The sequence below is a fragment of the Micromesistius poutassou genome, assembly GCF_964030765.1.
Source record: "Micromesistius poutassou genome assembly, chromosome: 8".
NCBI lineage: Eukaryota > Metazoa > Chordata > Actinopteri > Gadiformes > Gadidae > Micromesistius > Micromesistius poutassou.
The window spans coordinates 13,491,955-13,636,133 of record NC_140278.1 but is presented as its reverse complement, the minus strand read 5'-3'; the positions used below and the strand labels follow the sequence as shown (position 1 = coordinate 13,636,133).

The following is a 144,179-nucleotide window of genomic DNA, read 5'->3' as shown; positions in this document are numbered from 1 at the left end:
CCAACAGTGGTCAGGTCTGCCAAATCTGTACATTGGTGACTATTTCTATGTACATTTTTAGATGTGAACATGCCATTCCATAGCTTTCACATCATCACAGTTTATACAGAGAGTTATTTAGTGAGAAAGATGTCATTATTTATGGGGATTGATTCAACGCTGTCTCAGTTGACAATTAGTTATGCAGCAGTGACTTCAGCGGATCGACAGATTACTTTTGTGATTCTTTCCACGTGGTGGAAATAAATCAGCATATTTAGATAGAACGAAGGCGGTACACATTTCACCTCAAGACACATCATTAAACCTTAAACCTCACAACTCGTTAGTGGAGGCTGAGCTAATGCTTCATGCTACGGCTCCCCAGATGCTCTGAGTGTGTCTAGAAATATAGACAGCATCTCAGGCTCCCAACATGACCGTTGTGGTTTTAATCAGTTACATTTACTATGAAAAGCTGTCACAGAGTTGTACATTATTACTTTGCCTTTGCATTGCCTTTGCGACCTTGCATTTTTTCTATCCCCTTTTCGCAACTTTCCATTTTTCGACCACCTGTCTGTCTGTGCTACTGCCTTGCTCTCAGGCTGGTCTGACACACTGCTTGTTTGTTAATGCCCTTGGCAGGAGTCTCCGGGGGCGGGGGGGGTTGTTTGTTTGTTTGTGTGTATGTGTGTGTGTGTGTGTGTGTGTGTGTGTGTGTGTGTGTGTGTGTGTGTGCTGATGGAACCGAATATGGGGTTGGTGTCAGAGAGGCGGAAAATTAGATTGAAGGGAAGTACAATGAACCCATGGCTTATTTCTCTCCCTCTCACTTACTCACCGTCCCTCACTCTCTCTCTCTCTCTCGCTCTCTCTCTCTCTCTCTCTCTCACTGTTTCTCTATTTTGTGCTCTCTGTCTCTGTCTTCTCTACTTCACTGTTTCCCTCTTGTTCCTGGCACACAAAAACACTCAAACACTCAGTACAATGAACCTGTGACCAGCAGCTCTTCTCTGGTCTCTCTCTCTCTCGCTCTCTCTTTTTCTTTTTTTTCTCTCTCTCTCTCTCTCTCTACAGAAATATATACACACACTCACTTGGACACCATCACACTCGCACACACACACACACACACACACACACACACACACTCAAACTCAGCAGGAGCAGATTCCTACATACAAAAACGGTTTAAGTGCTGCAGGCATGAGGAGCGAATGATGAGCTTACATAATGGTTCACACGTCAGTCCCTGACCTCAGGTGATTATTCACTTGGTCAGTTGAGTGGTACAGATGCATCAGCAACACTCACCAGTACCTAACAACACCCAGCAACACTCACCAGCACTCTCCAGCTCTAAGCAGCACTCATCAACACCCAGCAACACTCACCAACACTCACCAACACTCACCAACACTCTCCAGCACTAAGCAGCACTCATCAACACCCAGCAACACTCACCAACACTCATCAACACTCACCAACACTCATCAACACTCACCAACACTCATCAACACTCACCAACACTCACCAACACTCATCAACACTCACCAACACTCATCAACACTCACCAACACTCACCAACACTCACCAACACTCACCAGCACTAAGCAACACTCACCAGCACTCACCAGTACCCAACAACACTTACCAGTACCTAACAACACCCATCAACACTCACCAGCACTAACCAGCACTCATCAACACCCAGCAACACTCACCAACACTCACCAGCACTCACCAGCACTCATCAACGCCCAGCAACACCCAGCAACACTCACCAACACTCACCAGCACTAACCAGTACAGTGAGTATATATATATATATATATATATATATATATATATATATATATATATATATATATATATATATATATATACTGTATATATATATATATATATGTATATATACATATATATATATATATATATATATATATATATATATATATATATACATATATATATATATATATATATATATATATATATACATATATATACATATTGACAGTTTCTGATGGACGAAAATCTGAAATCCCACAAGAAGGGTTGTCAAGGAAACGGCAGCCTAATCTCCATTTGAATTATTTCTTGAAAGAACTGAGGACAGTAGTTGTTAATTGTGCCTGCTGCTCATCTCTGGGAGGTGATACAGCATGAATGGCGTGTGGGAGCAGCTCTAATCAACCAGAGGTTGGAGGCTGAGGTCTGTCCCAGAAGCTGGATTTACAAATGTCATAGGCGACACAGGAATCCCTTCTCATAACATAACCTCTGCCGGTCTCATTGATTTGGTCTTCAAAAGAGACACTGGTAGTCTGTTGTGCAGAGGCTGCTAGAGGAGTTCATGTTTAAATTATTGTGCTGAAAGACCATTCACAAAAGACAGAACACAGTATTTTTATGTAAAAGACTCGGTAAGATTAATAATTTATGTTTTGTGGCGCAAAGCTAACAACAATACGTCTCTCTAATTTATTCAGATAATGGTCCGAAGGCAACACATCCAACAATATATCCATTATACCAAACCCTTCTCCCCTGGTGCCCTATAGTGCTGAATCTTATGTCATTCTCACAGATCCACTTGTAAATTCGTACACCAGATTGAATAACAATCAACTATTTAGTAGATCTGTGGTCAGAGAGAAGTTTTATGTTGAGTATTTTTAAGTCCATAAGTGTTCATCTGTGGTGTGTTGGAGCTCTGAGACGCCAGTGAGGGGCTTCTGTCTCTCCTCATGAATCTCATGTTGAGTAGGGCTTGCACATTAGAATGCATTATGGGAGTTTTGGTTGGAGACACTCATTCATTTTCAGAGGACTCAAGAGAGTTGTAATACTGTAAAGTCCTAAATCAAAGTAAATATACTGTTACCTTTGTTTTCTAACGCAGCTTGCATGAGAAATGCTGTGGCAGTTTCAAAGACGGCAATAACTCCCCATAATAACAAAGAATTTAGCAATTTATTACTTAACCATGACGTAAAAAAACAGAACTACCAAAGCAATAGCTAACATACCAATACTCCTATGCTTCCAAAATGGCAGCGGTCAATATGATTTTACTTTTATTCACTCTAAAATGACATATGATAAGTCAGATATGATCAAGCAGCACTTGCAGGGAAGGGAACGTTAAGATAAACAGGTCAAAGGGAAGTGGGTCTGCAGGAAGGCTGAGGGGAAAGAGGAGACTAGTCTGTAAGACTGTGAACAGTGCAACGTAAATCTATTTATTGATTTTACATTGAAACTAAAAAAGTAAATTTCCTTTCATGATTTTGAAAACAGTGTTTATGAGTTCTGAGCGCTGTTTGACCGCCATTTGACTGCCATTTGCCTGCCTGTCTTTCTGCCTGTCTGTCTAAATTAACAATTTTATCTATGACTACTGAATCACCTTCATGAATACACAAAACACAGTAATACAAATGTAGGAGCAGAAATGATTGCCCACTCTTGATGATTTGACCAATCCCTTTAATGCCTCACACACACAGGGCTCTGCTGCATGTGTGTGTCCTCATACATTAGGCTTCACTTCCTTTTCGCTCCCTGCTAAAGAGCCAGGCAGCATTCTTTAAATTATTCCATCAATCTAATCCAGATCACTGGGGTCTCAGGCCACACCATGGAGGAGCCGTCCCTCCCAGGACAAACGGAGGGCCTGGTGTAATCACCGTCTAATCAGAGACGAGGACCACCAGGGCTGCGTGGCTTTGAGAACGAATAAGAATAGCCTGGATCTGATGATAAGAATAAATCCATGATTGAAAATGTGGGCACACCCCGGTCGTGGGGAAATTATGGGAAAGCTAAATTAACACTGGATGCAAAGTTAAGAAAAATATGGTATATTCAAGGGGAGAGGATGATTGTAAACGTGGGCCTCCGTTTTTCCGCCAAACATGAATGGTTAAGAGTATAAAGGGTGGGAGGGTGTTCTTCAAATGGCCAAAGCACTCATTTTCCAGTGAAAGGCTGCCATTAACGCTAAGCAGTGACAACACTGGGCAGAGGAAGGCTAGTGTTACAGCATCCATTCATCCGACAGGTTGCTCCGCGGCTGTTACACAAGGGGAGAGGGATGGCCTCTTTCTGAGGATCTCTTCCTTTGATCCTCAAACTAATCTGTGGTCACTCATGGAACTGGCCACCAACTAGTGTGATTGGGGTAGGGTGGAGGAGGAGGAGGAGGTGATTAGGGTGGTGGTTATGGTGTTTGGGGTGGTGGAGGTGGTGATAAGGCTGATGGTGGTGGTGGTTGAGGTAGAGGTGGTTGTAGTGTAGGGTTGGCTAATATATATATATATATATATATTAGCCAAGGGTTGGCTATGTGTGTATATATATATATGTTGCTTGTGTTGAAAGGACAGATATATGATCTGGGCACAAGGGAGTTGTTGGTCCGAGGATGTGTGTGTAATGAGCTTCATCAACCCTAGCTCATGCTAAACAATTTCACACTCAAATACAATAAATAGTATACAAATAAAATATGGTACAAGCTGTCCTTAGTTTTAACCATCCATCTGGTTTCAGTGTGATTTCTGTATCACTGATAACTTATCAATTATTAGAATGCATTATATTATTATAACACAATCAATTATTATTTAGCCATATCATCATATCTATTGTTCTCTCATTGAATGTTGTTGTTTTGCCTATTAATCCTCAAGTTTGGCCCAGTAACTCAGCTTTATCACAGAGAGACTGAGGCTCTTCCTCAGAGAATCATTTCCGCTAACAGAACAGCTGCAGCCCCATTTCACAGGATAATGGTGCTGATAATGACTCTTCACAATGGACCTGACATTTTGGCACCACTGTGTGCTCACATAATGCCATATTCTAATCCTAGTTATTTTAGTTTTATCTTCTTCTGCACATTGCTGCACCTGGCAGGTTGCTGAAGTTATTCTACTTTCCTCCTGATAATCTCTGCCACTTGAGTCAAGTTATTTCCTGTAATTGCCATGAACAACAGGTACAAACTCCCTCGGCGTGATCACAGTGAAAAGTACACAATTATTTCAGAACAAACTCTCATAATGACTTCATCATCAATTTAGTTGTCTCTCGTTCCCCTTGCATTTTGCTGCAAAGATTTCAGTTCTGTCATAAATCTTTCAATGTCTCGACACTAAAGACATTATTGAATGTTATCAGGAACATAGCTGTAGCCCCTGGCGAAGCCAACAAGTTGTTCTAAATCACTCTCCCTCTCTCCCTCCCTCCCCCCCTCTCTCGGTCTCTCTCTGTCTCTCTCCCTCCCTCTGTCTAGCTCTCTCTCACGCTCTCTCTCACGCTAGCTCTCTAGCTCTCTCTCTCTAGCTCTCTCTCTCTCACCCTCTCTCTCTAGCTCTCTCTCACTCTGTCTCTAGCTCCCTAATTCTCTAGCTCTCTCTCTCACTCTCTAGCTTGCTTTCTCTTTAGCTCTCCATCTCTTTCTCATCTCCTTATTAGACATAAAAGGCAGGCAGTAAGAACCTGTTGCTCAGCTGGTACCATCACATCATTAGACAGCTTCCCCAGCAAGTGAAATATGGAAGGAATTTAAACCATTTTATCTGGAATCTTTCTAAAGTCGCAAGGGTGTGCATGAAAGATTTACACTTGCTTGTAATGGCATCTGAACACCTTGGAGGATGAGACCGTTGTCAGTCCATATAAATCCATACCCTGTTTTCTATACAGCAGGTATCCCCTGCTGTATCAAAAGTCTAACATCAATTTAAATCTTCTGATTTTAATCAATCAATCAAAGATATGATCATATGTTGAACATGAACAGAGGAATTTCTTTGTATAAAGTTGTGCTCCTTGCTAGAAGTAATTTATTAAGTGACAATATAAGGACTATTATTGTTGAGAGTACATAAACTGTGGTTGTGGTCGTTCAAGGTCCGAGGGACGGATGGATTGTTTAACCTCAAAACCCCTGAAGCTAGTTTATTTTTACAGCCACGGTTTACCTCTGCCTATATGTTGACTTGTCATTCGCTGTAACCAGTCTGTAGGCATACGTTTTATAGGGAATGTATCAACATAGAGCAACATCTAAATGCAATGACCTTGACTGAGACTTCAATAAAAACAGCTTCAGTCAGGAAGCTGTAGGACCAATGTAAAGGGAATTTGACAGTCATGTCTACTAAGTTGAATTCCTGCCTGTAAAATAAGACCAAGTGTCCTTTTTAGATGAGATTTTTAGATAGTTGGTGAAATATCAGGATTTAGTTGTGTTCCCTTTTTTAAAGGCAGGTTTAATAATAATTTAAACCTAAATGAACAGTAGGCAATTAGTTATTATTAAGTTAGGAAATCCCTTCCTCCTTCCTTGTTACTGCAGTTGTTTCCATGGCAATATGACTATTGTCAGATCGTTCCGAGATAGATGCTTCAGCTTAAGCTTTTTATGAGCATAAATCTCAACATATTCTCATGTGCTGACCAACAGCAGCTATATGTGACAAGATAACGCTACATAACTATGCTATCAAAGAATACATCAAACTCATAGCATGCTCACCTTCTTGGCAGAAAGCTGCAGGATGTTTTAGTACGTAGTTAACAGGCTACGGGGGAGTAGGGCTTTCAGCAGGGGAGAGGAACTCCCAGGTTCTGTACTTGATAGCTGCTGAATCCGTTCTGTATTGAGGGCTTTCTGTGTCAAAGTAAAGGTCTGCTTAGGTTTTTGTTTTTGGACAATAATTAACTTGTTTAAATATGCTATCTCATATTCTCATATGTCGACACTGAAAAATGCATATATAATCTTTTATTGAACTTACATCTGCTGATAATGGCTGTTTGTAATCGGTTTGTTATTAGTAACATAAAAAAATAACAAATCCTTTGAATGTGTTGTGCCTTTATAAATACTCCAAATGTATTCTTCTATTCCTTCTATGATCTACCGCCACCTACTGTGAGGTTGTGGTGATACAGTAGACGTTCAAGGAACTCCATTCTAGAACAATTTATTTGAAAACACTACAATTATTTGTCCATATTCAATTAATTCAGGCCAAGTGAGATGCGAGATTAACTATTCAAAAATCAAATGAATAAATGGATCACATGTGTAGAACATTCTGGGAGGGACAAATTAACTGATTGTCAAGATTATTTACTGATTTACAATCAGTCTTGGATTTGAAATATACAAATTAAACAGTTGCAATTTTGACTATATTATTAGAGTTGGATTCTAATGACGCCTTCCCAAAGCAAAAATATGCGACCTTGTTTATCCCAACTAGCTTGCTTTGATTCAATCATGCAAAAAGTCTTCAAGTCAAAAGTATTATTATATTTTAGAATTTTTTCTCTCCTGATGGTTTTCTTGATCAAAACATACATGCTTACAAATCTTAAAAATATAACATAGTATAAATTATGAGCACACTTTTAGCTGCATTATTGTAAATTGTCCCTGTCTACAGTGTCATAGAAAATAATTAAATTTCATCAATATCAGCATGATTCCCATTTGGTCTGGAAGGCATCAGCAGAACTGGAAATGCAGGAAAAAACATATATTTAATCATTTAAACATTAAAACAGTGCCACACTAAGTAGTTAGTCTTTAAGTATTACTAAAGTAATGGTAACACTAGTACCACTTTAAGTATAACTCAATTAACGTAAACAGGATAACAAGAGATTGAATTCAATAAACCTCCTGTTTATTGTTAGTAAGTGCTTATTACTGCATATCCTAATTTAAATTAATTGTTAACTAATGTTCCCTTATGGTTAAGCGATACCTGTTAAGATTTGTCCCTCTGTATGTGTAACTGAAGCATTGTCAACATTGGTCTCACTTCAGGTTGTACTGATGTGTAGTGAATAGTCTAGAAATAGTCTAGTGAGCAACATACCTTCCAGCGGTTTCCACACTCGTTGCACAGCACAAACGTGGTCATGGGTTCATCAGCGCTACGGGTCTGCACCTGAAACACACACGAGATCAGGGATGCACATATATCAGTCCCCGATGTTAATAGATGATGCGCATGGTATCGGACAAACTGCTCTATGAGGATGTGAAAATGGACAATATTAACAGTTGGGAATAGTGCTTCCACCTAGTCTCTACACTGTCCTACCCAGAGACTCTCCAGTGTAGTGTACAGTCATCCTACAAGTACGTGTGTGTGTGTGTGTGTGCCTGCATGCGTGCGAGTGTGTACGTGTACGTGTACGTGTACGTGTGAGTGTAAGTGAGTGTACGTGTGTGTGTGAGTGAGTTTACCTGTATGTGTGTGTGTGTGTGTGTGTGTGTGTGTGTGTGTGTGTGTGTGTGTGTGTGTATGTGTGTATGTGTGCCTGTGCGTCTGAGTGAGTTTAGGTATGTGTGTGTTTGTATGTACCTGGTTGTAGCTACAGTTCTTCTTCCGGCACTTGCTGCACTGCAAGAGGTCTGTGGTGGTTCCTCCGGTCTTGGCCATCTGGTGCTCTCTGATGGCCTCCTGGGTGAGAACGTTCCTCAGCTGCTTCAACTCGTCGCTCGCCATTTCCTTAACACACAACACAGGGCGGTGGGGGGGGGGGGGGGGGGGGGGGGGTTGCGTGTGTGTGTGGGGAAGACCAAATGTTAACAAAGGAGATTCTGTTTGCTGTCTGGTGTAGCCCTATGTTGTATAAACATAGTCGAGTACATGCAGAGTTCATGCACAGTACACACAATATTACCTAACTTTCTTTATTTTTTCTCTGTTCATTTTACCTTATTATTTTTACCTTGTTATTTTCTCATTTAGAACAACACAAATAGCATAACAGGCATTTAGCATGTTATTCCATTTTTATTTGCTTTGCTTCCAAACAGGTGCTTCAAAGTTGAACAACTCCTCCAACCCTACGTCCACTTATACTTTGACTACAGGCACGTAGCCCACACACAACCCTGCACTTCAGTTAGGGCCCAGGCACAGAGCACAACGTGCGTACCTCCGTAATCACACAGTGCCAAAGCGGATTAACATGGCTGAAACCCGATCCCCGAGGGGTTCTGGTGAAGCCCGACCGGCCTTACCTCGGCAGACATGGAGGCTATGCGGGTCATCTCGATGTACCCGGCCAGCACGTTCCGGCGCAAGCCCGGGTTCTTGGGGTCCTTCAGGTTGCTGATGCGGCTTCGGACCCGGTTCTTGTACCTCATGTCGGTGGCCCGGATCTCCTGGTAGATATGTGCCCTCTGGTCAAGGGAGACAATCCATCTGACCATTCAACCATTACCTTCCCATTAGTAAGGGATGGAGAGGTATATTCCTCTTATACCAGTTACCAACAATTAGTAGATTATTATTAGTTACTTTCATCCATAACTTTATTGTTTTTTATCAACTTAATCAGCTGAAATTAAAATATTCTCTTGCACTGCTTTGAGAATATTGATTTTTCTCAAATGAAGTAGTCAAGGAAACTTCTGATTGATAGTTGTATTTGACTGGTGTTAATGTGGGATTTCTTGGGCATTGCTCTGGAACTGTTAAAAGACAGAAGTGTCCCGATTGCAAAATAATCCACACACGGTGCTATGGTATAACTTCTTATACTGGATTAAATTAACATTGAATTGATGTCTATGGGCCGTATTGACAACAAAGTCAAACCAATCAATCCCAGAACTGAAGGATATGATCCTCGATGTCCACGGCCATCTGCTCACAGTTAGCACCAAACTCCATGAAGTCATCTGGGAAGACAGAGAAGAAGAATGATTTGTTTCTGTGTCCTATTCTGCAGTGTGCTAAAACAACACCATTATCGAGGCGGTTGAACCCTCATTTTGTAGTAACCATGACACCCGGCTTACTGTCTGTGCGCAGCGCGGCGGACAGCATCTCGATGCACTTGTCCCGGACCGTGTCTCCGGTGGCCAGGCGCGGGGACAGGGGACCCCCCCGTGGGCTGAAGCTAGGGGACAGCGGACCCCCCCCCGGGCTGAAGCCAGGGGACAGAGCCCCCCCCCCGGGGCTAAAGCCAGGGGACAGGGAGCTGGTGGGGCTGGGGGGGGTCTGAGGAGGGTCGGCTTTGGCTCGTCTGCTACCCCAGAAATATCAGGTTAGTTTGTAGGAGTGAAGCATGTTTTAAGCTAATGGAGCTAATCCCAGGCTGAATCTTAAGAACCCATATCAAGCTATTTTAGGGTTAATAAGAGCATTTGGGGGTACTATTAGAACAGGGTTATATGCCTGTATATTAGAAATACCCCTTATTATTCTCACGCTGTTCATTTCTGCAAAACCAATTTCAGTGTCTTTCAAAAACGGTCTGATTTGTATCATGTCGGCCCCCCTCCCGAGTAGCCCAGTCTGCTGTGTTTGCACGTGCGTCTGCAAATTCACACCCCCGAGAAGTTGACAACATTGTGGGTAGCCGGGAGGCGCGACTTCTGCACTTCAGCACCGCCCACTGCACACTCTGACATCACACTGTTACGGTAAAGTTTCAGCACAAACAAGCTGTTTCGCGCACGTATTGAGGGGCGTTCTCGTTGGGCGCAAATAATCCCCCTGGCTCGGACAAAATTTTTTCTAGTTTAGCAGATGTAAAACATGTATACATACGTCATATAACAGCCTAAAGCAAAGGGAAAAGTCGAAAAAGCATGATATCACCCCTTTAACGTAAGTCCCACCCTACGCGACCATAATGGAGCCATGGATAACAAAGGCACAGCAAATTTTCAACTTAGGGACTTCCAGGCGTTCTGTCATGAGAGTGCCTGGATCAAGGCTAGATGAGGGTACCTTTCAGGGCCGTCAGTCGAGGGCTTTCTAACAGGGTTGAGCGGTTTGGTGCCATGAGACTCTCTCCTAGAGAAACAAAATCATGAATATCATCACAAAAAACTGATGTTTTATGGACATAAAGGGCCCTATTTTAACGGTCTGAAACGCAAGTATGAAATGCGAAGCGCATATAGCTTTGTGGGCGGATCTCTGGCACTGTTGCTATTTTAACGGCAGATAAATGACTCTTGCTCCCAACGCAAATCTAAACCCATAGGTGTGTTTTGGGCGTAAAATGCAATAAACCAATGAGAGTTCCATCTCCCATCCCCTTTAAGAGCCAGCGCATTTGAACTTTATGAGTTGATATTTTAACAGAGCGTTTGCAGTCTCCGCTGTGACAGATGCATGACCACATGAATATCAAACTTCAACTGGCTCAGTTTATGGCCAAATAATAGGCCTAATTCACACATGGAATAGCATTTTCTTCTCCAACTTCAGAAACACTGAGTCGTCATGTAAATTTCGGCAAAGCGAACTTAACACAAATATGATATGCGGATGCAGTCCAGTGGCCGCAACTGTGGGTCTATTTAATGATATGCGGCAATACATTAACAAACATTGTTTGTTACCAGTATTGTTTAAACAGATGGGTGCGCACACACGCGTGCGCCAAGCATCACCCGCATTCATTCATTCTTTTAAACACTAACTCGCGGTAAACCAATGTTTTCTCATGATCAATTACTCATCAATCCTAAAAGTTATGGGCTTGTACACAATGTCTGTGTCAAGAAAATATGTGTTTGCTGTACGGTGTTTGCAGATGCATTGATTTAAAAGCACAACTTCGTTCCGCTGTATCAGCTAAACATTTAACCAACCATTTACCCTAAAAAAAGATTTTGTTTTGGAAGGCTGGGATATATTTCAAGTTTATTATTGTTATTATTATTTTAATGCATGGCATAGCCTACTACAGTGTTCATTCATGCAGCCCCTATGGAGCCCCTATTTCAATTAGGCTAATTGTTTGCATGTTTGTGCTGTGTATAGCCTACATGTGTGTGAGCTTATGTTGCAGTTCCGACCTGCCTGGCACTCAAAATAGCAACACCAACTGCGCTATCTGCTAGTGCATTTATACCAGGTATTTTCAGTGGAGCAATTGAAGTGGCGCAATTTTTAGATACCACCAGGGGCCTCTACCACCCGGAAGTACTTGGAGGAAAGGTGGTTTGAATTCTAAAAATGCTTAGGAAAGGAGCCTTGATGTATCCTTTAACCCTCCTTTAGCATAGGTTACTCCTGACCAACCTTTACGAAAGGAAAGGAGATATTGGTATCCCATAATCCTTTACGGCGGCAATATTTAAATAAACAAGCCACCGACAAAGTTTACCGACTTTACGCGAAGACACATGAGAGACGCTGTAAAGCAGAAGAAGATAAGAGAAGAAAATACAATTGATAATAATGGATACCAATTCCAGAAACATATTATTTGAATCGAAATGAATTAATTTATTGCTGGTTAGAAAGCACACAATATACACCATAAGAGATTAAAATGCTGACTTCACATTTAAGAAAGACTACTGGGGGCAGTTAATTTCAACATCAACATAAGTGGAGCCTCTTTTTTTCAAGTGGTTTTTGATTCAAGTGGCCTCAAATATTCCCGTTGGCCAATCCGACCTAATTGATTCTCACTGGCGATAACATTCAATACGAGAAGAACGCATTCATTTCATTTCATTTCATTTTTGATTTATTTCATTCATGGTTCTCACATAGTTGCACATATACATAGTGTACACATTTTCACCATGAATGAAAAGGAGCAGGATGAAGAAAAAACTTATAATACCTGCCCCTCTCTGTTGTTACAAATTTAAATTTAAATGGCTTACTTCAACACCAATATTATTCTCTGTTTCAAAATATTAAAGATAATGAAACATAGCAATGACAAAAAAACAAAACAAACAAACAAAATAACGGTTAACACCACTCGTCTATCTATCTTTTTCTTTTTTCCCTTCTTTTTCTCTTTCTCCTTCTTCTTTTTTGTAAATACTTATCTTTTCTTTTTTAAACATTTTCTTAAACTGAGACATACTTGTACAACTTTTCAATTCCTTGCTTTGTGAATGCCATACTTTTACACCTGTAACAGAAATACACCTTTGTTTTAAGCTCAACCTTGCAAATGTATATTTAAAGTCAAGCTTCAGTCTGTTGTCCCCTTCCTCCAGTTTAAACAAGCTTTGTAATTGTTCTGGTAATGATCTGTTCTTTGCTTTAAACATTATTTTTAGGGTCTGTAATTCTATTATATCAACCATTTTCAACAAACCTGCTGAAATAAAAAATCTATTTGAGGGATCACTATTACCTGCCTTGTGGATTACTCTTACTGCTCTTTTTTGTAGCAGAATCAGAGGAGTGATGTTACTTACATAAGTGTTGCCCCACACCTCCACACAATAATTAAAATATGGCAAAATAAATGTACAGTACAGAATTCTTAGTGTGTTAGTGTCCAAGACAAACTTAACCTTATTCAAAATATAGATACTCTTTGCCACCTTGGCTTTTACATATGCTATATGGTTTTTCCATGACAACTTGTCGTCCAGGATAACACCCAAAAACCTAAATACAGACACTCTTTCAACACTCTCTCCTGCAAATGAAAGTTCAATTTCATCCTTTTTTCGATTTGTAAAAACCATAAATTTAGTTTTTTTCAAATTTAACAAAAGCTTGTTTTCATCAAACCATCTCTTAAGTTTAACCATTTCATTAGTAATGTTTTCTGCAATAATCCCCAAATCATCCCCAGAACAAAAAAAATTAGTATCATCAGCAAACAAAACAAACTGTAGAATCTTTGAAACATCACAAATATCATTAATATATAAAATAAAAAGTTTAGGTCCCAAAACGGATCCTTGTGGGACTCCACATACTGTCCTCATACATTCTGATTTGTAACCCTCTATCTGAACATATTGTTTTCTATTTTGTAAATAACTACTTAACCAGTCCAAGGCAATTCCTCTCACACCATAATTCTGTAATTTAGAAATTAAAATTTCATGATTTATTGTATCGAATGCCTTTTTTAAATCAATAAAAACCCCAACTGTATATTTTTTGTTATCTAATGCCGTTGTTATTTCTTCCGTTATTTTCGTTAGTGCCATTGCTGTAGATCGGTTGGTTCGAAACCCATACTGACTCTCACTCAGCAAGTGATTCTTTTCAAGAAATATGTCTAACTTCTGAACAAACAGTTTTTCAAGCACTTTTGAAAATTGTGAGAGCATTGACACTGGTCTATAGTTATTAAATTCATGTCTGTCGTCTGACTTAAATAAAGGAATAACCTTTGCCGTTTTCATCCTCTCTGGAAAAACACCCGTACTTAAAGAAAGATTAAATATGTAACTTAAAGGTTTAATTATACAATCAATAGTTTTTTTCACTATACACATGTCTATCCCATCACTGTCTGTTGATGTCTTACTCTTTGTTTTGGTTATGATCGATATTATTTCATTCTCACTCACCCCATCTAGGTACATTGACTGTAGCACCTTGCTTCCCATTTTTTCTTTTCCCACGAATTGTTGATTTTGTGTTGAGATTGTGTTAGCTAAATTTGGCCCAATATTTACAAAAAAAGAGTTAAATTCATTGGCAACTTGATTCATGTCTTTAATTTCTCGATTCTCATTAATAAAATAATTTGGCATAGCTGTTGGAGCTGTTTTGTTCCTCATTACCTCATTCAGGATCCTCCATGTTCCTTTCAAATTATCTTTATTTTCTTTTAGTATTTTATTATAATACTCCCTTTTGGCCTGCCTCATTATTGTTGTTAACTTATTTTTATACCTCTTATACTTATTTTCAGCATTGTTTGTTCTAAATTTAATAAAGTCTCTATACAGTGTATTTTTCTTTTTACAAGCATTTTGTAAGCCCTTGGTAATCCAAGGTTTTTTGTTGTTACTACCTTTGTGCTTAAGTTGAATTATCGGACAATGTTTATCGTAATGTGTTATGAAACATTTAAAAAAAGAATCATATGCATCGTTTACTCCCTCTGTATAAACCTCATGCCATTCCTCATTTAACAAATCATTTCTAAACTTAAGTATTGCTTCCTCTGATCTTACCCTTGCATATCTATAACAGTTTTCCTTTACCTTACTCTTTATGTGACAATCATATATTACAAACACTGGTAAATGATCGCTGATGTCATTTATTACTAACCCACAAGTGATATTATTCTCCGTGACATTCAGAAATATATTGTCAATCAGAGTAGCACTAGATGATGTAATTCTACTAGGCTTTGTGATTAGGGGGTGGAAACCTCTACTGAATAGAGTGTCCAAAAAATCTGATGTTGCTTTATGTTTTGCTGCACAGAGTAGATCAATGTTCACATCTCCACAGATCATGTATGTCTTGTTTTCATTCACTCTACTTATTATCTCTTCTAGACTATCTACAAACGTTTCTACATTTGACCCTGGGGTTCTGTATACACAAGTAACCACAATGTTTCTGCTCTGTTCTAACTCAATTTCCACAGTTATACATTCCATTAGATTTTCTTTAACAATTGTCATATTTTGAATTACTCTGCACCTCAAGTCTCTGTCAACTCTATTTATGTAGTGTAACTCATAGCCATCAAGATGAAACTCAGTGCCTCTCTCTTTCTTTATCCATGTCTCTGATAATGCAATCACCTTAAATTTTCCTTTTAATTTATTCAGATACTCTTTAATTTTAGTAAAGTTTGCATACATGCTTCTTGAATTAAAATGAATTAACGAAAATGTATTGTCCATTACAATTTTAGCATTGAGCTCATCATCTGAATAATATTTACAAGTGTCAATGATATTATTAAACACGTGACTCTCCGGGTCTACCTGATATTCAAAATCATACACTTTGCAGTCAGATCCCGTAAATATTCGATTCTCTAAGAACTCAGTCATTTGAGACGAGAGAACTGAATACAGCAAAAAAACAACAACAAACAACAAAATTTCATGGTGACTATTTTTACACAGGGAATCCCCAGTCCACTGTCCTTGTCTTTATGTTGTCTATCAGTCCATACCTTTTTCATAAAGTCACTTTCTGGTGTCTCCTCTTCGACTCCTCTTCGTTTTCCCTCGCGCCTCCTCTTCCTCCTCTTCCTCCTCTTCTTCGTCGCCGTCTTCATGCTTTTTGATAGCATCCAATAATGTCTTTACCCCAGACAGCATTTCCTTTGCCGGGTTTGCTCTCCTGCTGGGCGCAGTCTCCCACCCGGAAGCCTTCAGCATGGACTCCAAGTCGGGCTCTCTGGGCGTCATCTCCATGGCAACTCCATAGTCGCGGAGCCCCTCCGCTGCGTGTCGGGGGTCGCGAAACACTCTCACTTTTCCTCCAGCCTCTGTTATCTTCAGCCTTGCTGGAAATAGCACACGCGCCTTTATCCCTCTCTCCTTCAGTTGTTTTCTGACATCCCTGTACTTTGCTCTCTCCTGGAACACTTTGTTAGTGAAATCTTCGTCAAAGTAGATGCGGGTGTTATCTTCCAGTTTAATCTCTTTCTTTGCCCAGGCGGCACTGAGCACCCTCTGCCTCGTATTGTAGCTTTGAAAACGCACTAGAATAGACCTGGGTTTGTTGTTATTGCGCTGAATCAGCTGTCCAGAGCGGTGCGCTCTTTCAATGGGTATTTCCCCCTCAATTTTCAGCGTGTGGCGTAATACTTTTTCCACAAACCCAATCATGTCGCTTCCCTCTAACTTTTCAGGTACTGCATAGATTCTCAGATTCTTTCTTCGCGATCGGCCCTCAGAATCTTCACATCTTTCCATCAAATCTTTCTGAACACGTAGAGTATGAATCAGTACCTTCGACAACATGATTTCCTGGTCCTCCTTCGCCGCAATCCTGGACTCCGCTTCTTCCATCCTACTATCCAGCTCTTTGATTTTTTTCTTTATCTCGCTTATGTCCTTCTTCACCACTTCGAAATTGCGAGTTGTTTCGTGGCGGAACTCTCTGATTTCTCTCAGAATTTGAGTAAATCCTTCCACATTTTCCTCCTCAGACGCCGAGTTGGTCGTTTGGCAGTCTTTGTATGTGTTTGTTTGCTTCTTAGGCATCCTTGTTCCTCAGATTTAATGCTGCTTTATATGCTCGTCGAAATGTTGATATTATTGGAGCTCAGCCAATATTTTGTAATTGTTTGTTCTCAATTACAATTGTTTGCTCTCTGAGGATCTTCATGAGCACGGTGTCTCGGCAGCCATCTTAAACCGATTCCTTCCTGTTTTATGTGTTGATCAAAAGAGCGCTTGTTGTTGTCCCATCTTCGGAAAATTGTAATTTCACGCTAAAGATGCTAGAGGTCAGCAATACTGGCCGTCGCACGATGACGTTGGTTAGGAAAAGTGGAGTCGAATACATTTTAAACAGTGCAGTCTTTTCCTATGTTCGAAAGGAAGCACCTTTCCATCTCTCCTTGACCCGATGACGTTTTCCAATAGATTTGACTATTCGTAGAGGCCCCAAGTATCATTTGCGCCAGAACACGTCTCTGCTTTTCAGAGACGTGGCATGAGATTGCTGCGGGGGAAATCAGCTTTGTGCCGGGTGAAAACGCTATATACGTCAGTGTAGAAACTCAATTGTGCTGGGTGCAAGATAGGGCCCAAAATGGAATGTATGCTTTGTGAATGTGTGAAAGCTTAAAATTTACTGACCTTTCACCTCCAAGTTTTTTTGCTGGCAGTGGGCTGGCCTTCTTGGATTCAGTGGTCTCTTTCCTGAAAGATGAAATACACATTTACAAATTGCTTTTCAAAGTTACATAGAACTTAAAAAACAGAAGTGTTCAGATGACCTGTCAGATTTGGAATCCATCGAAGGTCTTTTCACAGGAAGTCCTGGCTTGGAGTCAGAAAAGTCCTTCCTACTGTGAGAAGATAGATGACATATAGCTTAAAAACAGTTGACATATAACTTAAAAACACATTAAATAAAGCTTAACACAGAAGACATTTAACTTAATAGATAATATTTAACTTAAAAACACCTAAAAACATGTTACATGTAACTTAAAAACACACTACTTAGAACTTAAAAACAAATTACATATACTGTAACTTGAAAACAGATGATGTATAGCTTAAAAAATTAGGTTGCATACACGGGTAATCTAGGATCAAAGAAGTTAGCTGTAAAGTGTTAAGAACACCTGTCCAATTTTGAATCCAAGGAAAGTCTTTTCCTAGGAAGTCCGGTCTTGGAGTCAGAAGCCTCCTTCCTACAGGGAAAAGACAGGTGACCTTTCACTTAAAAACAGATTAGATATGACTTACATTTATTTATTTTTCAAATAAAAATTATAATAATTATTACACACAATTTCTATCACACTTTTCTGAGCACCCAAATAGGTTTTACAAGAAAACATAAAACAAAGCAAAACAAGGAAGGTGCACTAATTAAGTGGCCTTCAGATGACCTGTCAGATTTGGAATCCATCGAAAGTCTTTTCACAGGAAGTCCCGCCTTAGAGTCACATGAGTCCTTCCTATGGTGAAAAGAGAAGATTGTTGACTTTTAACTTAAAAACAGATGACATATAACTTAAAACACACATAAAAAATAACTTAAAAAACATATATTTTAACATATACAATAAATATACATATAATTTAAAACCAAGTCTTTAGATGACCTGTCAGATTTGGAATCCATTGAGAGCAGTTTAACAGGAAGTAAATATATTTGTTGTCATTCGTGCATACAAGCAACACCTTGACAGATAGAATATATGCGGGTTGATTCTTTTATATTGAGTAAAACTTTTGCCTTGTGGTCCGCCATGTTCATGCGCGTCACTAGTAAACAATACGTCACCAACTGGGCAACTCTGTTATCAATATCTGGCCCCAGTTGCCGAAAGGAAATAGAATCATCAGAGGGTCATGAGGTGTCGTTCACGAGAACTTTCCGACGTCGCGAAAATGTTTTCCCCATAATTCCCAGCGATCTGAACGCGCCATAAATATAACCTAACAAGATATATAATAACTTAACAGATAAGATATAATTAGAAAAGCACATTACATAAAGCTTAAAAATAGATAACAATTAACAAAAATATATTGACATTTAACTTAAAAAACAGAAGACAAAACATATGATGCAGAGATTAAAAAACAGAAGACAAAACATATGACTTAAAACAAAACTCTTTAGATGACCTGTCAGATTTGGAATCCATTGAAAGTCTTTTCACAGGAAGTCCCATCTTTAAGTCACAAGAATCCTTCCTACAGTGAGAAGAAAGATTAAATATAAAAAAAACCTGTTAAGAAATATAATATATAATATAATATAATATAACTTAGAAACAAAAAAAAACTGATTCGATTTTTTAAAGAAAATAATACATTTAAAAAGAGAAAATACATATAACTTAAACACAAAAGTCTTAAGATGACCTGTCAGATTTGGAATCCATTGAATGTCTTTTGACAGGAAGACTGGGCTTGGAGTCAGAAAAGTCCTTCCTATGGTGAGACATATTAGACATATTACATTTAGCTTAACAACACATTGTGTAGCACTTAAACTTAGATTAGATATAACTTTTACATATAAATGACATAGATATATTACATATACAATAAAAAAAGAGTTAGTTACATATCATTTAAAAATAAAAGTATTTTGATGACCTGTCAGATTTGAAATCCATTGGGATCAGTTTAACAGGAAGTCCTTGCTTTGAGTCAGAAGAGTCCTTCCTACAGTGAGAAGACAGTACATATTGTATCACTACTTTGTTTTAATCAAAGCAAACCATGAATTGTATAAATTTGCATAGAAATTATGAGTTTGCTTAAATTCTAAACCTTCCCCATCCAGTGCACCTGTGCTTCTCTTTCGTGACATCCAACGTGGGCCTTTTCTGCGGAGGTGGTTTAAGATCAGTCAAATCTTTCCTGAAACACAAAAAATTATAATTTATAAATGAAAGTGCATTTTTGGTACAGCGATCTGCCTTCATATGAAGAAACCTGCTGAACAAAAGTGACAATGAAACACAATGATCAATGCACTCAAATTCATCATGCTTTGGACAAAGCTAACCTTTCTTTTTTGACTTCCACTGAATGATTTTTGGCCCCTTTGCCCTCCAATGAGTCTTTCCTGTAACATAAAGAGGTTGCTTTTGACTGGTCCCAGCAATAATTTTCCTCTGGATGCAAACTGTTTTCCTTTTAATAAATTAGTTAATTAGAACCCTAACCTATACTATCACTGTAACAGTAAATACGTATTTGGGGCTTTAGATGTTAACTATTCCTTAGTGAATTCACACTTCATGTTCATCATGACATCTATAAAGAGAGCCGCCTGCCTACAATTTAGCATTGAAAGAGATTTTTCTTCTCCAATATCATTAACAGCAACACTTATAATGCACAAACCTTATATTCAGCCATTAGGCTGATAGGCGGACAACCCCCCCAACAATGACACCCTAAACCCAATGACCCCCCCAAATTTGAAGGTATTAGACAAGCCATAAATATTTCCATTTCAAAGATAAATGTTGGATCCCCACTATGTTATTTAAAAGTAATGTGGCAATGATGATACAATGGAATGCCCTAGGGCCTAGACTACTAAACTCTTGGAAACATTGATGTAACTTGAGCTATCAGACTGCTGCCTTGATGCTTTATCTACCAGCTTCTTTAAGAATGTCCTTGACTGCCTGGCACAAGTCTTACTGCAAATAGTTAACACCTGTCTCCAATCTGCCAACTTTCCAAAAGCCATGAAAACTGCAGTTTTTAACCCCTTTAAAAATAGCTTATTTTAACTTAATGATTTCTTGGCATCAACTAGCTGCTATGACAACTTCCAGTCAGGATTTCGACCCCTTCATAGCACCGAAAATTATATTTGTTGTAACACAGACTAAACATTTCACTACTGATGCTACTGGACCTGACTACTGCATTCAACACTGTTGACAACTCAATACTTTTAGACAGATTGAAAAATTGGGTTGGGCTTTCCGGCAGTCTTAAACTGCTACAGGTCATATCTACAAGATAGGAACTACTTTGTCTCCATTGGTAATTATGTATCTGAACTAACTTATCTGATGTGTGGAGTTCCCCAATGTTCAATCCTAGGACCATCTTGATTCATGTTTCCACTTGGCCTAATTATGCAAAATAACAAAATTGCTTACCATTGTTATGGGGAAGACACACAAATCTATATAGCCTTAGCAACTGACTATCGTCCTATATATCTGCTGTGCCAGTGCATTGAGCAAGTCAAGGACTGTATGTGCCAGAATTTCCTAGAACTAAATACAGTAGGGATACAACTGAGATCATTGCTTTCGGAGCTAAAGATGAGAGACTGAAAGTAAGCCTATACCTATTTCAACAGCCACATGAAGTCAGTGATAAAATCAGCCTATTATCACCTGAAGAACATAGACTAAGGGGAATCATGTCAAAACAAAACGTCGAAAAACTTGTCAATGCATTCATTACTAGTAACGGTCTCTTTTCAGGCCTTCCAAAAAAAGCTCTTAGACAGCTACAGCTTGACCTCTATGCAGCTGCCAGAGGTTCATCAAAGACCAATTTGAACACATTCCACCAATTCTCAAATTCCTGCATTGGCTCCCGGTATGTCAGAGGATTGATTTCAAAATACTGCAGCTCATCTATAAATCACTAAACTGTTTAGGGCCAAACATACAACACTGAAATGCTTTCACTTCATGAACCCTCTTGACCTTTAACCTCAACTGGGACCAGTCAGCCAATTGTTCCCAGTCAAAACAAGACTGGAAAAGGAAAAGCTGGATTCAGCTGCCATGCAACACATGAAGATCTGAGACTTGCTCCAACCCTGACGACATTTAAATCAAGGTTAAAAACATTTATTTTCACCTTTGCTTTCTGCTAAACAATAACATTTTAACTTATTTTTTTATTAAAATTTCAAATTCTAAATCCTGTCTTCACATGTCTTTTATAAATGATTTGAAATCCAGTTGGTAAATGTCTTTTATGCTCTTTGAAATCCTATTTTATTTGATTGTATGACATGTTTTTATGTGAAGCACATTGAGCCTGCCTTTTGTATGAAATGGCTTATATAAATAGAGTGTATATATGTTACATTTTTGATGGTTTCATGTTGCTGTTTACTTCAATAACAAATCTAACGATTAAATCTGTACTACTGCTGGAAAAAAACATTTCAAGGCTTTTCTTATCTGTTTAGACGTCACGAGTAGACGTCAATCTTAGTTGTTATAACCATTTGATCAAATTCTTCGGGAGAATAAGCAATAATGCCGAGACTCTGTTTGCTCTCTGAGGTTTAAACAATGGAGCCGGGCGGACCTGTCTTTCTTTAGCGGGTCGGGGGACTTCTTCAGAGAGGGAGGCTGGCAATCTGAGGGCTCCTTCCTGCGGTGGCAAACAATGCGGCAATAAACGTTTAGTTTTCAGCCCTCCAGGATAAAGTCAGCGGAAAGCCACGTTTGGCATTGTTGCCGTGAGCGACCGACTACGACCACAGCCCTGTGGTCGGCTGTGCTGAGGTCGAGTGTACTGACTTGATCTCTGCCGCCGGCTTCTTCCCGTCCGCAGAGGGCCTCTTGGCGGGGGGAGGGGGGTGTAGGTGGAAAGGTAGAGGAGCAAACGGGGCGTTGGGGTCTGGCGGCTCTCTTCTACATGACGGAGAGACACAGCTGCACTGTTCACACAGTACAGGCTGCTGGACACATGGTGCACACTGTTGTACACACTGCACCTATTGTTGTGCACACAGAGCATGCTGTTGTGCACCTGGTATATATTCTCTTGTACGCATTGGTACATGTTGTTGTACACATGGTACATGCTGCTGTACACCAGTTATATACTGTTGTAAATGGTACATGCTGTTGCACACACGGTACATGCTGTAGTACACACGGTACATGCTGTTGTACACACGGTACATTGTAGTACACACGGTACACGCTGTAGTACCCACGGTACACGCTGTTGTATACACGGTTGGTACATGCTGTTGTACACATGGTACACTGTTATACAGAGGCTATATACTGTACACAGTACATGTTGTTGTTTACACGGTACATGCTGTTGTACAACAGTACACGCTGTTGTATACACGGTACACGCTGTTGTATACACAGTACACGCTGTTGTACACATGGTACACTGTTATACACAGGCTATATGCTGTTGTACACACTGCACATTCTGTAGTAGAATCACTCCAGCCAAAGAGAGGATGAAGGCCCCCTCTTGCAGAGTCTTTGTAAACAACAACAACGTGCAGGTGCGGACCTTGTCGGAGGAGGATGGAGATGAAAGGGAAGGGGGGCGATCGGAGCGTTGGGATCTGGTGGGACTTGCCTGCATAAAAAACATGGAATCAGAGGCCATGCTGGAAAATGTTAAGTCTTCGGTTACATTGTTTCTCTCCCCAAAAGAGTGAAACATGCAAGCATCTCTGACCTCTCCTTCTTGACCTCCAGTGAGAGCCGCCTCACTGGAGAGGCGGGGCGCGGGGGGGCGGGCCGTGAAGGGCGAAGGGGGCGAGGGGCGGAGTCTTTGTGGCTCTTCCTCTTCCTGAACAAATCACAACAGCGCTACAAATAACCAAGATGGAGAACACGCCCCTCAGTCGCTACCAGTCAGAGAAACCAGGTTTAGTGGGTGATGGTGTGTGTGTTGGGGTTAAATACCAATTGTACTTTTTTGTGAGTGACCCCATCACATCCACGTACCATGCACAACACACTTCCAGTGTAACACTATTGGTTAGCCGGTGTGTAACACTTTTGGTTAGCCAGTGTGTAACATTGTTTGTAAGCCTGTATGTAACACTGTTGTTAAGCCATGTAACACTGTTGGTTAGCTGTGTAACACTGTTGGTTAGCTGTGTAACACTGTTGGTTAGCTGTGTAACACTGTTGATTAGCACTGTGGACCCCCAGGCTCCAGTGAAAATGCTTTGCCAGAAGCGTCATGTCAACTTGCCGTTATCTGTGCTCCACATGGAGCGCCACAAACAGTTTCCTTGTGTACTGAAAACAATCACTGTACAAAGAACGATGTCATAGTTTATGAGTGAAACGGCTGAGTACGCTATCACATTCGCAATCGAGAATTGAAGCTCTGCGATTGTTTTGTCTGAATGAAGCTGAAAAACTATGGAAAAGTTGACGGGACGCTCATGAGATGCAAACTCTCCATAACTGTGGTGGAGCTGAGGTCTCACACTGTTTGAACCTGTGAGTTGAAACATCAAAATAAAAGCACAGGTTGCTTCAAATCTGCCATCCTCCCATGCAGTGCTAACCATGTGTCTCTATCTCAGACCTATGCATGCACTGTTCCACCACACATTCCCCAGCCTGATCCTGACCTGTCCTTCTTGACTTCAACAGAAGGACACTTGGCCGGGATGGGGGTCTGTACGGGCCGAGGGGGGCGAATGGGGCGCCTGCGGCGAATGAGGGGAGGTGGAGAAGGGCAACGTGTCGGATAGAGGATGCTGCTGTCCATCACTCCTCTCCTGGAGAAGAGAAACAACCAGACTCTGAGCTCTGGTCTCCTGGCAACAGCTTAGAACAGCACTAAACCCAGGAACTCCTGCCTCCCGACTCGCTCACCTTTCAAACAGGGGTCGTTGCTCGGACAACCGCCTCTCTCTCTGTGGCTCCTCGCGGTGTCTCTCTCCCGGAGGGCTGTGCGTCCACCTCTCTAGCCTACGGTCTCCTGCGTGCCTTTCCTTCCCTACGTTCTCAGTGTATCTCAGCTCTCTGGTCGTGTCATGGGACCGGAACTTTTCAGGGTCCTCCCTCTTCTCCAGCTCCACCACTCGTCTCTTCTTCCTCTTCTTCTCTGTGTCTTCGTCTCGGTGTCTCCCCCGTCTGGGTTCCTGCTGGCGTCTCTCCACCTCCTGGGGGTATGGGGGACGTCTTTCTCCACCGCGGCCCACTCTTCTATCGGGGGCGGGAGGAGCACTGGGCGATGTGCGTCCGTCAATCTTGTGGGTTTCCCGCTGGCGGTCTCCGTTTGGTTCCTGAGTGTTGTGAACAGGTTCGCTGCCGTGTCTTTGCCTCTTCGCTTCCCCGCTCGTCTTCCTGTGTTCATGAAGGTCTTCGTCTTGATGCCGTTGCTCTTCTTTGTGTTTATCTGAGTTATTCTTGTCAGGCAAGGACTCCTGTGGCCCTCCCACATCCTCTCTCCTTGGGCTGACGGAAGACAGAGCAGCTCACGTCTCTCCTCATCACACACAATCAACCTGTTTGTTCTACAGCTAATCTACAGGGTGGTGCTACATAACTAGGGTAGGAGATTAATTTGTGATTTTTTGTTGTTGTTTATGTTGAAATTCTCCTTCCATCCCCACAGCAATAAATGAATCCAATGCTCTGACTAAAGATTACACCCGTCCTATCATCACATTTGACCCAAATGTAATGATTGGATGCCCTGCCTGTCTGACTGGCTCCCTGAGCGCACTCTGCCTGTGCACTCATTGAGTCTTCCAGAAGGCTAGGCAGACCTGTTGCTATAGCTAGCGAGCTAGTCATAGATTAGGGGGGATTGGCTTTGGAGGGAGTGCCTTGAAGATTGGGGTGGGATTTTTTTCAGTTGGATACTTTGAAATTCTAGCTTACGGCTGGTTGGCTGGTTATGGCTGGTTTCTGCAAATGTCTTACCCTAGCTTTAAGGTTACCTTATTGCCTACCCTAGCTTTAAGTAGCATTATAGGAAATAATTTCATCGACACAGACATGTTTGCATGTGTATGAATGGTGACAGGTTGTGTGTGTGTTTGTGTGTGTACGTATGGCTGTCTTGCTATTTTAATGTTATACATGTTTAGTTTCTGTATAATAACAGGGAAGATGCATACCTGCTGTCTGTCTCAAAGAGGTTGGGAGAAACAGCTGTATTACTGGGGCCCAAACCGTTCTTGTCGTCATGTTTCTCCTTCTTAGCCTCGGCAGGTTCTGTTAGAGAGAAACCACCAACAACATTTGTAGTTGTTTTCGTAAACATGTTATTTCATGCATATACTGTATGTCCTCAAAATGTTAGATTTTACAGAAACGGTCAAATAAACAGAACTACTCACCTAAAAGCCTTTTCCAGTCTTTAATGAGAAACTTTGCCAAGGCGATGACCTCTGCGTCAGAGCAATGTTTCCTGATGCTGTTCACAGACATGCCAATCCTGGTATCCTAACAAAGGAAGAGCTCTGAATGAGAACAATGTCTGGTGCTTAACGACCAATGAAGGCTCTGACATGGTCATTGTTTAGCGTTACTCATCGCTTAAGGTCGATCAATACTTAAAGATGTTTGTCTTTGTCTGTGTGTGTCTGGCAGACAAGCTCATACCTGAAGAAGTTTAACAGTCATATTGAAATCATTCAGCTCCTTCAGAACGTCCAAGGCCCCCTCCTGTAAATACAAAACAACGCAACACAATGGGAAAATCCACCCATCAATATTCATAAAACTATCCAAAAACCTTTGGAATACATTTGATAAAAGTTAATAATAGTAGGCTATAATAGTAATATCACACCGACTAATAATAGTCGGTATGATATGATTCAATTAATGTATGATGTGTACGAGTGAATAGGCATAGGCTATATGCATTATACAAATGTATATACAAAACACTTGCATTTACAGGCTGTCCATTGAATGTGAGGCGTACTAGAGTTGAAGGCAGCGTGGGCAGTGCGCTTATAGCGCGCGACGGGACGGAGAACTACAGCAACGACCTTGTTTGCGCGCAATATTTTGTTTACCTTCCGTGGGGACGCTTCGAAGCACTTTTTGCAAATAACCAAACGAGCAAGCGAACGAATAATGAATTATACTCAACAGTTGTTATACTCTTGTGCTCCTGTTTTCAGAGAGTCATTGTCCGAGCACAAAATATTCATAATCCCGTGTTTAACGTTTTGACCGTTTGCAAGAGTGCATTCGACTACTTAAGTAACGTTAACATTTAGAGTTTTTTATTCCTCATATTTAAAACAAAACGTGTGAAGAAAACACGTCTAGGCCTACGCCCACCACACAGGACGACGTGACAGGAAAACATACGACCTGTGTGTGTCAAAATATCTCACCGTGTTATTTCTAGACACCATTCTGTCCAGTTGTTTTGCGATGCGGACGAGATCTTCTTCACGTGTCATCACGGCATTAGTTTGTATGTAAGCGAGCAAGCAATCTTTTATTGAAAGCAAAGTTCAATCAGAGAAAAATATGAGAAGTTTGTCTCGCACATGAATAGAGCTTTACGCACGGCGCCGTCCATTGAGCGAAGGGGTGCGTCCTGCTGACCACCTGGTCGACGAGTCAACGCGACACAACAACTAAATATAGCGCGTAGTAGAGGCCTGGCGAACACACCGATACACGCTCGCTTTTTAAAAGTTACATAAAAATGTATAGTCGTTCTTTTACAGTACAAATAAAGGAAGGAAAGGGATATGCATTTGACTTCGACGTGTATATAATTACAAACGTCACTTCGTGTATCCGTTCATTTATTTATTTGTCCCGTATTTACATTTTTATAGAACCTCTAGTATGCACATGCGTGATGTTGACGCTGGAAACTAATCCGTTTCTGTTGTGAACCAGCTCAAATTATTAATCTGGATAAAGTGAAAGCAGTACACATGGCGCTATTTATTTACCGCACACGTTACATTACAACCATGCAGTGGGGGTGCTGTATAATATGTTATTGGTTTTAATATACAATAAACATACTTTAAAACACATTGCATAGTTCAACATTTTCGTTTCGCTTGAAATCGTGCAAGTTTACCACTAAAGGGCGCTGTTGCACAAGGAGTCAGAAATATAACAGCGGGTCCAATGACCTCATGCTTGGCACGGTAGAAACACACGACCAATGCCTGCACGTACCCTTGGTGTCAGTCATAACGTACCCTTGGTGTCAGTCATAACATACACCCAGTTTGACTTTCAACGGGGGGAAAGTCGATTTATCATTGGGTGGGCCTATCAGGTATTTCTTATAACATTGGTTTATTATGGTGTTCTATTCTTATAATACAATCAGTGTGCGAAATACAGAGGGGGGGGGGCTCCCCCCCCCCCCCCCGATTAACCCATGAGACCCCCTGAAAGCCAAAATTTGAAGGGGGTCTCAAATTTCGTCAAAAAAAAAATATATTTTTGTCACACAATTGTCACTAATGGTCATTTAAATGTGTTTAAGCACACCATGTCCAGTATTCAAAATTTTAAACATTTATTCACAAATATGTTCTATTTTTTTACCAAGCGGAGCCAGCCAGTCCTGTGCGCGTATGCAAATTAGCCATGTGCGCCAAACCGAAGAAGGGCTAGTTTGCACCCGGCGCAAAGCTGATTTTCCCCCACAGCAACCAGGCACCACTACACTTGCTCCTGGAGAGGTGTGTCGGCGAAAAGCAGGGGCGTGTTCCGGCGCAAATTATAGGCTACTTGGTGCTATTTTAGTGATCTAAAAAATGCGCCAATGCAATTGCGCCACTGACCGAAAAATACCTGGACTATAGCGGATAGCGCAGGGATTGTTCCCCGCGATTCTCTCCCGCTAGTCCCGCTGCCCGCTGCCGCGAGGCACCACTGACGCTGCCCGCTGCCGCGAGGCACCACCGGCTCTGCCCGCTGCCGAGGCGGTGATGCCTCGGCAGCGGGCAGCGGGGCTCCGGCCAGAGACAATCGCGGTCAACAATTGCGAGCAACAATCCCTTTCTCCTCCATGTCGCGGTTCAGTCTACTTAGATTGATGTGGAAGTGGAAGAACTAGAGACGACAGTCTCCGACGCAGTCGTTTGAGATTCATAATGTCGTCTGGAGGCGCTTGTAAAACTTACGTAACTTACAACTTGTAAAACGTATGTAACTTACAACTTGTAACTTACATAACTTACGTAACTTACAATTGTAATTTACAACTTGTAAAACGTACGTAACTCACAACTTTACAACATGTAACTTACGTGTAGCTTACGTAACTTACAACTTGTAACCTACAACTTGTAAAACGTACGTAATTTACAACTTGTAACTTACGTAACTTACAACTTGTAACTTGCAACTTACGTAACATATGTAACTTGCGTAACATACGTAACTTATGTAACTTACTACTTGTAGCTTACGTAACTTACAACTTGTAAGTTACGTAAATGATGTAAGTAACGTAAATTATGTAAGTTACGTAAATTGCGTAAGTTACAAGCTTCACTCTCGCGTGCGCAGGGTCTCTCTTACAACCTCTCTTACAACGTAACTTACAACCAAGTTATGTAAGTTACAAGTTGTAATTAGGCCTGTCATGATAACAAATTTTGCTAAATTGTCCCATAAATTATTGCGATAAGCGGTAATATTGCCGTTTTGAGAGCATTTTCAACTAATATAATGATAATGGAATAATAATGCAAGTACAACCTTTCAAAGATCAATAAACTGTTATTTCTAAAGAATATTTAACACTGGAACTGGCAGACATTTTAAATATCCTAAATAAATAAACAAAACAACCAAAAACAATAAATAAAATTGAAATAAAACTACATGAAGCGAACTACAACTGTCAGTGAGTGCGCAACATTTTAACTGTCCTGTTTGTACTTTGTGGACTAAACGGCCAAGTGATTGTGGACTGAAGACGGAGACATCCCATGATCTGTTTTTTTCGCAGCTGGGAAAACTGCATCGGATGATTATGCTTTAGGTGCAGATGCATGTTTGTTATATTGGCGCATTTAGTTTCTACCGTTTTACAACAACTGCGATATACCGGCTCGCACAGGTTAAGTGGTTCACCACGGTCATTTGGGTTGAACCCAAAACTCTCATTGGTTTATTGCATGTTACGCCACAAACACACCTACGGGTTTCAGCCCAACCCATTTTAGATTTGCGCCGGGCGCAAAGCTCATTTATCTCGCCGTCATAATAGCAACAGCGTCATAGAACCGACCACAAAGTACTTTGACTTTGCGCCTTGACGTCTGCTAAGTATGCTATAGGCCTACTGCATGAGAAAATTTTAGATCGATGTTGCGCAACAATCGGGAGATGGGGACCCCCCCGAATATTGAAGGGTATTTCGCACACTGAATACAATGCTCAAGCATCAGTATGTTTTCTCATACATTTCAATGACCACATCAAGCTTAACATTTTCTCAGCATTAGAGCATTAGAGGAAAGCATTAAGAAAGGGGTCCTATGGTTTGGGACGGGTTTATGGATTTGGTTTTTGGTAGGATTTTAGGGTTTCCTTTAAATCTAAAACCCAACCCAATGAAACTCCTTACCCTAACCCCAACCTTATAATGGAAAACTAAAAAATAACCAATAGGAACCCTTAACCAAAACGGAATGGGGGTTTAATATTACACATGGGACACACATGTTTGAAATTTACTTTTGTATTTGATGGCGGGGGAGTGGATTTTTGTGCAATATTACCTTAAAGTGTAATGAAAGAACAGTTCATTACAAATGGTTTACCAGCACGTATTCCTTGCTTATTAATCGACATATGAAGAAATTGAATAGTACTAATGTAAAATGTTATAGTAGGATTTATAATTAACTAACAATTCATAATTACCCAATTTTCCTATTCACCCAAATTTAGTTTCATGACCCACATTTCTACCACAATGAAGTACAGCCAAATAAACACAGACAAAGGGCTGGTTGAGTGATCATCATCATTTCATCATAATTTATTTTGAAACCAAAAACTGGTTTCTTCCAGATTCTCCATCTCAAGCTCCTGCAGCCGTTCTCCGGAAGCTTCTACAGTAAAGTGTTGCATAGGTTTGATCTCTGCACGGAGCGGGTGAATAGGACAAGCTGCTTTGTCAGCCACCCGTGAAACATTCACTTTAGAAAATAATGAATATTATTAATATATATTAATATATAGCCTGCCAGAGAGGTGCTCCGTTTAGGGTTTTTCTCATGGTGAAGTAACAAGGGCCACAGGATCAGTGCAGTACCAACAATATCAGTCCACTGTCCTTTTAAAACCTGTTTAACACCTGTTCCTAAAGTGACCCACCTCACCATACCAAATATTCTTCACACTACAAAGTGGCCTCTAGTGCTTAGCAGTTTTCATGTAAGGCAAACCAACACACGGCTCATTCACTCACCGTAGGCTACAACAACATTCCCTTTGACAGCTGGCCAGGCTTAAAACGGCAGTCTGTTTTTTTGTGTGTTTTGTTTTTACTGTTATTAAAGAAGAATTAGATCTTACCGATGGCCAAGATACCACCTTCTGTGTTTTGCCTCAGAATGTCTGGATGTTCCTTGATGACAAATAATATATTTTGATTAAGACCCAATGGATGCAGAGAAGGCAAGGGAGACGAAACATTGCACCGGATGAAAATAAAGCATAATAATACTGTGTTTGTCTCTGCAGAGAGAACACACTAGGGCTCAGATGGAATTGCTCTCTATTACAAAAAGGATGGGTAAATATAATGGCTTCAAGCCAAAATCAAATCCCATCTTATTACATTCTCTAACCCATTCTCGCTACATATTTAGTGTATTTATGGTTGGTTTAGTTAAGTTTTTGTGTAAAAGTATTTAGCGCTTTTATTTATATTTTAACTATACACCAAAGGCATGAAACTACACATTATTTAAATACTTTGTGAATTTTGTACTCTATATACAGTGGATTGTGCAAAACATTGAGTGGCACTGCTGTTCCATACATTTGTGCAAATAACTGAAAACATAGAAGAAGATCTTCTATTTAGATCTACGGTGTATAAAAACTAAAATACCAGTAACACCTCTCCGGTTAAAGTCACTCAGTTACATCTCTATCCCAGGATCCTTAGCAAGCTCGGAATTTAACTCAGAATCCTCTTTCTCGCTCTCTCTATTTCTCTATCTCACTCTTTCTCTCTCTTCCCCCCCTTCTCTTTGGCACATTCTCATTCTGGCACGAGTGTCTTGCTGAGACATAAAAAATACTGCTTCTTCCGGTTCTTCATTGTGGGGAGGCCATATTTCCACTCCATCCACGGCCAAACCCTCCAGACTCGTAGTGGTCCTTCGTGATGTTGTTGCTGCTGTTGGACTTGAGTAGAGATAGAACTCACACGCACGAACGCACGCACACACACACACACACACACACATCATGGTCAATGGGCCTTCCACAGAGGGTTGTGGTACACCCAGCCTTCCCCCTGCAAGTGCACGCACACACACACACACACACACACACACACACACACACACCAGAGTGTAGAGGGAAAAATGGTTACTTCATCAGTTTTTCCTGCCCTGTCAGCAAAATTCAGGATATGGTTAATCCACCTGTCAGTCAGGTTTCTGATGATGTGCCCCTTGCTCTATTCTCCACAGCTTTGTGACAAATTGGAAGCAACAAAAATAAATAAAACCTCAGCACACCTTTGGATAAACACCTTGCATGTGCGTGCAGGTTCTGTGCCCAGGTCAAGCATCCATTACATAGGGTCTTTGGCGCAAAAGGAATAAAATGAAAAGCATACAAAAACGTCCTCTGAAGGAACTAGATCAGAGCTGTGTGCCTGCCTTCCCACATCAGACCTGTCCATTGCATCCATTTACCAGGTCTGGTGCATCATAATACATTATTAATAATAGAGATATACATATTTGAAGAGCCGAAGAGGCAGAGTAGCAAGTATTCGTGCGCCAGCGTCATTCTGCAGACCCTTTTATGTTTTTAACCTTTGATGGTTTTTGCACCTGTACAAGGCAGCAAACTCACAAAAGTTTTCTTCGAAGCGCTTTGTTTCTACCAATTACAATTACTTCTCTCAGATAAACAACATCCTTCTTGATCATTTGTCATCCATTTCACATCCCTTACATTAATTTGAAATATTGGGCTGCTTTAAAGGTGCTGTAGGTTGACAGGCAAGATGTATTCACCAAACCAGTCGGGAAGGAGATGGTGGTCTGAAATCAGAACTGTCAAGTGCAGTAAGCTAGAATCTAATATTCTGAAAGAGCATTTGCTAATGGATGGCTTAAGCTTGAGTTTGTGTTTGTTGCTTAATCAACAAACACAAACTGTAATTATATCTTATACCTTAAATCTAACTACAGAACCTTTAATTCTCCTCTCCCTCGACCGTGTAATTGCATGCTGTGGTGTCCCGTGTGTGCCCGTGTGTTTGCTCACCTCCTTGACAAAGTACTTGGGTTTCCAGGGCGTCTTGGCGGCCGCTCTCTGCTTGCCCTCGCTGCGCTGGCGCTCCTCCAGGCGGTGCTTGTGTTCCGTGGCGTCCTCCATGTTGCCCGTCTTCAGCGAGGCGGTCACGTGCTGCCAAAGACGCCTGGAACACGGATTAACAGACAGACGACACACGGACAGGCGGACGGACAGATGGACAGACAAACGCACAGACAGACAGACGGACATACGGAGAGGTGGAGGGCAGATGGAGTAGGGGAGACACACACAGACGAACTGGATGAGCTCACATGTTGCATTTGCTGGGATAAACAAATGTGTCGTGAGGTCACAAAAACTTCTTCCACTTGTCTACAGTCTACCAATGTATTACTGTCGTGAGGCGGGGGGGTTTGCTCTCGTGTCATAGAAAAATGGGTATTCTGGGAGTTGAAACAAAACCTGAAGAGGAAAAATAATCTGCACACACACACACATATATATATATATGATCCTGAGATGAACATGAACATGAGACCCTCCCTCCTACTGCATTCTGCAAGAGCTTCAGTTCAACATTTTGGTGTGTATGGTAGATCAGTTTGGGATCAGTAGAATAACATCTCACACACAGTGTAACCAACGCTGATATTAGACCGCCGCGACAGCACCACCTATGGTGAAACACTGGTAACTACAGGATGCTGTGAATTGTCTTACAGATGCCGTTTGGTTCCCTTTTAATGCAAGTTTTAGAAAAACAACAACATGGGCCTCTTCCACTGGGAAAAAACCCTCAAAACTATCTGGGCGTGAAGCCCCACCGCCGCCATATGGTCGTTTCTCCGCACTGAAACCTCAAAAGCCACTTGGAAAGCGAGCATAAAAGAGTGTGACAGAAGTGAAAGCGGGAAAAGGAGGCAGGGAGGGAGAGGAGGAGTGTGGGGGAGCTGCAGGCCGACGACGGTGTGAAGCGGCCAGATGGTAGAGTGATGGGAGGTGGCAGCTGTAGCAGAACTCATCTGGTGAAGACGTTGGTAATTACTGCTTTATAACTTGCAGAGGAGTTAATTACATCCTGACCCAACCCAGCCGACTATAGAATGTATAATTACATCCCAGCCTTCTTCAGCCCCCAGAGTCTGAACAGGACATGATTAGAAAGCCAGGAAGGGGGGGGGGTGTGTACTGTGTGTACTCTGAGTACTATGTGTACTGTGTATACTGTACGTACTGTGAGTATGTGTGAACTTTGAGTACTGTGTGTGCTGTACATATTGTGTGAGTACTGTGTTACTGTGTGTACTATGTTAAATATGTTACCGTGTTAATGTGTGTACTGTGTTACTGTGTGTATATTATGTACTGTGACTAGAATGTGTACTGTGTGTACTTCCCTGATCTACTCTCAGAGGAACCCCATGCTCGTAGTCACAACTAGATCCTAGGACAGCCTGTCGTCCACTCACCGCGACTCGTATTGGCTCTGCTTCTCCAGGGGCCGGATCTTCTTCTTGATGATTGGCAGCTTGGAGGTGTCAATCACCTTGGTCTCCCCGCTGCTGTAGGTGAACTCCAGGGTGCCGTTCCACTCACCCTGGGCCTTGCACACCACAGCGCCTGTGTGGTTGTTCTTCACCTCCGCCGTCACTCTGTCAACAAGTCCGCCACAGAGTGTCAGTCAGTTGAACATTACTCAACTTTTTGACGCAGGCCACGGAGCCGACAGAACGGACGGACCCACAATGCATTTCGAGAGCGCCCCATGCAAAGTCAATGAGATCCGTCGATGGACGGAGGTAGTGTGAATGTAAGGTAAGCAAGTAGAATGCGAACCATACATGAAGAAACACGAAGAATGTAACAAAGCATTGACCGAAACAGTAACCCCCGACACACACACACACACACACACACACTGATCACCCCCCCCCCACACACACACACACACTGATCACCCCACCCCCCCCCACACACACACACACATCCTGCCCAAACAGACACACACACACCAAACACACACCGTCACCCACCGGTGAACCTTCCCTCCGTAGAAGGGCTTGGTGTGGAAGTTGATGGAGGCGACGTAGCCAGACTTGTTGCAGCTGATGGTGGCCTTTCCCCCAAGCTCCACCCACGGCACCGTGAGGATGGAGCGGGCGTAAGCACAAGGCAGCGTGAACACATACTCCTCGTCATGCTCCAGCAGATACAGGACCCCTGGGGAGGGAGGAGGGAGGAGGTGTTAGTTTAATCACGTGGGATCATCTCACATTCCATTTCATGCAGGTGATCCTGTAGCGCCTGACCAGTGGACTGTGTCAACATCTGTGTGGACATTGAGAATTGTAGCGTCGAAGGGGAAGTAGGCCACCAAACCGCTTTGTTATGTTTGGGTCTCACATAGTGTTGGTGAACAGTTCTGTGTTATTTTTTTACTGAAACGTATAAAGTAGCTAAACACTGAAAAAATGAGGTGTCTGCAATAAAAACATCCCTCAGAGTGGTCGTTCTCTTCTGGCTATGCACCCTAGCTTGAGAGAGTATGGGGTGGGTTTTGACAACGGTCCCTCACTGGCTCCTTTTGTGAGCCTCTGATCGCATTTTTTGAATCTCCTGTTAAAGTTGTACTGCTAGAACAGGGGGGGTTATTACCCATCAAGTTTTTTACAGGTATGGACAAACAAATGCAACAACCAACTCAACCTACAATCGATTAAAGGGGTAGTTCAGGATTTTGGACATCGGGTCTCATTTCCAAGTGAGCCAGTGTGTTATTTATCATTGGAGACCGTTTTCAACACTTTTCATTCAGTCCTTCTAGTTGCAGAAATCGCTGGTGCTAGGCTAGCGCAAGTCGAGGGGAACTGCTAGCCTGCCAATAAAAACAGATATACCCACTCCAAAGTACACCCGATGCAAACCAATTATAATGCCAGACTATCGATGTAAATGTCTGTGTTGATAGAATAATATTTGAAATAAAACTATCCTTGTATCGCAATGATTACATTACATTTTGGGGGACTACTTTCTCATTAGTGGTGGAATTTCACTTTGCTCCGGTGTAGCAACCAATTCACTACAGCAGAAGGTAAACAGAGAAGCGCACTCCAGGTAATATCAGTCCGCCGCTGCCGTAGCTTGCTTCCAACTACAGGGATTATAAACTAAATGCAATGCGATGCAAGGGTAAGTTTATTTCTCACACTATTCTATCAACACAGACATTTACATCGATAGTCTGGCATTATAATTGGTTTGCCTCGGGAGTGGGTAAAACTGTTTTTATTGGCAGGTTAGCAGTTCCCCTCGACTTGCGCTAGCCTAGCACCAGCGATTTCTGCAACTAGAAGGACTGAATGAAGAGTGTTGAAAATGGTCTCCAATGATAAATACACACTGGCTCACTTGGAAATGAGACCCGATGTCCAAAATCCTGAACTACCCCTTTAAGCATCGCAAAAATCAATATCAGACCAAACATGAACATCCAAGAATGAGAAACACCACAAAGAGTGGCTTCTCTTTTCAAGCAAAAGAGAGAGAAGGTCAGGAAGTAAGTTGTATTCTGCTGCCAAAGCAAGAGATCCATTACTCAGTCCCTTCCTTACTACGCTCCCACATCAGTAATCAGATAAGCAGCTGCGACATCTGCATGCGGTTCACTACTCCCAAGGTTAAGTAGATTTAAAGGAAGACGCTGGCTGCCCTCGCTTGTTCCGTTGGGAGATTGTAGAGAATGTGGAAAAACAGGGAAACAAATCACTGCTTACTGTTTTGGTTTCTCTGTGGCCACTGCGTCATGTCCATCAAGTTGCATTAATGTACACCATACAAACTCACTGTTCAGATGTGTTATTGTACCCATCCCAGCACCAAAGGGATGGGCAAAGTGGGCCACCATATACGAATGAACAAACACTGCACACACTGCATACACACACCCACACACACACATATACACGCCAAACACACAGCACACACACACACACACACACACACACACACACAAACTTTTCCCTGGGCAGTTATATAACAGACAGCTGTCCTGTTCCCATGGCACTCGCAGGGCCCAGGCCTTACACATCCATGTCCACCATCCAGGACAGAGGAGATACACACTCTAGTCTCTCACACCCTGTTCTCTTTACAAATATCAGTGTATTATGAAAAACTCATAGATGTGTGTGTGTGTGTGTGTGTGTGTCTGTGTGTGTGTGTGTGTGTGTGTGTGTGTGTGTGTGTGTGTGTGTGTGTGTGTGTGCATGTGTGCGTGTGTGTGTGTGTGTGTGCCTGTGCACTTATTTAATGGGTTTATGCATCAGACAGCATTACATGGTAAATATACACATTTGTAAAATGACAGCTGATTATAAAGTGCAGATTGGCTGCAGAGTGCAGTGTGAGGGGTGCTGCACTACAGTAGCAACATGTCAGGTTGCCACGGTTCTAATGACCTACTCTGCCTGGCTGGAGTTATTTACAATGGTGAATGTGCTCCTGTGTGACCTGCTTGGTTAAATAAAGGTTGCAGTGAGTCAGCCTCCCTCCACCGTAAAGCAACCTATTTATCTAGATAGTCTTTTTGGTAAGGACATCTTTGGGGCTTAACATCTGGGCTCCAGCAGGCTGAGCCACCGAGCAGGCACCAGTCTGGTATCTTGATCCTGCAGGTCAGTCAAACCCTTCCTGGTTTCCATCAATTTCCAACATGAAGCAATAAATGAAAAAGAAAAAGAAAGAAAACAAAGAAGAAAATATGATACGTTTCCACAAAACGTATTTTGTGCCACCATGTCATTACCTCATTAAGCCTATTAACAACTGTGAGTCACTAATCACAGCCAAAACACAAACACACTCCAATCGGCAATTGCATATTGTACACTTCTAACACTCATGTGGCCTGGGCTTGTAATTAATGCGTAATGCTGTCCTAATTAAAGCTAGGGCTTAATTAGCCTACAGCTTACACAAGCAAGTAAGCTGACAGAGCTAACATATCTCTCTCTCTCTCTCTCTCTCTCTCTCTCTCTCTCTCTCTCTCTCTCTCTAAAACAAATAAATAATAATAATTATGCCATGCTAATGATAGCACCTGCCCCGTGGGCTGTGTAGGTGGGTGGTGCACAGCAGCTGACGCGTGATATGCACCAGTTAGCACGGAGCGCCTCAGGCGTCCAGCAAGTTGTGAACTGGAACCCGGTACAGTGACTTAAAGATCCTAACAAAGACAGAGCTCCTTCAGTACCAACTCCAGGTCCATGTACACATGTATGTAAGGAGCAGGTAGTGGTCGGGTAGACATCTTGCTCAACGGCGCCTAATGCTTAGAACACAGCCATAGGGTTGGAACCTGGAACCTTGTGGCTGGGTGTCAGGCACCCTCACCACTAACCTGCTGCCAAGTACAGCATGGCATCATGCTAAGAAGAACTACATAAAGTACAATATTCTATCTCAACATAATGCGACTTAGAGTCAAACTTGTGTCTACTGTTCCGTTGTGGGCTGTAGCATCATAAATCTCCAGCCTATCACAGGGCCTGATCACTCCTAAGCTGAACGTAAACCTATTTCATGGGTGTCTAGCAGCCTATTAATCACCATGTTCAGTCGAGATGGGATCTCGTTGGGTTACGGCATAACTCCCAGTGGACTTAAATCCATTAGGAAACCACTTAGTCCCACTGTGAGCAATGCAGAATGCTTTGGCATGCAGAGGCAGCACATGAATTAGCCTTGATAGGGCAATAAAATAGAAATTACGTCTTCTGTCGTATAGTTTGAACATCTAAACGTATGGGTGGATGTAATTATAACACCTGCCCATAATGGTAGGCCATCCTTAATCCATCCATACATTTTATGATCTATCACAATTAAATAATAGCAATAAAATGGAATCTAATGAAGAATTATAAAAAAAAAAAAAAAACAGCTTGGTCCATATCCGGTTATAAGCATATACACAGTGTTATGTTTGGAACCGTAGCTATGGTAACATGCGTGTAGAGAACCTGTAGAGAATGTGCACACTCCCGCTCACCTTCCCCCACCATGGACACCCCCACCGACATGCCCATGAACTTGCTCTTGGTCCACACGTGGGTGTTGACGCACATCTTCCTCTCCCGGCACTCGCAGTAGAACCCAGACACCGGAGGGTGGTGGGACACCTGCTCCGCCACGAAGCGCACCTGGTAGCAGTCAGAGTTCCCCCCATCACCACCACCAACTCCTCCTCCACCTCCTCCTCCTCCTCCTCCACAGCTGCTGCTGCTGCTGCTGGTGCTGCTGCTGGTGGTGTTGGTGGTGTTGGTGGTGGTGTTGCCCACATCACGTCCTGTCCCGCGCTGGGTGCACCCGACGGGGGCCGTGGGGCCAGGGGCGGGGTTGGGGGCGGAGCCTCCTCCACCCTTCCGGAGGAGGGGCCATACGCGGTCGTAGGGCACCGCCCAGGAGCAGTGGAAGCTCTCCCCCAGGATGGGGTTGTAGGGCTTCTTGGCCACAGCGCCCTTGCGGCCCTCGTGGAAGGCGGTCAGGTAGTACTCCACCAGGCGCACCATGCGCTCCTCGGGGCTGACGCCCCATGTGATGGACAGGAACATGTCGGGGTGCGCCATGAAGTTGGCGTACATCTCCAGCAATGAGCGCTTCTCCAGGATGAAGGTGGGGAGCACCACCTGGTGGGGGGGTGGGGTGGGGGGGAGGGGGGGGCGGATTGAGAGACAGGTTAGACAATTAACTGTTGACTCCAAGATCTCCGTCTGGAATCCATCTGGGTTCTACACTCACCTACACTCACCATTCTAGGGCTAGCTTCTAGGTTTAACTGAGGTGATGATGATGAGTTTAAAGAAACACACCAAACAAGGGTTGGGGAGTTCAGATGAAGTTAAAGGGGTGTTTGTGGATCAGTGAGCTCACAGTCAGAAACAACTCTAGTCATCCCAGCGTACAATCAATGCTCCGAAAACTAGGCTAAGCTTGTTTTATGTTAAACAAGCTCTGATTGGTTACTAATGATGTGAGTACGTTATTGTTGCACAATGGCACAGTTTGCTAGAAAAAAGTTTTGTTCACATTTTTCGTTTTTTTTGACTGTGGACAATTCCAGTATTTTGAACATTGACCCACCTTTCTGGTTTGTCTAGGATGAAGGATGTCTAGGATGTCTATGGGCATTCACAAACCTGTCCTTAAAACAACCCTAAACATTTGTTTTCAGAAATGTGCAACTCACCGAGTGGTTAGTGGTGTTTGTTGATGTTCCAAATCAAGTATTGTAGCGAAATACAGTTTATGCCGTGTTTTATTTGTCATTTTGTAAATTGATTTCTGTTGAAAGACTCACTGCATGTTGACCGGAAACGGAAAGAGGAGCTGGGCTGGCTCGGTTCTCCGCATCAACAGTAGAGCTAGAACCGAGCGAAAAGACTACAACCAAATGTAAACAGCCCCATTTCCATTTCCGGTTCCGGTCCGGTTTCCGTTTCAATGGGATTTACAAAATGACAAATAAAACACGTCCATTTCATCATAGACAAACCAGAAAGTGGGCTCAATGTTCAAAATACCGGAATTGTCCTTTAATAACATTGCTAGAAACAAAAAAAGAAAAAGCCCCCGAGAGTGTTTTGCCACTATATATACACTGACTAGTACATATGAGTCAATACTATTGACAGGAAAATCCTGTTGAATGTAAGACTATATCTTTCATTCTTTCCCTGTGAAACAAACATGTTCAGACACACACACACACACACACACAGATCACATAACTAGCAGCATCTCTTGATAACTCAATGCAAGCCCATCATGTTAACTCAGATAGAAGGCTGTGCGATGTGTGTGTGTGTGTGTGTGTGTGTGTGTGTGTGTGTGTGTGTGTGTGTGTATGTGTGTAGCATGCATGCATGTGGGAGATCAATAGTGCAACAGTCAACCCTCTACTTCATCCCTGCCTGACAAATATCATTATCTCCATCCATCCATAGGGTTGGTTCCTCTCTCTCTATGCAAATTGTGCAGCTCATGAGTTATGCTATATGAATGATATTGACACTTATTCCCTTCCATCTGAAACTTTCACTGCCACTGTGATTATGTGACAAAGGGACAGACCCATCAATAGGAGTTAGCATCGAGGGGAACACGTCCTGGCGGCCTGACTGATCTGCAGTACTCTATCCCCTTACTAAGAGAACGCTCAACACAGCTGGAAGAAGAGCATCACAGAGAGAACCTCTCAGGACCCACTGGGCTACATATACTTCCTAACCCGTTGTTATGCAACCAGCAGTCAATCAGCCTGCTGTTCTCTCTCCCTAATAGACCCATCAATGGAGCCATGCCAGGGGGGCCGCGATCTCCACATCGATTCCCCCTCTCATGCATCAATCTGGAATGGAACATGCACAGGCTGGACGCTGGACAGATCTACATGCATACTGAGATGGGTACATACTCATGAGATACTGAGATACATACTAAGATGGGTTTGTAGAGGTGTGGATTAATGAATGAATGTATCTTACAAATAAAAAGTAGTTGGAGGGTGGGTTGAGGGATTGATGATGGATGGAAGGATGATGACATGACACTATCATCATAACTATATAATAACACTATCATCATAACGATATCAATCATCGTAACAATATCATAACCCTATCATCATAACACTATCATCGTAAATATATCATAATACTATCATAACTAAGCTTGTGTATTGTGCGCTCCATTAACATTGTGTTCCCACAGCTGTGATTCATAGGCCTCACACACCGGCCTTTCATTCCTGGCTTCATTCATGTTTTACTTTGTTAATACAACATCCCCTCCCTCTCTCCCTCCCTCCCTGCCTCCCTCCCTCTCTCCCTCCCTGCCTCCCTCCCTGCCTCCCTCCATCCCTCTCAGCCATCTATTATGCCCCAAACCAAAGTTATTATAGTTTAGCCTTTTTTAAAATCTTTTATTCAATTATTTTTGACTTTTCAGTTTAGCTTTAATCAGTTTTTAATCTTTATTTTTTTTGTAAAGACTTGTTTATTTTTATTTCAGTCAACGGAAAATATCACACACACCTAGTTTCCGTTACTTGGTTAGTTTTCATTAAAGATAATAACCTTGCTCCAAACCACAACCTCCTCACCCCCCCCCGCCCCCCCCCCCCAACACGCTGCGGCTCTGCCCTCACTCACCCGTGTGAGGTCCATGCCCAGCTTGAGCTGTGAGAGGAGGTGCAGGATGACGCTGCGCTGGTCGTCCAGCACACCCAGCTCCTCCTCGTCGTTGTCCTCTGTGTCCGTGGCCTCCTCCCAGGGATCGGGGGCCTCGGGGGGCCCGCCGGTCTGCTGGCTGGCCTGCTGCGGTGCCGGCTGACCCTGCTGGTCCAGGACCGAGGAGGAAGGAGAGGAGGGCAGCTTGAAATTGAATTCTCAACGCGGTGAGATTGGAGTGTGAACGAGATCGTTGTGTTTTCTCTACTGTGTTCACTGAGCTCTGTGACAGGGGCCGCCTGCACAATGGCAAGAATATAATTAAGTCTTAAAGTCACGTTGACAATCTCAAAGGTCATTTTGTTTGCTCCACGACCAGAAAAAATGAACACTTTTGAAACAAAATGCATGATATTTTGATTTACTAAAATAAACTGGTGTGGAATGTGCCAATGTGCCCCTATACCTAATGTCTGTCTCTCTTCCCCTATACCTACTATCTGTCTCTCTTCTCCTATACCTACTGTCTGTCTCTCTTCCCCTATACCTACTGTCTGTCTCTCTTCCCCTATACCTAATGTCTGTCTCTCTTCCCCTATACCTAATGTCTGTCTCTCTTCCCCTATACCTAATGTCTGTCTCTCTTCCCCTATACCTAATGTCTGTCTCTCTTCCCCTATACCTAATGTCTGTCTCTCTTCCCCTATACCTAATGTCTGTCTCTCTTCCCCTATACCTAATGTCTGTCTCTCTTCCCCTATACCTAATGTCTGTCTCTCTTCCCCTATACCTAACGTCTGTATGATTTATCCAGGAAGCTGTTGAAAGAAAACCAGTAATGTGAGGAAGCCCACTTAGTCCCCAAAGCACTACAGGGACAGAAAGGAAAAGCTTTTTCTTTTCTTCTCTCCGCTGTTCGGTTTCTCTCTCCCCCTCTCAGTGGGAGAGAGAGGAAGAGGAAGCTTGTAGCAGAGGAATGTAAAGCATGCTAATGAGGCCCCTTTAGGTTCATCTATCATATGCATGCAGCAAATATGACTCTCTAGATGAAATAGGTTTATTTTGGTGACAAAGTTTATGACATCTAATTGTAAATAATAGAACAGTGTTTTTGTTTCTTCCCATACAGAATAAGATGAATCTACATGTAATAATAATCATTCTAGAGTCAATTGCCCCCTTTCACCCTTTTGTTCAATAACTCATTCATGAATTTTTCTTATTCAAATGTATATTTCCACTTCAACAAACCACACACAACTGTCCAGTATCCATACTTTAAACCATATTGGGCTCACATCATATAAAACCCAGACGCCAGCATACAGATATCCAATTGATTCCAATGTTGGCCTGTTGGAGGCCTGGTAGAAGCTGCCCCCCCCCCGGGGCTAACACCTCACCAGCCCCTACACTCAGTCACAAGCCAAACCACTCAGTCTATAGGTTATTACATTACTCAAGGGTGAAACGGGGGCTCAAAGGACCACTGTGTTTACCCCAGGGGCCACGTGAGGTAGTCCATGTGGCATCAGTTGCTCTGTCTCTCTACAACCTGCCCTGGGTAACCCCCCGAAGCTTCCCGATTCCTCGTGAGAGTTGGCTTAGTCTGTTCCAGCACTGAGGTCTGGTACTACAGATTAATATTTCATACACCACGTGGCTTGGCCCAGAACAGGCCTCCATACTTGCTTCTCATCCCTCCCATCCCCTCCAGAGTATTTACGGGGTAAAAACATGAATGAGGACAGGAGCAAAGAGTGCTATGATTGGGAGTTGAGATTCTGTTTTGATTGAAGCCGTACAAATTCTATGAAGTGTGTGTTTGTATCACTTATCCACAGACAGCAGATACGGATAAGTCTACAGATAAGCAAGGTTGTTAAGAAATATATTGAAAGGTTTTTCTTTGGACACGTGTCCATATGGAGAGACTCTGCCCCCCCAGGAGCGACACTGGAGCTCAATAAAGGGAAGCTTTTCTCCACTTGAAGGATCCCGTTAGCCTCAGCCAATAGAACAGGCTGTCTCTCAAGAGCCCTCGTGACCCTCTCAGAGATTGCCTTTTTTAGAGACACTTTACTTCCGAAAGCCTGCAGCGTCTGCAGCCTGCATCGCTGGGGATTCAGAAAACAGCCGTGCGTCGGACACTTTGTCCAACAGTATCTATACGGGGGGCTCTCGTTTATAGATTGAAAGTTTCAAAAATCTTTTGTCCATCTGTGAGCATACAGAAATGTGTCTTTCGCCCCGGATTAAAGCAATTTGTATAAGCTCTTCCCCGATGATGTTGTAATAGCCAGGCCTAACATCCAATCACCACAGAGCGATTACAGAGTCTCTCATTGTTTGTTTTTATTAACAATCAGCAATCAACCGGTATCACCACAGTTCCTGTTCTCATTTAGAGAAGAGTGAAAGAGTAATGCCCAACTAATTATTTAGTTGGAATGTGAATAAACTCAAACTTTATCTGCCCTATCCCTGAAATGTGAGCATATATGATTAACGCAACCAGATGCAAGTTTTCTAATTAAATATATATTAATTATTTGTAACTCCGAAATCACGAAATCAAACCAACAAAATCAAACCAAACATAACTGAAACTGAAGGCTTGTTTGTGCCTGTAGAGAAGGCTCTCCATAACTCTATTTCTTCCTAACTCTCCCTCTCCCTGACTCTCCCCCCCCTCTCTCTCTCTCTCTCTCTCTCTCTCTCTCTCTCTCTCTCTCTCTCTCTCTCTCTCTCTCTCTCTCTCTCTCTCTCTCTCTCCGTAATTCTCTTTCTCCCTCTCTCTCCTGAAGCTCACTCTCTCTAACTCTCCTTCTCTCTTGCTCTCCTAACTCTCCCTCTCTCACACTCTCACTGACTCCCTCTCTCTTGCTCTCTCTAACTCTCGCTCTCTCTAACTCTCCCTCTCTCTAACTCTCCCCAACTCTCCCTCCCGCCTGTCCTCTCTCTCCTTCTTATCTGAGGGCCCAGTTCCCCAGTGTGTCCTGGATCAGGAAGTTGATGATAAGCTGCTGGTCTGTTCCCACAGTCCCACCGTGTGTGTGTGTGTTATCTATGGCAACGCACACACAAAAGTGCACGTGCGTTGTGCCCCCAGTCTCTTTATAGGTCTCTCTCTCTCACACAAACACTCACACACACACACACACACACATACACACACACACACACACACACACAACCCACTTATACACACTAAGTTAAGCTGCAAAGTTCAACTTTAGCTACAGAGGACACTAATGTCACCACGTGAACATGCCACTACTCCAAGGCAAATACAAGCTGGAACACACACACACACACACACACACACACACACACACACACACACACACACACACACACACACACACACACAAACAAACACAAACATGCGTACACACACACACACACACACACACACACACACACACAGACACAAACACAAACATGCGTACATGTTTGTGTACACACACATACATACACACACACACACACACACACACACACACACACACACACACACACACACACACACTCACGTTGCTGGGCTGGCACGGAACCAAGGCCGGCTTGTTGGACGTCCTGCTTGTTCTCATATCCACCATCCGGTGAGAGAAGATGGGAGATGGACACACACACACACACACACACTCACTGACTCACTCACACACACACACTCACAGGAGTAGCCTTGCAATGATCACAGCGCTGGAGCCACTAACCAGAGCGGGTGATGGAAAGAGGAAGAGAGGAAGAGGAGGAGGAGGGAGAGTACAGACATTGAGGAAGAAAGAAGAAAGAAAACAGAAAGTAAAGAAAAAACAGAGAGAACCAAAACTAACTAAATCAAAGAGGGGGATGAAGAGAAGAGACGGACCGAGCGCAGTGGTAGTGGTGCCTTCTGTGCTTCTGATAGGCAGATTAAAAGTGATGCTGAAAATCCATCCCCCCCCCCCACACACACACACACAGCCCTCTTCTCTTGTAGGCCCCTCCCCTCCTCACCGTGTACACACTGCACTGCAGCCCCTCCCACTTCAGATAGCATGTCTGCTCCAGTCCCTCCTCCTCTGTGGACCCCTCCCACCCCACACTCTCCATCCTTTTCCCTCCTTTACGACCCACGCTTTTTCCCCTCCTTCTCTCCAGTCGCCATTTATTTTACCTGCTATCATTTCACCCTCAGTCCACGACAAGGGTTTGCCTGAGCTCCTCCTGCATGTGATACAGAAGAATATGAAATGAATGGGGTGAATGGGGGAAGAAAGAAGGATGACATTCATTCCCGTCTCTTTGTGAACCATCACGTTCACGCAGCACGGACACAAAGAAATAGTGTCATTTGAATATTTTTGGACGGTAACATTTTTTTTTTATAGATTTGCAGGACTGCATGGATTAGAACGTGTGATTTAAAGATGACCACCTCCACTTCATCTTTTCAATTTCATGAATTCAACCAGTGCTTTTCAAAAAATACATTTGAGATTTGTTAAGGTTGTATGTAACACTCGAGAGTTGTAAAGAGAGAGCAGAGCCAGACTTTGAAACTTAAAAGAAAAAAAACTGTTCTGCAAATCGTTCTCAGAAGAGACGCCTTGCCCACAGTAACTAAATGGTCAGAAAAGAGCTGGGAGTGGTAGAATATCTAAATTGTCTCATACGGAGGCAGTTAACTCAAAATGGATATTTTGTCCAGAGCACTTCACTCACTTATAGCTGACAGAGGGCTAAGCGCAATTACTCTCAGATCACAGCTCTTACCTACACCAACCTTTAATTGTTAAAAATATAGGTATACTATATAGAATTATGCATACTAAACAATTCACCTAACTGCATTTTGAACACAAACAGAAATGAAGGGATATGTGAATTCTGCCTTAAAATTAAAACATTTGACGTTTCTGTAGACAGCGAATGGTCTTGCCAGCTATGAGGTGTGTTAAGCCACCACTACCCAATATAGAATGGGAGTTGTAGACTTTATGGGTCACTCAGTAGAACATTTTCCTCGCTCTATTAAGTCTGAAGTGTGGATGTTCTCATGGGTGCAACAGAAGAGCAGATAAAGGTGTTCTTAGAGTCATGTATATTTTGTGCAGTTTGAATAAAATACAGCTGGACATACCCGAAGGTATACTCCGAAGGTAAAAGCGAAACACAAGGACATACCTGAAACTATTATTTTTTTTACTATTTACGTTAACTTCCATTATTATAACATGACGTGTGACGTGTGAAGGCCCTCGCAGTTTGAGAGAATCGTTCACCACTTCCTGCCTCTGTGGAAAACCTTAGAACCTCTACCTCCCTCCCTCAGTACCTCTACCTCCCTCCCTCAGTACCTCCCTCCCTCAGTACCTCTACCTCCCTCCCTCAGTACCTCTACCTCCCTCCCTCAGTACCTCTACCTCCCTCCCTCAGTACCTCCCTCCCTCAGTACCTCTACCTCCCTCAGTACCTCTACCTCCCTCCCTCAGTACCTCTACCTCCCTCCCTCAGTACCTCTACCTCCCTCCCTCAGAACCCCCTACTCCCTCCCTCAAGTCCCCTGACTCCCTCCATCAGAACCCCCTATCTCCCTCCCTCCTTCCCTCCCTCAGAGTCCCCTTCCCCTCTCCCTTAGTCCCCTGCCCCTCTCTCTTAGTCCCCTGCCTTCCTCCCTGCCTCAAGTCCCCTGTCTCCCTCCCTCCTTCCCTCCCTCAGAGTCCCGTCCCTCCCTCAGAGTCCCCTGCCCCTCTCCCTTAGTCCCCTGCCCCTCTCCCTTAGTCCCCTGCCTCTCTCCCTTCCTCAGAGTCCCCTGCTTCCCTCCTTCCCTCCCTCAGAATCCCTGCCCCCCTCCCTCCCTCCCCCCCAGAGTCCCCTGCCTCCCTCCAGGTCAGTCTCATCAGGGGTGTTTGAAGCCAAAGCCTTGTGTGTTCCAGAGCTGCCCCTCAGTAGAATCATTTTGCAGAGGGCTGTGTAAATGTGTGTTTAACTGTCGGTTTAGGAGCATTTGTTTCTGCCTTTGTGCGTGTGTGCCTCCCTGCCTGTCTGCATGTATGTGGACTCATGCGTGTGCCTCTGCGTGCCTGCCCCCCCCCCCCCCGTGTGTGTGTGTGTGTGCGTGCGTGTGCAACTGCCTGTGTGCCTGCCTGCTCTCCATTTGTGTGTGTGTAGTGTGTGGCCATGTGAAGCTCCGCTCCCTGCCTGCTGATCCCCTGTCCCATGACCTGTCTCCTCCCAGGGTTCTGATCAGCTGCAGGCACTAACACATGACTAGCTCTGTTCACTGTGGGGAACACTGAGCCACTGTACATGGGAGTGCATGTGTTCCAAAAACACATTTTAAAGAAGCATTTGGAGAGGTTCTGGGTTCTCATGTTGCATCCACATTAACATTAGAGTGAATTGTGTAGCAGCTGAGGTCCAGGTTATCTATAAACGTTGTGTACAGATAACGTTGAACTTTGGGAAATGGACGCTCATGAGTTTTGTAGCTGAGCGTCCACCCAGGCGGAGCTCAGTAGGGTCTGGTCCCAGTGTAGGCCAGTGCACCACTGAACCTCAAACTATTGGCGTAAACATTGCATTGTCTGTTGTTAATGCGTTAACACTACTATAAATACCCCTCAACTTTACAGCTTTTTCTTTTAATTTGACACGTACCATTTCTCACCATGGTACGCTTACAGGAATCGTTCGCATTGTCTATTTTTACACAGCTACAATTGATTCCTCAGAGTTTAATTATCTTAATTAAATCCCATTGATGTGGAATGAATTCTTCTAAGGCCGCTCTCCTCCGACCCTAAACTGTCTCCAGTGCTTACGTGAGTCTGATTCTCCACCATCCAGTCAAACCAATGCGCTTTGAAAAGGAAAAGTCTAAATCTGTGTCTCGGCCGGCGAAAAGTAAATGCATTCAAGTTCTCATTCCTGCCCCCAGGCTGGAGCCGTGTTTCAGGATGACAACTCATTTGACGTTTTGAGTGGATTCAGTTTTATACAAGGGACCGCAGATGCTTGCACTTTACTATTAATAACAACAAAGGGACAAAATCGGTCAAATCAGGTTATATAGGCTAACTTTTTCTCAAAGTGCAGATAAGGACTGATAGGTCAACCGAGCAGAGATGAGGGGTACTGCCCAGAATTAAAGACAGACAATGGAAAAGGAGTGTAATACAACTAATCTCACTACTGACAGAATCCCCAGCTCTGGTGTAGACACATCCTCCAACATCACCTCTGTGGTCTTATAGCCATTGTCATGGCAACCGGTTTCTCGTCTCATGACCTCACGAGATCACTGTGGCTGATTATCTTTCACTGGAAAAAACGGCATGGTAGAGTCAATTCTTGTCCCACATACGCTTATCATAGAAGTTATGTGTGTGTATGTTTATGTGTGTGTGTGTGTATGTGTGTGTGTGTGTGTGGCAGGACAAGAAGCAGGATTGATGATGAATAATAAAAGAGGTGGGTGGTCATCGGGGAAGAGCATAAAAATAACGTTTTTCCACAGGAGGACATGGAATATTCCATGGAATATTGAATTGGAATGTACTATTGTGTCAGCACATAGCAGAAAGGAAGTATTCACTGAAACAAGGTGTGTGTGTGTGTGTGTGTGTGTGTGTGTGTGTGTGTGTGTGTGTGTGTGTTCCGTCCATTTCCTCCACCAAGCAATTTGTATACATGGATAACATCTTTAACATTTGATCAGATTGGTCAACTCTGTTTTCAAGGCTTTAAATCTTTAAACTCATTACTTTTAGTTGAAAAACAAAAGGCATTCTTAGCCTTTTAATGTCAACTTTAGGGTTATGAATCATGCATAGCATTTCTATTTCCTCCAACTCCAGATTGATTTACACTACTCTCCCCCACTAGTTGTTCTGTAAAGCTACAGTATAACAATATGGCTGTTATTTTTCTTAGCTATTAATGCTTCTTTTTTATTAAAAAGCACTGGAAGAGACGGTAATTAACAAACAGTTCATACAATTTGTTGTGTCAAGAGCCCCATATGAGCACCTAAACACACAGCCCTTCTGAATGCAGCTCTAATGTAGAACACACCTGCTCCCTGTCCCCTGCACCGCACGCTCCAACAACCCGCCGCAAGGTTGTCTCTTAAAGGGACAGGCTGCACAACAATATAAACAAGTGAAATAATGATCACCAAGTGGAACCGCATGGCTGCATGTCATTATATTACTAAATAGGTGCTTACATCATCTAAATGTAGCTCTTCCTTCCACTGTCATTGGAAGGAATGGAAAGGAAACCTGAAAGCCACTATATTCAGTGTCTTCATTTACTTACGCTCTTTACTGGGATTTAGGAGGCCGACGTCATGCCGAACCTCACCCATCGGTGTCTGTCCGGTAGGCTTACAACATCATCACACTGGATGGAACCAACTCAGTGGAAACCCAGGCATTATTGGTATTCAGCCACCAAAGTTGCAGAGCAAGTGGAAACCCAAAAATACGAAGCATCTCCTACAGCATTGCTGGCTGTTCTCCTCTGCCCTCAGAGCTACCGCCCTCGCCCTCTCCCCCAGGGTCCACATGAGCAAGACATCACGGCCCTGACTATCACACAGCAGTGCTCTGCTGTGACAGCAGTGGTGTGCTGTGACAGATGTCGGCTGCTCGCTTCCTTCTGACAGACACACAGACACACACAGAGACCCTGGTGTCTGGGTCTCCTTGTGACAGCTGTTGGCTGCTCCCTCCCTTCTGACAGACACACAGACACACAAAGAGACCCTGGTGTCTGGGTCTCCTTGTGACAGCAGTCTGTTTCCTATCTGCTCAGAGAAGCGTCAGGGGATTGGCAGTTTGGAAGTGTCAATCATGAGGAGTTTGTGAGACACTCAGGAGACAGTTTGGGGTTGGGGCAATGTTCTCTCTGGTAAGACTTGATTGGAAACACCTGCAGCGCTTGACACAGTGACCAGACAAACACATACACACACACACACACACACACACACACACCAACACAAACACATTGTTGTAGTCCAGGGTTTCTCAACGGGGGCGGCAGCGCCCCCTGGGGGGCGTTCGTAGAACCTAGGGGGGCGCTGGGAACGAACACGGGAGCGTCACAACTTTGCTTGTGTAGAAGTAATTATTTTTAACTTTTTAAACTTTCACGGTTTTCAAATATTTTCGGTGCAAAAATAGGATAACTGAAATAAAAAGCCTATCTTCATATGGGTTTCTAACCCCTCTATCGTATTATCTACTTTTTACTTTATGCTCAGTACCATGATCGCTATAGTAACGCCGATAAACAAATCAACCTCATCGCAGTAGTGTGGTGCTTTCCGAAACTATTTCGCCCTCCCCTGACTTCCACTGGTTGGTTTGCGGGACATGCAAAGCAAGCGGCGGATGGGGCATTACACTAAGCAACATGAATCAACATAAGACGTGAATAAAGCTAACTTCGCTTAGCATGCTAATTGTAAACAATAGTTAGTTAGTTTGTTAGGCCTTTAAGTTCCCTAGGGAACATAGGCCATCGATGAAACCCCTCCGTCCTCTTCGGGGATTGTATTGTAAACAATAGAATAGAACGTGCGCATTACATGTAGACCACTGCAACATCTCTCATTACGTCTGCGAACCGATAAACACTTTTTTTCATAAGGTACGCACACCAACCGGCACATACGCATTTAACACTCATGTTACAGGCGCTTAACTTGTATAGTAACAAACTACTTTAATTACTATTTGGCTGCAAACGTGCTACTCTCAGAACGAAGCGGATAAAGGCTGCACATGCACATGAGCGTTGCTAGGCAACGTCACGTAAACAAAGGGAGTCTTTCGTGCACATATTGAACCCAAGTTCGCGGGTTAACAGCTCAATAACCAATAAAAATGTACACAAGCACTGTTACGTATTAAACTTCAATAGCTCAATAATAAAACCTTTTAATAAAACTCTGAATACACATTTTCTTGTCCAGAAGAAACCAAAACGGCACAGACGGCTTTTTTTTTTTTTTTTTTTTTCAAGCAATGTAGCACGAGTTGGAGTGGAGTTGGTAATGGATATAGCCTACCCACGGGTGTCGCAATTTCTTTTAAACAAAATTAACAATAATGGGGGGCGCCAGAGGATCAGGGTAAGGTAAGGGGGGCGTTTGCTCAAAAAAGGTTGAGAAACACTGTTGTAGTCCATAGGCTTGTTTAGTGGCACCCTCTACTGTTTGAGGGGAGAACTGAAAACCGTATAGGCTGGCAGTGATCCAGGGGGCAAAAGGGATTGAAGACAGACACCCAATATAATACAGTTAGTGTGGAGGGGGGTGGGAATGATCGTTCAACATAAAATGGATTATTTTGACCAAAGCAGACCAAAGTGATATGTTTTAATGCGCTCTAGGAACACAAAGTAAGAAGCCGATGTCATCAAAGAGTGTGTGCTGGTTGTTTAAAGATGAGTAACTGGATATCCACGAGTCTCTCAGTGAAGAGCAGCTGGATCTGTTTCTATTGGTAGAACACATCAGTACAGTGCTCAGATTCAGATTCAACTTTATTGTCATTGTGCAGAGTACAATGACAATGACAACGGAATGTAGTGAGAGATCTAAATAGAAGTGCAAAGAGCAATTAAGATGCAGTTTGAATATTAATTGTCGTACAGTGCAATACATTAGCAAAAGTAAAGTGACCTAGTGAGGTATGATCAGCATAAGATGGAAAACGGATAAGAGCATATCGTGCCCTGCGTTGTCTTTGATATCGAACAATAGCATGTTTCCAATCAATGGTGAGTTTTAATCCCATGAGCTTACCACAGCGATGCACATGTTTGGCAGTAGAACCACAGAATATGAACGTTTTACCTAATATGGCTGTAAACATGTTTAGTGTTTGGGCATCACTGGGCCAAGTCTGGTGTATAATCTCATCACAAAAGGAATTGCTCAGGGACAAGGGGGCCTGGTCCCTCTCACTGTGTGAGTGTGTGTGTGTGTGTGTGTGTGTGTGTGTGTGTGTGTGTGTATGTATGTATGTATGTATGTATGTGTGTATGTGTGTATGTGTGTGTGTGTGTGTGTGTGTGTGTGTGTGTGTGTGTGTGTGCATAATTTAAAGCTTGTGCAAAGATAACATGATGACGTGGTTGTGAGTTACTAAAACAAAATAATTAAATTAATAATAATAACCTATATGCATATATTATACATATATTATACATACAGTATAGTACAATATATATCTTATATATATATAGCAACTCAAGAGGTTTAATCAAAATGGCTTTTTAATGAAGATGAACAGTCAGTAGGCCTACATGTTGGGGGGGAAGAAATAGAGAGAGGGAGAGAGAGGGTGAGTGAGAAGGAGCGAGAGAGGGGGGGAGAGGCATATCAAGCTGTCGATATGTGACGCCAACCGTCTCTGGTCCGCTGACTCAGATTGATGGAACTCATTCCAGTAGCATGAGAGATAGAGAGAGAGAGAGAGAGAGAGAGAGAGAGAGAGAGAGAGAGAGAGTTAAAGAGAGAGTTAAAGAGAATGCATGGCATTGTCAAGCATCAATATGATACAGGATTATGAGAGAGAGAGCAAATGAATGAGACTAGAGGAGAGGAAGAGGGAGAGACAGGAACATTATAGTGGGCCTGAGCATATCTAATCTGCATTAGCCCCCTGCCACCCCCCCCCCCCCCCCCCCCCCCCCCCCAACACACACACACACACACACATTATATACATACAGTATTTATACAGTATATATATATATATATATATATATATATATATATATATATATATATTTATAAAACGGGAGGCTTAAATCAAGCGATCTGATTGGTTCCCAACTGTTATTGAGCGTATACACACAGCTATGACGCCCGTTCAGTTTACAGTATCACTCCGCGCCTAACTTGAACTGTTGTTTATTTATATATAAAAGCAATAGCATAGTTCACTGGAGCCTAAAAATATGTTGATTGCTGGAGAGGGTGGAAATGTTGTAAAGCAATAGGCACACGGTGAGTGAACTCGATAGTAGCCGTACCGTAGCCTAGCCTTCTCTCTGAAGGACGCTACAGTGTGTTGCATAGCAACCGGCGTACACTTTGCAGGCAGCCAGGAGGGATTACTTTTTTGTAGTCGTTAAAAAAAATGCTTTTCCGACTTTCTCGCTTTTTCAAAATTGAGGGTGTCTATGACTTTCATTTCGCCATACTTACGTAACCGTTTTATAACCGTGAAATGTACTCATTATACCAGTTAAGGGGGTCGCCGTCCCTCTGCTGTGCGTCGCGACAGACAACGCCCCTTAACTGTGGTATAATGAGAACATACCACAGCCTGTCGTGATCTATTGCTTAAATATATAGTGTGATACTGATTCTGTGTCCTTTTTACTTCACCTGTCTGGCAGAATGGGGCTGTTACTCTGAAGCAAACTGTGTACTTGTTTGCTTCAGTGTTAAAGCTGCTGTATTTAAAGGCCAATGTGCAGGTTTTTTTTTTTTTCTTTTCTGGCAGTTTTCTAGTTGGTAATAAACATTTAAACAATTATCCATTGTATTTGATGTTGTAGGGTATCACAAAAAAGAAATATAATAAGGAAAAGTAGGTGATATGTTAGCGGTTTGCTAACAGGTTAGCGATGATTCTTATTTCTCCCACAATGCATTGCATGACGTCACATGAGGTACTCCGCTTTGGGACGACAGCCGAAAGCCCGCCTTGATATCTTTGAGAGAGACGAGTAGCAGCTAGTGAGAGTGACAGTGTCAGATTATATAAGTAAATAATATAGATAGAGATAGCCTAGATAGATAGATAGATAGATAGATAGATAGATAGATAGATAGATAGATAGAGATAGCCTAGATAGATAGATAGATAGATAGCATAACATAGCATAGATAGATAGTGAGAGATAGCATAGCATAGCATAACATAGATAGCTGATAGATAGATAGAGAGATAGTAGATATATAGATAAAATGGTTTACTACTGTGTTTGTGGCGGGTGCAAGAACTCCAGCAAGACTGGACATAGGGTCCATTGCTTCCCCAAGGACAAAGGGATCTTCCGAAGCTGGGTGCAATTTGTCAAGGTTAGGCGGGCAGATTTTTCAGCTAGCTCTGTTACCGCGTACTCGAGAATATGCAGCGCGCATTTCAAGGAGGAGGATTACTACTCAGGGGATGCCAAGATGGTCTCACTTGGTCTAAAGAGTGAGAGGATGGCGAAGTTAATTCCTACCGCCGTGCCGTCTGTGCATGCAAACCTCTCTGCCTGCCCTGTCCCGAGGTCGAGAGACACCGTCTGCCGCAAGCGAGAGATTGCCACGGTAAGCAAGCATCATGCTATAATGTTTACAAGCTGCGCGTTAGCTAGCTCTGTGTGTATTTTGCATACCGTGTTCACTTTGACAAGCATGATCAGAAGAGCATATTTCGTGATTCACGAATATGAGCCAAAACAAAATTGCCATGAAGTAAATGTCCATATCGTCATGAAAGCTTCATGGCTTCATGTTTGGATCAGTGGTGGTCATCATCAAGCTGCTTTCACAACAGTGTGTTTGCGTTTTGTGTAAGACTGCTACGGTTCTCTTTCACATATATTTGACCGTGACCGTGTCGCCAGGGCTGTAGTGGAGGCTAAACGCAAGTAAACGCAGTTTACCCACCTCTGAAATTTCAGAAACAGAGTTTATCCACTTCTCTATTGAGAATGAGGAGTTGTCGTCACGGCACAGAGCCCCTCCCCTTCCCGCCATGTTGGAAGGTACGCCCCTCCGAGTGCAGCTGAGCTTTGCGTTATTGTTGACACGGTAGCTGCTAGCAGAGGAGGTTGTTGCAACTCTGTACTGTTTTAACAATGCCTGGAAATAACTGCTGCGTTAAAAACTGCTCCAATGCCTCATCACACGATCGTCGAGGAAACCACAAGAACAGCGGGCTACAGTTTGTCAGGTTCTCTAAATGGACAACGCACTGAAGGCTGCCCCACACTACAAGAGTTGAGTCGGATGTACACCACACATAAAGAGAATCTCAGCCGATTTGTTGCTCTCCGATCGTAAATACAAATACATGAGATTCGAACACAAGACGGAACACCACACACTATTGGACAATCTTGTCCGATAATTGCCCGCTGCAGGGCCGTGGAGGTAGAACTAGAGCAACTCGCGTCAACAGTGAAGATGGATCAGCGTCTTTTGACGGCAGTGGTTACCGCTGTGCTTATGCTTACATAATATCAGAGAATATCCGCGTCAGTTCGGCCGCGGCGCAATTAATGAATAAACATCATAAAATGAATGGCAGTACAAGCGTTCTGAGACACGGCTGCGAACCGGCAACTTAAAAAAAAGTAGTGCCGGTTTGGTGACTGTTCCGTGCCGCTGCCGTATCCAGTGGAATAGCCTACATTGACTATAATGGTTTCTAATGTCTTCTTGTGTTCTCTGCATTTTCACTAGGACCCTTTTCCTTCGCCTTATTCTTCTCCATTTATTTCTTTATTTCAATCTCGTAATGTCTCCTGCGTCTCTATGTTGCGTATTTCAACCGATAGCCGTGGATGCCATCATGGCGGACGGGCTCAAACACCTCCCCTCCCCAAAAATCACGTGACTCCTCATTCTCAATAGAGTTTAGCTACCTCTTAGCCTTTTTCTCATACCATGAGTACCCCCTCACAATGTTTTGATTTTGGCACGGCTGTGCCATAGGTTATTGTTTCCACTGGGAAACTAGGCTAGTTGTAGCACACACGTCCCATTTTATTGATGGACTTATGAAATTTTATTTATATTACCCCTGGTTGCGAATCACTGATCTAAGTATTCATAGTTTACCCACCTCTTATTTCACCACTACACCCTTGCATTTCGCTGACCTTTTTTATATTTGTTTTCGCAAGATGTTGACAGACGCCTCACAGCAGGAGACCGCGGACAGTGTAGACACTATGGAGAGTGTCAATACTGGGGATCAGCTCTTGTCCTCCACTTCTGACACTGGGACACAATGTAATTTGAAGCCCCCCCGATGGTCTCACGGTAAATATTGGGTATTTTAAGGGGTAGATATTCTGTCTAAAACATTGCCAGTATCTATTCTTGCCAGTATCTATGCAAGGACAAGGACATTTCCATACACATTGATGAAATTAATACATAGCCTACACCAAAACATAGCCGCTTAGATTTGCCATGATTGTCATATGTTTGGTTATGTTTACTGCCTCTGCCACAGCTGTGCAGGTTAACCTGAAGCCCAAGATGGTCAGCGTGGGCATACAGACGTCATTCAGCCCACAAACCTCCACTCCCCTCGCTAGTCCTGAACAGACAGATGATGATGATGCCTCTGTCATCAGTGACTTATCGTGGTTGCCTGAAGAGCCGATGCATGAGGAGGATGAGGAGGAATTGTTTGAAGAGGAGCCACCTTACACGTGTGACCCCCACCACAAGTGAGATAATTTAAAACCAACATAGACCATTTTGAATTCTCATTTTTTTGTGTACTGTAGCTTTGGTAGTTTGAATGACACCCCCCCTCATTTTTTGTTGTTGTAGTGGCATTGACAAATTCATTGTTTGTCAAGAGGAGCTGATGGGCCTTTTTGCCACCTGTCCGGCCTGTTGTGAGAGGTCGGATAGTAGCATTGTGCAGCAGGAAGGAACTTTGGTTAAGATCAAGCAGGTACGGTTTTGTTTACGCAGCAGGCCATCTGATTAGAAAATCAGAATATCTAATTACATATAATAGCTATGATAGCTCTGACTGTCTTGCCAGTTAATTTACAATGTATGTACCAGGCTGACTTTAGTCTGTTGGTTTGTGATGGCATCATATTTGAGTGTTATACTGTATTGGTCATGTGTGTTTCATTGAAAACATTAAACTTTTGACCAGTAATGTACTGTACTTACTCTATATTGAATCCTGATATACTGTTGATTACTCTTTTTTTCTTTCTTTTTTTTTTTTTTTTACATATCTAGGTCTGTGCATCATGTGGCTACCACCGTTACTGGCAAAACCAGCCAATGCTCCACAGGAACATGCCGACCTGCAACCTCCAACTAAGTGGGGCCATTCATTTTACTGGATGTTTGGCCACCCAAACATTAAGAGTGTTGACCCTGTTTGGCCTGCAGTGCATCAGTGCCAGTAGTTACTTTCGCCATCAGCGCCTTTACACCATCCCTGTCATCATTCAGGCCTGGCATAACGATCAGGCCAATGTTTTTAGTGAACTCAGGGCAATGGATGGAGGCCTAATTGTTGCTGGTGACTGCAGGTAAAGCAGAATTTGTTTATTCTGTTCTATTTAAGGGGTATGCCAGATGAAAAGGGCAATGTTGGAAAGGTGTAAAAAATTAACTTTTGAAATCTTGTGTCATTAATTCATTGTTCTGTGTCTTTGTTTTTGTGTGTAAGAGCTCAGACCAGTTGCACATTTTGATTTTGTTATTTGTTATCATGTAGGGCAGCTTTAGTTGGCATCAATCCATGGTGGATTGTCTTTAGACATTGGTTATTAAAAACTTGAAACATAATTCAAATTTGTAATTATCCCCAGGTCGGATTCTCCAGGGCACTGTGCCAAGTACGGCTCATACTCTTTGATAGAGGACCGAGTGAACAAGGTGGTGGACGTTCAGCTTGTCCAGGTAAGCCTGATGTTATTGGACAAAGAAACAAAGAAAACTCTGTGCAATTTGGTAAATGGACTGCATCATAATATAGCATCTTAATATAGCACTTTTCCACTAGTACAACCATGCATAGGGCTTTATTACATATTTCCTAACTAGTGTACAGTGTATTATAATGCTTGGCCCAGCAACCCTCCGGTTCCTTCACGCTTTCTGCAACACCACCAGCACTCTACACTTGCCATCATGTTGTTATGTCATGTTGCAGAGTTCAGAGGTCCCCAACAGCACTTGGTGTGAGATTGAGGGGCTTAAGCGCAGCATCAGCTTGCTGAGGAGGCAGGACCTGCATGTGTCAACCCTCGTCACGGACAGACATCGCCAGGTATTTACAATAAAAATGTTCAATGTAGATAAATGAATTGCACTGAGGCTTGACGTTTCTGCTTTGCTGATGCGCTGAGAGCCAGACAGTGCAAGCCTTCACAAAAGTTTTGGCTTTTACTCCTTAGATTGCCAAATGGGTGAGAGAAGAGCTGTGCCCTGAAGGGACACGGCATTATTTTGATGTCTGGCACATTGGAAAAAGTATGTATCTGCTGTTGGAACCTTGAAGCAGTTTTTGTTATTGCATTTCAATTAATACCATTTGTTCTAAAACAGGTCTGGGGAAGGCCTTGGACACAGCCTCGAAAGACAGACAATGTGACCAACTAGAGCTGTGGAGGCCAGCTATAGTCAACCACCTCTACTGGACTGCAGCCTCAACCCCAGATGGCAACCCAGCTGTGATGGAGGCCAAATGGAGAAGCTTGGTCAATCATATTCAGGACATCCACGACCATGACACCCCTGCCTTCTCCAGTTGCGCTCATGCCCCTCTGGAGGGGGATCAACGCAACAAAGAGTGGCTGGAACCAGGTACAGTACAGTATGTGGCATTATGCGTTTTGTCGAGTGATTACCTTGGTGCTATGACACGCTGACTTTTGTGATGAATACTGTCTCTCTCTCTGTCTTTGTGATAAATACATATGGTAAACTGATGGTCCCATATGCCCTTACACCGCCTCCACCATGTTTTACAGATGGCATTAAGCATTAGTCTAGCATACAAGGTAGTAAATAGAGTGAGAAGGGGTCTTGAAGATGGAAGGCTACCATACCCACGTCATGTGGACAGATACCTTGTTTATAATGATAGAATGTCTTCCGTCTGTGTGTCTGTCTGCCTCCTTGCCTACCTATCTTGGTCTTTGCAGGCTCAGTGGCAGCAATAAAATTGGAAAGCATCATCACAAGGACTGCCTTACTTAAGGATGTTAAACAGCTGTCTCCACAACACCAGACTTTCTCCCTTGAAGCCTACCACTCCCTCATCCTGCACTTCGCGCCCAAGCACACTGGGTTTTCATACCTTGGCATGTATAGCAGGTCAGTGCTATCCAATGGAATAGTAGTGCCCTATTTTATCATACATACACCAGGTTTCTAAGGTGCTCTCAAATGTGTTATTCTGTAGGCTTCTCTTAGCGGCGATACATTACAACTATAATTCAAACCGAGAGACAGCACGAAGAAGCGATGGTACGGAGAAGTATTGCGTGCGGTATCCACGCTTCAGAAAAGGTGCCTTTGTAGTGCGTCCCATCAAAGAGAAGGCCTCATACGGTAAGCAGTGTCATGCAGTTTTATCATATTTTGACATGGTTGCACGAGACATCTGTGATCAGTGACTGTGATCTTTATACAGTATTTTATCATTATTATTATGTCTGCAGGTTATGCAACGTCGCTAATGGAGGCCCTTCAGGAGAGCTACACAAATTCACCAAAGGCTCTTCAAGAGGTTAGCGCCAATTTGTCAGCCTCAGCACCCGTCCCCATCGCCAAATCATTCACACAAATTCCAAAGGAGGAGGCCGTCAGCATCTATCTAGCCCAGCAGTCACGCTTCAACAAAGCTAATTAGAAGTTATCTATCAATCCGGAGCGAGTGAACGCTGGCACGACTGCTGCCGCTGCTCGCCGGTGACTTTTTAACGTTCATGACTTGGTTTATGACTCAATCGGACAGTGCAACTGCCCTCATTAAGAATACTCCGGCAATTTGCCGGCACTATCTCCTGTGGTTGTCCCAACTACCGCTCACCTGTCCTGTCCTGGCTTGAGCCCCACCTGGCGTTTTCTCTGGCCGTCGACGCTGCCCGAGTCCTCGTTCACAATGAGGTCCGGTAGGACATTCATCCTACTCGTCTGTCTGTGGCTCTTTCTACTGCCCGCTCACCTGCCAGTCGCGGGTCTGCTTCAATACTCGGCCACCGACCTGCTCCGCGCTGTCACCTGCCTGGACCTACGCCCGAGGCTCTCCACCTTCACCCGGACATCACCTTCCAGCCTCGCCGGAGATACATCCACCGAGGGTCCCGCCGGAGTTTTCACCACAACAGCTCAACAGCAATAAAGTCCATCTAATCCAGCTCTTGACACCGGTCTCATCGCCCTCCATGCTCCACCAGCCGGGCTGTCGACCACGGCGTGCTGGCCCGCCTGGGTCGGTCGGCTAGCACCACCACCAGCTGTGACAACGCTCTCAACTTCGCTCTGCTCACCATTCGCTCTCTGACGGGCAAGGGCCATCTCATCCAGGACCTCATCACCGACCGTAAGCTGGACATTCTCTGCTTGACCGAGACGTGGCAACAGCCCGAGGACTATTCCCAGCTGAACGATTCCACTCCTAGTGGGTTTGTTTACACCTGTCAACCCCGTGGCTGACCACTTTCTCCTCATTTACAGTGAAACTCACTCTCTCCATCTCTAAAACACCACGGCTCATTTCATTCCGGAACATAAAAAACATTAACCCTGCCACTCTCACTTCAAGTATCCACTCATTCTGCCTATCTGACATCCACAACCTATCCACCCCTGATGATCTGGTCTCTCATTATAACACCGGACTTCATAATATTCTCAATTCCCTTGCGCCGTTAAAAAACAGATATGTTTCTTTCACCGTCCCCGCCCCTTGGTTCACCCCCGATCTTCGTCTTATGAAAGCCAAAGGTCGGCAACTTGAACGATCCATAAAAAAACTGGTCTCACTATTCACAAAGATATGTACAATAACCACATCATACATTATAAGGACTCCATTGCCAGCACTAAAACCCACTACTACTCCAGTATAATCACTGCCAACAAAGGAAATTCCAAGTCACTATTCTCCCTACTCGACAATATCACCAAACCCCAGGACTCTTCTCCCCCCTCACTTATACACAACCACCTTCTGCAACTATTATGTCCTTTTTCACCGAAGAAATCAAGAACATCCACCAGAACCTTGGACCAATCCCTCACCTTAGCATCTCAGCCGACCTTCCCCCACCCACACACTCACCTCCTTTCAGCTCCCCACTGCTGAAAGGAGGAGAAAGGAGGAGAGTTGCAGAAGGAAGTAGCATTCAAGGCCATCCACAACCTCGCCCCCCCTTATCTGTCTGATCTCCTCCATGTCCCCACTCCCTCCCGCTCCCTCAGATCCTCTTCCTCCATACACCTGTCTGTCCCCTCCGCCCGTCTCACTACCATGGGGAGCAGAGCATTCAGCCGCTCTGCTCCTCTTCTGGAATTCACTACCACCCCAACCCAGGAACATTGATTCATTCCCCAAGTTCAAGTCACAACTCAAAACACATCTGTTTCAAACTGCTTATTCCACCTGATGCCAACTGGTCTGTCCAACCAATTCTAAGTTCCTTTTTATTGTATATTTTATTGCTTTTGTGTACTCTTGTACGGTGTCCTTGAGTGCCTAGAAAGGCGCTAAATAAAATGTATTATTATTATTATTTTCCCAATCATTTAGTTGTATTATTTTTTTTCCAACCTGTCTCTTTGTTCAGTATTCTACTCCCATTAATTGGGATAAACCAATAAACTTTTTATTGGAATTCACGTGTTCTGTGTATTTTATCACATTTTAAGGGCAGTTGAGCGATCACAACAGAACAAGCATGACATAATTCTTGAACTGAAAAATACTTAATTTTATTCATGTTGTGCCAATATGTTTTTTATTCATTTTCATTCAAACGAGGCCATTGAAAGCCATGATAGGTCTCGTCACCACACTGAAACTGTTGCCTGATGGCTGAAACCAGACAGGAGGGTAGAGGCTTCCTTATATGAACACCCAGAACGCCATAAGCCCAGCGTATAGCCTGCCTGTACGCAGTGTACCGGTATTGCCTAGGGATAAATAGGTTGGAAACTTAATTTTATACCTGTTTGTCATGCATGTTTATGCAACACATCTCTAGTCTAGTAATGGTAAAGTAAACATAAACAATGAACATACTCGTGCCTGCTGGCTTGAAGGGGACCATGATCCTGCCTGAACTGTAAGTATGCTATCTTTAGCACAAACGGATTCAGGCAGCATGCCTCAAATCCAGGATGCTCAGTTAGGCACGTTACATCTGCTGGCCGCGGGGTGAGCTCCTCGACCAGCGACCAAAACGCGCTCACCTCCCTACAACACAAGCTCTCCACCACAGTTTCCATGGGACGACACCGCCCACACAGACACCTGCCAAACACAGCGACAAAGACACGCTTACTACTCTCCCTGTCCCGGTAAGCGGTACCCTGACGGTGTCAATGACAATCAATCACGAGGAAAACTAGTTAGCACTATCAACAATAATCACACTGAAGACATGACCAGCCTACTCGGCTTCGGCTACGTTTGCAAACAACATTTTCACCGGAGAAAGAGGTAAAAGCTTAGAAATATAGCCAACGACATAATCACTGTCACTAGATATAAAGAAAACGTTGACTTTCACTCGATGCTATTCACTGACAGTAAAAAGTGAATAGCAGCGTTGCTGCGTTTCTAAACAGCTCACCAGGACACTTCACCAACTCTCCAGTCATTCTCCTCTGACCATGCATTTATCTGTCTTTGACGGCCATCGGCTCTCTGTACTTCCTCATTCGCCCTCTCACGTCTAACCGGTTCGAAATTATATGGCTGTGGGCCATCATAAATATTAACTGTGGGTCTTGCCACCTCTTCCCATTGAGCCTCTTCCTCATCCCAGTTAGACGCCATAGTGCTCTAGTAGCAGCTTCAAGGCTGAGGCTACCTTCCACCACGACTACCTCATGTGACGTCATCGCCGAGCGCGTAAAAAAATAACCGCTACTAACCAAAAACTACAAAAAATGGACTTTAACACCATTTTGGAGACATTTCTAACTTTATATACATATCTTGAGTGCTTTATGTACCCATTAATCGAAACTTCCGGTTAACCTGCAACATGGGCTTTAAGATCCAAGAGTTGAGAAAGAGACAAAGCTGAAAAGAGCTACAATCAAAATAACCACCCCTCCCTCTCAGCTCCCTCCCTCCAGACATTTCTCCTCCATTCGGAGGTGTTGCATTAACGTACCTGTGATTGACAGGCAGGATGGATTACCTGAACCAATCAGACAAGAAATGCCCTGATTTGTCAGAAATGAGCCGAGAGTGGTTTCAAATTTAAATTCGCTCATCCAGAAACAGTCTCAGTCAACTGATAGCTTGGGTTGGCAGGTGGCTAGGTCATTACCAAACTACGCTCATATAATAGCTCTTAAATTGCAGCTCCAGTAGCTTTAACACTCATATCCAGTTCATATGAAAGGTTTACAACTAGGAATCAACAGGAAACCCTGGCGTTTTGGTCTCACACTATAGCTCCCTCTGTTCCAGTCCTTAAAACACCTTAACGTTCACATCCTTTGGCTCATCCATGGAAAAACAGCACTAAGACAGAGAACATACAAAAAGTATGATAAGGAACAACAGTAAAACAATATATAGGCACAGGGCAACCTTTAGCTATGCAAACAAAAGAGAAAAAGCCCCCAAAAAACATACAATCACACTTAAGGAGAATTTACACCGCAGGCGAGAGAGAGACGTGAGTGTAACGTAGGCGTAACGTAGGCGTATCAATTCACACCGCTGCCGTTTATTTTGCTATATTTTCAAGATTCATCAGATAACATCATAACCGAGACGCTTCAGAAACGCTTGAAAATAGAAGTGTCGGCTGAAGCTTTGGTCGGCCGTGAGACGGGCGTAGAACTCTGCCGGTGTAAATCAGTGCACTAGTTTGAATGAATTCTATCTTTAGCTGAAGTCGGACGTCTGACGGCCGACTAAAAAACGTGTCTAAAACGTCTGCGGTGTAAATTGGCCTTTACAATACAATACACATACGCATGCACACGCACACACACACACACACACACACACACACACACACACACACACACACAGTGTCTTGTCACACATACACATATACACACATTGTCGGCAGCATCACCCAGACGAGAGCCCTGGGCTACAGGAGCGGTTATTAGTTGGGATTTTAGACGGAAAACATCCTCCCTCTCTCTCTTTGAATATTGAGTCCACTGAGCTGAAGCAAACACTTAGAACTGAGGTTCCTTTGCACTAGAATTATCTCTCTCCCTTCATCTACCTCTCTCTACATAGGCCTACCTCTCTCTACCTCGCTCTACCTCTCTCCCTTCCTCTACTTCTTTCTCTGACACTCTTTCTCTCTCTTTCTACATCTATGCCTCTCTCTCCTTCTTATTCACTCTCTCCATATCACTATAATCCTCTTTTTCTATCCTTCTCTCCTCTTGAGACTAAGAAGGTGCTTAATGTCCTTTTAATGCAGTTGAAGTGGCGCTAGGCATGGACATGACTTCAAACAGGGCTTGGACCGAGACACACAGCAACTGTACGTGGTTGACAGAGCGTCTTGGCGAGGCGATAGAAGGGAATAATCCAAACTGCGTATTGTCCAACCTACACTGGTTTAAATATAAAGTGTTGATGAGTCACCGGTGAGCTGGGAAGACGTGCTTCCTAAAGGAGGACTTTGGCAACCCATGGCTTCGCACCCACCACATGTATTAGCATTAGCATCTCAGCTTAGCAATAGCACCACAGCTCACACTACCTTGTAAAGAAGGACACCTGTGCTGTCATAAATGATGTGCTATATGATAAATATGTTCCTGTAAACAAGTCTTGTATGCTGCATTTTAAATACTGCAAAAATGGCGGGTGTAGGAGGCTGATGTCATTGTGCATGGAACGTTAGGGATGTCGTTTTCTATAACAACAAGCTGATGTCATTGTGTTAAACATCAAGCCGAAGTGGTTAGGACTCAGTGTAATCTACCTGAGTGCTTGTATCGCGGTCCGCAAGTCTTTGAGCTGAAGAGAAGGAGGAAGAGGAGGATGAGGAGAAGGGGGATGGGGTTCCGGGTTGAACGGGTCCATCTCCGGGAGAACGGGGACCCCCACCACCAGGGCTCTCTAAGCAGAGGAGAAAAAGGACATTAAGAACAGTCATACCATGTGCTTACTGACTGTTGATGATAAATTATCATTGTAAGTAAACAACTGCACAATGGATAATGTATATTTCCTCCCCCTCCCCTCCCCAAAATCGATGAATTAACATAAATTAAAACAAAATATGTAATTAAAAAAACAAAATGTTGCTATAAATTGATTTAAAAGGCACCTTAAAACAATATGGTTAAAGTGGCAATAATGAAGATCTCTGTTTCCTTCTCTTTGATGGCACTAGTGGTAAAAAAGACAGTCCACCGCTACACACACAAGTGAGTTGAAGTCTGTTGCGTCTGTTGCGGTAGCTCCGCCTACCCCGGTAGAACCACCACTGCTAATTGGCCCGACTAATCGACATTCATAACACTTCAAATGCAAAGGCTTTCATCATCCTGTACTCATTCACCAATAGATGACTTTATTGACTGATCTTTGCCATTGTCACTTTAACACCTTTCAAACAACACTTTCCAAAACAAGCCAGCATCAGACGAGCCGACATGAGAGTGACCTGCGAGCGCTGGCGGCCCGCTGGGGCCCTGCTTGGGGCTGCGGCTGTCGCCGGAGCTGTGACCGGGGCTCTGGCTCCACGATCGGGCCCGGCCCGGCTCCACCTGCTGCTCCACCTGCTGCGCCCCCGAGCCGCGCTGCTGGCTCCACGACTTCACCCTCTCCCTGGGGGTCCGGGCCACACTCAGGCCCGGGAAGCTGGGGCTAGGGCTGGGGCAGGTGCTGGGGGTGGGGACAGGGCTGGGGGTGGGGGTGGGGGCCGCGACAGGGACCACGACAGGGACGGGGACGTGGTTCTGGTTGTGGTTGTGGTGGGGGCTGAGGTGCTGGGTGGTGAGGGCCTGGGTCACGTTATGCTGCAGCATGCTGAGGCAGTCCCCCAGGCAGCTGAGAGTGGCCGCCGACGTGGCCTTTAGGAGCAGCAGGTCCTGCACTCAGGAGAGTGACCAATGGAGAGCAATGGGGGACACGGTTACAGCTTGACAACGAAACATTATCATCAGTATTCAGGATGACAACTTCAGATGTTTCATGTCCCTACAGGGAACCGAACACACAGAGGGACTTGGTGATTTATTTTTCAAACCCTTTGCAATTCATTTTCATCAAAACTATTCATTTTTAAAATTTTCCCATCAATGCATGTCATTGTGGATTAAAATGTATCTCATTATCTGTTCCTGAATTACCATTTAGCAATGACAAAATTGGTACTATTAAATAATAATAGCTCACCACTAAGTAATAGCGAATTGACATTCACTATTAAGCAACTAGTAGAGAAAGCACACATTGGATTTGGTTTGAATGTCAATTGCCAGTGACTGCACCCTACTCTATAAATGGTCCATTGCCGTGGCAACAATGATACTGTCCATGATCTGTGTTGCTAGGCTGTTGTCCTACCTCGTCCAGAGAGGAGAGGGGTCCCCCCCGGGGGGGCAGGGATTCAATGGAGTTCACCAGGTTCTTCTGCTGACCTGCCACCTGGCTCATCACCTACACACAGCAGATAGGACACGTGTTATATACGTGGAGACATAAACAGGGTGTAAGGACAGAGACAGACAAAGAGACATATATGGTGTAAGGACAGAGAGACAGTAGAGAGCTACAGCTCCATACAACATAGAAAGGACATGTTGATTTTATGAATGAGAGTACATACTACTACTAAGTCAATGTGTTTGTTAATTTGCATTTCATAGACAGCTTCAAGCATTTTGTCCAAACAAGACTCATCCTCTCCATCCCGTAATCTGGATACATATGCACATACACTAGCTGGAATAGACACACAGGCCTGCAACAATGCACAGAGAGTAAACACACAGCATTGACATATGTTGTGAACACGTCAGACAGACATCTGTTTAATGTTTGATAGTGAATCATTTTAACATAAGAATTAAGCAAGCACAGAGTGTTCGACATGTCTAACTGATCTGTATTAGACGCACTGCTGAGCTGCTTCCATGTTATTTAACAGGGGTCTAATTCATTAGCCTAATAAATTGAATTACGTTTATTGAAGATGGCTGAGGCCAGACACAATCTTATTATCCTGTTTTGTATTTTTGTGACTATCACGACATCGGGTTGTGGGTCATGCAGTAAGTGAGGCCTAGCAATACTTGGATGGGATACAAAACACTGCTTTGGTTGGGTCTCTCAGTAGGGGGCCTGGGGCGGGAGGGATGGGGGCGACGGAGTGGAGGGGACCCAGCAGTCAGGAGAACGCCATTGTGATTGTATAAGTCAGTATAACCGTGGCTGTGCGGACAGACACTGCTGTAGGTCCACGTGGAGGCTAAGAGTCGAAGATGTGCTGCTCCATGTGCCAGGGTGAGTCCCAAGGGAGTTCCCCTCAAGTGGCCAGCCTAGAATACATTTCTCCTCCGGTTGTTCAGCACAACACTGGGGCCGAGAACGCCTCACAGAGAGATGAAGAGATTGGAGTCAGATAAGGAATAGAATATTGAATATATTGAGGAGAATGCTGCAACAATGCATCAGAGCATCACACACATGCGCACGCATACACACGCTCTGCTGGAACGCGCGCACGCACACACACACACACACACACACACACACACACACACACAGTAATTATAATTGACACGACTGTGTCAGTTCTAATTGTAGATTGCAGACCAGTGGGATATCAAGTCTTATCTAGGACAACGGAATGAGGGGAGCAGTGATAGGATGCATCTCAGAGTTTTTCGCTCACATACTCACAAACACCAACACAAATATTGTTGGTGTATAGGCACGACCACATTCAACACGCACACGCACACGCACACACACACACACACACACACACACAATCCTTCCCCACAACACAGACACACAACACTTTTACACACACACATACACAGGCACACACATAGACAAGCACACACACACACACACACACACACACACACACACAAATCCTTCCCCACCACACAGACACACAACACTCTTAAACACACACATACACAGGCACACACATAGACAAACACACACACACACACACACACACACACACACACACACACACACACACACACACACACATACACACACACACACACATAGACTCAGTTAAAATGTCCAGGCTGTCTCTCCCTCTACAGATGCTCTCACAGTGCTAGCATTAGCTCGATCGTGTCTCTCCTCCACAAGTGCTGCTCCCGGGGGACAGTGAGTCATCAGTGCTCAACAGCTCGATAGCGAGAGAGCAGCTAGCGTTTAGCACACCGTCTCCTCTCCCCCCCAACTTTTCCTGTTTCTTGCCTCCTTTTGAATCATCTTCCAATTGTGTTTCAACAAGCAGGACATCAGCTATCCCTTCATTTTCATGTCATTTTTGTTCTTTGTGAAGTGAATTAAAGTTACATAAAAGGGAGTTTGTGGCCTGTGTCCTCCTTGCCGCAGAACATAGACGGTGAAATTAATTATAAACGAACAATCCATTCTACCATTTCCATTAAAGCTTTGCTTCACTGGATATCATCCATCATGTTCTTTGTCTGTTTTTCCTAACCGTTAGCAGAACCATAACCTGTTTTATGAATCCAGCGAAGCAATAGCATGGTCTACCGATAACCGATCTATAATTGTTATTGTTGAATTAATGAATTAGTAAAATTAAGTTAATGTGTCATTTCTTTGTGTCACATTGTTTTTGAGGATTCAGTTTCGCTGGCAGCACTCAGTCTACACTTGTATCTACAGATATAAAGAGCACAGATTCATCTGACACAGGATTTTTACTTATTTTCTTACTTTCTATCTATCCTGCAGTGGTCTCTGTAAGGCAGAGTTATTTCTGACTTACACAAAGCAGTATAATAGGGCTCCTATTCCCTCAGTAGAGTTAGTGTCTAGGAGCACACACACACACACACACCTAACCTCCGGGGAAGAGAGGCTTGCCTTCTCTCCGTGCAAGGAGATGTTTCTTTCTTTACTGCAAACTCTCACCGTTGCTCTCCAGTTTAAGTGCTTCACAAGCCTCTTTCCTTCCCTGCTCTCTAAAGTAAAAATGAGGAGAGAAACCTGGGGCGCTCTCTCTCTCTCTCTCTCTCTCTCTCTCTCTCTCTCTCTCTCTCTCTCTCTCTCTCTCTCTCTCTCTCTCTCTCTCTCTCTCTCTCTCTCTCTCTCTCTCTCTCTCTCTCTCTCTCTCTCTCTCTCTCTCTCTCTCTCCCTCCCTCCCTCCCTCCCTCGCACTTTAGCTTCTCTCCCCATTTTCACCCTCCCCTTCTTCCCGTCATATATAAATAGCACAAGACACCAAATATTGCTTGTGGAGCCGTGAAAGAGTTATTGCCCTGTGGCTGTTAAATAATTAGTATTATTTTAGTATACTCAATGCATGAACAGAAAACATCAGTCTCAGTAGGCTTCTGGGCTTCACTTCTGCCATTGTACCAGAAGACAATGTTATTGTCCCAATTGAATGAATGAAGAAGACAGCACTATACAGCAGGACCTGGAGGTCTGCAGGTCTGTAGGAGGTCTGCAGCCTCAGGAGGCCTTCTTGAGCAAGGTGCATACTACAGGTAGCTGCACATTTAGGGTAGGCAATGAACGAATTAAGTACTCAAATACTAAACGCTTCTAAAGTGTGACATATAATCAAACAAAAGCCACAAACAACACTATACCCTTTGAGTGTGATCTTGTATGTCAAAAAATATGATGCTTGGTGCATCCCTGAGCCAGTCTCTCTCTCCCTTTCACTCTCTCTCACTCTCCCTCTATCTATCTATCTATCTATCTATCTATCTATCTATCTATCTATCTAGCTAGCTAGTCTCTCTCTCTCTCTCTCTCTATCCCTCCCTCTCTCTCCCCCGCATCAAACCCTCATGCAAAACAAGAGACACAACGAGACTACAGAAACTTCTGTGCATGACTCACTAGAGTCCCAGCAGACAGGCAGATGAATCGCTCCCCAAACCTGAATGAATGAGGTTGGAAGGAGAGGTGGGCGGGGGGGGGTATTAATTAATGACTCGGACTGATTGTGGGAACTGAGTTTGCAAACCCAAATTGATGAGGAGACCCTTAAAATAGCCCTCTTCCGGGAACAACAAATGGACAGGATGACGAATTGCTTTCAGATCTGGCAAGTCAATGTCATCACTAAATGGACAAGCTAATGATTTAGACCATTAATCACAGTCATAACTGAAACCCTGTGTGTCCTGCACTGGCCGGCACACCGGTAACTAAGATTGTTCCCCTGAACAGGGCCCCGTGACCAGCAGAGAGTTTATATAACAAATATCGCAAATACAGAAAGGCTGACGAATCACTCCCTGATATACAATCATCACCACAAGCTGATCTGACAGGTTGACGAATCACTGGACGGGATGGATTCCCCTTTTAAAACCCGCTGGATGACAAATGGCTCTCTCTGCTTCTTTAGCTGCTCTGAAAAAAATATCAGATCAGGTATCAACAGGAACGCACCGCTAGACGGCAGAGCCAGGGGCGCAAGCATCACAGAACCCTGACCCCACAACTGGTTCTGCCTTCCAAATTAATTTTACTTCTCAGCTTCAGGAGATTTAACTTTCCGAACATTTCGAACAAGATAATGTTGAAATTATGTTGAGATGCGTGATGATTCAAACATGGAATATTTCAACACAGTTGAAGTGTTAAATGCCCTGTCAGAGGTGATGGCCTCTAACTATGAGTGCTCCCTTTCTGCTCCCTCCTCTCTTTTGAGGAGTGGGTGAAAATTTGGGAATTTCACAAACCTGTGATTGACAGGCAAGATGGATCCCTGACACAAAAAGGGAAGAGATACCCAGATTGGCCAAAACTTTCAAAACAGATATTCATCCCTGCACATGAGAACAATACTCAAATGAATATCTCATAAATCATACCTACATCACCTTTAATAGACCACCTGCTGTGCAAACCTTTTAATTTCATTACTGCATGATAAAAAATAATTTCTTATAGGACACTTTTTGACGACAAAGTATTTAATTCAATAGAGTATCAACAGAGCATTACAGGGAGCAGCTCAGGTGAGGGGTGTGATGATAGTGAAGAGTTAAGCATTGGCTATGGCTGAAGCCAGCCATGTGTATAGCAGGTTATCGTTGTGCTGATAATAAGAATAAGAATATGATATTAGAATAGATAAGTCCACGTAGTCTACTAATCGTGAATGTGGTATAATTAACACAAACTCTTATGTTAAGTAAAAAGTGGTTCTCCAAATTTAAACATCATTTTGTTGTTGATTTCTCTGAAAAAGTAAAATAATTAACATTTCAATGGATGAAAAACACTGTGTTGAAATGTTCCTTGTTGGAATCATCTCACATCTGAACATAATAATAAAAAAAAAAAGTAAAATCTCCCAAAACGTATCCGTGATCCATTAATCAATGATGGCTTCAAGTAAATCTAATTTAACAACTGCCATCTTGGTGTGGATTAATGTAATGCTTCTTGAAATGTTACTTTCCAAATTAACTTGTTTTTTGTTTCAATAAACCGTGCTTCCTTTAATGAAGAAAAGTGGTTCCTCTTGCCTTCCCTTGTCATCTATCTCTGTCTGTCATTGTCTTCCATGTTGAGGCCAAGGCATCCATCTTTCCAGCAGCCAACCCTTCCCTCCATTTATCCTCTTCTTATTCCTCCGTGGAGCACAATTAATCTTTCTGTTTACCACTCCTCCGACAATATTATTTAGCGTCTGAAGTTTTCAACCCCACCACCAACTCAGATCTCACTTTTTTCTTCTTTTTCTTTCCAATCTTCTGTCCCTCTTACTGTAACTTCCCTATTTTCCCTCCCTTTCCTCTACTTTGCTAATCGGTCGAGAGCGCAGAGGTCTTAAGTGCCTGGCTCAGTAACGAAGTGTCCTTGTGAGTCATTGCCTGTGAAACGCCAGCGCTCTTCCAGTCTCCCTTAACCTCTCTCACCAGCCTTGTCCTCTCCCTTCTCCCCCATCGTCAGAATAATGTCATAGACTGGAATATCTCCCCACCTGACTGACCTTTTACAAGGCCAACCTGTGCATAGTCAGCAGCATATCTGACACATTAAACGCATGTGTGCATGTGTGTGAGTGTCTCACAATCTCTCCAGTGTATGTGTGTGTGTGTGTGTGTGTGCATGTGTGCATGTATGTGGGTGTCCAGTCTCACACCCAAGGTACCTGCATGTGACACTGAATGACATGATGACCAGCTGTCCTTCGCTGCCAACATCGATACGACAACTCGTATCTGCCTACCGTGAACAGCTCAGGGCCCTCCTTCACCCAGGACATGGTCAGACCATACACCCCGGCCCCTCCACTACACTCCATGTATTTCAGACTGCACCCCAGGCCCATGAAAACCCCCCAAAACCTATATCTGTTGTTTTTATAAGGTAGCAGTTGAACTGGAAGCAGTTTACTTACTGAATGAATTGTATGTATACATTTGGACAAACAGTTAAATAAAACAGCTAAATAAATGGAACGTAATGTAATAATACACACAACAGAGCATCAAACGATGCGTAGTATGTTAGTAGACAGTAGAATTAGACATCAGTGTTTGTAATAATGCTAAAGGGCCACTGGCTTCTAAAATATGGAGACACTCAAACACACATCCTTTCAAATGTGAGCAGATTAAGACATGGTGTCCTTCAGCACCATGGACAGCTCCGATGTAGCCGCGCGAGAATATTATTATCCTTTATTAATTATTAAAAAGGTGCAGTAAATTTTCCCGAGAGGTGAAATAACAGGCCAAAGGAAGGGCGATCACAGACCGACAGGAGGACCTTCTGTTTGTTCCTGCAGTTTCATTTTATCATGCCGTTTCATCTTTTTCAGTAATAGTTAAAATGCTGTGTTATGAATACTAAATCTGAAACTCACAAACATTTTGGCTGTCAAACACATTTTCCCAGTATACTGACCTGATATCTGAATATCTGCATTGATTGGATAGATACAGAAGAATGGGGATGATACAGAGTGCAACTCGCAATGGTACCACACAATAAATAAACGTTAATAAATAAACGTGTTATTATTCTGCAGCTATAGCAAGCAGCTATAAGCTGCTTGCTTCTCACCACTGCTGTTTCAACAGCAGGGGTGAGACGTTTAGAATCAACGAATAATTTCCGTTTGGCTGGTTTTGACAAACACAGCAAGAACAAGACTTGTTCCCTCAGCTCAGCGGGATCTCTCCAGTCACCGCGTTCTCCAGAGACCAAAGGCCAGCGGCGTTATTGAATTTCCCTGCGCCCCACTTAATAAAATAGTAAAATAAGCAAGCATTCATAATGATAGGGTGCTGATATTACTATTTGAGAAGACCGATTCCTATTATCGGACGGGGTCAGATCAATAGCGAGCAGTGACCCAAGGGCACTTCAGATTTCTACCAGAGCGGGCAGAAGGAATGAGGACAGTAACGGCCGGTAGAGCTCCTGGTAGCAGAAAGCACTGAAGGAAGACTCAATCAACTACAGCCCACTTTGACACAAGCATCACCTGTCTACTAACCCCCACAACAACCAAGCTACACCCAATGCGCAGTAGAGGAATGTCTCATCAAAGCGACGCCCGTTCCAAACCAAACAACAAACCCTGGAAACACACAACGCAGCTGGCAGATCCCAACAGTCTCAGCAGCAGCCAGTCCTGTTCAAGGTGAACCCTGACCTCCTACCTCTCTAACCTCCAGTAGACTCCCGAGGAACGGCCAGCCCAGGATCCAGGAACACCCTACTTTACTGCAGGTCTGGTGGGGGCTGACGTTGCCAGGGCTACGCAGAGGTGCACCCCCAGGGTGGAGCTCCAGTCGAGGATGGAGGTGATGGTGGTGGTGGTCAGACGGAAGGGAGGAAGGAGCAGCGGGAGGACTTGGAGGAGGAGGTTGGGGTTGGGGTTTGGAGGTGGTGCCTGGGGGAGGTGTACCCAGGTGCGCACCCCCGGGGAAGAAGCAACATGTCACGTCTGATGAGGAGACGGAGGAGGAGGGGTGAGGAGGAGGAGGAGGAAGAGGAGGAGAAGAAGAGAAGCATGCTGGGAAGGTGGAGGAGGAGGAGGAGTAAGAGGAGGAGGAAACACAGCATGAGGTCTGGAAGAGATGACTGCAGCAGCTAGAGCAGGAGGAGGTGGAGGAGGAGGCGCAGGGAGAGGGGAATAAGGAGGAGCAGGAGGCGGTGCAGGGGGGGCAGGTTGGCATCAGCAGCTGCCCGAGCTGCTTTCCCCCGCCGGCATCGGACACCGTGTCACCGCACTCTGGCGCCGGCGCCGTCACACACAAGGGCATCTTCTGCCTCAGTGCACACACGAACACACACGCCTACACACACGCCTACACACACACACACACACACACACAATCCTGGGCACAGGGACACTCAGTCAGCCATGCATGCACTGGAGAGATACAGCAGATAATTGGACAAGAGACAGAGAGATAGAGAGACAGAGAGACAAAGAGACAAAGAGAGAGAGACAGACAGAGAGAGAGAGAGAGAGAGAGAGAGAGAGAGCGAGAGAGAGAGAGAGAGAGAGAGAGAGACATTTGTAGCAAGCAAGAGAGGATGTGCAGCAGGCCAAGAGACAGGAAATGCAGAGATAAGAGAACCGAGTGCAGAAGAGGTGAATTTAGTGGGTTTTGAATAGAAGAGGGAGAAGGGGCGAGAGGGAGAGAGGAGGAGGTGGAGGGAAGAGGGGGCAGAGCGAGGGACGCGAGTCATCGAGAGATGAGATGTGCATGGGCACAGCGCACAGAGATGAGCGAATGGAATAAAAGCAGAAGGAAGGGGGAGGGCAGTGAGCGGAAGGGGGAGGGGGGTGTCGTCCGGTGAGAGCCGACACAGGACTTGCGGAGGTGAGGCGACTGAAGGGAGAGGGCGGAGACAGAGAGCTGCATGCAGTAAGAACATCTTGCTTGCATAGTTTATCCAGTGGGAGCGCACAAAAAACACACACACACAGACACACAGACACACACACACACACACACACACACACACGCAGGCTCAAAAACTGTACTGCTGCTGTAAGGTTTAAACGTGGTCATTACATTGGAGCATAGAGGTTCCTGCTGATTGATGCGAAATGGTAAGTTGGATTGGACACTCTTATTACATTTAATTGTGTATCTTTAAAGTTGCCCAAAAGGCCAATGTATTACCACTGCTATCTGGAAGGTAATATAATCTCATTATTTTAGCAATTGTTTTTTCATGTGTTTTAATATTTCCTAAAACTAAACAGGCTGTTATAGACCTTTATCGAACTACCACCTGGTAATTGGTTGGTTAAAATGTCTGATAATTCTAACTTGCCTGTAATAGAGATGAGACTATTTCCCCCTCAAATAACTTGCAGAATAGTACAAAAAATCCGAAGTCATGCTTACATACTGATACAACCTTTCCAGATAACAAAGTCCAATTGAACACGACTTCCCCCGTGTGAGCAGTTTCATATCAGAGTTATATACAGCTCTTCCTGTAACTTCTCCCACCTCCCTCAAGAGGCATAACACACACACACACACACACCCACACACCCACACACACACACACACACAGTACACAACGCTGAGAGGACTTGATCTCTGCGTATCTGCACTCCGAGAGTCAATCACAACTTGGAAGACTCTCAGAACGCATTCTGGGGGGGGGGACTGGTAAACACTTACAGCAAATGTGTCTCAATCAATCTCTGCTCTGACTGGTAGTCTCCTCACTGTGCTGTGAATTACAGGCTAAACAGACACCAGGCTGGCAAGCGATCAGGCAGGTAAGGGAGGATTCACTTGTCAACACTGCGTTCCATTACAGAATACTGATGAGCAGATTCAAAATGTTCTACTTCAAGTGAACATTTCAAGTGTGATCACAAGGTGCTTGACTGGATACCACCCGTTTTACATAAAAAGGTATGATGTTTGTTAAATGAAGAGGCCTACGTTTTTTTTATAGAGCGATAGAGGGAGAGACAGAGAGGGGTAACGAGAGATAGAGATGGAGAGATAGATATAGAGACAAAGAGACAGAAATCCAAATTCTGGTGTATTTCGAGGTGAACCATTATGGAGTCAGTTCATTGTTGATACTACTACATCCATCAAGATGCGAACGAATTGTGAACAACGCCCCCCTGCCATATGAGGGCATGGAGCCCAGCGGCGGGTTCAGTCGGCTCCGCAAGACAATGCATGATTCCACATGATTCCATTTCACCGTGAGGACGCGCGAGAGTTTTGCTTGCTCACAACTGAATGAGTCACTTACGAGACAGGACAGCAAATGCAAACAGCCTTGCACATGCATGCACACACACACACACACACACACACACATTTTTTTTATTGAGAATCAGAAAACGCGAGTCATTAATCTTTAAAACATATACACTACTTCCGAGGCTCTCTCTCTCTCCCTCCATCCCCCTCCCTCTCTTTCTCTCTGCTCAGAGAGAGAGGCCCACTAAGGGCAGCAGACTGCAGCTCAGCGCCTCCTTCAGGCTGGAGTTAGGCACTCCTTCAGGCCGGAGTGCCTTCCCTCTGTCTTCCCCCTTGTATCACATTGGGTTGGCTTGGGGGGGGGGGGGGGGGTGTTAACAGGAGGCCGCCTCTGAGACAACTGAGTGAACGAGACACTGCATGCCATCAATAAGAAGACTGCATGCCATCACCATGAAGACCGAGTCTCCCCAAGCGATCGAGCGTTAGTAAAGAAGACCTTAAAGGAGTACCCCACCTCTACACCTCGAGCACATGGGCTTTCATTAGATGACTCCCTCCATGGGTTATTACATGATATTGCCTGGATCACCTCTGATTGGCTGATACTATGTGCCAATACAATGCTGACTAAATAGCAGTATGTTGCACTGGTAAGATGTGAGGAGAATCAGAGCCTCAATCACTCCTTTTCCAAGAAAACCCGTAACATGGAACTACCATTCAGTCGCAAAATAAACACACACCCTGCTGCTAGCATTGAAGCAGCCAGTGAGAGGCCAGACACCCAGATGGTCATCCATGGGCTGTGAAACGAGACTGTAGGCCTGCTGACAGTGCTGAGTCAGCAGGGCTGGCCGACCTTGTGAAGCCTTGCAGCGAGAAACAGGCCAGCAGAGGGAGAACAATTTGGCCATTTATTCCACTGCTATTATACTTTAGTGTGTGTGTGTGTGTGTGTGTGTGTGTGTGTGTGTGTGTGTGTGTGTGTGTGTGTGTGTTTGTGTGTGATAGGTGTGACTTGTGTGAATGAGTGACAGAGAAAGAGAAAGAGAGGGACAGACAGACAGACAGTGTATGTGTGTGCATCTGTGAGTGTCAGTGTACATTTGTATACTTACTACTACTACTTTAGTGTGTGTGTGTGTGTGTGTGTGTGTGTGTGTGTGTGTGTGTGTGTGTGTTGGTGTGTGATGGGTGTGACTTGTGCGAATGAGTGAGTGAGAAAGAGAGGGACAGCCAGACAGACAGACAGTGTATGTGTGTGTGTGCATCTGTTAGTGTCAGTGTACATTTGTATACCTGTGTGTGTGTGTGTGTGTGTGTGTGTGTGTGTGTGTGTGTGTGTGTGTGTGTGTGTTTGTCAGTTTGTTTGTATGTGTGTGTGTGTGTGCGTACCTTGTCGTTGGTGTCAGAGATGCGTCGAGAGCACAGCTGCAGCTGAGTCATCCAGAGTCGCTGCTCCTGAGCATCAGAGGCTGAGGGCAAAACAAACATACTCTGACATCAAAACACAACAACATCCACTGCCTTTACTGTCTGCCCTACAGGAACCTCTAGCCCAACCTGTAACCTACAGGAACCTCTAACCTACAGGAACCTCTAACCTACAGGAACCTGTGTGTGTGTTTGTTTTTGCGGGGGGTGGGGGGGGGGGGTGCTGATGGTTTGTATAATCCATTATAGTCCTTATCTATTTACTTTATTTCAGATATTTTTTCTACATTTATCTACGCTTTAAAGAAGGCTTTTAGATTCGAGAATTTGGGGGTAAGACAAAGGGTGGCCGATTAGACGGACTGGTTGTGACATAAAGGCAGCCATGAATCATAAGGCTATAATTAGAACCAGCTAAACATCTAGCTGCATGTGCATTATATCAAACACTACACAATAATAAAATACATTTCACAGAAAAAAGTTAACCTCAGGCTACTCTGTAACAAGGTTCTTTCTGCTAGGCTGGGCAGAGAGGAGGACCAGTGAATAAACACACACATCTCTAAACAGAGCCTCCACCAGGGATTATGTTGGTCACACCCCATGCAACGGACAACACATGGAGAGATTAAATGTCACACAGAGAAAGGGTGATGGACGAAGTTATAAAAAAAGGGACAAAGAACATCCCCCCATGGAAAGGGATGGGAGGAGAGGGTAGAGGGGACGGGAGGGGGGGGGGGGACGGGGGACAGCTGGGGGAGAGCTGCCTGACAGGTGGATGGGTAGAACGATCAAGACAGACACAGCTGGAGGAAGCTGACCCCTCCGGTCGACCCACCAGACCATTGTGATGGTAGTCCGGTTCTGCACACCCCTGTATACCGAAACCCTCTGAGGCGCTGAGAGACCCGTGCACGAGTGTGTGTGTGCACTCGCACATGCACTTCCTGTCACCCTCTGTCAATGTCAATCATGCACACATGTTTCAATTGAGTCCCAAGAAATGATTGATTGTATTTTAGACTGAATAGTAATGCGTGTCACGCAGTGTGCCTAACTTGCAGTGAAAGACCAAATTCTTACTTGCTCATCACATGCTGATTTAATGTGATGAAACATATCGTTATTAGCTGATATTTAATGACCTGACAATGATTATGTTTGTTCGTGAGTCGGTGTGTGTGTGTGCGTGCGTGCGTGACTCCGTTATCTTGCATGTTACTATATTGTTAGCAGACAAACCAAGCGGTAGCAGTAAAGTACACTGTACCGCACTATACCACTGCTTCCTGTAAGCTTTCAGGGTGAACCCAACCCTAGCCTGCTGATACTGTCCCTCCACACACACACATACATACACGCACACCTACACACACACCTACACAGACACGCGCACATGCAAACACATGCACACATGCACAGAAACATGTTAATGCACACACATACACCCACACACACAGGCCACATGTTCACTCACAGACACACATGCACACATCCTAATGCACAAATACAGACACACACACACACACACACACACACAGACAAGCACATAGAGAGTTGCTGAGGTGTGATTTACATTGTGGGCAGGAGCTTGATCCCACCTCAATTATCACACCCCAGTTATCTTTATCTTTAGTGGTGTTAAGAGGCTGTTAGGAATCTGAATTTGTTCAATGAAATGAGGAGGATGATATCATTGCAGTTATTAGGTAGTTGTCGCTAATTAATTGATTATAAATTCATATTTTGGCTTAAAACTAATATGTTTGCCCTCGTAATGTGCTGGCACCACTTTTTATGAAATGTGAGCTTTTTCAACTTCTTCATCTCGTGATTCGAGACGACCTACACCCAAAGTGGATCACGGCCCATGGTGGGTCCGGCCCCTTGCCTAAGAAGCTTGGTTTGAGACTATAGGATTAACGTTTCCTTCACTGGAGCTCAGCTCTTCGCCCAGGCAGAGAAACCAGTTGACTTCCCCATCGTCCACAACACTGCATCCTCATCACAGGTCCTCCGCCCACCACACCACCACCTCACCTCTGAGCTTGTAGACATCCCCGTTGACGGAGAAGACGGTGAACATGTAGGGGGACTCCTCACAGGAGACCACCGATGCACCGAGGAGCGGCAGGGACCCCCGGGGTGGGCGCTGGCTACGGCAGGACTCACTCAGGAAGTAGAGAAGGTGACTCCTCTCCTGGTTCAACACAAAGTACCTGCAGGGGAGGAACCAAGGGGCAGAGATGAGGAGCTGGTCAGGACGGGGAACCACAGACTTGAGAGATATGTACAACAGCAGCAACCTCAATTGTTCTACCAGCAGTTCCAAATCTGGAAATAGAAACGCAAATATGGAGCTGGATGTAAATGTTGCCAACACTGCCTCCTCCTTTCCAAGGAACATATTTGTCCGGTTTACTTTATTGTTACTCTAGCAATGGGCAAAAAATATGAGACCAATTTTGGGGGATATACTGTAGAAGAAAGCAATATTGTGGAACATTGTCCCAGAGGTGTAGAGCTGGCAGTCAACGATCATTAAAGGCAGGAGAACATCCATCAGGGGGAATTGAGCGCGCAAGAGTGTGGAGAGTATGGAGCATTGCTCATCATTGCATGGTGTGCCACGTTTGTAAGCAGCTACAGGCGAAAGGGTGCGACAGCACGAGCGAGAACGAGAGCGAGAATGAGAGGATGTTATTTTACCCCAGGGTTTAATCTGGGGCCACGCCATGTGTCCATGTGTTGGAGGAGGAGGTGGAAGTGGAGGAGGACGAGAAGGTGGAGGAGGGAGAAAGAGAAAGAGAGAGAATAAAAGAGAAAGAGAGAGAGGGAGAAAGAGAGAGATGGTGACTGAGTGCACACATGGGAGAGAGAGAAGGAGAGCAAGAGAATGAGGGAGAGAGAAGTGAGATCGCAATGAATAATTTAAATCTCTGTTTTCACAGAGCAATCAACCCCTTTTTAGACCGTCAGCATTCCCATGGAACCGTGATGTACAGAATAGTACTAGAAGAGTGGAGTATCATATAGTCTAGTGTATATACAGGGATACCACTGTGTGTGTGTGTGTGTGTGTGTGTGTGTGTGTGTGTGTGTGTGTGTGTGCATGTCATTACAAATTCATAATTGTAAGTCAAAAATATGGAAATGTATTTTGGAAATGTACATTAAAAAAATGCACACTGATTTCCTAGGTCAGTTGTTGCTTTCATTCATGGAAAATGTGTGCCTGCTGCCCCCACCAGGCGGTGAACCAGTGACCTCATCCTCTCCATCACGACCTGACCCGGTGTTAATCCCTCCCCCACCACTCATGGGAGGAGAAGCTCTCTAAAGAGAGGGCCTACACTCGATACACAGGAATATTCACATAGATCCCAAAACGTGCAGGTGGGCTGGGTGAGAACGGGAGGAACACACAGAGACACAAACACACACACACACACACACACACACACACAGTCAAATATAAGTATGTAGACACTCAAAGAAAAACACACACACACACACACACACACACAAACAAGCACACAAACACACACACACACACATACACACACACACACACACACACACAAATATAATAGACACACAGACAAGCTAAGAGATGAATAACACGTAAGATGTGAGAAAGAATGAGATAAAACAAGAACCAGGGAGAGAGCTTGAGAGCTTGAAGCAGGGAAACCATGGCAGACAGCGAGGCAAACAGAGCTGTCTTCCGAGATTGGACATAGAGACCTGTGGAGTGGACTCACAGACCGCCAACAACACTGACATACTTCACACTCAGCCGGCTTCATGGCACGACCCAACCATAACAACGGTGAAACTCCCAACACATAATCTTGATATTCTTCCATCCATCGAATGCATTATTTATTATTATTCATGAGATTTTGAATGCAGAGTGTTGAACCAATAGCATGCCCCAGTCTTCCTCAGTGCTGCGGCAGTTGACTGTATCAAGCGCTGGGGGGGGGGGGGGGGGGGAGGGTTCACATCATCTGAGACGCACTTCCTGCGTCTACCGCTACACTAAGTTACCCTGTCCGACTCCGCCAGGCACATCGATTATATCTTCCAGGCATGACATTGTTATATCTAAGGACTAAACCCCACACCTCAGGACTGATTGTTGTTTAAACCTTGTTATTTATTTCATTTTTCATTACCTCAGGAACCCTGCACATTGGCACATTTATACTTTTAGTCATATTAATTTTTTAATGCACAAGTCACCTACAAACGGACAGTTACATGTATATTATGTTTATTTTATCTTATTCTAATAGTTTTTTATTATATTTTTTTGGTAAATTTATTTGTATATATACTCTTGTTTTCGCACTCTCATTTCCCACTGTACTGCTGGTCACTTGTGAATTTCTCCTAAGGGGGATTAATAAAGGACTATCTATCTATCTATCTATCTATCTATCTATCTATCTATCTATCAAAGACGCAAGTCGACCGCCTGCCAAAGGCGAGAGCAGGTTTGGAGAACACTCGGCCCGGGCCAACTCCACGTCAAGTGACTTGTTATTACAAACAACAACACAGCTTCCCGTGTGGCAGAGAGAGAACTAATTAAGCTGCAAGTATCCAAGAGAGCATCCAGCACTTTCTCTGTCTCCTCTCTTTTTGGTTCTGACAGAATGGGCAATTAAACTTGGGGGCTGGGTGACAGAATTGAGATATGTTGCGATGGCTTCAATATTTATACTGTAGAAGCGAGAGAGCTCATGCACAGGCAGAACTCTACATCAGATCTGCCCCTTAACACACACACTGTACAGTTAGGTCTTTGAGTATGAGTGCATGCGTGTGTGCGTGCATACGTGTGTATATGTGTGTGTGTGTGTGTGTACCACCACGAGCCGTCACAAATGTGATCATGGAGCTCATTACACGTCTGGATGGTCTTCCTATCGATCCAGTGGGACAGTGTGTGTGTGTGTGTGTGTGGGGGGGGGGGGGGGGAGAGGAGTGGAGGGGGTGTTGAGGAAGGGGGGAGGAGAAGAGGGGAGAAGAGGAGATAGGGAGGGGAGGAAAGAAAGATGGGGAGGAGATGAAAGGAGAGAGAGGAGAGGAAATGAGGAGGGGAGGAGGGGGAGGAGACAGTGAGAGGAGGAGAGGAAAGGAGGGAAGGAGGGGAGATGAAAGCAGGAGGGGGAGGGACGCGTGGGAGTACAGGAGTAGTGCAGGGGGTTTCCTGCCCGAGTGGATGACTCATTCAGTGATTCTCATTCACACACACGCTCACTCGCACTAGCACACGCACACACACGCACACGCACACGCACACACACACACACACACACACACACACACACACACACACACACACACATACTCGCACCGGCTTCGCCCGCACACACACACTCGCCCCGGCATCTATAAGACGCACCAATGCCCAATCCCCTCTTTGCTTCGGCTTCCCAAATGAACGACTAGACGGCTGAGCTCGTGAAATCTGATTGATGGGACTGGAAGATGATTGGAATGAACACGTGGCTTGATAGATGCATGTCCAGGAAGTTATACCAGTAGGCTAGTCCAGCGACAGATCAATAACCATTAGTTTGCATTACAAAATAACTTTGCATATGATTGATTGACTCGCGTTTTCTAGTCTGAGGAGTCTCAATATCCCAGTGACTTAGTCCAATGATGGATATCCCATGAAATAATAAAATAATAATAAAAAAATGAAAAGTAGCAACATTCAATAACATACACTAAAAGAGTAACAGCTTATACCTGTGCGGATACATTGACTTGTTGGTAGTAGCTACTTGAGTAAAACATAAGATCCAATAATCCAAGAGGCACATCAAAGACCGATCAAACTCAAGGCGAAAGAACATCCTACCTGTTCTGCCAGCCTTGGAGCAGGTTTGTGTATTTCCTGAGCACGCCTTCCAGGAGCCGCTCACTGCGGTGCTGGTGAAGCTGAGGAGGACCGGGGCCAGCGTCACCGTCTTGCGCACCTCTGGACAGTTCTCCCTGGACACCACCTGCGGCCGGGCCGCCCGCCTTGCCGTCCAGCACCGGACTCCCAGACCGCCCGGTCCACACCTGCTGCCGTCCCGTCGCCGAGCTCCCGTGACGCGCGGAACGGTTCATGTCTGTGGCGACAGATCCCAGTGGCTCTCCTGCACCCCCAGGGTCCACTGCAGAACGTCTGTGTGGAAGTAGGAACAGCGGCAAACAGAGTAGAGAGAGTGCAGCAGGAGGAGGGCAACACGACGCTCATTCAGCGGCGATGCACATCAAAGTGATGGTGGTGCGAGTTAAAGAGAAGCGCTGACAGAGAAACAGAGAGACCCTTCGGAAATGTTGACAGAGGGAGGGGATATTCCGGCTGTGTCCTCGCTGCGGTGTACACTAGCTTCCTTTCTCTGACGTTATTGCGTTTTTGTTTTGGAAATCCCGGGTTGGTCACTCCCCCATAACTCGGGAAACGCCCCCTCCTTGTAAGGAATGCAGCATCTTCGATGATGTCATCGTCAGCTACACCTCGGTTAGGGTCTGATCCCATCATCTCGATGTATTCAGGGGGCTTTTAGGAACTTGAAAGATTAGTTTATGGAAGTGGCCCAAAAAGTTAATCCATGTTGAGAAAGGATTTTTATATATCGGAAATCTATGGCATTTATCAGATGCTGTGTGTGCCTTTCAGTTGGATGCCTTGCTCGAGTGATGTGATGATATAACATGGGTTGCTAGACGTAATTTTCACTTGATAAATGATGTCCAAATAAAACACGTAGATGGTGTAATATTGAAGATGGTTCAACTGTTTATTTTTTACAGGTATTGTCCAGAACAACTTAAAAAAAATATTAGTTGACCACATCCCCTCCAATCTCGCTGTAACATATTTGGTGAAAATACAAATGGAATTCAACTACAATTCCCAGCAGGACTAAGCGCCACGCCAAACACGTCATATATAGTCGACGTCCGTCCGCAGCTCGGGCGCCTCTGTTCTCATCATCCGCTCTACCTCTGACTATAATAAAACATATGATTATTTTTTTAAAGGAAGTAAATTACCAGGAAGGTTATATTTGAAGACAAAGTATACGATGGCCTCGCCGTTGAAAGTGTGTATAGTCGGCTCAGGCAACTGGTGAGTTGTGCAAACTCTCATAACCTACTGTGATCATGTTATCATGTTATTATCATTGTTATTATCATGACATTATAATGGTTATTATCATGTTTTTTTATCATGTTATTATCATGGTTATTATCATAATTTTATAATGGCATTATAATGGTCATTATCATGGTTTTTATCATGTTATTATCATGGTTGTTATCAGGTCATGAAGGGAGGGAGCAGAGTAAGTGGGGACATTCTTTTGGGTTGTTTAGTTTCATAATCTCTCTATTTCCCATCAACTCTCACATATTGCTTACAGCAGCTTCAACTAACTAGATTGCACAACAACCAACTAATGCTACCAATTAAGTAGTCGTGTAGGAGTGTCAGTGTCGTCATTGTGAAGCGCAGGTGAGATTCAATGTCTCCTCCTCCTCTGATTGCTATGGGTACAGGGGCTCCGCCATAGCGAGGATCATCGGGGGTAACGCAAAGTCTCTGCAGCACTTTGCCACCACTGTCAAGATGTGGGTGTTTGAGGAGAACGTCAACGGCAGGAAGCTCTCTGACATCATCAACACAGAGCACGAGAACATCAAGTACCTGCCGGGGTTCAAGCTGCCTGAGAATGTGGTAGGGTGGGGGGGCTTGGCTGGTTGCTGTAAGCTGTGTGTGTGTGTGTGTGTGTGTGTGTGTGTGTGTGTGTGTGTGTGTGTCGCTGTAAAGAACCAGTGGAAACTCTTCCTCCAATCTACGTATTAACTTAGTATGATGTGTTGTTGGACCTTGTTGGAGCAGTGGGCAGTGCTAGGAGCAGTGGGCAGTGCTCTTCACTATCTGTAGCGGTAGGAGCAGTGGGCACTGCTCTTCACTAGCAGTAGGAGCAGTGGGCAGTGCTCTTCGCCAGCTGCAGCAGTGGGCAATGCTCTTCACTAGCTGCAGCAGTAGGAGCAGTGGGCAATGCTCTTCACTAGCAGTAGGAGCAGTGGGCAGTGCTCTTCACCAGCTGCAGCAGTGGGCAGTGCTCTTCACTAGCTGCAGCAGTGGGCAATGCTCTTCACCAGCTGTAGCAGTGGGCAGTGATCTTCACTAGCTGCAGCAGTAGGAGCAGTGTTCAGCGCTCAGTAGGCAGGAGTATTAACCTGTAATGTATGTATTTTTGGTCTTTGTGGTGTGGGAGGAAAGTAGAGCACCCAGAGCAAACCCCCGTTAACACGGGGAGATCATAAAAACTCCCCACAGAAAGCCCCTCCCCCCTTCGGGGTCCCAACCTAGGGCCTTCTTGCTGAGGCAGCAGTGCTAGTCACTGTGCCACTGTGCCACTGTGCCAACAGCAGACTCTAGTTCCAGGCTCCCATTATGAGTGTTACTGTGGTGTGTGGCCTCATACACACCACAGTACTCTGCTGCGTGTTGTTCACTCTCTCGCCTCCCCCCCCCCCCCGGTTAAGCAGGGCCCTTACCTCCATCTCTCTTTCTGTACTCTAATCTCTGTTTATCTCACTCTCCCGCTGTCTGTTCTCTCTCTCTCTCTCTCTCTCTCTCTCTCTCTCTCTCTCTCGTCATCCTCTCTAGGTTGCCGTGCCAACATTGTGTGATGCTGCGGAGGGGGCAGACCTGCTGGTGTTTGTTGTTCCTCACCAGTTCATCAGGAACCTGTGTGATCAGATGGTGGGCTGTGTGTCGACCAGGGCCCGAGGAATCACACTGATCAAGGTAACACGGCTCAGGACTATAGGATGAAATGATAAATCACTGTATTAACAACACACTTTATTAATGACTCACTGTATTAACAGCACACTTTATTAATGACTCACTGTATTAACAACACACTTTATTAATGACTCATTGTATTAACAACACACTTTATTAAGGACACACTGTATTAACACTAAACTTTACTAATGTAAAATTCATGTTGAAAATGTAATTTTCAAACAGTGTATGTTCTCCAACAAAAAGTTTCTAAAAACTAAAATGAGGTCATCTGTGTGTGAGTCAGTGAACAGTGAAGAGGCCCAGAGGAAAACTTCTTCTATTAGATGTGATGGGGCTATAATAACAAACAGAGTCTTCTCTGGCCCGGCGGGCTCGTCTGAGAGAGGACCGGGTTATTACCTAGAGTCTGAATGCTGTCTAGATCAAAGCCATGACAACACACATCGCTTTGTTCCCCTCTCTGCTCCTCTCTCGCTGGCTATTATGGACGCTAAATCCATGCCCCTCACCAGGTAAAAAGGCTGCTTTAAACCTCTGGACCATTAAGACCAGAGCGGGATTGTGTGTGTGTGTGTGTGTGTGTGTGTGTGTGTGTGTGTGTGTGTGTGTTAAACCCTAAGTGAAGCAGTGTTTAGGCTTATTTTTGAAACGGTGATGACCAAACCTGACCATTTCGCTGTAATATCCATTACTGAGTAAATGGAGCAACGGATGGATTCCCATGATGCATCTGGTTCAGCCTTTGAAATTAGGACCAATGTCAGAGCCATATGTGGCTTAAAAAAAAAAATAAAGCCAGCTCGGCTGGCTTTATTTAGCTCAGCTGAATATCTTTTACAATATGAGTTTATATAATGGTATGTCTTTGGAGGTCTGCCCTTTCACAAACAACAGGGCATTTGTTCAGATAAAGCATTGAAGTCAGTCATACAAGCACACTTAATAATGCGTTTAATTTACCAATAACCTTATCTGACGCGTGTCCTTCCATTCGTTGTTGTTCTTCTATTGTTTAGCAGGGACGTGAAAGCTTGCAGGGTTATTGTTCCAATGGCATTTGTTTGTTGCTTTCAAAAACCAAAGTTCCAAATAAAAGAACGTAAACTTGCCTGGAAACAAAAGGGGGCAGAGCAAGGGTCCAAATAGTCCCATATTTTGATTTAAAAGGTAATTACACCTGACGGAACACAGCGGTTGTTATCATACACTTATTGCTGGCACCTGTTCAAGGCTCAATAGTGCCCCAACATCCTGCTGCTCGTCCAGGAAGCCACCAGGGGACAGTGTTCCAGCTAGGTATTTTCTTTACATGAACATACAAGAACATGGCTTTTACACCTGCGCTTCTGTCCATCTGCTTCTTGCTTTCTCTGTTCCACACACACACACACACACACACACACACACACACACACACACACACACACACACACACACACACCTTCTCTCAGGGGATAGATGAGGGTCCCGATGGGCTGAAGCTGATCTCTGACATCATCAGGGAGAAGATGGGCATCGACGTCAGCGTTCTCATGGGCGCCAACATTGCCAACGAGGTGGCGGCCGAGAAGTTCTGCGAGACCACCATAGGTAAAGGGGCGCCCAGCCGTGGTGTTTTTTTTACGATGACTTGGCCGACATTTATAGTTCTGGCTGTATTGGATAAAAGACATTGACAAGTTCACAGCTGGCAGGGCGAACCAAGCCCTGGGCACCTCACACCTCTCCATCACCACCACCATGTTCCCTGGGGAATGGAAATGGGTAGTGCTTTAACACACAGGTGATTTACACTTTTATTTTGTCTCCACTGATGTGGAATCTGAATTCAGTGCTTTGCTATTTTTAGCACAATTTGCATATGGTACCCCAGTTATATAGTCTCTTTAACTGTCAACTTGCAAAGCCCTTTGTAACGTGTTTTCTAAAAAGTGCTATACAGACAAAGCTGTGTGTTTGTGTGTGTGTGTGTGTGTGTGTTTGTGCGTGTGTGTGTGTGCGTGTGTAGGCAGTAAGGTCCTTGAGAACGGCCTGCTGTTTAAAGAGCTCCTTCAGACGCCCAACTTCCGTATCACGGTGGTGGACGATGCAGACACGGTGGAGCTCTGTGGGGCACTGAAGGTACACACACTTTACATCAGTCGCTAAGCAACACACGGTGACGCCACAGAACCAACCTCTTTGCTACATCAAAGAGACAAGACAACATTGATAGGATAGATTAATATAAGTGTATAATATATATATATATATATATATATATATAAGTATAATATAAGTGTTGAGATATACGTGATGTCTATAGCTTGGTCTTAGAGGTTGGTACTATGCCACCTTGTTTACTGATCGTATTCAATGTGTCTAGCAGAGGAAATGGACAGTCTATCTGGTACGTTATCAGAACCCTGTCATTATAATCAAGCGTTATCTTTACAATCAATTCTCTTCTCTGCCCTCTTTGTCAGCCACGGTAGTGACGTAGGTCGCAGCTAAAATATCTTTCTTGGAGGGAAGTTTTTGAATAAATGAATTCAGAGTATATTTAATTACTTTTGAATAATCGGGGCAGAATCTTGTGGGGTAGTTTTTGTTGATTGACTCGAGGCGTTTCATTACTTTCGGGGGGTTATTTGTAACACCGGCCCCGAGTGATAATACTGTGTTCTCCAGAACATCGTGGCAGTGGGGGCGGGCTTCTGCGACGGGCTGAGCTGCGGGGATAACACCAAGGCCGCCGTGATCCGCCTGGGCCTGATGGAGATGATCGCCTTCGCCAAGCTGTTCTCCAAGGACGCGGGCGGCGTCTCCTCCGCCACCTTCCTGGAGAGCTGCGGCGTGGCCGACCTCATCACCACCTGCTACGGTGGCCGCAACCGCCGCGTCGCGGAGGCCTTCGCCCAGACCGGCAAGGTAGAACCTGAAACAAAGTCCATGCTACACGGCACCTAGGGGCCTGCTGTCGGGCTCCTCCAGACAGAGGATGCAGGGTGGTGATGTTAGAAGACCGGTTTATTGTAAAGGTTTGTTGAAAGTGAAACATGGCCTGGTGTTCCATGTTGCCATGCAGGAGATCTCTTCCCGAGTGTGTAGTGTGTGTGTGGAGATGGCTGGTTTAACCTGTGCACACTGATTACTCAATGTGAAACTGGGGCTGGGTGGGCCGAGTCCAGTCAGACTCGGCCAGGTGAGGCTCCTTAAACCAGCCATCATCCACACACACTCTCCCACAGAACCCTTTCCTGATTCTCCTGCTACGGTCTGATCGCTCGAGCTTCGAGCGCGAGCGGTAGTCGCCCAGCACGAGAAAGGAGCAATGTGGGATTGGGATGGATCCGGAGCCTGAAGGATAGAAGGAGACGTCAATGATGTCGAGGATTAGGGCCAATCACAACATTCAGTCTACATACGTAGCCAAGGACGGTTGTTATCTGTGGCAATATGGTGGTGTGATCAGCTGAGATATTTAACATGAGGGCTTGTCCAAAATAAACCACTTCTTGTTAGTATACTGTATCCTTGGTCTCTAAAATTATTCGGTGGCCTATTAAGCCCCTTGCAGCTTAAGCAATATGACAATTGTAACAGCGGGTAAATTGGCCGTTTAAGGAAAACACGTGGCAGGACGCAAGTGTCAAATCACTTTCGACTGAATATTGGAATCCAGCCATTATGTTGCCAATGGTGTCCCTGTGAATGTTTCCCGATGTGTTGGTCCTCCTCCTGCCAGAGCATAGAGGAGCTGGAGAGAGAGATGCTGAACGGCCAGAAGCTCCAGGGGCCGGCCACGTCCACAGAGGTGTACCACATCCTCCAGCAGAGAGGCCTGGTGGACAAGTCAGTACCCACCAGCTCCTCCATCGCCGTCCCCCTCTCCCTGGACCTCTGGCTCTGCTATTCCCTCCACACAGAGGGATGCTTTTCTCTTTCCTACCTCTGACTTCTCCTTTCTCCGATTTTTTTATTGTGCAAAGATATTCCACTCACACATCATCCAGAGGATTTATTATCTGACAACTAACTTGTCTTGTTGGAATCTTATTTGAACAATTTGGTATTAGCAAACAACATATGTTAATGAGTCTGTATGGAAGGATGGAAGTGTCACAACGACTATTTTTCAAAAGGAGTTTATTCTCCTCCCGCCACAGGGACATCTACAACTCAGCCTCTGAGATAGTGTGAGGCGGGGCTGATAATGAACACCACCTCTCTGAGCTACTGTGAGGCGGGGCTGATAATGAACACCACCTCTCTGAGATACTGTGAGGCAGGGCTGATAATGAACACCACCTCTCGGGTCCCTTCCCTTCCTCTGCAGGTTCCCGCTGTTCACGGCTGTGTTTCAGATCTGCTTCGAGAGGAGGCCCGTGGGGGAGATGATCTCCTGCCTGCAGAGCCACCCAGAGCACCTGTGAGGTGCCTTCACGCCCCAGGGAGCCCTGCATGCCACAGTCTGATTCACACATCCACGGCGGCTGCTCTTCATACAAAAACAAAACACAACCCTGTAATTGTAGCACTTACGTGACCTCTTTTTTGTATTTATTTTATAACCTTTCTGTGACTACCTTCAATAAGCTTACCTTTTTTCGAATTTTCATTAACATTTGCAATAATCAATCATGATAAAATGATATTAATGGCTGATATTAAGATTAAGACATTAACATTTGAAAGGTCTTTATTTTTGTAAGAAAGTTGACATATTTTACTTTACTTTGATCGTGACGATAGAAAGCGGCTGAAGAGACTAGCAACACGACACAGAACCTGTATGGTGTCCTGTCCACTCTGCGTCAGGCTGAACAGACAGCACACTTGACACTGCCAATTTTGTTTACATGGAGAGACGGTTGCACTTGTGATATTATCAGTATAATTACTGGCTTGTATTCTATTTTGGTAGTGTTCCTCAACCCAAGCCAAAATTGAAAGACTTTAATGAAAGCGTTTTGATACAAATTCTCATATCAAGCCTTCCCATCCTTGTCTTGTCTCACTTCCTTATAAATTCAGCTGGAAACGTATCGTCTGAGGATATTCCTGTAATAATGATAATAATAATAATCCCAAAACAGGTCACATGTCGGGATAAAATGGAGATCGAGGCATTACTTAGACAGGATTTAACAATGTCTTTGAGCAGATTGACTGCTATTTATTTGCTGATTTGTCTATTCACATTGGTATGTCAAATTGTTATTAGACTTTATAATATTGAGTTTTGTATTTTACCAAATACATACCCATGACTTTATTCCTGCCTCCTTGTTTACAATATCAATATTGTATTGAAGACAAACGGCCCCAAATCTAACTATCGATTGGCGTTCATGAATGAATGTCGTTCCTTTGAGAATAGGTCCATCTCAGGCTTAACAGCCCCACCTTGTGGCACATATAAGGTTATGACATGTGTGTTGCGTATATAGCAACAACGCCAACCAACGCCAATAATGCTAAAAGTTGCAATACGGTAACCGAACCTAATACCCACTAATTAAATACCCAAATTATCACTTGTACATAATGTTGATCAGGAAAAAGGTTTATTCTAAAGAACAGCCTTGTAATAAGTTCGATTTATTTTATTGACTTTGTGTAAAGAAAGCAACACATTCTTATGCTGTGACCAATTTTTTTAAACTGATTTCCTGCTCAAGGATGGCCATGTCTAGTTAGAATTATTGTCTACCAACATCAAATATGTCGATCCCTTTCAGTGCTGTAGTGATGAGGCCTCTGTGGAAACCATCATCCCTTTAGCTCAGTGGATGTTGATATAGATTTAGGTCTTTCTTTCTTACGGGTACATCATATTTTCCTACAACTGCCTCAGGTGACCATCAGACTTCCTCCCTCAGCTTTTTAACTTGTGTAAGGGAAAACCACATAACCTAACATTACATTTGGGCTGTTTTAAATACGATTTGTTTTAAATCAAACCATTTCATTTAGGTCCCAATCATTTATGAAAAGATTTAATCTTCCAAATTATTTTTTTAAGTTCATAGTTGCATAGTTGAGTCACGAAGCAACGGGATGCTTAAAGCCCAATTAAACACGTAGTGTCCTGTACAATGCATTTGTCTGTCTTTCTAACCATTATAATTAAAGCCAAAGTTTAAAGACAGACTAGACTAACTTTGCTTTTTGTTTTGTAGTGATTACATACTGTATTTTGGTATATACCTGGATAATGATATTATATAGGCAAATTGCATGTAGATAGTTCATGTCCATTCTATTTGTGTACAATATACTTCATCCATAATAAAAGCGTCTTCAGACTAGTCATCACTCTTTTCTTTATTTTATTATTTGTAATAAATGTTTTTTATCTTTTCTTATTTTCAAAAAGTACAGAGGCGATGGCAGTTGAGTAAAAACAAGATGTTTAATACATTATCCAAATGGTTCACTATTAAAACTCTGAAGCTACAAAACAAAAGCACATCGATGTAAAAAAAAAAATGAAAAACACGTGCATTGACATGAATGCATTGCTTTAACATAAACACTTTAAGTTTAAGAGCTCCATCATTGAAGCTATAATATCCATACATTCAACAAAGTGATGAATGTATCAATTTATGAATAAACACCCAACAATACTCAAGACGAGTTGCAAACCTCATGGCAAGTTCTCCCCACACTTAGGATGACTCAACATTCATAGGACACTTACTGAAATACACATATCGCAATAAACACATTTTGAACAGGAAACCGTGATGACAAGGTTGTTGTTTTTTTGTTGAAGTTTAACACCTCATACAGTAAATAAGTCAACACTGTCTGAATAAACTTTCGTTCAGTCATCCAGATAGGGGGAAAATAGAAAATTGTAGGTTTTTTCCCAGATTACCCAAATTCATATCATCGTCAAAAGAGGTTCACCATAAATAAATAAAAACTTGCCTTTGTCTTGAGTCTATAAACAGTTAGCCCTCGTCTTCCTCCTCATCTCCCCCAAATGACAGAAGACTGTTATTTTTCACTTTCTTCTCCTTCTTGTCCTCCTTCTTATCCTTTTTCTCCTCTTTCTTCTCCTTTTCCTCTTTTTTCTCCTCCTCCTCCTCTTCTTTCTTCTCCTCTTTCTTCTCTTTCTCCCCTGTGGTACTCTTCTTCTTTTTGCTGGAGCTGGCTGTGATGCCCTGGTACTTATCCGTGGAGGAGCGCTTGGCCGGCTTCTTGAACACGATCTTACCGTCTGCAGGAGGCTCGTCCTCTGTAAACCAAAAGGAAGCATGACGCTTGCGTTTGAATAGCTGCATCCCTTTCCTCTCTCTCCACATGGTCAGATGTAATGCGGAATGAGTCAGAGGGACTTCAAGCTAAACTAAAACAGTAATATCAATAATAACTGAAGTGCATGGGCAATAGTATCAGGCACAACAATTCTTGCAAGTAAAACGCTCTTGCAATTTTATCTAATGTGGTCCCCTTTACTGTTCTATACAAAACCAAATGGATAGGATCAACACAACGGACAGAAGGACCACGGTCCTGACTCCTATTTTTTTGGAGAGATTGCACCAGTGCACTGTTAAACTAGATATGCTGAAAATATACTTCTGAATTAAAGAAAAAGTATAATCTTAAAGGATGTGTGTCAACTCAACCAAAATAGTGCGATCATTGACGGATGGAATAATAACCACTGAACTGAACTGCATGAGCAATACTCTGCACATTTGCCAGTCCTTCCTACACACCTTTCTCTGAGGCGCCGTCGCCTGTGCCTTTGATCTGCTTCACCTCATCGGCGCTCAGGTCGCCCTTCTTCAGGACGACGACCTGCGGTAGCTCATCCTCACGGTCGCTGCCGCTGTCATCATCTAGCGTTGGCATCGCCTGACGCTGGAGACGGAACACAATACATGCAATAACCTTTAACGAGCTGCCGATGGTCAATGTTAGGCATCCTAGTATATGGACAATAGATGATTGTATCATGGGTTGTTTGGTAAATGGTTTCCTAATTGCATAGGGTAAATCTGAACTGTCAAAGTGTTTATTTACAGGAGGCGATGGGTTGATTGTAAATGTGATGATCCATAATAGAGATGATGTGATTCGTTCCGACACACACGGCAGCTAACGCTATGTAGCGTGCAAGAAGGACACACACCTTCGTGTCGACGTTGGGTCCTTCCTTGTATCCGACATCACTCTTAAATTTCTTTAGAAACGACGGTTCGGTGGGTTTCACCCAAGATATATCACTTTTCTTTATGTTCTTATTCATTGTAGTAGTAGGCGCGCGAAGCAATAACAGATTAAGCAGAGCTAAACGTCATCAGTGTGCGCTTCCTAACATTATAAAAATAAATAAGTCACGTGCTTTGAGATAGCAATGTAATTGGCTGATATTCTAAGGCTTGTCTGGCGTGGACCAAGGAAGCGCTCGCTGACCAGACGTTCGTTTCAACGATGCATTGTTTCCTATGATCGTATAACCCCACGCACTGTCCTTGGAACATGATTTCTGGGGATATTTACGCTTTGCTGGCCGGCATTCTTGGCGCCGTAGCCTCTTCGTCTGCTAAACTGTCCCTCGGGGCGGATTACCTGAAAGACATGTGTGACACAGGGATGAAGAGATGGACCACTGAGGACCACTGGAGCAGACACGCTGAGGAGGAAACCCCCTGTGACTGGGTAACACACACCTCCTGTGCATTGTATACATATGGGCCACATTACACATGGAGCTATGGATATTTCCTATTGCAAATACATTCGATGCTATTGAGTTTTTACATGTAGTTTTAGTTTATTCTAAATATTTTATATTGAGCTTTTGTTTCACAGTATACTGCCCTCAAGAATGCATATCTATCGTTTATTAACGCATAACGTCAAAGTATGGGAGCCACACTATTTTGATATGAGATCCATGCATGTTAATGTATCTCTGACGTCCGGGTTCATCCTCAGCTCCACATTCCTCTGCGCCTTATGTGCGGAGGTCTGCTGTTCACCTGCAATGCTGTGATGTGGACGTTCTTCTCCAAGGCGCTTCGCCACTGCTCCTCTTCCGCCAGAGCCACAGTGACCACCACTGCATCAAACTTTGTCTCTTCTGTAAGTTATGGACTAACTATAACAGGGAATCAATGGGGATCAATGAAGTGTAATCTGTAGTCACACATCTGTAGAAGGTAGAACCTTATTCCTTTTACAAGTTCCACCATCTGATTCCTGCACTGGCCTTTGTTATGTTTGGAGACTAATGGATGTTTGTGTTAAGAGACAAGACCAGGCTCGACTCTACCTTTGTGCCCTACTCAGAGAAGCGATCAAATTCATGTTTCATGTCTAATGACCTATTAATTCATAAGATACAGCAGGCAGATCCAGTTTAGAACCAGAGTACTACATAATGGAGATTTCAAGATAGTCCGGAAAAATGAAGAAGGGTTAGCCTCCATCCCAACTTCCACTAACTATCTCATATCTCTTTTTGTCACTGTGTTTCCCTCCAGGCGGTCCTAGGGAGAATGATTTTCGGAGAGACACATGCGGCTCTGTGGTGGGTAGGGATCTCGCTCACCCTCTCCGGGCTGCTGGTGCTCCATGAGTCCACGCCCCAGATTGTATCGCAGGAAGACAGCAAGAAAGACAATTGAAGACACTTTCCAAAGAGAACACTGTTGCAATGTGATCCCCTAGAGACCAAGCCAAAAGAAAATGCTCACCAAAGCACAAGGATTAAATGATCAGCTGCAATCTGAGCTTAATCCAATTTTATAACAATATGTGTCAACAAACACCAAGTACTACCACAGCTAAAACGACTGCCTTGCAATGACATGCAATCACACTAGTGGGAACTTTTGTTCTATATTGTATGTATCTTTGCTGATCCATACAGAACTACAGGAATAGGATCAGCACTCCGGACAGAATCTCCCATGAAGAGCACTGACCGTTTCATATGCTCCAGCGCCGGTCCACTGTTACTAGATAAGCTGTAAAAAATACACATTAAATATAAAATATGTGTGTGTGAAAGTTTTGCTCATATATTATGCAATATACATTCACCTGTGTGTACGAAGATCTGTATTCACGTACATGCATTCCAATAAGCACTATGGAAAGTGAGTTTTCTATGCAATACAAACTGCCATTTTACACTCTCACAAATAATGTCACTGATTTGAATTCCTGATCAAATAAATGTATGCATACAATCAATAACTGAACCTTTATTTGTTAAACCCCAGAAACACATGCTTGATAAAAAAAAACATTTGTCATTCATAATTATTCAGTAAACACGATGAAACATAAAAGGTCCAAAGACATAGCATCCAAAAAAAAGCCCTTCTTACACAATTAGTATCATAAGTCGAACAGTACAAGAGGGTTAGGAATTTAAAATAAAAGCAGAGAATCAACAAACGGAAAGCTGAACATTAGGCAAACCCCAACCCCCCTACAATCACTCAAGAATACATGCTTAAAATTTGCTCTTCCCAACTTTTAAGGCACATGGTAAGAAGGCATTGGAGAGACCCAGCGCAGTGGCTCGGCCGTTAATTAATCATGCCTTTAGTGCTGTTTCTGGTCAGTGGTGTTCCCTGAGCTCCAGGAAAAGTGTTGACCATTCCACCACAAAAACCTTTGGTTCTGGTGCTAAGAACACAGTCCATACACTGGCATCATCTGACACCCAGGCGTGCGAACACAACACAGTTCTATTCACACATCAGCCTAAACATCTTGGTTTCAGCATAGATTTAGGGAAGCTCTAAAGCTTTAAACACCTTCTCTGGTCTTGTCTGGTCTTCTAATGGACGGCTCGAGCTCTGAGGCATATTGTTGCATTGTAGTGGTGCTTGTTTTATAACTACGCTACTTCTTACAAATAGCTGCATTTTCAACAGAATCTTGCATCGAAGATATTGGACTCATCTGCCTTCAATTCCCATTTTGAGGGTCTATAAAAGATCTAAACTAAAATTATCGCCACATGATTGCACATGTGTTAAGTATACAAGATGACTAAATAGTCCTTTAAAATAGAATTAAAAGCAGTGAGGGCCTTGTGGCGCTACTAGTATAGTGGAATCTCTATGATGTCCTCCTCAATGATCTCCCCCTGGGGGACCTGCTCCAGGGCCTCTAGGGGCCTCTTCTCACAGCGCAGGCCGCTGAACGGGCTGCACCAGGACAGGGAGAAGGGCCCGCCGCACGCAGCCTGCATGGCCTCCCAACACGGAACCTTATCCCACTTCCCGGTCTCTCCCTTCAGACGTTCGATTCCCTGGAAAAGAGAGAGAGCAGGTGGTCAGAGAGGGCAGGAGGAGCACATGAAGGAAGGTGGTCCTCTGCATGCACAACGACTACTAAAAAAAGCAACAGGAAAAAAAAGACGATTTTCCACTGAGATATTTCTTTTCTCCACCAAGTATAAATTATAAATACAGGTTGGGAATGAAATATTGAATATAGGCTGACTTAAGTAACATGGCAAAATTTTAATAAATTCAGATACATTAATGTTGCAATGCCAGTCACATGCAAATTATGATGAAGAATGAAGGCATCTATTATTAGTCAACTGGGCACAGGAGGTAAAAACATTTTGACATGCATCATGCCATTATGCAGTTTTATAAACACTCATTAAACTTATGTTTGAATGAGCCTACTGACCAAAACAGACGAGGAAAATGAAGACGTTGGATATTTCATAGACCCTCTGCTTTAGACTTGCATGCATATGGAATGTATGTTAAGTAGGACAACTAGGGTGATCTCTGTTCCAAGCTTACCTCTGTCTCTTTACCAGCAAACCTGCCAAACAAGGCTTAACAGGCTGGCTTGCTGAAGAATCTACCAGGTCATCGAGTTATAAATCATTCAAAGCAAGTGCATGAGTCGTTATGTAAGGAGGGCAAAAGAGAAAGAGATCCCAGAGAATAAAGTGCAGCATAACAGACAATGAGAGGATGAGAGTTGTCCATGAAGGGATAGACAGAAGTTGGGAAATTCAGGGGAGTTTTATACAGGGAAGGTAGAACATGAAGGAATCTGTTGCATCAGTAAGGAGGTATCTGTTCAGATTATGAACATGACACAGAGTAAACTATGCATTGCACATCACATGGGGCCCAAACAATACATCAAGCGTTTATGCTCCAAACATGCAGGCAGGCGCTCTCTCACACACACACACACACACACACACACACACACACACACACACACACACACACACACACACACACACACACACACACACACACACACACACACACACACACACACACACACAATTTATTCTTTGCACATGTACTCAAGTTCTTCAGAATAATTATAATTAGAAAGGTTTAAAACATAAAAACACCAATATCTTCTACAGCACTCTCACCAATCACTGGCAAAACTCAGCATTAGCACACCAGCAGATTAATCACCCACAAAACATATGTCCTTCCATGAACCATGCAATCATATAATTAAAGAGATATGCACATCATACAAAACAGAGTAAACCAAAGAAAATGGGAACTGAACAGAGAGAAGTTGACGAGATAAAAAGTAACAAAATTATTAAAAAGTGCAAATCAGCCAAGTAGTACATAAGGGGCACTGTGTAAGATTTAGAAAACTAATAAAATTAAAAGATGAGACTTTTAGGATATATATTTATTTTGCTGTGTTCTAACCACGCAATGTAAAATGTCCAGCTAGGATAGTTCTCCATTATCTTGACCATCCCTAGATGATTTACGGGCCTTCAATAGATCACAATAGCAAAATGTGAATTGACGGTAATAAATAATGGAATTAACTCTATTAGCACATTTACACACATTGAACCAAATATTGACTAGACATGAAAAATACAAAGTATATTAACTCTGTGTACTTGTAAACCACTAGAGACCGAGCACTATAGAATCTTACACAGCGCTCCTTTAATAGTGCAGATAGTGACAGTAAGGTTTAATAGTTAAATGCTTGCACTGGACTGTGTGAAGTTACACAAACCATGACCATCCCCATTTCAGTCATACACGCAGAAATTGTGCTTCAAACACAGGTTTGCTTGTCAATTGTGGCGGCCGAAAACGATGTTTGAATACAGAGACTTTTCTGTTAAAAGTCTTCTTTTCTCTCTGAACAACAACGACCGTTTGGGCTTTTGACATCCAAATGAACGCAGTCACGACTAATAACAGATCCTGAAAAAGAGATTCCTTTCAAGCAAAAAGAAAAACAACCTTTGATTAAACATTGATGATGAGAGTTAAGTGGGCCTTGCTTGCATGCAATTAGGTGTTCCAATCAACGTGTCTCCATTATGCCTAATGAAAGGAAAGGTATTGCTTTATGAATAACTAGATTGCCTGGGGAATTTACATGTTTATCAGTTGAAAGAATGTCCTGGTAACAAAACAGCTAAAATAAACACCTTTAGCAACAACATCTGTTAATATGATGGCCTTGCTGTCACTCGACTACCTTTTCATAAAATAAAAACACGCAGAGCTGGGCATTATGGAGGAATGTCAAATAAAATATAACTTTTTTTAGTTTCATGTCTGCCATTCCACCAGATGCTTTGGCATTTTATAGATGCAGCTCAAAGCATTTCTGAAGATTGACAGTTTTTTCGTTTTACATTTGATATTTTGACTCCGTTTGTAACATTCCAGATGTGGGGATGTCTGGGGACCGGAGGAAGACTTTAGGATGCAGCGGGAGTTAACTCAGAAAGTAGACAGAAGGCTTCTATGAAAAATAATGTAGTTTATGTGTATTACTAACATGTACAGCATTTGCGAACACCTCTCACACGCAGAAAGGGTTTCCTTAAGAGGGTCCCTCTTCCTCTCTTTTAGAGCGGAAAATAAAATGAAAAGCATGTTCTCTTCAGCATAAGAAACACAGGAAGGAGCTGTCCGTGGATAGTGGAGCAGTCACAGTTCAGTGATCATGTTCAGCGTTTGGGAGCAGCAGGCGTAAATGAGCTGGCTAGTCTTGGCCTGCTTGGCGGGGATTGGTTGAAAAGGGTTTGGTTTAGTTTGGTTGGATGGTTTCAGCTTGCCAGCTCCTCTTACTGAGTTCTCTGTCTCTCTCTCTCTCTCTCGGTCTGTCTCGCTCTGTCTTTCTCTCTCTCCCTCTTTCTTTCTCTCTCACACCACATACTGGTAGGTTTCAGCCTTCCCTTGTTCGGGCGTGGCGAGGGGGCTAAACCACAATATGGAGAACGGATGTCCGAAAACCGCCCGCATGTTCATCCATTTATTTTTTTTAGCCCATCTTCTCTCTTCCTTTTTCAACTGCTCTATGCCCTGAAAACAAGAGACAACGCAACTTCAGTGGGTGGACTTGCAGGGGGGGCACCCCAAACGGGTGAAGGCCACACACATCCCTGAACTGCTTCATCTCAGGTTTACACTAGAGCCAGACCAATATGAAGATGAATAGAAATACATTAAATAGGACATGTATACATATATATAAAACAGTCATTAACCTATTTAAGTGATTGTGCATACATTGTCCAGGTCAAAGTTTCTTTCTTTCCATGTTATTTCTTATTCATTTTATTTATTTGTTTGCTATCCAGCCAAATCGGTAAAGATTACAATTTGTCTGAATTAAATATTCTCCACAATTATTTTGCTTTATTCCACTTCCACCTACAATATTAACAACAGTGCTGATGTTTCCACTCTATCTAAGAAGCACTCACTAGAAATATGTCTGCTAGGGATATTTTCTTATGGGGCCTACAGTACAATATTGGTGAAATTCACACCCCATATCAGCTTACTGATAAACTGGTTGGTTGGGCCCAACTTTGCAACCTTCTACCTTTATTTGTCCACACAATGAGTGGATAAAACAAGGTATGAGAGTGTTTTTCAATCACCAAGCACAAGAGCCACTCTGATTTACTGCACAATATTAATTTTACGACCAGAAAAACGTACACGCTGACACACCGATATTAATGTTAAATGTAATTCATAGATGTTAGTCGTAGAGTTGCAGACAAAAATAACTTGGAGGCAGGAAGAAGAGATGCTTCTGGGTGTGCAACTCACAGACGAAACACACAAGCAGACTCTTCACACTATTTGTAAGATGAATGACTTATAAAGTATTTTGCCAATAACGTGGCAAAATAAACATACGACCCGGCCACAAATAAATTTGACAGAATAGAAACTATTAAGAGAATAGTAAAATACGAAATAAAAAGTAACCCCAATAAACAGACTAAAAGTAAAGTAAGGGCTCCTTGAATTTAGGAGCAGTGGCGACATATTAGTCTATTACGTTTTCATAAGAGGGCCATTAGGGAGGCCATAGTGTCCGCAGTTTCTTCTTCGTTCCATTTCTTTTTGGTAGAATGAGGTTGATTGTGACACTATTTAGATTAAATTTTTGTTTTCGGTTTGGTATTTTTTAATTTAGAATATCAAGTAGGCCTATATGGTTAATAAAGATCATCTTTCACAATCAGAGGGTAGCAGAACTCATGAATAATTACACTTGTGTGTGGAAAATTAGCATAATCAAACATGTAGCAGTCTGAAATCATGCATAACTGGTTCCCCAAATAAGGCAGGACTTCTCTAATACCAAAAAACATCTGCAACTAAACGTTTTACCAGAGAAAAGGCTGGATATAGCTGAGCATTCCTTTCCCTTTTAGGGACAATGAGGAATTTGAACTTGCATTCAGTTCATTCATTTGTGCGACAAGGACACAGAAAATAAAATGCATGCAACACTGCAGCAATGCAGCATTGTGTGAAATTGTGCAATTAGAATAACTCGCTCAGCTATTCATTTCAACAGCAGATGGTTGGATAAGCATGGAAATAAGAATATTATTTTTCTCAACTTTTTGTTGCTTTGTCTTGGATGTCACCGTCTACACAGCTTAGTGAAACAGATTTTCGTTTCATATTAACAATGATTTCAGTGACGACACTCAAGCCCTTCGAATCTGCAGTCCCACATCTCCATATCTGCAAGCTACAGAGGCAGCGAACGGTCCGATGCACATCTAAGTGCTCAGGAGAGAGCAGGAAAAAAGCAGGAAAGGAAAAACCACAGAAGAGCTCTGAATCCTTATAGACCCGTGGAGTGTGGCTGTGACTAAAGGTCTGGTTGGTACCGATGGGGTGGACATTATAGACCCGTGGAGTGTGGGCGTGACTTACGGTCTCGTCGGTACAGATGGAGTGGACCTGGGTTCCGAACATCACAGAGGTAAATATGAGGAAGAGGAGGGCCTCGAAGCACAGGAGGATGAGGAGGATGACTGTGGCCGGGGGGGAGAAGGAACTGCACTCTGGAATGTACAGGAATGAGGGGAGGGGAACAGGACACAGAGGGAGGCAGAGGGGGAGACAGAGAGAGGTCAGAGGAACAGGATCACTTTAGGAGGTCCTACACAACCAAACTCTTCTCATGGCCTCACCAGGAGATGGGTGTGAATTAGAGCTTGGATGGGCCAAGAAACAAAAGCCGGTCCTTACCCCCTGCGCCTTCTGTCTGAGCCCGGCATTCATGCCAAATGTCAAAAACCACTTGGATTTAAAATAGTAACAAAAAGATGAACTGGCGATAACATAATTGATCAAAGGAATCATGAATATGTTTGATCCACGGAATCATTAATAGCGTGTTTATTACCTTATAATGTATCGATCACAGTGATTGATACATAAGGTTTATACTACAATGTTATAATACATATAACATTCTGATTATCTTCCCAAATAGCTTACTCCCCAGTCAGATTATAAATAAAAAACACCACATCTATGACCACGATAACATACGAGCAGGCCACAAAAACCAAACCTCTAGTGTGAATGAATCTTGGCTGCAGCGACAAAGCTGTTTTTATTAAAAAACACATGGTTGATTAAACCTTCTATTCTTACGAGGGACTTGGACCAACAAAACAATTACAACAATATTTTTTCGGAGGAAAGGGAAGGTTTTTCTTGTTCCATTTCGGTCCATATCTTCAGATTTTTTCCCCCGACCTCTCTCTGACCTGACCACTCAGCCAGCCAGCAATAATAAAGCCAACAATGAACAGCTGAACTATAAGCAATTTTGCCAAAAACATAAATGAATAGACCATAATTAAACAAATAAAAAGCAGGAAATATTGAGGTTGAGAGATGTCAGGAGCACAAAAAAAACACATGGACAAAACACAGACACACACGCACATGAAAGTACAAAACTAAAAAGGTACACACACACACACACACACACACACACACACACACACACACACACACACACACACACACACACACACACACACACACACACACACACACACACACACACACACACACACACACACACACACACACACACACACACACACGTCACTATGCTAACTAGGCTACCAGGTATGACTGACCTTCAGACAGCTGGCTGCACCAGAGCCAGGTTCCAGAAAGTATAGAACATGCCAGGACGGACGCAAAGCAAAAAGAAGATTGAAATGAAACCAAAAGAAAGAGACGAGAAACCTAACTGAATAGGGGGAGCGGGTTCTGCATCACATAACTCAGGCAGGTGTAACGGTTGTCAATGATCAAGAAACTACAATGAGGCAGACACCTGCTGAGGACCAACAACAAGGTGGTGGGGAACACAAAGATACTCACTTGTCCAGTCATCTTCAAAGCAGTAGAGGAAATGGAACACCACCATTGTCAGAGAATGGAGAGAGATGAGCGCAATGTACATCTGGGAAAGAAATACAGGAAATCATGAGAGCCATTTCATTACACTCTGTTACAAGTCAGTGGCAAACAATGGATGGATTAATGTACATTCAGAATTTCTTCATTCAAATGTATAATTTGTGTGATGAACAGTTTTTGCTTTGATGTGACCTAACATTTGAACACAAGTGTATAAATCAACCACCCTAATTGCCTACAGGATACATCTTTAGGGCAATTAATGCCAGCAGGGTGCATGGTTCCTTCATTAGCCGTAATCCAATTTAATCAGAAAGCTATTCACAGCTTCCACAAAATGTCTTAATTTAAAATTGTAATTTATTAAATTAAATGCAGTAAAAATAATATTATGTATTTATATTATAAATTATATTATGATGAAGTAATATAATCACTTTTTATATGAGGTGTGTGCATGTGCGTGTGTGCGCGCATGCATACATGTGATTTTGGTGGTTTTGTGTCTGAAGACTCTAAATCTATTAATACTTAATACGAGTCAATGTCAAAAGTTGAAGGAACATTTAAACTTTGTGATTGCGATTATCAAAAATAGTAAAATGTGACAAGTCACACCAACTAGGTATTATCGTCAATCTCAGAACCCATCATCTGACGACGGTTCAGCCTAGGGGGGCAGGGGCCGTTGTTTTGGGGCCTCTGGTGTAGCCACCAGGCCAGGACTTCCTCTTCCATGCACCGGTCATGTTATTAGTCCGATAAGCCTAACCCTAACTGGAGACATGTGAATGGATTTGGACTTCAGATTGTTTTGGCTTCAGATGACATTTTGTCTAATCTTCCTAAACTGATATTTTCCTCTTTTTTTTTCTTATTATCTGCATATGAATTCAGATACATAGCCAATCTGTATATTTGGAGTAGGCAAATAATATGGCTGTGGAACTACTGGACTTTGAACCAACCATGTGAAAAACATTCAGGGTGTCTTCTGTGTTGGACACTTACTGTGAAAAGCACAAAGTACTTCTGGTTGTTCTCCCCGACACAGTTGTTTACCCAGGGACAGTGGTGGTCCATTTTCCGGATGCACCGCTTGCAAACACTTTTGAACGATAAGGACGACAAGAAGATTCATTATTCATGCACCGCACCATCACTGATTCCCAATAGTAGAATTTCTTGAGACTAAAATATGACTAAACATTTGCAGCTAATCTGTTACTGTGAGAGACTTTTTCAATGCATAGCTAAGCTGACTTATTTGACCTTTTGGTTCTCCCTACCTGCAGTGGTGAGCTCGGTCTGGCTTGATGCTACAACATTTGGGACACTTGTAGACCACCTGGCCTGGCTTTAGCTGGAGGCTCTCAATGTACTCCTTCGTAGCGTTTCCTTTTGGCACAGCCCCCTAGCAAGTACCAAGAACACAAACATTCACAGTCAAAAATTAGCCATTACTACGAGGATGCAACTTTATGAGCCACTACAAATCATTTGATACATTTTGAACAAATGTTCTATTATCTAATTTATCCTTGAATGTTATATCAGGACATCATCAACGCTCTCCTGTCCCATTATAACGGACCTCTGGCCCAGTATGCATGCCAGGCACGCCCCACACTCACAGGATCGGTGCACATAGCCCGGAAATGCGAGGCAAGGGCGAGGAAGGCCAGGCTGTTGAACACCACGCCATTGATGAGGCTGTACGTCAGGTTCTTGGAGGGCAGCAGCATGACGAACACCACCACAAACTCTGCGTAGAGCACCAGCATCCAGGTGATGACCGCGCACACGATGCCGCAGGCGTCCCGGATGAACCACATGGCGGAGGCCGAGGAGGAGGTGATGATGTCCTTGGAGATGGGGATTCGCTGCTCGGCCTGCAGGTAGCCGGCCCGGGACTCCTGCCGGGACTCCGCTCGGCCATGGTCCACTCGGCCATGGTCCCCCCGGCCATGTTCCCCGCGGCCATGCTCCGGGTCCCTGCATCGGTGCACCGGGCTCTTCATGCTTCATTCATCCGCACCGGCCGCTAGCGCCGCCCGCAGCCACTCCTGGTACAGCTGGCAGCAGCTTTGGGGAGGAGGTTCTGGCTCACTTACCGCATGCTGGGACAGAGACAGGGTAGGTAGGGGACGATTAAAAGGAGACAGGCAAGGTGGTTGGCAGAGGACAGGAGGGCAGTTGGAGGGAGTCCTTTCCCTCCAACTGACATAAACCGATCCTAACTTCAATTAAAAAGATAAACTGTATACACACATGTCGGTTTTGCCAAATGCCTTGCCAAAAAGACACTGGCCTCAACAGTAAAATCCCTTAAAATAACATAATCATGTGTATAAAGGTGCCTTAAGGAGCCTTACTGTATGCATGTATTGTAACAGCTTTGTGTTTTTTCTTTGATATTTGTATATCAAATATTCTTTTGCGGCTGCAGCACGCGTTGTAACACTCTGTCGGACAATAAAGTTTATCTTGAACATCCAGGGTCTTCTTAGAGCTCAGGGGATATCACCAGAGGTCAAACGCACAGAGAGCAGCAACCCATACCACTGCTGCATGCCTCTGCAGTCTGACTCAGTGAACACAGCCTGCTGGTGGTGCTGGGAAGGCTAGCTCGCCTGTTAGCCACATTTGTCAAGTATAAAACAATGACCAGCAATGTCATCCCGGATAACGCATCGATATCGGGACAGACCGTAGCGATTAGAGAGGCCATTTCCGAATTGACCGAAGAGTCCATGGGTACCAGGAGACAGTATATAAAAAGCTTTAATTAGCTTGCTAGCTAACTGGGTAACGTGTGTGTGTGTGTGTGTGTGTGTGTGTGTGTGTGTGTGTGTGTGTGTGTGTGTGTGTGTGTGTGTGTGTGTGTGTGTGTGTGTGTGTGTGTGTGTGTGTGTGTGTGAGATCTCACCTGCGTTCACCAGCGGCTCTGTCTCCTCGCTAACAATCGCGGATACAGTAACCGTCAGGCAACGGATGTTTAATCTTCATGTGAACGTTGTAATGTCGTTACAAGTTGTAGCAGGACCTAATCCAAGGCATTCGTTTCGTGGTGAGAAAATCGCATCCTCCTTCCTTGCCTAGTGTTTAACGCACCAACCCCCCCCCCGGCTCAACCACAACACATCGTGACGAATGCGGAAGTGAACACCTGTTTTCAATCAGGAGTGGTTCACAAACAGTGAAGATGATGATGCAAAGGTTGAAGCTTTGTAAAGGCAAAAAAAAAAAGTAATCTGACTCAGTGATTCGATTTAAATGTGCATTCTATTTTATAGTATGAATAAATAAGTATGAAAATATCTAAAATTGCTAAAACTATTGTCTTTTTTTAAAAAACAAATTGAGTGGTTAGTCATTTTTGTCAATGCTAAAATAATGTAAATATAAAGGGTTGGATATTGACTATAATGCAGTTACTTTGACTAAATATATTGCGTCGAACCGACAACCCAACCCCTTACATCCAGTATACTTCATAAAAGATAAGAATGCATATTAAGACGAACAGGACTTCATGTGTGGATATCCAGGAGATTCTGGCCAGGAGATCAGGGTTGATAAAACTAAAGCCAGCAGCCAACGCATAATTATATGTTTTCTATAACAGTGATTCTCCCCTTTAGTACATTGTCTCCTCTGCTTATTAAAATCCCCTCAGGCTTTGCCTGCGGCCCAGTCTCCAATTCGTTAGAAACAACTGAGAATTGATTTTTTTTTCATTTTTATCTCAATAAAATGTGTTGATTCACCTTTATTTGCACAATATTTCATATTAAATGTATTATTTCATAATAAACACAATAAGGCAATGCATATTGTGCCTTTCCATACTAGTTTCTGATGTTAGTTATTCTAAATCATCTAAGTTTAAAGACTAACCCAGTGGTGAATCCATGAAATGTCCTGTCATGCTTCGGCCCCAAGGCTCCAGCATGCGCCAAATAGACTTGACACCAACAAGATTATCATGGAGGTGGGTGGGAATAAACATTAAAAGATAGATAGATATAGATATCTGTGATGTGTGTGTATGTGTGTATGCTAAAGCCCTTGGCCATAAATGTTAAGCATCTAATGAACAGTTCTTGTTTGACTACCTTAATTGTACTCGATATACTGCACTCTTCAAACAGTGTGTGACATATCTATTCTTCTAGTAAATCTAAATCTAATAAATACATCTTTTTCAGGGCTCATGATCTATAAATGTGTCTAAACTACAGAGAAAGAGGAAGACAAGAGAAACATTAGCTTTTCTTGTGTCCTCTCTGTTTCTGGATCGGATAACCGCCTCCATACTGATAAAGCATAGCCGTTATGAGGAAGCATGGCTTCATGAAGACAAGTCAATTCTACAACAAAACACACATCACATACATTTAAATGATGTAGTACTATGGAGGTATGCATGGAAGTATGGAGCGAAACACAAGTATTGAAGGTGATATTAAATTTATCTCTTATTCACAACACATGGAACAATACTTTATCTCCAAGATGTGGGTACAACAGCAAGGCAGGGGAATCATAAACAGTGACTATATAAAAACACTTTAACCCTCTGTGTATCCATACACAAATGTGATCATGCCTGTAGACCATTGCAAAGTTGTGAGAAATACAAAGTGGTCCCCTCTTTAGTAATTCCAACAGGTACCATGGTTAGTTTACTCATGAGCCAATTACAATCTCTTATGTCTTGGCAATGCTAATCCAAATGTATGCTCCATTTTGCAGAAGTCTGTTTAAGTGCTCCTCAATTAAGGAGGTTTTTAGTTGTCTTGTCTGTGCAAACATCCACCAAATGTCCTCCACGTCTTGGGTGTTCCTCTTAGTCTGTTATGCACAGGAGGCACTGTTTGTTGTTGCTTGTTAGGATTTACATTCAGCACTCACTGAGTCTTCCCTTTGATGTGCATGCTATTTGTCTTGCAGCTGAGTGACGTAACCATTATTTCCATTAGTTGTGCGGTGCAGCGTGTCCGTTTTGTCCACCATGAAACATGTCCAGCTGTCGAGAAACATGTTCCACAGTCTGCTGTATAGTGGGGTCGAAAATATTGATCAAAAATACTATTTTATATTCACAACATCTTTGATGGCGTAAAACCAACCAACCGTTGGACCATTAAACAAGTCATTGTTTGGCATACATGGTTCTCTCCCATGTATCGTCTTTCTGGGGAAACAGCAACACGTTCATCGCATCATTAGTAGCTCACGTTTCCATGGACACCCTGAACTTAAGTGCTTGCTGCATGATAGGTTATTATCATGGAATAAAAAAAATCTTTACTTCTTTTGTGGCCTATTTCTTTAAGTTCATACTTTTCCCCCTGAATTTCAGAATAGTGTCAGTTAGACAGTGAGCCGCCTCTCACTTTGTTTTTCTATCAAATGACAAGCAAGTGGTTTATCACAAGAGGGCACTGACAGACAGTGGTTTGATATTTTTTATATATGGTCACATCCATATTAATTACAAATATTTTAGCTTTCTCTGTCCAGAGAACTAGTTGTGGGTTTTTGTTTCTTAAAAAGTAACCCTGCAATTAAAAAGTACTGCGTGACAGAAGACAAAGCTCAGGTGTGAAACAGACATTTGCAAATAGTGTCTTCATGTCAACATTGGCTGCAGTGGGATTTGTCACTCTGAAATAGGACTAACAATACAGAAGACGTTTCCAGGATAAGCTAACATTGCCAATTCAGAAATAAAGAAAAAGTATTTTTTAGATTCTTTGATAACCTAAAATAACTATAACAGTTGGTTGTCTTCACATTGGATTAATTGTGTGATTATGGTTTCTAAATTGTGAATTTAGCCCTGTCAATTCTAGGTTATAAGTAATAAACATGTCCTGCCTGTTTAGTCAAATCCAGTTTCCTTTGGTTTGTGTTTGAGACATTGGGAAACACTCGCTTCTATATGACCTACAGATGGTATTGCTTTTATTTGTCAACTTTGCACAGGCACCTTTGAGACATTGCAGTTGTTCAGATGGAAAGTCCATTCTGACATATTTTGGATTATGTAACATGTAGCTCCTTAGATACCATACATGTATTTGCCCCATATTTGGAATCATATAGCACTGTTGCAGGGTTTTAAGGTACCCCATTCATTCTGAAAAACAAGCGCAAATCTTTTTTTTTTTTCGCTTTTCATAATTCTGGAGATAATAATCTCGTCTTTCAGAGAAGCAGGGCAAACATTATTTGCTCAAGTGAATACATTATGCTTCTGTAGGTTTGCTGGCAGTATAGGGCATGGGCCAGACGATTCAGAGTGATTGCATTTAGTTTCTCTACTCTTTCTTTTGATTGACCAAACAAAGTGAGCTCATAATAAATGGGAATGTAGTTTTATTTCTATCTAGAATTTAATTTAAAAGAAATGTGTAAAGAGTTACATCACGACTAATTAGGAGGTGATTTACATTTGCAGTCAATCTTTTGATGCTCACACCAGCCTTTGCAAATGAAATGTAAACTTCTCCTGGTACATACAGTATGACGATGAACAGGAATACTGCATACATAATTGACACATTTAGTATGTGAAGTTTTATAGGGAATGGTTGCATCTGGAAGGATATGCATTTTTATGAAGTGGTTCCCAATTAGGACTCAGAGGTTCAGATCAGAAAGATTACAACTATTTATGAAATAAGATATTATTTTTAGGATATCACTTTTTCCCCACTATACTAAGATGCCATCTAATCTTATCTGTCTCTCTCCTTTGCCAAATATTTCAGATTTAGCCTCAATAACAAGCAGATAGAAATTGGAGGGACGTAACAGATTCGCTTCACAGCAATTTGAAATAATAAAGTCATCTCTTTGCGATTCACTGGATAATCAGTTAATCTTTAACAGCGTTGTCACTACCCATCGTCAAATCAAAGACATTAAAGCTAAGGTAGGCAATTTGGAGAAACCGGCCAGAGTTAGATCGATTTAAAAAGGCATTCAACCGAAAAATCCCAGGCCTCTCTGCAAATGCACTCCCCAAAAACACATGACTAGTTTGCTCGCTATAGCAATAGGTCTGCCCAGAGCTATTTAAAGAAACCTCTAAATAGTGTCACAAATTACCATAGAGATTTTAAGGACCCAGGTGCACGACAAGATTACATTTTCAAAAGGCTTTACTCACTCAAAAGAAAGACTACAAGGCAGCACTAGGGAGCAGGAACAGGGCGCAACATGACAAAAACAATGACAGAGCAGTGAACTGAACATAGGGAAGGACTTAAATACACAGGGCTAAACAAGACACAGGTGGGCAGGGAACAAGGTACAACGAGAGGCAGGCTAACATTGGACAAGACAACAATCAAACTCAAACTCATAACTAGACTCAGGTGAGGGGCGGAGACACAGAATCACAAGACAAACCAAACTGAAGCACATGACTGGGACAACAAGGAACAGGAAGTGAATCACATGACAAACAGAGGGAGTGAATCACATGACACAAACCAGGAAATAAACAAGGGGCTAGGACAAGACCGACTGGAGACACAGGAAGTAACAGGGAAAACTACAAACTTAAAGTCCAACAGGAAACAGAACACAAGAGGCTAAACACAAAAGATACTACAGAGAAACAAACTAAAAGTCCAAGACAAAAACACAAAAACCCAGAACCCTGACAAATAGAGAGAGAGATCACTAAATAGCTCTGGGTCTGGAGTGCGCGCAGGTAGCAGGTTAGGCAGGTAAACAGACAGGCTTATTACGGGCCTGCGACTGCCACAGATACAGGATTTTGTCAGAGCATTTGGTTTATTGATTGCTGTGGTGATGTAGAGAAGTGGTGAAAATCGGACAAGCATTCTAAAATAAAGATCTTGTTTCGCAAGACACTAAGACCTCTTAGTTATTATGTATAGCCACCCCCATTTCACTGTTTATGCTAATCACCCTTTAGGGGAACTGAGAGAGCCTTGGTGGTTTAGATGTTCCCATACCAACATCCTGGAATGGTGGAAAGGAGTAGTGGCATCCCTAGCTGCAACTGTGCCCTCAAGGTCCTTTCCCTGCTTTAAGGCTGAACTGTGCCCACTGTTCAGGGCACACCACAGCACCTCAACCTTTGTATGCTTGTCGTGTTGTATGGCCTCTCTGCAGAGTCTACTTTTATCTTATACAATTTTTGCCCTTCATTACAATAAACTCTTTAGGTTTATTCAATACAGTTCAAAGAATTTCAGTTCAAAGAACAGGTTTGGCGTCACAAACAGGATTCCTTGTCCGGACAGAGTGCAATTCGTGGAGGACTGGCTGACTGATCATCCCCGTTGGGCCTCAAACCTACTCGTCAGACAAGTGGAAAGGAGGAGTCGGGCAGACCAGGGTTTGCGGGCCCGGTGTTCTGTCAATTTCTGCTACCCATCAGATTTTGCTACCTAGTGGTTCTGCCCGTGTGCATGACGACACTATTGAGTATTGGTGTAAAATACACATACTGTACACCTGAAATCTCCAATAAAGAGGTTATAATACAGTACCATGTACACTGTATTCTTACAGTGTACATGGGGCGAGTAGTGGAGTAAAATAACGTGATTCTGTATTGGGAGCATCGTTAGATAGAGGCAATTGGTCAACAGATGAAATACGCTACCAAACACATAAGGGAGCACTTTTTGATAGGGTAGCATGACTCGATAGACACTGTATAATAACGTCTTTATTGGAGATTTCAGGGGTACAGTATGTGTATTTTACACCAATACTACTGCAAAATCTGACAAGGGAGCAGAAATTGGCAGAACACCGGCACTGGAATCATCTAAAACGAATGGTGAGATGATTCTGAAAGTGTTCGCACATTAAAGCTATTAAGTATTGCGATAAGGGAAATTAGATTGGAATGACTGGGTTTGTGAGATGGATGCTATTCAGGGATGTAAAGGACGTCTAAATCGTACAGGGTATGAGTCATACCGGGTACGATATATTATTTGTCAACCAAGGTTTAGTAAAAAAACGGGAGTAGTGTCGACAGAGATTACTTAACCGGTGACTGGTTTTGAACAAAACCAGTTAAGGGAATTGATTAAAATTAATTAAAAAAATATAAAATAAAAAGCATAATCATGGTTAATAACAAATCAAAAATGGGGAGACAATGGAGTAATCTCCAAACATTATATATATGAATACATATTATCGAGGCAGTTTAAAACAAGTCTTGGATTTTGGATTCCCGAAGATAGGACATTTTAGTTGAACAACATTAGCTAACAAAAAGAAAGGCTAGAAAAAAAGAGTTAGAAAAACCTTGAGAGGACGGGTAACTGCCGATTCTGTTCGCTCTTCCTCAGGGCATCTAGGTGAATCCAGACCTGTACAGAAACAGCACAGAAACGTCTTCAGGGTCAACAATGGGAACTTGCAAACGAGACGATCCTCATACTGCCACCATGACACACCAGGTGTTATGGTGTTATGAGTGAGAGTTATGTTGGCACAACCTCATACTATCATTCTTATTCTTAAAATAAAATAAAAAAAACCCTATGGCATTTACCACTTGTTTGACAGAAATGATCTGCCAGTTTGACAAACGGTTCAAGACTTTGCTTTAGTCGAGTCAATCTCTGCATTTATGTGCTAACAAAAATAAATATAAATTTGCAGCACTGTTTCACCGGAACACGTCTGCAGTGGAAGATGACGATGACGATGAAGTACTCAATTGCTGTAACTAATTAGAGATTCACTTCACCAAGTCATTTCACACCTCTCTTAGGTGTGCATTTTATACTATGTTTATATCTATTTTTTAATTTTTTAATTTTTTTTATTGTTCTATATTGGTATTCATATAGTGCTAACAAATTAATGTGAACACTGACTCTTTTTAAGTGGAGTGCAATATTCAGTGCATATGTCTTTTGATGTGAGTACATAGCAGCATTTGCACTAGCCATGGCATGTAAAACAGCATTTGCAAAATAAATGCTTTATGCATGGATGAACACTGGCTTTAAGACTGTTAAGGCCAGTGTTATTTATAACATGGTCAGATTATTTATAACATAATGATGATGAACGTTGTTTGGACGGGCCCCCTAGGGTTAAATTGAGTTTCAGGGATGAATTCAATGGCGGTTTGTTGTTTAGATTGACAATGCAATCACTGAACGACCAGTGGTAACTCATGTCAACAAACGTTTCCTAAGAGAGTGAAGAGTGGAGTGTGTGTATTACTATGTCTGAAAATGTATGCTGCCCACATAAATAACCTTGAAACCTCTAAAGGATTAACGCTCACACAGAACTCCTCTTTGTCCTCTTCGTCCTGTGTGTGTGTGTGTGTGTGTGTGTGTGTGTGTGTGTGTGTGTGTGTGTGTGTGTGTGTGTGTGTGTGTGTGTGTTTGTGTGTGTGTGTGCGTGTACACTTGTGTACTCAGACCACATTAATGACTCACAGTTCTTTTCAAGATGGATTTAATAACTACCTGAGCAGTAAAAGGCAACACTGCATGTGCCTTCATACTTGAATATCAGGCGCCCATTTGTCAAGCCATTTCAAGTATCAAAAACAAGCACATGTATGCGGTCCACATCATGCATTTACGCACAACCACATATAATAGCTGTGACGTGAACGAAGAATAACAAACACTGTTTGGAGGACACCCGACAGGGGAGGTTAGGGAGGCATGTGGTGAAGGAGAAGGAGAATAAGAAATGAATGGAGCCCCGCCAAAATGACTCACCAAAGCGAGTGCACTGTCCCAATGAGCAACGTGCTCTGTGCACACTGTCCAATTACGCCTCCTCGCTCCGTCAAACACTCTCCTTCTGTAAGTACCTTCCCCCTTCCCACTACTTTGCTCATGAGGATATTAAGAGATGGACTTTAAGTCTTGGATTCAAAGAAATGCGGGATGATATCATATATAAATTGCTATTCCAAAATCCATCTCGATATGGCTCAGTATTGGAAGAATATTCTTTTTTTAGCATAATGTTCTTATTCTGAGAATGAAAAAAAAGTACAACAATACAATGTAAATAATACAATGTACATGTAATACGTGCAGAATATAAATGAAACTTTTGCATTTTATACCCCAAAAACATTCCCCTAAACGATAAACAGACACACTACTTCAAATGACGTGATTCAAGTACAGAGCACAAACAAAGCGTGCAGGAGGACATATCAGTTAATAAATAATGATAAAAGATAACTTAAGAATAAAGTCCAAATACAATAGTAATAATAATAACAATGATGATTATTATGATAATAAATTAAAAAGGACAGGAGGGAGGAAGGTTGGTTGAGAAAGGTGCTGAACTACAAGTCTGCCGATAGATTCTTCAATTTGTCAAAGTGTTGTTTAATTGGGCCCCAAGTAGAACTAAATTTGTCAGATTGACCCTGAAGAGAAAACAAAATTTTCTCTCATTTTAAAAAGAATATTAGATCCTTCACCCACACAGTAGAACTTGGGGATTGGGGTGATTTCCAGTCCATCAGGATTCTCTTATGCGCCAGAAGGGTTGAGAAAGCAATGTAATTTTTATGTTTATTGTTGTGATTGTAAGTCTGGATCTTTATCAGAATTGGTACCAAATATACATATAAAGGCATTAGGTTGAAGGTTTAAATTGAGGGATTCGGACAGGAATTTAAATATGGCATTCCAGTAATCTACCAGTTGTGGGCAGGACCAAAACATGTGGGTAAGATCTGCAGGTGAATTATGATGTAGATTGCAGCTATCTTGTACATTTGGGTAGATCTTTGAGAGTTTGGAATTACCGTAGTTTAAGCGATGCAGTACCTTAAACTGTATTATGCTTAACCATGAACATGATGAACTCTCATTTACTCTGATTAAAGCTTGATTCCAAAATGACTCTGATAAACTCACTCCTAACTCTTTTTCCCAATCACCCTTAATCTTGACATTATTAGTCTCAGAAGCTGAGTTAATAATCTGATATATTCTGGATATACACCCTTCAAGCTTTGGTGGTGAATCCAAAGATTTTTTCATATAATGAGTCCTCCGGTAGATTATGGAAACTGGGGTTTAAGATTTGGCAAATTGCCGTACCTGGAAATAACGGAACAGATGATTTCGAGGGATATTATATTTCACAAATACACCTTCGGAGCTTCCAAAAACCCCACCTATATATAATTTACCAATGTTAGTAATGCCATTTTTAAGCCAAACATTGAATGCATGATCCAGTCTAGGTGGAAGAAAGAGGTGACTATTGTGAATAGGAGTTAGACTAGACGCAGCTGTGAGGTTAAATCTTTTGTGGAACTGGGATTTTCAATGTTGTAATAACTATAGGGCTGGATGAGTAGGCTATTGTCTTGAGAAAAGGGGGAGATTAGAAGTCACCAATGATACAAAGGAGCAAGAGGGGCACAATATAGCTTCAATTGGACACCAGTTAACAGCCTACATTATTTTCTGTATATTTGCTGCCCAGTAGTAAAATCTAAAATTGGGGAGAGAAAGACCTCCTTGACTGCGATGTCTTTGCAACATCACTTTATTTATCCTCGGTAGATTATTGCCCCACAAAAAGCCTGTAATGAACTTATCTAAAGTAGCAAAAAAGAGTTTAGGCAGGAAGAGTGGCAGACTTTTGAACAAATACAAAAAGCATGGTAGAATGTTTATCTTAGTGTTAACCCTGCCTGCTAGTGAGAAATATATAGTTTTCCATCTATCAAAGTCATCCTTAATCTTAATGAATAATGGAGAAAAATTCCTATCATATGAATGTTCATATTTTCGAGTGATATATATACCCAGGTATTTAAATTGTTATGTTGTTTTTAATCCAGGAAAGGCTGCCGAAACAGGATCGCTTTTAACTCACTTTATTTGGTCTAGGTTTTGGAATTGTATAATTCACGCGTGGAGCGACTCTTAGCTGGATATCTGATCGATACGCTGCCCAAGAGATTGATAGTGGAGTCGTAGGGAGGTTTTAAGAACAATGGACAACGGTTCAATCGCTAAGGCAAATAATAAGGGGCTTAAAGGGCAACCTTGGTGGGTACCTCTATGCAAGTTAAAATATTCTGAATTTGTTCTATTTGTGATGACTGAGGCTTTGGGTGAAGAATACAAAAGTTTGTAACACTTCATAATAAGGTGCCATAATAAATAGCAAAATAGTCATTACCTAACCCTTTGTTAATATTTGTTAATTGTTACTAAAATATCTATTTGGGACAAGTCAATAGATTTTTCATCATTAATTAAATATTAGTCCTCATCCTCATCATCATCCGCTTATCCGGGGTCGGGTCACGGGGGCAGCAGCTCAAGCAGGGGGCCCCAGACTTCCCTTTCCCAGGCCACATTGACCAGCTCTGACAGGGGATCCCAAGACATTCCTAGGCCAGTGTTGAGATATAATCTCTCCAACTAGTCCTGGGTCTTCCCCGGGGTCTCCTCCCCACTGGTCGTGCCTGGAACACCTCCTAAGGGAGGCGTCCAGTGGGCATCCTTACCAGATGCCCGAACTACCTCAACTGACTCCTTTCTAAGCAGAGGAGCAGTGGCTCTAATCCGAGTTCCTCCCGGATGGCTGAACTTCTCACCCTATCCCTAAGGGAGAAGCCAGCCACCCTCCTGAGAAAACTCATCTCGGCCACTTGTATCTGTGATCTCGTCCTGTCAGTCATTACCCTTCCCTCATGAACATAGGTGAGGATAGGAACGAAGATCGACCGGTAGATCGAGAGCTTTGCCTTACAGCTCAGCTATCTTTTCGTCACAACGGTGCGGTAAAGCGAACGCAATACCGCCCCCGCTGCTCTGATTCTCCGGCCAATCTCACGCTCCATCGTACCCTCACTCGCGAACAAGACCCCGAGGTACTTGAACTCCTTCACTTGGGCTAAGGACTCATTTCCTACCCGGAGAAGGCAATCCACCGGTTTCCTGCTAAGAGTCATGGCCTCAGATTTAGTGGTGCTGATCCTCATCCCAGCCGCTTCACACTCGGCCACCAGCCGATCCAGTGAGTGCTGAAGGTCACAGGCCGATGATGCCATCAGGACCACATCATCTGCAAAGAGCAGTGTTGAGATCCTCAGATCACCGAACTGCAACCCCTCCCCACCACGACTACATCTTGATATCCTGTCCATGAATATCACAAACAGGATTGGTGACAAAGCGCATCCCTGGCGGAGGCCAACACCCACCGGGAACGGAACTGAATGCGGACACAGCTCTCGCTTTGACCCGGTCATATGCCTTCTCCAAATCCACAAAACACATGTAGACCGGATGGGAATACTCCCAGGCCCCCTCCAGGATCCTTGCGAGAGTCAAGAGCTGGTCCGTAGTTCCACGTCCAGGGCGGAATCCGCATTGTTCCTCTTCAATCTGAGGTTCGACAATCGGCCGAACCCTCCTTTCCAGCACCTTAGAGTAGACTTTCCCAGGGAGGAGAAGTGTGATACCCCGGTAATTGGCACACTCTCTGGTCCCCCTTTTTGAACAGGGGAACCACCACCCCAGTTTGCCACTCCTTTGGCACTGTACCAGACTCCCATGCAATGTTGAATAGGCGTGTCAACCATGACAGCCCCTTAACACCCAGAGCTTTTAGCATTTCTGGCTGGATCTCATCAATCCCTGGGGTTTTGTCTCTGCGGAGATGTTTAACTACCTCAGTGACTTCCACCAGGGAAATTGACGACGAACCACCATCAACCTCGAGCTCTGCCTCCATCATAGAGGGCGTGTTAGTTGGATTCAGGAGTTCCTCAAAGTGTTCCTTCCAACGTTCGACTACCTCCTCAGTCGAGGTCAACAGAGTCCCACCCTTACAGTACACAGCTTGGATGTTTCCCCGTTTCCCCCTTCTGAGGTGTCAGATTGTCTTCCAGAAACACTTTGGTGCCGACAGAAAGTCCTTCTCCATGTCCTCTCCAAACTTCTCCCACACCCGCTGCTTAGCCTCTGACACGGCAGCGGCTGCAGCCCTTCAAGCCCACCGGTACCCTGCAACTGCGTCAGGAGTCCTCCGGGATAACATACCCCGGAAGGCCTCCTTCTTCAGTCGGACGGCTTCCCTGACCACCAGTGTCCACCACGGTGTCCGAGAGTTACCGCCCCTTGAGGAACCTAAGACCCTGAGGCCACAGCTCACCGCCGCAGCTTCAGCAATGGAGGCTTTGAACACCGCCCACTCCGGCTCAATGCACCCAACCTCCACAGGAATGCTAGAAAAGCTCAGCCGGAGGTGTGAGTTGAAGATCTCTAGGACGGGGGCCTCCTCCAGACGTTCCCAATTCTCCAGACGTTCCCAATTCTACCCGTTTGGGCTTACCAGGTCTGTCCAGAATCTTCCCCCATTCCCTGATCCAACTCACCACCAGATGGTGGTCGGTTGACAGTTCCGCCCCTCTCTTCACCCGAGTGTCCAAAACATAAGGCCTCAGATCAGCTGACACGATCACGAAATCAATCATCGATCTTCGGCCTAGGGTACTCTGGTACCAGGTACACTTATGAGCACTCTTATGTTCAAACATGGTGTCCAGTAACAAACGACCACTCGGGTTTAGATCAGGAAGGCCATTCCTCCCCACCACACCTCTCCAGGTGTCTCCATCGTTGCCCACGTGGGTGTTGGTCTCCCAGCAGAACTACGGAGTCCCCTACTGGAGCCCCATGCAGGACTCCATTCAGGGTCTCCAAGAAGGCCGAGTACTCTGAACTGCTGTTCGGTGCATACGCACAAACAACAGTCAGAGTTTTCCCCCCCACCACCCTTAGGTGTAGGTAGGTGACCCTCTCGTCCACCGGGGTAAACTCCAACACTGTGTCGCTCAGCCGGGGATTTATGAGTATCCCCACACCTGCCTGGCCCCTCACGCCCTGGGCAACTCCGGAGAAGAATAGAGTCCAACCCCTATCCAGGAGTACGGTACCAGAGCTGAGACTGTGCGTAGAGGTAAGCCCCACCAGATCTAACTGGTAGCGCTCCACCTCCCTCACAAGCTCCGGTTCCTTTCCCCACAGTGAGGTGACATTCCACATCCCCAGAGCCAGCTTCTGCCGCCCGGGTCTGGTCCGTCGGGACCCCTGACTTTCACTGCCACCCATGTGGCAGCGCACCCGACCCCAGCGGGTCTCCCTGCAGGTGGTGGGCCCACAGGACGAAGAGGGAGGGGGTGCCACGTAGCTCTTTCGGGCTGTGCCCGGCCGGGCTCCGTGGCAAACCCGGCCACCAGGCGCTCGCCGATGAGCCCTCCGTCTGGGCCTGGCTCCAGACGGGCTTCCTCCGGGCAGGGTCTCTCCTCCTCTATTACGTTTTTTTCATGGGGTCTTCTTGAACCATTCTTAGTCTGGCCCCTCACCTGAGACCACTCTGCCATGGGAGACCCTACCAGGAGCACATGGCTCCAGACAACACAGCCCTCAGGTTCACAGAGACACGCAAACCTCTCCACCACGATAAGGTGACGGTTCCAGGAGAGTAAAATAAATAAATATATAAATAAATATAAATATAAATAAATATTAGTTGTTTGCATAAAATCTGTATGTTAATGTTTTAACAAATAGAAAACAATCTATTAACTAATATTGTATTAATATTTGTTAATAGTTAACTACTTACATTTTGGCACAAATTAACAGTAACATCATTTAAATATTAAATGTTTATTTACAAACTATATGTTAATATAAAAGTTAAAAATAAACTAATATAAAAGAAACTCCTTCACCACTAACGGAGCCAGCTGGAAAATTAAACTTTGCCCGAATCCCGTGGGAAGAAGAGCCTTTCCACAACACCGAATAGCTTCGTTAGCATCTTCCTCCATGGTCTTCCTGCTGCTTCCTGGTATTCGTTTGACTACAACTGAAACTCGCGCACGACCTGTACATCACTGTTCTCAGGCCGCGCCTCCTGTTCGCTGATTGGAGGGACAAACTTGAGGGAGAAGAAATCGTTCGAACATACACTACACCCAGACCGAAGTACTGAAGGGAAATGAAAATTGAGTGGAAGTACGGAGGCGGGCGGAACCAGGCTACCATAATGTAGGTTTTCTTTATGATTTGCACCTTGCAGCCCGTGGCCCTTTTGAAGTGATAAGAAGATATAAGAAGTTCCTGAAAGCATACAATCGGGGCTTGAAATTGTCGGCTGTCGTGTTGTTTTTTTCAAGTGTGGTTAAGAAATATTGCCTGTCTCTCACTCTGTCTTTCTCTTTCTCATGCTCTCTCCCTCCCTCTCTTTTTCTCACACACTTTGTCACACTGTCTCTCTCGCTCTCTCCCTCTCTCACTTTCTTGTGCTCTGTCTCTCTCACTGTCTTTCTCTCTTTTTATCACGCTCTGGTTGAACCCCCTCTCTCTTTATCTGTTTATTTGATATGCCATTTTATCCATTCTGTTGTTCTAGTTTGATCATCTTTTTTGATCAGTTTAACCATCAGTGGTCAGTGTTCCAGTAGAAAACAAAAAGCTATTGGAGAGATCTTTCTGAGTTCTTTGACTTTATAAATAAAATATTTTCATCCCCCTTCCCAACAGTGTGTGCTTAGATCATTCATTTCCAGTGTGAGCAACCCACTGTAAAATATTTGCTATCATTAATAAATGTTATAAGAAATATTTGTAAATAATTAATAATTACTGTTCCAACTTTATTATAAGGGTCCCCCATACTAATAGTTATATATTACTAATATATTAATTGAGCTTAACCAACTTTATTATAAGGGTCCCCCATACTGATAGTTATATATTACTAATATATTAATTAAGCTTAACCAACTTTATTATAAGGGGCCCCACGCTGATAGCTATATATTACTAATATATGAATTAAGCTTAACCAACTTTATTGTAAGGGTCCTATGAAGAGTGGATCAAATTGGGATAGGCAGAAGCACAGTTTAATAACAATTAGTTAAATAATAATATGTCATTAACTTTTATATTAACATATAGTTTGTAAATAAACATTTAACATTTAAATGATGTAAGAAATAACTTAATTAGTGCCAAAAAGACATTTAGTTAACTACTAACAAATATGAATACAATATTAGTTAATAGATTGTTTTCTATTTGTTAAAAGATTAACATACAGATTGTATGCAAACAACTAATATTTAATTAATGAAAAAACTATTAACTTGTGCTAAATAGATAATTTAGTAACAATTTTGTTTGCAAAGTTTGCTATTTATTATGGCACCTTATTATAAGGTGTTACCCAAAAGTTTAACCCATACAAATCGGTGACTATAAACCAAAGTTTTCCAAGACCCTAAACAAATATGGCCATTCCACCCTATCGAATGCTTTCTTCACATCCCATCTCTGGAACCTCTTCAGATGCAGGAGAATAAATAACATTTAGCAGGCGACGGATATTACTGAATGAGTGGCGATTGCTAATAAAACCAGTTTTATCATCAGAGATGATCTGGTGGGAAGAATATTCTACTAGTCTTATACACTAGTCTTATCCCTCTCTTTTCAAGGAACTGGATGTGCCAAAGGTCTACTTATTTATTTATATCTAGCAACACTGTATGACACAAATAACACAGGAAGGGCACCTCATTTGTCAGAAACTGCAAAAAAAATAAAAAAAATAAAATAACAAGAAATGATCTGTGTGTGATTCATGTTTGTGTCAATGTATTTGTTTATTTATATTTCCCAGGAGAAACTGCTTGACATGATGAACAACAGGGAGAGGCACATAAGCCTATTGATTACATTTATCATTAGACAATTAACATCTACACACTTTTTACATCATATTTCGGGGGGGGGGGGATTTCTGTACAAATTGTGTGTGTGTGTGTGTGTGTGTGTGTGTGTGTGTGTGTGTGTGTGTGTGTGTGTGTGTGTGTGTGTGTGTGTGTGTGTGTGTGTGTGTGTGTGTGAGGCCTTGGGCTGTTACCATGGATGGATGAGCTGTGGCCAAAGGAACATACAGCTCAACCTTGGTGATTCTGCCATTCAAGGGCACAACAACAGTCCGTCCCGTAACCCGGGACACATGACCCATGGCTGCTTCACTCGTCTGAAGGAGCACATCCATGTTGAGCCTACAGCCCTGTTTTATCTTTATCCAGGAATCGAGTTTATCTTCAAGCACCTCAAAGGTGAGAAGAAAGGTAAGGCGTTCACTTTTTCATGCTTGATTTTCATGTTCTTGCACGTGCATCTAAGCTTTTGTTGTGTATGCCGAGTTAAACTATGAAGTAACTGTGTGCTGCTTTGAAATAAATAGACAGTAGTAGAAGGCTAGAAGGCTGTGTAGTCACAGTGGTAGTAGAAGCAGTGGTCATAGTGGTATTAGTGGTAGTAGTATAAGTAGTAGTAGAGGTAGTGGTAATAGTGCTGGTAGTAGTAGTACTAGAAATAGACATAGTGGTAGTAGTTGTAGTAGTAGTAGCAGTGGTAGTAGTAGTGGTAATAGTAGTAGTAGTTGTAGTGGTAGTAGAAGCAGTAGCAGTGGTAGTATTAGTGGTAGTAGTAGTAGTAGTAGTAGTAGTGTCATGCTAGTATAAATCAGTTTGAGAGTTAACACAATTTACTTCCTAAACAGCACTTGATTAATTCTTGAATTGTATATTTCATCTTTATTATATTTTTAATTGTTTTCATCCTCACCCATTAGTAAATAACTTGTTGCCTATAAAATGTTGTCCTACCCGCCTTATTTTTCTAAATGTTAAACATTGTGGTGTCTAAGATGCACACGGCTGTATATTCACATGGGGAATGTAATGCTGACACAAGATCCAACTCAAGCTCCAAGACCCAAAGACAACAGGCTTAGACAACAGATTGACCAGGAATCTAAAAGCACCCCCCACCCAGGACACTAGGCGGCCAGTAAACACATGCAGACATCACAGGTGACAATCCAGAGTGGTTCTGTCATGAATACAAGGAGAGCGGTTGTGAGGGGACCCGGTTGTTCAGTCAGACGTGGAATCCATCCGGTCTTGTGTTGCACAACACTGCAGCGTCCTCACACCATGTGAGCCTGTATGTATGTCGTCTCATGGCTGCCCGCAGCAGAGGAGATCAAGAGAGGGATCAAGGATACATGGCAGGAACACTGAGTTGTGGCTCAAGGGCGAAGAAAAGCACAGCTAATGTTAATCAGTTGAGCAAGACTGAAACAGAAATTAAAATGAAGAGAACAGAGTGTGCTTCAAGTGGTCTCTGACATAATATTGGGGACAGGCCAGTGATGTGTCTCTCATTATACTGGGGACAGGCCAGTGATGTGTCTCCCATTATACTGGGGACAGGCCAGTGATGTGTCTCTCATTATACTGGGGACAGGCCAGTGTTGTGTCTCTCATTATACTGGGGACAGGCCAGTGATGTGTCTCTCATTATACTGGGGGCAGGCCAGTGATGTGTCTCTCATTATACTGGGGACAGGCCAGTGTTGTGTCTCTCATTATACTGGGGACAGGCCAGTGTTGTGTCTCTCATTATACTGGGGACAGGCCAGTGATGTGTCTCTCATTATACTGGGGGCAGGCCAGTGATGTGTCTCCCATTATACTGGGGACAGGCCAGTAATGTGTCTCCCATTATAACAGGCGTTTGTAGGTTGGTCGTTGGTTCCACTTAGATGGGAACGATTTTGAACACTTTTCATTTGAATAACATGAAACCGGAGGACACAGGAAATAGTCTCGGGAGGTATAATCAATGTGTTGACATCAATATACGATGCCACATCTTCAGTAGCCTGAGGGCTCCTGCCAAACGTAGTGAGGAGACATTTAAGAAATGGGCATTTGGCAACAAATCGATGCACCCGCGTAGAGGCACACACACACAGCCACACACACACACACACACACACACACTCTCACACACACACTCCACTCCACTCTTCCTCTCTTAGGAAACATGTTGAGAAGGGTTACCACTGGTTGTCAGTGATTGCATTGTCAATCAAAACGAGCCACCATTGAATTCATCCCTGAAACTCAATGATGTGGAAATCATTAATTCCTCTGTTATTTTAATGCAGCACACCGCAGGAACCTAGACATATAGCTAAGTTGCACATGCCAAAGGTAATTCAATTCAAGATATAGTTGGACGTATTGGTTTCATTGTGCAAGACTTTGGCTTGCAATGCTTGCAATGCACCTCCACCGCAAAACTGTAAAAACATATTTAATCATCATGTAATTCACTGTAGGGGGGGCTGAGGCAAAGCCCTGTCTCACTCAGTATCCCAGCTCAATGAGGAGAAGGGCTCTCTTTTAATTGGAAAGCTTTTAGGGCTGAAGATATTAAGGCTGAAGTTACAGCATCATTTCAACTAAGAACATTCCTGCGCCTATAGGGGGTCTTTCCAGTGAATTACCCCAAATTAAATATAGATGCCCCCTCAAAGCAACACCTGATTGTGCAACACATGTTCTAACATCTACAATGTCTTTAGGCCTCCTTTGTCAAAGCACCCTCAATTGTGTTACTGTTACATATTTCATACAGTATGAATGTATTTGACAGGGCAGTATAGTAGGGGATTGATGGCACTGGTGTAGGTAGTGAGCTTTAGGCAGATGTACTGTAATCTGTATAATGTTTAGTAACATGACAGCTTGTTTGCAACTAATTAAATAGTTGTGTTTTTTTGTCAGCATCACTATAAATCACAGCACTGGGAGAAAAGTTTGAAAAAAGTCAAATAAATAACTAGAACTATTGACTCAAATAAGCTTATTTGTGAATCCTAGTGGACACAGTAATGCTGGGGATGAGTGTGTAGTCTGAATAAGATTATCGAATTGATTATACTGTATATGCCAGATCATAAGCCTTGGGTTATGATCATAAGCCTAAGGGTTTGTTGCGTAAGGTTCCACATCAGCAATGTCCTCAGTAGCTTTTAACAAATATGAGCACATGCTTCACTCAGCCACAGAAGGGACTAACACTTGCTGTGTTATTTAACAGGGGAGGTCTCTATTGGAGCGGCTCTACTTCTTCAACCCAAACCACCCATGAACACAAGGCAGCCCTGGGACAGCTGACACCCCCCTCCCTCGGTTGTGTGTGTGTCCTCGTACAGCCTACTGCCACTGCCCACTTCTAAGTCATCAGGGATGTTTTTCCCTTGTGTAATCTCCGGAGAGATAACGGTCAACTGGTTTAAGACTAAGGCCTGCCGACTCCAGCTTCACCAGAGACCAAAAAGGTCATTGCTGAAAGGGAAACTACTTCAACATCAGCATCATCTAAACTATTTAAGAAATTTGCGAAAATCCCATTAACCCTCATTAACTGAAATGGTTAAAGATGATTCTGTGAATGTGGTCTTTTTAGTATAAGGCCACATTACAGCAGCAAGGACTTTATAATACTAAGGACTATCACATTGGAGTGTTACCAACCACCTCCTACTCTATGGGTGAAGAACCTCTCCTGCTCGTCTCAGTATGAATCACGCCACAGTAGCCACGACGACCCTGTCGGCCAATCAGTCCGACTGCCAGGAGGTCCTTCTGCCCGTGTCCCTCTTCTTCACCATTGGGGTGGTGAGTCTGATGGAGAACCTGCTGGTGGTGGTGGCCGTGGTGCACAACCGTAACCTCCACTCGCCCATGTACTGCTTCATCTGCAGCCTGGCGGCCTTCAACACCATCGCCAGCCTCACCAAGACGGTGGAGAACGTGATGCTGGTGTTTGTGGACGGAGGACACCTCGACCAGCAGGGCTCCTCGGAGAGGAAGATGGACGACGTGATCGACTCCCTGCTGTGCATGTCGTTTGTGGGCTCCATGTTCAGCTTCCTGGCCATCGCGCTGGACCGGTACGTAGGGGTTGCTACGGGGGGGGGGGGGGGGGGCGGGGCCCAATATGAAGACCTTTGGATCGTGTGTGAATGTCGCCACCATATTAAAGACACTGTCAAATACAAAAACATGCAAACACATATAAAATTAAAGCTGCGAGCAGCGTTTAAGGTGCCAAGCCTGAGCCGACCGCCACGCCACAGACACGCCCTTCAACGTACAGTCACAAAACCATCACACCTAACCCTACCAACCAATAAACCATCAAACCTAACCCTAACCCTATCGACCAATAAACCATCAAACCCAACCCTAACCCTACCGACCAATAAACCATCAAACCTAACCCTATCGACCAATAAACCATCAAACCTAACCCTAACCCTACCGACCAATAAACCATCAAACCTAACCCTAACCGTACCGACCAATAAACCATCAAACCCAACCCTAACCCTACCGACCAAGAAACAATTTCGCTGTTTGGCGGCCATCTTGTTTTGCCAATCTACCTAATTTTTCTTGAGCAGTTGGAACTTTGGGCCCCAACGGCCACTAGGTCGGTCCTGCTTAAATCAAACATTGCGTCTATGAACTGTGGCGATTTTAGTGACAGGCCACGCCCATTTCGATGCCACGCCCTATTTGAAAAAATGTTGAGTTTAACTCTTCAGAATTTGATTATGAACAACTTTTGTATTGGGGTCAACATTATAGGAGTCCAACTTGATGTTGATATGAGCAATTAACTATTTTTGCGTTTTAAACCACGCCCGTTTTAGAAGTCAATGGCTCATGGGTGCTTTAAAATTTATTGTACAGACTAATCTTTATGTCAGATTGAAGATAATGGTCCATAGATTATATGGGCTAAAGGATTTTTGTCAAAGTCAAAAAACCTAGGATCGTTAGGCAATTTACTGTTTTTAACTAAATTCAAAATGGCGGCAAATCTGGGAACCGGAAGTCATAGGTTCTTGGGGCATATTTGTTCAGCATGTGGATATGCATGTGTCAGCCAAGTTTCATGAGTGTAGGTCAAACCGGTTACGAGATATGCTTGTGCAAAGTTTGCATTTTTTGGACAGTTGGTATAGCGCCACCTTTAGGCCAATCAGTGTAATATTTGCTGTCTGCTAATCTTGGGTCAACCTCTACAGGTCTAGTAAGTTTCATAAAAAGCGTGCGAGCGGTTTAGGCTGTGTAATGCAAACGCAGCGGAATAATAATAATAAAACTAACATTTTCAATTTTCAAGTTGCCTTCGCACACTTTGTGCTTGGCACCTAATTAAACAGCTCAGTTTTCTGATCAGGGCTATTTGGTAGTACCGTAAAATTGAATTAGTTATTGTGTAACAGAAGTATAAAAAGGATATTTTTGATTAAATTCTGGATTGCTTTGAACCGTTGATAATTAATTAGGTTGTTGACTGAAAGTGTCTATTATTATCCACAAAGCCTGATTTGTTATCACCCCTTTACAGCTACCTCACTATCTTCCACGCGCTCCGCTACCACAACATCATGACGATGCGCCGCGCGGCAGCCATTTTGTCCTTCATCTGGACAACGTGCGGCGTGTCGGCCATGCTCATGGTGCACTTCTTCGACACTGCCTTCATCAAGACCTTCTTCATAGCCGTCTTCGCCATCTCCCTGCTTCTCATCATCTTCCTCTACGTCTACATGTTCCTGCTGGCACGTAGCCACACTAGAAAGATCGCCGCTTACACGCCTAGCGTAAAGCGCCAGAGTCACTGTTGGAGTGGCGGCAACATGAGAGGGGCGCTGACGCTCACCATACTGTTCGGGTCGTTTATGGTGTGCTGGACTCCATTCTTCTTCCACCTCATCCTCATCATGACGTGCCACGCCAACCCGTACTGCGAGTGCTACCGCTCGCTGTTCCAGCTGCACGTGGCGCTGCTGATGAGCCACGCCCTCATCGACCCCGCCATCTATGCCTTCCGCAGCGCCGAACTCAGACACACCTTCTGGAAGATGCTCTTCTGCTCCGAATGGTGGCGATGCTCCCAGTAGAAATATTGTTTTGCTCCAAGAATATAAACTTATTTTTTTATCGTTTTGTCATTCCCCTTTTAATACAATAACTACAATACATATACTACAATACAATAATAAATAACAGTAATTTACAGTGAGTTTATATATATATATATATATATATATAAATATAGCAAATATACTTAAGATGTAGAACAAATATATACAAGTATTATGGTTTCCAAAAAGTCCAAAAGGTCATTCCGGGAAATTAACATTTATAACCCGCTCGATTCTATAGCTCCATATAAGATGATTCTACTCACTGTTGGTAGTCGTTGATTCTTGTGTTTTGATGACGATTGATGGCGATAATGTCAGATGACGCAATTGATTGTGTTTGTGTTGAAAAACGTTAATCGTGACATTACGTGACACATACAGGTCAATACTTCCTGTCAGTTGGGCAGGTCACCACCAGGGAGCGGCCAATCCAATTACCCACAAAATAATATATTTTCAAAAGATACATACACGTTCCCATTATGTTGTGTCTTTTAATGAGCAAGTATGAACAAGTATCATACGTAAAAATAATCTTGTAACTGAAAATACAGAAACTGGTTTTACAAAAACTCGAATTGGCTTAGTTTCTTTGATCAAATATTTTTATTAATGTACAATTACGTATTTCTTTCGACCACTTATTTTTTTCCGACCAATGCTATTTTTCGATGCTAACTTTTTTTTTATGTTTACGAGGGGGTACGTTCGATCTTGTATAGAGCTGCCTGGTAAGTCCCGCCCCTTCCGCTAAACCCCAGTGGACCTCTAGGTTGAAAAATCGTTAATGCAAGTGAATGTGAGAAAATAATTAACGAGAAAGACTACATATGATGCCTATAACATATAACAGTTATATGTCATAGGCGACATGTAGTCTTTCTCATTATGTCTTTTCCACAACTGCTAGCGACAATATACTGTCAAACTCTTAACATGAAAAATTATATTAAAAATTCACAGACAACATATGTTGACATTCATGGCACAATTCAAACAGATCAACTGAGCGCTTGAGGTGGTCCTTCCTCTAACCAGTCCTTATCAGACTCTTCACTGCATCCGCTGACTGGCTGGAACCTAGCGACCTGAGCCAGCTAGGAGGGTGCTAAGGATGGACAGTTCCATTACAACATACCTGACGCAATAACCTCCACACTTAAAGAAAACAATGATGATCATTGAAATAACTACTAAAACATACAGTAGCCTATATAGGCTTATTATACACTACACTGTACATCCGTATCGGGAAATACAGAGGGTCTCTGTCAGATGTTTTGAGTGAGGCCGCATGCACAAAAACAATATTTAAAGTTAGCATTGAAAAAAGCATTGGTCAAAAAGAAAAACATGTCTAACCTATAACCTATATCTAATATGACTTCTTTACCGTTACACCCTTGTAAACACACTTCCTTTAGTATAAACAAATACAAAAGGAAGGTGTTTGTATTTTGTACAAAAACATTTACAAAGCAGTTTACTTTAAGCAACACTGCCAATAGTGATCACAAATGTACAATTTTACATTTACAATTTATTTATTTAGTTTTATTAATGCACGCCATTACTTTCAGCTTTACATACTTGGTGCATACGCCTTGGATATTTTTTGTATTATATGCATTTATCGATTGTCATATTTGTGTAAACTCAATCACTGTGCTTCAAGTTGTAAAGTAATCATCACTGGTTATTTTTTCGTGCATGTGCATTTTTCTTGATATTTTCATTCTGTTTCTTTTTTATTTTTTGGTCTTCTGGGTGACAAAGCTCACAATTCTAACAACAGACTACAGACCCCAACTGAACATTTGTAGGAAGGCTAATCCCATTAAACTCCAGAGGTTAAATAATCCAAACAGACAGACTTCTCCTAATGTTCTCCTTAGAGACTACCTGCTACTTATTAAAGTAAACTCTAGACAGACAAAATCACAAAGCAGCAGTGCACATTCATGTACGTTAACTTTACAGTGCAAACCATTTACTACGTTGGCATTAGCATTAGCAGTATCATCTTAAGTGAGTTGGATGCACAAAGCATCATCAATGCATCATTCAATGCACTGAATGAGAAAATTAAAACATTAGAAGAGACTTTCTATATAATATAAATCTTAAAAAAGGAGTGGCATGCCTTGCACCCAATCAGACTCAGGACAGTTGACCCCATACTGATGGAAAAAGGCACAAAAACACATTCCGCAATAATTTATTTGACCAAAACAGTGACGCAACAGCTGTTTTGGTTTCTGTTTGTTCCTAATCCTTTGCTACATCTCTCTTGCTACTCTGTCTCCTTTGCAACAGGCAACTGTAATACAAAGGCATACTTAAGAAGTAGAATAATCAAGTGGCTGTGTTTTGGAATGACCTGAAGATAGGCTGTGCAAATGTACTCCAGTGGCTGCAAAATAAAATCCCAATTTCATTTTGTCTAATTCCCGGGAAACTTCCCTACCTTTAATATATTTTGCAATGGGTACAGTGCAGTTTTTATTGAAGTATGTTATTTGTTTTTCATAAAACAGTGAATGCAATGTGTGTGTGTGTGTGTGTGTGTGTGTGTGTGTGTGTGTGTGTGTGTGTGTGTGTGTGTGTGTGTGCGTGTGTGTGTGTGTATGTGCAGGGCCGGCCTGAGGCATAAGCAAACTAAGCGGCTGCTTGGGGCCCAAAAAAATCGTGTTTCTTTTGTTAGTTTTTTTAATTAAAGTTCAGTAAACCACACTGGGTTGCACCAACATGGATTAACTCTTAAACTGGATAAAATCAAGGTGTTTAACTGTTAACCGTGTTGCACGAAACTTTAAACCTAGTTTAAATTTAGTTCATTGTTAATCCTGGTTATATTTAACCCTTTGGTAATCTCAGTTTAAACTCCATTTAAACTGAGATTAAATTTAAGTCTGTTGCACCAGTCATAAAAAACCTATTCTTAACCTGGTTTAACGGTTATATTTAAACCACCTCTGGAGGAGGTTTATGTTAGGTTTATCACAGTTTTTTTGACAACATGGCTGTATATCTTCGCTGAATGGGGTTAGAGGAAAGAGTACATTGCAGGAAAATTAGAGATAGATTAAACCCAATTGAAATTTATGAAAATAGTTTTCACAGCTGCGGGACCATATCAATGATTTTCTTTGACTTGAGCTACCATGTTGGGGCAACCCAGCTAGAGGGTCCGTAATCATTGGTGGTCCTCCGCCAGTTTGAAACATCCGCCTCCTCTCTCCTGCTGCGTCCTTTTTTGCCTTTGCATTGTAATTCAAGGCCGACCTGGGCTGTGCCACTTGGGCAGGGGCCACTCATTTTCTCCCCTCTGTAAATATAGACTTGATAAATATAGACTCTGACACTGTAAATAAAAGCAACAAGCTAATCATTTATTCACGAGTGAACTGGAGAATATATTGTGGTCCATCTTTATCAAGCATGCATTGTGAATTTGTTCACATTTCGCCAGAATCCATCATCGCAGACACTGAACACAAACTAATCCTTTTTAATCCTTGTTTAAACTAGTTTAACTAATCCAGGGTTAAAACTAAGATGTGCAACGCGTCTCTGATTAATTATAAACCAGTTTAAACCTAGATTTACTAACCCTAGATTAACCCTAAACCAGGATTAATTTAATCCATGTTGGTGCAACCCAGCCTTAGTGTTTCACTTCAAATATCAGAGTTTAAAATAGATTTGTTATTTCAGTAATGTCTTAATTAATTAATGTCTTAATAGGGCTTCCTTAATCATACAAAATGGGTTATGGGTTGATGTCTGAATGGGGCCCCTCAAGTAAATATCACACGATATGTGATGTGATATATCTAAAAGCCCTCTAAATCATGAAATTCTGCTTATGCCACAATGTCTGTGTGGAACCCTGAATGTATCTAATCAAATATGGACCAAAATATAGGCTAGGCCTTTAAAGTAGACTTGTGGTTTGGGGGCAGCTAAACCCAGTGCTATATTAGTTTGCTTGTGCAGGCCCTGCAAGTCAGGTTAAAGGCTATGAATCTGAAGGAATTAAGGTATTGCCCATCTCCAGCTGACCATCCCCAAGATGCACCAGAATATAGGAAATCACATCTACCAAATTAAAAATTTTCTGGGGGAGGACCCCCAGACCCGCCCCACTCCCCCATTTACACCCACTTTTGCACAAATTGGAGGAGGGGGGTCTTTATGCTTCTTTGCCCAGGGGGACAGTAGTTCACAATCCATTCCTGTATTAATGCAATTTATAATGTGACATGGTGTGCCGTTTGTGTTAATAATCATCAAGCACAGATGACTCCATGGTGGTGGGAGGGGGGGGCCCAAAGGCTTGAATCAAATTCTGCTTAGGGCCCCCAAAAGGCTAGGGCCGGCCCTGTGTATGTGTGTGTGTGTGTGTGTGTGTGTGTGTGTGTGTGTGTGTGTGTATGTGTGTGTGTGTGTGTGTGTGTGTGTGTGTGTGTTTTAGTGATTCAACAGACTACTGACTTAAAAAAAAAAGTAGTCAGACAGGGGAGAGAAAGCTGAGCTGGAGCTTATGGCATAACGTCTGGTTCCACAAAGAACATCCTCAAGTTGCATATAATGAAAGGTCTGTAGAGTGAATACCGCCAGTATCTCATACACACAGCACATACATACACACTGTCCCACGGTTGAGAACACAAACAAGCACAAAGTCACAACATATGGCAGTCTTATAAATACTAAAATACTACATACCTACACATTTCTTCTCGTGGAGAGGCAGACCACCCTCTCTACCACAGCCTGCCCTTGTGTTCACTGAAAGCCGTATCTCAGACCTACGAATCCCAACCTCTTTCTTTTTTCCCCAACCCAGTGGTTCACGTAACAGCTGTGTTCCATCTGCGTGTCATTTCATCCAAGGCACCTGCCTCAATCAACCCCCCCCCCCTCACACACACACACACACACAGACACACACCACCGTGCGTCGTCGCTTGCTCAGTATTTGCCCGTTAGTGCCCAGATGTTGGCGCAGGTGTTCCGGAGGCTGTAACAGCAGATGATCTCCTTGAAGGTCTTTCTCATCTCCTGGCTGCGGAAGGCGTAGATGAGCGGGTCGATCACAGAGTTGCACATGATGAGAATGAGATACATGTTGAAGTGGGACATGAAGCACACGCAGTACAGGTTGCGGGGGCAGGAGATCATGAGGATGAGGTGCAGGAAGAACGGCGCCCAGCACACGATGAAGATGCCCAGCAGGATGGTGAGCGTGATGGCTCCCTTCATGCTGGCCCGCTGGTGGATGGAGTTGTAGCCCGGCAAGGCGGCGATGCGCTTGACGTGAGAGCGCGCCAGCATGAACATGTGGCTGTAGAGCGACGCCATGAGCACCAGCATGGCGAAGAACATGGACACCAGGCAGATGATGACGGGGGTGGTGTCCGAGTAGATGATGAAGACGATGCCACAGCCCGTGCAGAAGGTCCAGATGCCGGCGATGATGAAGCCGGCCCGCCGCACCGTGACGATGTTGTGGTAACGGAGTGCGTAGAAGATGGTGACATACCTGGCGAGAGCGAATCATAACAGGGTCTGTTTACCAGCTTGTTGTCTTCACACACTGATGCAAGAAGTAATGGCCAGAAGAAATATAAATAATACAAATGGTGACACCAGCCTCCAAAGCACACACACATCACACTATCCAGTAAACTCAAAACTCTGCTCATTTAGCACATAGTGCTGTCACTGTTTTTTGTGTTGTGTGTGTTTGGCTAAACAGTGTGTGGCTAAAACAAGTAAAGACAACACAATCAATCATATCGATCATAAAAAAATCATATCAAGCATATCAATATGCAATACCGAGATTCATTACTTATTCGCCCTGTCGACATAACAGGGCTTCAAAGCATTCGGCCTCTCTTCTCTGTATATTTTCATCAGTGCATCCACATATTTATGGACATTATATTTGTATGCATTGGGTTCAGTCAAAGGACAACATATTCAACCAGCTAACCAAGCAACCAGTCCACCTCTCTCCCACTCCTCCTGTCAGCCCTACCGGTCCACAGCAATGGCCAGCAGGCTACACATGGACGCCACCACAGAGATGCAGATCAGGGAGTCAAACACGTTGTCCATCTGGCGGATGAAGCTGTCCTCCACCACAAGCTGCCGATTGTTCAGCAGGTAGATCACAATGGTTTCCCACGCGTTCGACACACTCACCAGCATGTCAGCCACCGCCAGACTGCAACGAGCCACAAGAACACACACAGCCTCAGATCAAAGTGACCACAGCATGGAGGCAAGCCAGCCAACTGCAGCCGGTGATGTTTGCCGGTGTTTATAGCCACACGGTTGTGATGTCATACGTGCAATCTGAATTAATGTATGTATGAAGTATGTGTGAAGTAAGTATGTGTTTGTGTGTACATACACAAAGAGAGATTGTGTGTGTGTGAGTGTGTTTGATAATGTAATTTGTGATTTCATTTATGAAGCGTAAATGAAAGACCTGCAGATGAAGAAGTACATAGGCGAGTGGAGGTTCTTGTTCTTCACGATAGCCATGATGACCAGGATGTTCTCCAGCAGAGAGATGATCCCCAGGATGAGGAATATCTGCACCACCAACAGAGAGATACACAGTTGAAATGTATGGGTGAGGAACAACACAAGAGATATGATGTATAGCGATATTAAAGCGGTAAACTGTAACGCTTAGTGAAGAGACCATGAATATGCATGTACAGAGATCTGCATGCGTGTATGGTGCAGCAATTTTTTAAAAGGATTGAATTAATTGGACATCAACAAACACACACTGCACAGCAAAAAGACACATGGAGGGGCACTCAGAAGAGGTCCACACAGAAGAGGTCCACACAGAAGAGGTACACACAGAAGGAGGTCCACACAAAAGAGATACACACAGAAGAGGTACACACAGAAGGAGGTCCACACAGGTGGTCCACACAGAAGAGGGACACACAGAGGTGGTACAGACAGAAGGAGGTCCACACAGAAGGAGGTCCATACAGAAGGACTTATACAGACCTCTGTGGCGATGTGCACCTGCTCGCAGGCCACCGGCTTGGAGCCGCCCGGCAGGCCCGGCTGCAATGACGGGTGTAGGGTGTAGTTCTGCTGGTCATAGTAGTAGCCCATGGTGGAGTTCCCAGAATACTCTAACTGGAACCAGGTCTCACCAGACACGTTCATGACTACCGTTCCACTGTGGCCGTTCCGCTTCGAGGTCTCGATCACTCACCAGCCGCTGGTGCTGCTCGCACTCCTCTGGGTGGGCTGGAGGGCTGGGGCAGGGGGGCTGTCAGAGGAGAGCAAAAGTGTGAAGTTAGCTCAAAGATAGCGGCTAAATGGTATTATTATGTGGGTTTAGTTGAAGGGGTGTGCATAAGAGTGCGGCGTCATAACCAAGACATGACACCGGTCATCAACATGAAGGAGTCTTTCTGAATGTTTATTCGATCCATTTTGTCCTTTTAGTGCAGAGTTCACACTATTTGAGGTGTGTTTGTTGTGACAACATAACCTGTCATTGTCTTTCTTATGACAACGTGACATTAACTAAGACCGCATAACCTGTCCTAAACATGCTACAGCAGGATTACAACTTTTTTTCTTAATGTATAAACAAATTGTTAAACTGGCCAATGGCTAATGACAATGGCCAAACTGCAGACAAACAGCAATGACAACAGTCGTAAACATTCATAAAGACTCCTTTATGTTCATGACATGACATGCCATTGTTATGTGACGTCATGTGCACATCCTTTCAGATAAAGTGTTGAAAGCGTGAAAGACATTTGGATAGTAATCCCATTCCAAAAAGATGGAACGTTAACTTATGCAAAATACTTAGGCTAGCTTCTGGAATTGTGTTGACATTAACAAATAAGAATAAAAGGTTTAGGATTGCAGTTGTTATATACAAATGTTCTGTTTGACCATTTTTTTATGTTGATGTGTTTTTTTATGTGATTTGGAGAACATTGATAAGGAACTGTTAAAAGGTAAAGGTGCTAGGTGTAAGGTGTCCCATTATTTTTACATAATGCAACACTATTGATCAAGTATTTAACAAGGCTGTGGTATAAATGGCAATAAAAGACGTGAAGGCTAATGTGATTTATTAAGAAAATATAAATATAGAAATATATTTAAAATAGGTATTAAGGATATTGATCAAGGAACACCTACCAATAGGCTAAGGACATTGTGGTGGGGATTTGAACCCAGGTCCCTCCAGCTGGGAATTTATTTCAATCATTATGACTCGCTTGCCATTACACATTTCCGGTGCGTTCTGTGAAAAAATATTTATATTCAATGGAAAATCCACTATAAATCCAGTGGATTTTCAGATGCTAAATGACAGATGGAATGTATAAGCTGATGGATGAACAAATGACAATGCACCAACTTGTAGTGGTGCATTAGGAGCCTTGTACTGGCAGTTACAGAAAAATCACAGCATAAAAAGAATATGGCTGTTGTTGCACATATTTAAATGGATTGGCATGCTTCATTTGATTTATCCGATTTTTTTTTCAAACTCTTTTTTTTTAAATGTTTTTCTCTTCCTCATGACACGAGGGACAGACACTACTCTTATCTGGGAAACACGAAGGAGATAAAATGCATCATGCTTTTTTTTTTTAACTTTGGTCAGGCTTTAAATTACGCACCAAATGTGGGCATGTGGATCATCGCTGTTGCACTTGTGTTATAAAATACAACACCACATATGGTGATTTTAATGAATATGCAGTACACATTCACCTAGGCTCGACTTATAGAATGATATACTGTAACTCTCGGACATAGGGAATAAGAAAGACTATCGCTGATTACTTCCCCTGGCCAACTGTACTGTGGTACTAGAATACCAATGTTAAATACTGTTGCATACATTTATTTTTCAAGGATTGCCTTAGAGTGTCAAGAAACATTGAATGGAAAAACAAGGAGGTTCAAGGGAGCCTCAAACATGGGTGGATCAAACATTGGTGCACCACTAGGCCCAGTTTTGTTCCCCTTGCTTTGGTCCCACGACTTCAACTTAAACTTGCTTTTTCTTCCCATGTCCAGCTGTGTCTAATACAGTCTGACTTTAAATACCAACCATTTCGTCAAGGTTGTCTGTGTGTCCATTTTGTTGTGTGAGTAAATAAGAATTTCACTGCTCTAAAATAAGTTATTGTTCATGAGGGAATCTGTGTTATAACACTGTATATCACCATGGCAGCATAAAGAATACAGATAATCAGGTTAAGCAGTCAACCTATTAACCACCTTTTGTGTATTGTTCTCAGAATAAATAAAAGCAATAAATTATATGTCACAAATAATTTGTTATGTAACATTTTGGCTTACATTTTTATTTTATTTTAATTGCATTCTTTTTTTATCCGCCAGCGTAGCTCATGTTGAGTGAGGGTGTTAGAATAAGTCTACCATTATTCTGCCTTACATAGTGAACTCAACTGCACTCCCTTCTTTAAGTATCTTTAGTCAAGCATCTTCAAACAGTTTCCTTCAAACTGTGGGTTCATGCCCACACATCCCCAGAGGTGGTCATTAATCCATTTCCATCCATCCCTTGAAGGTCTACGTACTCTCATCTCTCTCTCTCTCTCTCTAGCTGTATGCCTGTAGAGTATGCTCTCTCTCTCTATCATTGACTTTGTGTTTCTTTCCTCAAGGGCCAGTGTGGGCAGACCTTTTGATCACTTTATATTTAAGACAGATTGTCGGCTGTTTTCATAAAAGGACGTGATGTCTTGCTGTGCGCGAAAAATTCCGGCAACCCCTAAAATCCCTTCAAGGAATCCTCATCACGGAACGTCATGCGGCGCTGCCGTGATGGAGGTTTTAGGATATCGCCAGGGCTTGATTTGGGTAACGCTTCAATGTTATGCCCAGTAATTGAATGAATGAGTCAAATGTCTCAGTTAACCATGCCATCACGTCATCATGAAGTAAGTTCTACCTCTGTCATTGTTTATTGCAAAGTTAATTCGATCAACAACAAGGGAAGCAATGAGTCCATGCAATGCCAACATTTTGAATAATCTCACTCTCAAGTGACCAGTATCGCACACAATCACCTATATTAATTTAAAATTGCATATTATTTAGTAATATTCAGAAATTCCTTTGGGTAGATTATTGTGGTGGTGTTTAGCACTTAGAATATCTTAATTTATAATGAAGCTTACAATTTTGAAATTATAATTCATTCATCATAACTGTTAAGAATTTAATATATATATATAGTAGGCTAACTCAGTGACATACTTATATGGCAATATCTTTATATTGCACTGAGCAAATATTGTTCACCTAAGAAGATGAACAAGACTGGTGTAGGCCTATATGTCAACAAGTATAACATACAATGTATTGTATTATAAGCGTTGGTCGAATAAAGAGTGGTGGGTGACAGGACAGGCGACAATCAAACTCTATTTAGTCCAATGGTATTCCCTTTCCTTCACATAGCTTACAGTGTCCCTTGTTTCTGCCCTCAAGAAATAATAATCATCATCAATTTTATTAAAAAAAAACAACAACCATCATAACAGACAGTAACTAAATAATAGATCCACATATGATTCAAACTTTAAATATATGTTAATGGTTTGTTAAGCACTTATTAATACTTTATTTCGAACCTATTTTCGTATGTTTATTAGGCTATGTGGTAACCTACAAGGCTGTTTAATCCTAATTATTGGACAATTCTCCATGTCCACCATGTCCCAGGGTCATTCTTTAACCTGTAGGCTATGGCTATATATGATAACAATGCCTTCCCATAGCCTACTTAATTACCAAGCAAATCGTAAAAACAGTGTAATTCTATTGCCTCGCTTGATCGTCACCGTTCTATATTTATTTTACGATTATATATTATTCTATTATTTCCTATATTATATTTGATAATTGAACAGATAATTTAAAGTTACAGCATATAACCAGTATATAGCCTAACCAATATAACAGTTGATTTACAAATTGCCGTTTCACAAAACAATCATATACGTCAATCATGGTTAGAAGAGCAATAAAAATAAGGAAACATTTTAAATGAATGTCTCACCCCCTGGATGCAACTCCTTAGGATCCTTATTTCTAATGATAGCGTTGCGTCAAGAGAAGCATGAATGGGGAAATCCTTCCGACGAGTATGACACTCTGGCCGCTTCTTCAGCAAACCGGGCAGCATACAACGTTGCCGCAGAGCCGCAGCTCGTCCTAGCGAGCGTTAAAGTCGCTGACGTTAAACAGACACTTCCGGTTACATGAGCTGTATACACGTCAAAGTAAAAGCCTTCATATCTATTCTAGATTGAGTAGCAGTAATGGAAGACAGTCCATCAAATTGTGGGTGCGATCATGCACAACAAAACAAAACATGCAATAATTATATCCCCCTTCCAATACCATGGATAGTGCGGTGACACTCGGCTAGGCGTGCCAAAACACTTTATTTATTAACTCCAATGTCAATAGAAATGATGTCATCTATCTATCTATCTCTCATGAAGTGCTGACAGTGGGTTGTCCGTTTCGGATTTTATCGTTTATCGTTCTATCGCATTATGGATCTTTACTTAGTTTTTAGTCCCACACATCCCCCAGCTAATTGCCACCTGATTATAGGTAAGTTAAGTTGTATGGCGTGGACATACGCCATACAACTTACTTTTACTTTGAAGTGAGATTTTCACAGGAAGTCATACTCAAGTTCAAACTGTGGCTAGACGCGGCGGACACTTCCATAGATAGAACACTCTTTTACGGCGGAGTCTAGAACGTCCGCACTGGCGGCCGTCTTGCCCCAGTAAGCTCGCTCACCCATAACATTGTGTTGGTAGTGGTACATGTACTTTTTAAATAACCATAACTTGCTAGATTTTCAACCGATTTTTAAACGGTTTGGTTTCTTACAAACTACTACTATTTGTAAAGGGAAATCGTGTACCTATTTTAGATTATTCAATTTTTTTTAGAACATAACATAATTATTCATAAGTATGCAGTGTCATAAATACATCTCTGACGTTTATAACAAACCAAACCATTTGAAAAAATTAGCAAGTTATGGTTATTTAAAAAGTACATGTACCACTAACAACACAATGTTATGGGTGAGCGAGCTTACTGGGGCAAGATGGCCGCCAGTGCGGACGTTCGTCTCCATTGGTCAGCAGCGCAGACGAGACATCTAAGCCGTTTCTCAATTCGCGTTCTCGTGTGTTCTCGTGTACTTGCGTTCTCGGTAAACGTCATCAGTGGTAGCCCAAGCACTGTTCCAAGTATGCGAGTACGCGAGTACTGTCTTAAAACCCGGAAGTGTTCTCGATGCGTTCTCGATGAGGCCGTTCTACCGAGGATGCATCGGAGGTGACTCGTGTGGACTTGGGACTGTTAAATATCCCAGAATGCATCATCGAGTCCGCTGCTGTTCCAATTGCAGGTGCGTACTCGCGTTCTCGGAAGTCTGTACTTGAAAGTCCGGACTTGCCAAGTACGTACTTCCAAGTCCGCGAGTACATAGTCCGCGTACTTGGTATTGAGAAACGGCTCTAGTGTTCTATATATATCTATGGACACTTCTACTAGTGGAGCGCCGTCGGGGGCGTCGTAGAATGTGTAACGTGCTGATTGAGCTCTCACTTTAGTTCCAAAAAATGTTTTACATACATAGGTGGGTATTGTGGAATGAAAAACTCTGTTATGCTGGTCCTCTGTAAAACATTAATATTTTGCAGCAGGAGTGATTCCAGGATTTTTTTATTGAGGTGGCACAGGGGGGACCTAGAATCAGTCAGGGGGGGCCCATGGGAAATCTGACAATTCTATCAGAAATGAATACACACACACACACACACACACACACATATTCACATATACATACTACATACATACATAGCCTATATACAATACATATACGTATATATTTGGATTAATGCAAATAGAGCGAATACCTTATATGAGGGGCTCAATTTTTCCCATAACATTCAAAAATAACTGAGTTGGTAGAAGCCAAGCCCACCGTAGCAGGACTGTGGCATTATTGAGCGGAAGGTGAATAGGTATTTGGCTTCATTGCAAATCAGCACTTATCTTCTGATGTCTTGGGATAGTTAGGTGTATGGGAGTGTTCTTATGTCTAAATCCATATCTGTAGCATAACACAAACACACAAACACAAATGTGCGTGCACACACACACACACACACACACACACACACGCACACACACAGGAATGTAGTGACAACATGTGACTAGAGATAGGGCCATAAACCATCTGTGTTTGTTTGAAAAAAGAAGAGTTGTGATTTCATAATTCTTGCACGTGGCATAAACTCAGTTAAACCTTACCACATTATATATAATTATATTGCTTCTTTTGAGCTTGTCTGTTAGCCATCAACACCTTATAATATGAGTGTTTCAAGATGTTCCTTTAGGAAGCACCCTCTGGTTAGAGAGGGCCCTGGGTC

The 144,179-nt window shown here is 43.2% G+C and overlaps 9 protein-coding genes across 16 annotated transcripts; 4 read left to right on the top strand and 5 right to left on the bottom strand.

Annotated features, from left to right (window-relative positions):
* Positions 1-6,967: 6,967 nt before the first annotated feature.
* tcea3 (transcription elongation factor A (SII), 3) lies at positions 6,968-27,197 on the bottom strand. Of its 6 annotated transcripts, none has more exons than XM_084471519.1 (26): positions 27,018-27,197; positions 26,269-26,331; positions 26,004-26,109; positions 25,782-25,878; positions 24,529-25,113; positions 24,282-24,431; positions 23,369-23,482; positions 23,198-23,266; positions 22,456-22,569; positions 22,241-22,306; positions 19,947-20,006; positions 19,727-19,798; positions 19,532-19,600; positions 19,295-19,363; positions 19,055-19,123; positions 18,310-18,378; positions 18,040-18,108; positions 17,686-17,757; positions 17,546-17,608; positions 10,764-10,829; positions 9,827-10,056; positions 9,651-9,706; positions 9,044-9,199; positions 8,379-8,525; positions 7,887-7,958; positions 6,968-7,519 (listed from the first exon to the last, which is right to left on the bottom strand). In XM_084471519.1, exons 1-26 carry the CDS (start codon positions 27,084-27,086, stop codon positions 7,511-7,513), a joined length of 2,781 nt encoding a protein of 926 aa, XP_084327645.1. In that variant the 5' UTR covers positions 27,087-27,197; the 3' UTR covers positions 6,968-7,510. The 6 variants fall into 6 exon arrangements, with proteins under 6 accessions (XP_084327645.1, XP_084327646.1, XP_084327647.1 ...); XM_084471520.1 differs by having other exon boundaries at positions 9,827-10,053; XM_084471521.1 differs by having other exon boundaries at positions 17,686-17,754.
* A 3,573-nt stretch (positions 27,198-30,770) lies between these two features.
* Positions 30,771-46,218, bottom strand: LOC311351943 (oxysterol-binding protein-related protein 10-like). Its single transcript, XM_084472105.1, has 7 exons — positions 45,893-46,218; positions 42,339-42,521; positions 39,179-39,815; positions 35,160-35,346; positions 34,596-34,778; positions 33,136-33,289; positions 30,771-32,149 (listed from the first exon to the last, which is right to left on the bottom strand). Exons 1-7 carry the CDS (start codon positions 45,956-45,958, stop codon positions 32,105-32,107), a joined length of 1,455 nt encoding a protein of 484 aa, XP_084328231.1. The 5' UTR covers positions 45,959-46,218; the 3' UTR covers positions 30,771-32,104.
* A 9,123-nt stretch (positions 46,219-55,341) lies between these two features.
* On the top strand, positions 55,342-60,994 carry LOC311351780 (uncharacterized protein; the record flags this gene model as incomplete). Its single annotated transcript, XM_084471922.1, has 12 exons — positions 55,342-55,692; positions 57,276-57,414; positions 57,611-57,830; positions 57,937-58,063; positions 58,366-58,664; positions 58,947-59,037; positions 59,291-59,407; positions 59,535-59,610; positions 59,686-59,943; positions 60,285-60,456; positions 60,545-60,693; positions 60,804-60,994. The coding sequence occupies 12 exons, from the start codon at positions 55,342-55,344 to the stop codon at positions 60,992-60,994; spliced, it is 2,190 nt and encodes a 729-aa protein (XP_084328048.1).
* A 25,159-nt stretch (positions 60,995-86,153) lies between these two features.
* gpd1l (glycerol-3-phosphate dehydrogenase 1 like) lies at positions 86,154-94,064 on the top strand. The gene is made up of 8 exons (XM_084471446.1): positions 86,154-86,302; positions 86,734-86,911; positions 87,854-87,994; positions 89,452-89,590; positions 90,009-90,121; positions 90,671-90,910; positions 91,728-91,834; positions 92,319-94,064. The coding sequence occupies exons 1-8, from the start codon at positions 86,259-86,261 to the stop codon at positions 92,413-92,415; spliced, it is 1,059 nt and encodes a 352-aa protein (XP_084327572.1). The 5' UTR covers positions 86,154-86,258; the 3' UTR covers positions 92,416-94,064.
* Positions 94,065-94,384: 320 nt separating this feature from the next.
* Positions 94,385-96,296, bottom strand: kiaa1143 (KIAA1143 ortholog). Its single transcript, XM_084471411.1, has 3 exons — positions 96,135-96,296; positions 95,719-95,863; positions 94,385-95,231 (listed from the first exon to the last, which is right to left on the bottom strand). Exons 1-3 carry the CDS (start codon positions 96,249-96,251, stop codon positions 94,945-94,947), a joined length of 549 nt encoding a protein of 182 aa, XP_084327537.1. The 5' UTR covers positions 96,252-96,296; the 3' UTR covers positions 94,385-94,944.
* Positions 96,297-96,409: 113 nt separating this feature from the next.
* tmem42a (transmembrane protein 42a) lies at positions 96,410-98,162 on the top strand. The gene is made up of 3 exons (XM_084472262.1): positions 96,410-96,664; positions 96,944-97,090; positions 97,492-98,162. The coding sequence occupies exons 1-3, from the start codon at positions 96,485-96,487 to the stop codon at positions 97,633-97,635; spliced, it is 471 nt and encodes a 156-aa protein (XP_084328388.1). The 5' UTR covers positions 96,410-96,484; the 3' UTR covers positions 97,636-98,162.
* A 23-nt stretch (positions 98,163-98,185) lies between these two features.
* Positions 98,186-108,839, bottom strand: LOC311352068 (palmitoyltransferase ZDHHC3-like). 2 transcript variants are annotated; one of them, XM_084472260.1, is made up of 7 exons: positions 108,650-108,839; positions 107,355-107,840; positions 107,010-107,134; positions 106,732-106,828; positions 105,682-105,763; positions 104,206-104,336; positions 98,186-99,278 (listed from the first exon to the last, which is right to left on the bottom strand). In XM_084472260.1, the coding sequence occupies exons 2-7, from the start codon at positions 107,739-107,741 to the stop codon at positions 99,069-99,071; spliced, it is 1,032 nt and encodes a 343-aa protein (XP_084328386.1). In that variant the 5' UTR covers positions 107,742-107,840; positions 108,650-108,839; the 3' UTR covers positions 98,186-99,068. The 2 variants fall into 2 exon arrangements, with proteins under 2 accessions (XP_084328386.1, XP_084328387.1); XM_084472261.1 differs by lacking the exon at positions 98,186-99,278 and adding an exon at positions 100,714-102,318.
* Positions 108,840-128,224: 19,385 nt separating this feature from the next.
* Positions 128,225-130,623, top strand: mc2r (melanocortin 2 receptor; the record flags this gene model as incomplete). Its single annotated transcript, XM_084471921.1, has 2 exons — positions 128,225-128,598; positions 130,068-130,623. The coding sequence occupies 2 exons, from the start codon at positions 128,225-128,227 to the stop codon at positions 130,621-130,623; spliced, it is 930 nt and encodes a 309-aa protein (XP_084328047.1).
* Positions 130,624-131,140: 517 nt separating this feature from the next.
* LOC311351394 (melanocortin receptor 5-like) lies at positions 131,141-141,889 on the bottom strand. Of its 2 annotated transcripts, XM_084471530.1 has the most exons (6): positions 141,770-141,870; positions 138,865-138,970; positions 137,698-137,968; positions 137,156-137,262; positions 136,700-136,888; positions 131,141-136,198 (listed from the first exon to the last, which is right to left on the bottom strand). In XM_084471530.1, exons 3-6 carry the CDS (start codon positions 137,860-137,862, stop codon positions 135,628-135,630), a joined length of 1,032 nt encoding a protein of 343 aa, XP_084327656.1. In that variant the 5' UTR covers positions 137,863-137,968; positions 138,865-138,970; positions 141,770-141,870; the 3' UTR covers positions 131,141-135,627. The 2 variants fall into 2 exon arrangements, with proteins under 2 accessions (XP_084327656.1, XP_084327655.1); XM_084471529.1 differs by lacking the exon at positions 138,865-138,970 and having other exon boundaries at positions 141,770-141,889.
* Positions 141,890-144,179: the final 2,290 nt, after the last annotated feature.

Coding starts and splice junctions, on each gene's coding strand:
- gpd1l (XM_084471446.1), top strand. CDS start 86,259: ATGGCCTCGCCGTTGAAAGTGTGTATAGTCGGCTCAGGCAACTG. Junction 86,912..87,853: donor TCAAGCTGCCTGAGAATGTG/GTAGGGTGGGGG, acceptor CATCCTCTCTAG/GTTGCCGTGCCAACATTGTG. Junction 89,591..90,008: donor GTTCTGCGAGACCACCATAG/GTAAAGGGGCGC, acceptor GTGCGTGTGTAG/GCAGTAAGGTCCTTGAGAAC.
- LOC311351394 (XM_084471529.1), bottom strand. CDS start 137,862: ATGAACGTGTCTGGTGAGACCTGGTTCCAGTTAGAGTATTCTGGGAAC. Junction 137,263..137,697: donor AGGTGCACATCGCCACAGAG/GTCTGTATAAGT, acceptor TTGGTGGTGCAG/ATATTCCTCATCCTGGGGAT. Junction 136,199..136,699: donor CTGGCCATTGCTGTGGACCG/GTAGGGCTGACA, acceptor CGCTCTCGCCAG/GTATGTCACCATCTTCTACG.
- LOC311352068 (XM_084472260.1), bottom strand. CDS start 107,741: ATGAAGAGCCCGGTGCACCGATGCAGGGACCCGGAGCATGGCCGCGGG. Junction 106,829..107,009: donor GACCGAGCTCACCACTGCAG/GTAGGGAGAACC, acceptor ATCGTTCAAAAG/TGTTTGCAAGCGGTGCATCC. Junction 99,279..104,205: donor CCATCTGTACCGACGAGACC/GTAAGTCACGCC, acceptor TCTCTTTTCCAG/GGAATCGAACGTCTGAAGGG.
- LOC311351943 (XM_084472105.1), bottom strand. CDS start 45,958: ATGGTGGATATGAGAACAAGCAGGACGTCCAACAAGCCGGCCTTGGTT. Junction 34,779..35,159: donor TACGGAGGGAAGGTTCACCG/GTGGGTGACGGT, acceptor ACTTGTTGACAG/AGTGACGGCGGAGGTGAAGA. Junction 32,150..33,135: donor CCAAGTACTTTGTCAAGGAG/GTGAGCAAACAC, acceptor GTGCACTTGCAG/GGGGAAGGCTGGGTGTACCA.
- tmem42a (XM_084472262.1), top strand. CDS start 96,485: ATGATTTCTGGGGATATTTACGCTTTGCTGGCCGGCATTCTTGGCGCC. Junction 96,665..96,943: donor AGGAAACCCCCTGTGACTGG/GTAACACACACC, acceptor GTTCATCCTCAG/CTCCACATTCCTCTGCGCCT. Junction 97,091..97,491: donor CATCAAACTTTGTCTCTTCT/GTAAGTTATGGA, acceptor GTTTCCCTCCAG/GCGGTCCTAGGGAGAATGAT.
- kiaa1143 (XM_084471411.1), bottom strand. CDS start 96,251: ATGAATAAGAACATAAAGAAAAGTGATATATCTTGGGTGAAACCCACC. Junction 95,864..96,134: donor GACCCAACGTCGACACGAAG/GTGTGTGTCCTT, acceptor TTCCGTCTCCAG/CGTCAGGCGATGCCAACGCT. Junction 95,232..95,718: donor CGACGGCGCCTCAGAGAAAG/GTGTGTAGGAAG, acceptor TTTGGTTTACAG/AGGACGAGCCTCCTGCAGAC.
- tcea3 (XM_084471519.1), bottom strand. CDS start 27,086: ATGACACGTGAAGAAGATCTCGTCCGCATCGCAAAACAACTGGACAGA. Junction 17,758..18,039: donor TTGGATTCAAAATTGGACAG/GTGTTCTTAACA, acceptor ATCTTCTCACAG/TAGGAAGGACTTTTCTGACT. Junction 17,609..17,685: donor ATGGATTCCAAATCTGACAG/GTCATCTGAACA, acceptor TTCATCTTTCAG/GAAAGAGACCACTGAATCCA.